Source organism: Stegodyphus dumicola, chromosome 9, assembly GCF_044657685.1.
Source record: "Stegodyphus dumicola isolate Sdum_Otavi_A_Nest chromosome 9, ASM4465768v1".
Classification (NCBI taxonomy): domain Eukaryota; kingdom Metazoa; phylum Arthropoda; class Arachnida; order Araneae; family Eresidae; genus Stegodyphus; species Stegodyphus dumicola.
The window spans coordinates 102,503,054-102,647,232 of record NC_140776.1 but is presented as its reverse complement, the minus strand read 5'-3'; the positions used below and the strand labels follow the sequence as shown (position 1 = coordinate 102,647,232).

The following is a 144,179-nucleotide window of genomic DNA, read 5'->3' as shown; positions in this document are numbered from 1 at the left end:
TATTTACACTATGTACAAGTTATACACTCAAATTAAACACATAACAATTTTAAATTTTACAAATTAAAGTTCTGAATGAATTTCAGTCTCAGTCCTTTCATTAATTTATACCCGGGTGAAATACTTTTCCACTGCAGTTCTCAGATGCATTTTTGTTTTGCATATCACAGTCTGAAGATTCAGTTCTTTCAGACTTTTCATCCACAGTAAGATCTAAAACAGTTTGTTCACCACTCTGAAGTTTGTTCGCATCATGTGTACAGTTCACCTCGGCATTTTCAGCAGCAGGTACATGCACATTTTCCTCCATTTCCTGAGAACCAGCTCCAAAATCTGCATCAGAGTAGTCATGAACGGAACCCGATACTATACAAACGCAAGTATCCTGGTTTAGAATCAAAATCAAGTCCTTGTCTACAAAACCTGCACTATGAGGCATACACCCAGTTTGTAAGGCCGGTGAATTTTTTTGCAATACTGGAGCACACTGCTTAAGCTGCACATCAATTTCTGTCATCTCTGGATCACATACATTTTCAGATGGTTCAATACTCGCGAACTGCGCCTTCATAACTTCACTATCAGTTTCGACGAACTTAACAATAGCATTTTCTTCCGCTTCAGGCATTTGAGAATCAAAATCTGCTTACCCGTCTTTTACTTCTTCATGTTTTCGTTCTTTATCTTTAATCCCGTTAGTTGTTTCATCTTTCATTTCTTGATCTTCCTCAGTTCATTAGCTCCTTTCTTCATTTCTTCATCCTTTGATTCTTCAGAAGCCGCTTCTCTCATATCCACATCATCTTTTATAGCTCCAGTTTCTTTTGTAAGCTCCACTTTCACCTGTTGGAGTTGCGCTCGTGCCTTTTCTTAGCCGAGATTTATTTCTTCTCTTCCAGTCCGGCTTTCATCTCTTTCAGTGCGGCTCTGATTTCAGCTTTCATCTCTTCCTGTCCGGGTTTCAACTCGGCTAAAAGGTGCATCAAAGACTTCGTTGCTTCAGCTATGGCTTTCCTCTGCAGGCGGGTCACTGGTATTCACTCGGAAATCCCACTTCTGACACCAATTGTTGCGTTTTTTTCTTCTGACACCAGTTGTTATGTTATTTTCTTCCTTCACGTTCGTACGGGGTTTGTGTGGATTTGGAGTAAATAACGACGACACTGGATGAAGTATCGAAACACACTTTTGTTGTGTTAAGGCATCATTAATGTAGTGTTGTTGGTGTGACCGCCTAAACGTAACGATACTAAGAGTATCAAATACGAATTAATTCCGCGTAAACAGTTAACCTAAAATTTAGTGGTTAGCACATTGCATAATTTTTAATAATAAGAATAAAATGACTTACCCAATAAGGCATGCATGAGTCAGTATCTCTCTTTTTCTAATCTCACGTTTATTTTATCAAACACATTTTCTGGATTAAATATGGAACATTTATCACACACATATAAAATATCAAAATATCATAACTTAGAGCACAAAACGGGATAAATTAAAAGGGAAAATTAGGCTACTGCCGAAACGTGACTGTTCGGAGATGAATTGCAATCTTGTCTCATCGAACATATATGCAGTCGAAATTTTCTCATATTCATTTTCGTGTTGTCGCGCAGTCTTATTACACACGTGCAAGCTCTTCCTTTTTCACCCTCACTTTTAACACACTTATCATCACGTGGTGACACATCGCTGGTCATGCACATTCTGGAGTCGAATACCTATTGATAATCTGCCTGAGCTTTTTTTTTCATGTTATTCACGGCAGCAGGACGTGGTGATTTTCAAACCAAGCATTTTCCTCTAGATATTACATCTCTTAGCTCTGCTTCTTTCTATGCAAAATACGACGACATTCCACGTGAAAATATGCAGGAACGATGACGAGAGCTGTGTGTGGCCTGAAGTCTCACACACTCGTTAACACGACGTCAGGCTGCAAGAGAGAGAGAGACAAACCAGTCCTTCCAGTTTTTATACACTGCGACGCACGTGGCAGCGCGTGATAACGATTTAAGAATCGATGATGACATATTGTTCACTGTGAGAATTCTGTGTTCTCACAACTTTATTGGCCGGTATTAATCAGGACAACTGCAAAGTCTCGTTTATAGTCGTCGAACTGTTATAAACACGCTGACACGATCAGCGACACAGCCTCCAGGTTATCAGGCTATCAAGGCGGAGACAGCTTCACGGCAAAGCACTAGAGTACAGCTCCTGACTCTGCTCGGTCGTTCTCGGAAACCCACGTACACTCGAGACTCTCCACGCTACAACTCGCGATGCACTTGACGACACACAGAGCACGGCTCCCGACACTTCGGTTCAGTCGTTCACGGAGCTCAACACGCTCTGTCGACGATGCACACAAACCGCGAGATTCTTTCGGTGCACTCGACGATCCACTTGGCACTCGCTGCCCGGCTGTCAACTCGATCGACTCCGAAGGGACGAGATACCAACTCGATACTATCTCGCACTCTATGCGAGGCACACACTCTCGCCCTCTCGACGAGGCACACACACTGACTATGGACCAGCAGGGTTTATATAGCATTCGGCTTGTGTTTAAGAACATTCTGAGCTAAATCGGTAAGAATTCGTTCCAGAAGGTTCTCACTTCGTCCATGGCATATCGCCAATTTTGTCGCCAAATATTTCCAAATGGGCGATTTCTCGCCAAATGTGGCAACTCAGCCTTCCTTGTTATTTTATGGCAACTCTAAACTTGCTTCGCGGGGAAGCTGTTTCACCGCGCCTGTACATTTCGTAACAAAATGTTGACCTTCTAAAATTAAATTTTATTAATTATGTTGTAACGCTGCGTGCCTCCAACTTGCACGCAACCAAGAGGTGACTGTGAAAACTATAAAACACAGAGTCTTGTGAAGGGTTTAAGTCCCTTTTTATTCAACGTAAAAATTACAATGGCGTGCTCTTGACGCTCACAGACTGTGCCAACTCGGCAGTCAAATAAAAATAATAACCTGAAAAGAAACTAAAGACAAGACTCTAACTACGAGGCTCTCTAAAATAACTAACTCACCGCGTTTTACAACACCGCTGCTAATTCAGCAGACTTGAGGCTCACTTGAACGATTAACATTACTTCCCGCCAAGCACATAGGCCGAAACGCGGGGTTCTTCAATTTCTCGCTAACTACCTCCGCGCTCGTGAAGTAAGAATATCACACACCGAACTTGTTTCCTTCTATTTAAATCAGAATACTTCCGCTGATAATTTGAATCCTTGCGCGTTCTACTAAAATTTACATATTCTGGCATTGGCAGTTCCAGGGGAAAGTAAGGCTTGACAGGAAAGATAGTTTAAACTTAAAATAAATATAAACCCTACATTTGCCGCTGCCAGAATTTGGAAAACTTGGAAGCAGGTCCTACAAACGACCTGTTGTAAGTTTCTCTAATTCTGAACTAATTGCCGAGAACCTCGTTTACACAAAAAAATATCTTATGTAACAATTTGTATACTAAAATTCTGTTGCTCGTTATAAAGCTCTCTTCTTACAGCAACTTTTCCTGGACTTCATCAATCAATCTTGGTCTTTCCTTCCAGCATCTGGAAGGAATAAGTATCAGTATCTTTCTACATACATTATAATTTACACTTTCTTGACGCAATAAATTTTTGTTTTTAAACGATTCGTTTTTCTTAGTTATTGCTTAATTCACATTCATTCAATTTTTCAAGCATTAATTTAACTTTACCCTGGCTCTTCACCGTGTGTGGTGTCAAACGGGAATATTCGTGTTTTAGTCTTACAACACTTCCCCTAACCACCATGATTTGTTAGAATTCAACGGCCAAATAGACACACCTTACTCGACATTCTACAACTCAATGACCTACTTTAATACTCTTAAAAATTCAAATGTAGGTGGAGAACCCTACAAAACACATTCATTCTAACTTCCTCTCATTCATCTTTAAACATGCAGGCTTTCGCTCTAGAGCATGAATTTATCTGCAATTTAATACTTAAATTTTGACTTCATTGCTTTTAAGCATTCACTTTTAGCATCTACAATTTTATGCTTCTAGACTAAATTCTACTTTTACATAACATTCAAGTATTTACGTACATTTACAAAATTTTAATACATATGATTTTTACAATTTACCATAAAATGAATAAGAGAAAATAAATTTTTACTTTACTCAATCTTCGCCAAGCTGGCGGCACTGAAACTAAAATTCTTATTAATACAAGAATACGAAGTTATTTTTATCTTCGGCCAAATTTTGGCTTTAACATAACAGAATTAGTCTTTCGACCAACAGAAAACATGCTTGTTTTTAGCTTTTACACTTAAAGAAAATAATACTTTTGCTTTAGCTAAATAAAGTAAAACAAAACTAAGTCTCAACCGAGACATATTGACTTTCGTCAAAACATAGAACTTCGTACTTATGCATAACATTTCGGAACAAAAGAGAAAAAAATTATAGAAGGTTTTAACTTATCTTTGAGTTTTCGATGCTTGAAACTCCGTCATTCGTTTTTGGCAGAATTGGTCCCAAGTTAGAGGTTTCATGGATGTTAATCTTCTCCTTACTGCCCTCCGAGTGTCGTCCACCTGACTTTTTCTTTTGCGTCCTCTACATGCTGGCCTCTTGGCGGAGTAATCGTCTGGTTGTTGGCATTTATGTTTCTCCCTGGGACGGCTGGTCTTGACGTCCTCCGGTCTGGAGTCCTTCTTGAATTTCTTCTGTTCCTCGTATTTTTGTGCCTCCTGTTGCCGTTTCAGTTTCCGGAACGGCGGCCTTGCTGGCACCTGACTCTGTGGCCGTGTGCGCGTTCACCTTGATGTGAAATTTCTCCTGCCATCCTTTGTAGGTGGTGTTTTTCTCTTTACCACGGTTTCTTTACCCGGTGCATCTGTATTTTTGTTTTTCTTAAACGCTGGAGTTTGAAAATTATTTTTTCTTTTTGATACCGACGTCCGGGTTGTAGAAGTGCTAGGTCTCTCTTCAGTTCTCTGTTTCTTGGGTGGTGGAATAGTTGTTGTCTCTGGACCTTCTATTTCGTTTAGACTTGAGTCCTGCAAGAAACTTTTAAGGATTTCAGAATCATTTGGATTATAGTATTTTTTCACCTGGTCGGGACTTGCTTTACAGATTTCCCCTCTCTCGTTCTTAAGATATAAGACTACTCCTTTGATTTCCTGAATTACATAGGGGCCTTCAAACTTTGGAGCTAGCTTTGCCGTAAAATTGTCTGGGGCACTTGATAAAGAAAATTTCCGCTTCAATACTTTATCCCCAACTTTAAAATCTGCTTCACGGCGTTTTCTATCATAATATACTTTCTGCCTATTTCCTGCCGTATCCGAGCTTTTAAGCGCCTGATCAAACAGTTTTTGCACCTCTTTCTGTTTAAACTCGTGCTCTCTTTGTTGCACAAAGAATAATTTATCTAAAGGCGTAATTAACTTTCTGCCTAAGAATAATTCTGCTGGAGTTTTTCCCGTAGTATCATGATGTGCCGTTCTTAAAGCATAAGCTAATTCATTTATGTAGCCATCCCAGCGCTTGTGATGTGTGCTCACGTAACTGCGAATTATTTTTACTATGTTTTTATTAACTCTTTCTGCTATGTTAGCCTGTGGTCTATACGGAACCATTTTGATATGGTGTATGCCAAGTCCATTACATATGTTTTCAAATATTTGACTAATGAATTGTTTTCCGTTATCGCTAATGACTTTTATCGGTGCACCGTATTTTAAAATGTATCTGTGTAAGAATGCATCTGCGACTGTTTGGGCTGACGCGCGTTTAAGTGGAACAATTTCTGTCCATTTTGAAAAATGATCTACTATTACTAAAAGAAAACGATTTTTATTTAACTCGCTCTGGGAGAAGGGACCAAGAAGATCTACGCCTAAAATTTCATTCGGATATGTAGCGCGAATGCTATTTAAGTACCCGGCCGGGCTGTAATTAATATCATTTATTAACTGACATTGATTGCAGGACCTGACATACGCCGTTACTATTTTGTATAATTGCGGGAAATATACCGCCTCGCGTACCCTTTTTAAAGTCTTTCTGACCCCTAGGTGGCCCGCTGTTTTTGCTTCGTGCAACTCCTTCAAAATGCTTAATCGAAGCGAGGCTGGGATGACTGGCTTATACTCAAGATTTTCGTTTGTTGTTTTCGTATAAAATAATAAATTATCTATTATTTTATAGTTTTTTTGCTCTATTTCTTATCGCATCGATATCTGTGTGCTCAAAGCTTTCGGGGTCTTTCAAATAAGCATAGATATTTCCAAATTCAGGATCAGCTTTCAGTTCAGTGATAACCGTATCTCTAGAATCTAAAATTTTTGAAGTCAACACAGCGCATTTAAGTTCATTTCCTTCATCGTCCAGTTTTATACGAGAAAGTGCGTCAGCTACATTGTTTTCCTTACAAGGTTTATATTTTATTGTGATATTATATTCTTGGAGTTTTAAAGCCCATCTTATTAACCTGGGCGTTAGGTTTTTCCCCGAGTAAAGTCTACCAACAGCCGCATGATCCGAAAAGACTGTTACTGGCGATTTGCCGAAATAAACTCGAAATTTGTGTACAGCCATTAATACGGCTAATGTTTCTCTTTCTGTAGCTAATTCCTTTGTGTCTGATTCAACGTTTTACTAAAAAATGCCAGCGGATGGTTATTTTGCATAAGAATCGCACCCACCGCATAGTCTGACGCATCTGCTGCAATTTCCAGGTTTTCGTCCCCCTCCGGGAATTTTAAAACAGGGGCATTAATAAGCGCTTCTTTTAATCTTTCAAAAGCTGTGTTAGCTTCCGCTGTTCACGTAAATTTAGCCCTTTTTCTTTTGATTACTAAGAGTGGTTCAACAATATTAGCAAAATGTTTTATGAAAGATCGATAGTAAGAACATAACCCAAGGAAGGAAGAAAGTTTCTTGGCGGTGTTGGGCGGTGGGAAATTCTTAATAGCTTTTATTTTTGAATCTTGCGTTTCTATACCCTTTTGCGAAATTTTATAACCGAGATATTTAAGTTCTTTAGTTGCGAACTTGCATTTTGAGGCGTTAATTGTAAGACCGGCCTCTTTTAATAATTTAAAAACTTGTTCTAGATCATTAATGTGTTGTTCCAACGTACTACTCGTTATAATTATATCATCTAGATAAATTAAAGTTGATTTTCCTAGGACAGGCTTTAGAACAATGTCTATAGCTCTCTGGAATGTTGATGGGGCCCCACACAACCCAAAAGGCATGCGTAAAAATGCATAAGTGCCCGATTTTGTTATAAACGCGGTTTTATGTATATCTTCGGGTCTCGTAGCTATTTGGTAGTAGCCAGACGTTAAGTCCAAAGTAGACATATATCTTGTCGATTTGATCTGTCTAATGATCTCGTCTATAACCGGCAAAGGGTAAACTGGAAATTTGGTAATACTATTTAGTTTTCTGTAATCGATAGCAAACCTCCAAGCCCTTTTATCCGAAGGAGGAAACTCGTTCTTTTTCCTACATAGTACGACTGGACTCGCGTACTCACTATTTATGGGCGTTATTATTTTATTCTTTAACATCTCCTGAATATGTTCTTCGATGATTACGTCTTTTTGTTTGTCATACCGATAAGGTTTAGTCCTACAAGATTTTTCGGCATTTAATTGAATCTTGTGCGTGACTATTTGGCAGTTTCCTGGTTTTTCTGAAAACAAATGAGAAAAATTACTCACCACTTGCTGTATTGCTTTCCTTTCATGGTCATTCAGATGGCTAAGATCCAATTGCGGTGTCACCACAGGTTCCACCACCCTCTGGTCCATCTCCAACACCACGGAACTATCTTGAAAATTTAATTTGGCCCTCGCGGCCCTTAAAAACTCCATACCTAAAATAAGAGAGTGTTGCAGATCTTTCGCCACAAAAATTAATACTTTGAGACTTTCCTCTTTTACCTGTAAGTTTAATGATAATTTCCCGATGCAGTGACATGTTTTTCCTTGCGCCGCTATAATTTCCGTATTTTTGGTTTTAAACAGTCGTACCCTATAAAAATTCTTTTTGAAGAAATTTTCACTCATAAAATTTCCTTCTGCTCCTGTATCTATGAGGGCTTCTACTGGTACATCGCCAACCAGGACTTGTATAATTGGTAGCTGTGAGTTTTTTACGATGACCGTATTTAAATGTCTATTTGAGGGTTTTTTTAAAACTTCCGGGGTCTGGACCCTCCCTTTCACAGGCCCCTCTACTCGTTTAAAGCTTTCCTTTCAATCTGTGTCTTCTGGGTACGCGGATGCTTATTTTCAAATTTTCTTTTTGGGCCTTGACCTTCGAGTTTCGATGCGTTAGCTTGATAGCTTCTTCCCCCATAAGAGCGATTTCCATTTCTGGTTTCCTCCTTTGAAGATTTCCTTCGGGTACTTTGAGAATATGTTTCCCCTCTCGCTTTTTCCGCTATTCTGCGATTTTGAAACTTCACCGCCAATTCGAAAAGTTCCTGCAATGTGCTTGGGTTTCTAATTTCAAAGTAGTCTTGAACAGCGGGTAACAATCTTGGTAATATTATTTCAATAATCTCCGCATCGGGTTTCTTTCCATACAGCATATCCGTTAGCTTGATTTTTCGTAGAATAAAGTCCGTCAATTCTGCTGTATCCCGTTGATAGAAACTATATAGTTCGGCTTCCAGCCGTGCGCGATCTTTCACTATGGGGAAGGCCTTTACTGACGATTTTTTGAAATTTTCAAATATATATGTCTGGCTTCCAGCTTCCCCTAATAAAATTTTGCCTATGTTTTTCCACCACAGCGCGGCCTGTCCTCTTAGTGCTGATGAGGCGATGGCAACTTTTTGTCTTTCGGGAACAGGGTAGAGGTGAAAGTGGTTTTCTAGACCTTCTAGAAATACCGCCACCGAATTTTTTCCGTCGAAATGGACGTTTGGCTTGATTGACGCTCTCAAAGTCTGGACCAGGTATCCAAATCCTTCTAACTGGCTTGTCATTTCTTGGTGTTGTCCAGCGGCTTCCATCCAGTTTTCGGCCATTTCAGTTCGATAAGTGTTCGGGCGCCAATGTAACGTTGCGTGCCTCCAACTTGCACGCAACCAAGAGGTGACTGTGAAAACTGTATAAAACACAGAGTCTTGTGAAAGGTTTAAGTCCCTTTTTATTCAACGTAAAAATTACAATGGCGTGCTCTTGACGCTCACAGACTGTGCCAACTCGGCAGTCAAATAAAAATAATAACCTGAAAAGAAACTAAAGACAAGACTCTAACTACGAGGCTCTCTAAAATAACTAACTCACCGCGTTTTACAACACCGCTGCTAATTCAGCAGACTTGAAGCTCACTTGAACGATTAACACTACTTCCCGCCAAGCACATAGGCCGAAACGCGGGGTTCTTCAATTTCTCGCTAACTACCTCCGCGCTCGTGAAGTAAGAATATCACACACCGAACTTGTTTCCTTCTATTTAAATCAGAATACTTCCGCTGATAATTTGAATCCTTGCGCGTTCTACTAAAATTTACATATTCTGGCATTGGCAGTTCCAGGGGAAAGTAAGGCTTGACAGGGAATATAGTTTAAACTTAAAATAAATGTTAGTTAAAATAAATATAAACCCTACAATGTAATACAGTTCAAGATCATTAGGATCGAGGAAGTATGTTTAAGTGAAGTGCAGCGAAGAGTGTATAACTTAATTGGCCGCACAAAGAAATCATGCGTGTTCAAATCAGGGTTTTATTCTCATTTTATAAGGAATAAAAGCAATTCTTAATTTCTGATGATTTTCGTTTTGAGAAAACTCTTATATATTTCTACAAAATGATAAAAAACAGCTCGAATTATGGATCGGTTTTTCTTAACCGCTATTATCTTAGCAATTCGTTGTTTGGAAAATAAGTTCTAGGTGATCTACACAATTGAAACGAGAATCGGAAATAGACTTGGTACTTACTTTAATATTTTTTCTCCAATGGGAAAATTTAAGAGTATTTACTCTGAAATCTTGTGTAAGAGCCTTTTTTGAAAAATCATCTGATCTGTCGGTGTTAGAACTACCTAAATGGTCAACTGGCGTGAAAGAAGAAAAAAACAATGCGTGGCAGTTTTGGGCATATATTGTGCTCTATAGTTTCTTCTTATAGAATTTCTGTAATTTTTAAAAGTTTTTTCCTTTAATCTGAAGGATGTTTTAAACTGTTAAATATTTCGTTTCATGAAATAATTATATGTATTTCATTTTAAAAAATCTGATGTGTACACCACATGACTTCCTTGTACGGAATATTAAATTATACGCATTTTTTCTTGCATTTCAATTAAATTTATTGGATTGAATTAAATCTACTTCGCTGACAGCGCATAAACCACAATAGAATAAAGGCATTCTTTAAAATTCACTATATTTGTTTAGCATAGCGACACTCTGGTGCTAGGTTCACTTAATATTTCGTTCATATTATAACTAAGAATACACAAAATTTTATATCATTTGAAAAATTATCTAATCGTTGCCACATGTTCTATTCAAATACTATAATAAAGCTAGAACGATGCATAAAAGAAATTAAACAAACAAAACAAAAAAGAAACAGTTTTTCACAGACGATTGAGTATTTCTCATTCAATTAAATCAGTTCTCACTTCGCGACAAGGCAAAAATACATAAAAACTCAAAATTTGTGTATTAAAAATTACTAAGTAAATCTTAAACACTTATTTCATTGAACAAATTCCAGAAATGATTATGCATGATTTAATTCGCAATAATAAATGAATGCGTTATCTTTGTTGTCGCGAAGCTTAGTCTCCCTAGATTGGCAACAAATCTACTATTCTGCTGTTTCAAATGTAAACAAATATGTACGCCATGTTATTTAAAACTTAACTGCACTTAAACAGCTTTTAAATTGGTGATAATTGTACAAATATTGCTTCCAGATTTAAGAAAGGCATAAAAACCTTAACCGGAAGATAAGAACAACATAATTCAATCATTTTTAAAGCAAAAAATGTACAATTTACAAACATATAAGAGTAAAGAAACTGAAATCACTGAGCCGAGTAACAGAGTGGATATATATATAAATATATTTACAGTGTCTCACAAAAGTGATGGGACACTTGTGCTTTACAAAAGGAAACTGTAATAAAATAAATTTAAAAAACATGTATAAATTTTTTGTGGGTGTGTTTCATACTTAAATTTAGTAACAATTATTACATAACATACATTTTCTCAAAATATTAAAATATTAATTTAATAAAAATACAATTGTTTAGAACGGAGCAGAAAATGTCTCACTTAAGTGATGGGACACTACGTACTATGCAACAAAAATCGTCTGAAGTAAGCAATAAAAATATCTTTTGGGGTATTTATTTTTACTCAAAAGCAATTGCCAATAATTTATAAAATCGTCTGCAGTATTTCTCTCCAGTTTGTTTTGGAATTTTTGTGTTTTTTAGCTCTGTGCAGCCATGAATGCTAAACGAAAAGAAACTTTGCCTGAAATTCGAAAATTAGTTATTAATATGCATATTGAACGTGAAAAATCTATTAGAGAAACTGCTGAAACAGTTAAAATGAGTCATTCAATAGTTTCAATATCATTAAACGATATAAAAAGAATCATATGATTCAGGATAAAAGAAGACCTGGCCGACCATCAAAGCTATCCAATGGAATAAAGCGAATTATTGTTCAAAATATTTAAAAAAAATCGAAGAATGAGTGCTCCTACAGTTGCTGCTGATTTACAAGCATTATATGGAATAATTGTTAATCCTGAGACTATTAGAAGAGCAATTCGACATGCTGGATATCACGGTAGAGCAGCTAGGAAAAAATTCTTCGTAAGTGAAAAGAATAGAAACCTCAGACTGGCTTTTGCAAAATCCAACATAAATAAGAACTCTGATTACTGGAATGAAGTTATATTTGCTGATGAGAGTAAATTTAATATATTTGGTTCTGACGGTAGAATCTTGGTGTAGAGAAAACCCAGGAAAGAATTTCGCAAACAGAACCCGAAAACATGGTGGAGGAGGAGTTATGGTATGGGGGTGTATGTCGTCCGCTGGAGTTGGTAATCTTGTTTTTATTGACAGTATAATGGATCAGTACAAGTATATTGACATTATAAACCAAAATTTGAAATCTTCAGCACGAAAATTGACTCTTCAGTACGATCTTAAATTCTACCAGGACAATGACCCCAAGCACACTGCTTTGAACGTTTGACTCTGGCTGCTGTATAACTGTCCTGAAATAATAAAAACACCACCACAATCTCCAGACTTAAATCCCATAGAGAATATTTGGCAAGAATTGGAATCAAGAATTCGCAAACACACCATTTCTTCAAATCAACAATTAAAATCATTGCTTCAAGAAGAATGGGTAAAATCACTCCAGAAATCACAAAAAAAAAAAAAAAAAAAAAAAAAAAGAAAAAAAATTAGTCGAATCCATCCCAAGAAGATTAAATCACGTTTTAAAAGTAAAAGGAAATCCAACAAAATATTAAAACATTTTAAGAAGTAAAATTTTTGGATAAATATTTGATGGGAAAGTAAGTGCCCCATCACTTATGTGAGCCATTTTTTGCTCCGTTCTAAACAATTGTATTTTTATTAACTTACTATTTTAATATTTTGAGAAAATGTATGTTATGTAATAATTGTTACTAAAATTAAGTATGAAACACACCCACAAAAAATTTATACATGTTTTTTAAATTTATTTTATTACAGTTTCCTTTTGTAAAGCACAAGTGTCCCATCACTTTTGTGAGACACTGTATATAGGTTTGGCGCGGCCGATTGCAACCAAGGTACGAGGTGCACATCTACATGTTTTAGCAGTCCTATATACAAAATTTCAACGTTATGAGGCTACTGGTTTTTGAGTTATGCGAGATACGTACGTAGGTACAAACGTTCGTACAGACGCCACGAAAAATTCTCTTCAGAATTCATTTTAAAGCAGTTTTATATTTTTTTTGGAGGAAAAGAGTCTTTTATTCTGTGCTTACGTACGAATGTCACCCAAAAACATCGTTAAATTGCATTCGATAGCGGTCAAAATAGATATTTTCGTTGAAATATCTTCTGTTTGAAACTTTTCGCGATTACAATACTTCCTTTTTACTTCGTAGAAGGAAGTAAAAAAGGAAAACATTTAATTACGATGTTATAGTTTGTTTTCGTAACAGAGAGTGCAAGGTCTTTGATAAATTTTCATAGCTCGACACTAATTATATACATATATTTACATTTATTATTAGCAAAAATAAGCAGTGTATATTTATTAATTAATTTAATTTGAATTAATTACAAACATGTATCTACATACACACATACGTATATATATATATATATATATATATATGTTTGCATAGATTTATAAATAAATTATTTGTTATTGAATGTGTCTCTTTATTATATTATTTTCTTATACGTTTACTCTCTCTCTCTCTTTCGTTTTCTCAGGGGGACTATTAATTGCAAAAGTGCCACAGTTAATTTCCATGCTGTCCAAGTTTACTGCAAAGTATAATTGCGGATTGCGATAATTATATACAGTGGACCACAATTAATTATTTTTTAATTTACCATAATGTTGAAAATTAATTAACCCCAATTATTAGTTAATGAACCACATTAATTGACCCCAATTCAATGCAAGACATTCTTATGTGTCAATATAAATATATATTAGGATCACAATTAACAACAAACTGATAATTAATAGCAAATGAAATTTAAGTTGAAATATACTACAGTTAGTTGCAAAGTATTCCAGCAGGATGCAAATACTTGCCTGTAGGTTGCAACTAGTTGCACGTATATGGCTGTGGGTAGTAGCAGTAAAAAATGTTTAGAAAGGTATGCTCACTTTTTTAAAATAAATGTTATTAATTATCGATTAAGGTTATTTATGTAATCCAGTTCAAGATCGTTAAGCTCGAGGAAGTAAGTTTAAATGAAATTCCATTGTGTGAACACTGCTAAAAGGTTTCGCAAGTGCAAGTTCGGAAAGCTTAATGAGAGGTAGCCATTTGTAAGGCGGCGTATCCGGCGTTTCAGCCAATTATGCACTTCATGAAAGTGACAGACTGTAAAAGAAAGTTTTCTAGAAGAAAGATTTGTTTTAAAAAAATGTGCCAAATTTATGAAGTTTATTCTAATTAATACGCTATTTCTTCGAATCTATCTTGCACTTATAATGTTTTGCCTACTCCACGAGAAAGCGCAAAATTAAATAAGTTGAAATAAAGAGCGAGAATTTAAGTTTAGAGAGAAAGATTTGGCAACTTCGGCATGGAGCACAGTGACTAAGATATTTTTGTCTGGACTGCTTAGCTAATTGTTGCTGAATTATTTTCATTTGTGGCTATGTGAGTAAACGCATAGGATCCCGGCTCTTAATTGTTAATATTTGATTTGCAATTAAATTTAGAAACCATTGTATGGCTCACCACACGTAACTGAACTAAGTTTCCTTAATCTTCTTCAAGCAAAGCGTCAAGCTGAAGAATCGAAAAATATTTAATTTGCTTCTACAGTTTTGTTGTTATCAGCTTGTGCTCTAGGACAGGGGCTCTCAACCAGTGATACGCAAACGAAAAATAGGTGGTACTCAAAGAAGCAAAGTATTTTTAACTATTAAATTCAAAAATTAAACCCCCAACATCCTGATTGAGTTTTTTTCTAACACTCGCAAATTTTTGCGATCTGATCTTTGTTCAAAGTCAATAGCCGCTTAGCAGCAGACGAACGATCTGTCTGCATGGCACATTTCGTGGTTTTTCCCATGTTGTACTTTTTAAAAATATACTTTTAGCCGTAGACATAACCAAATTTGCCATAAATGATGTTTTAAAAAGGACTGATTGAAATAGGTGCTGTATTTAATAGGAAATAAAAATAAGATCCCATGACAAAGATAATAGTACCTCATTAATTCTCTTAGAGTTTATATTTATTAACATGTCATCACTTTATGTCGCCATTTCCAAGCTCATATTGCTCCACTTTCAATGAGAAATATTTTTTTCCTTCGGTTTGTTGTCTTTAACAACAGGTATTTTGTCGTCTTGTGGCCATGTATTCCTTACTTTTCTACAGAATTTGAGAATATCGTCGTCTGTTTTTGAAGAACTCGTAATATATTGTGCATTTAAATATTTGCGAAAAAATAATTACAAACCTAGATTTTCAAAATGGAAAAATGGCTAGGATTAGCTAAGCGAAAAGTAAAGATTCACAGGTGATGGAACCAGGACAATCTACTAGCAATATGAATATTGGAAGGAAAAGAAAAATTGTTTATAGAAAATATAATGAAAATTATTTATCATTTGGATTTACTTGGAATGGAGATGAAATGGACCCTCAACATCAATGTGTTATTTGCGGTAAACTATCATCCAATCAAAGTATGAAACCATCGTTTCTTAAAAGACATCTTGAACCTAAGCATGGAAATTTAAAGGATAAATCTGAAAATTCTTTAAGATGAATTTATCGGAGTTTAAAAACAGTAGAAAAGTAATGAAATGTTTTGTTACTTGAAATGAAAAAGATATGGAAGCTATTACCTGTAAGCGTAAGAATTGCTAAAACTGGACAGGGTCACAGTATTGAAGAAAACCTGATATTACCAGCAGCTAAAGGTATAGTTTTAACATTATTCAATAAAAAAGCGGCTAACGAACTTAACGATATTCCGTTATCAAATGATACAGTAAGTCCCCGAATTTAATAAATGGCAAATTGCATAAAAGGGACATTTATTCAAAAAATGAAACACAGTGAGTATTTCGCATTGCAATTGGATGAAAGTGCTGGTATAACGAAATTTGTTCAATTATTAGTTTACATACGTTTTGAAGAAGATAAACGAATTGCTGAAGAGTATTTATTTTCTGAATTTCTTCATGATAGAGCTTTGCAAGAAGTAATTAATAATTTTCTGTCTGAAAATGATATTTCTCGGAATAAGTGCATTGCCGTATGCCGTGAAGAAGCTCAGGCTTTAACAGTAAAACATTGTGGAGTTATTTCTCAGGTAAAGAAAGTGGCATCTGAGACTAAATTTACTCACTACTCCATGCATCGTGAAGCTTTAGTAGCCAAAACAATCCCTGCAAGCCTGAAAATCATTTTAAATTAAGCTGTAAAAATTGTTAATTTCATTAAAAATCTAACTTTAAACTCAACAATATTTTTTATTTTATGCCAATAGTGAATATGAAACGCTTTTGTTACACTAGGTAAGGTGGTTATCCGGAGGCAAAGTTTTAAATTGTCTGTTTGAACTTCAATCAGAAATTCAAATTTTCCTCTGTGATTCAAAATTTGAATTGCAAAAATTTTTATTTAGTGAATTACGGTTCATGTGTTTAGCATAGTTAGCTGATATTTTTGGAAAGTTAAATGAATTAAATTTAGGATTACAAGGACAAAATGTTAGTTTGTTTACTGTTAGCGATAAAAGATAGACAGTAAAAAAACTCGTGTTAATAATCGGAGAATTGGATAATAATATTTTATGCTTTTTCCCACTTTTAGAAAGTTTTATAACCGGATATAATTTGAAAAGAGAAGTATAATTAGCATCCGACATTAAAAATCATTGTTTTTCATTGATAAATAAATAATATTGAGAACCGCTGCTCTAGGATTTTAGCTTCAGATGGTACGAAAACTCGATAGTTTACAGTGAATATTAAGCATAATTAAAATAAGACCTAATAATTTCTTCTCCAATTCAGCATAGGCCAAAAAAATACATAATTAATAATATAAGGTGGTATTTACCTCTGGGAGAAAATTTTTTTATTTATTTAGTTTATGAAAATGTAAATTTTGTAATTTAGAAATGCACATATTCAGGCTTGTTATTATTATATACGTATGTATATTGTTACGAATTTGGTACTTAAAAAGCTAATGTTAGTTCAATTATAAATTAAATGGTTTTATTTCTCGCGCAGTGCAGCGCGTGACGAATATTAAAAGAAAGCTAAGTCGGAAAATTGAAAATACAAGAGCGCGTGCATTAAATAAATAAATATCTCTTTTTGATTTCGAGAAAGTACTGGAAAATTCTAGCGCGTGATTTTAAAATCTTATAAAAGGAGGAAAACACCTCAGTTTGTAGTAGTTGCTTAGTTTGTTGTTGTTTAGAAAACTACTGTTGTTGATTGTAGCGAATTCGCGGATTAGCGTTCTTTAGCTGTTTTGAATTACGTTCTATTGGACATTTGAGTAGTTAAAAGAAAACTACTGTGAGATATTGTAATACTGCATGATAATTTGAGAAAATTTAAGCATTTTTGTTGTGATAATAATAAATTTTTGTTCATTTTTCATCGGACTTGTGCATTCATTTCATAACGAACCCGTACGCACGCAACAATATTTTGTAAATCTTGTAAAATAAAAAAAAAAAAAAAAAAAAAATGATTTTATACCCACAGTTGCCAAACTTCATTGCAAAAATCCCTGCCATCAAATTTATTTCTGGTAAACGTTTTTTAATGGGAAAAGTTTTATTGCATAATAATGCAAGCAGAATTACAAAACCACGTGTATATTGCAGAAAAGAATATGAATTACAAAGTTTCAAATTATTTATGTATAATTCTTAAACATATTTTATTTCGTAAAAGAACTATTTGAACAGCGAAGTTTGTAGCAATACGAATAGTGCAATTGTTGAAATATTGAACATGATATTCCAAAACAGAAATCTTCTGGGTGAGGAACTCGCCATTTTTTCAACTAAATTTTTTTTCGAAAATTCGTTTTTCGTTAATATTTCAGATTCTTCTCGAAAAGGTATCTTCTGGCCTGGCTCTGCAAAAGAGAAAATTTTATTGATTAATTAATTATGAAAGTCACAGCATTTATATTGAAATTTATGTAATATTAATATTCAAAAATCTTTTTAAACATTCTTTCTGAAAATGATCTTGTGAAGCAAAAGATAATGTTTATTGAACCTTTACGGGAAAAGTAGCTGGGCACAATAATTTCTTAGCCCTTAGTTGTGCTCATCCGCGGACAACGGGTAAGACATTGAAGACTGGTAATTCCCACTTAAACAAATCCTGGTGAATGACCTGCCTGCCTGGTTTGTAGTTTTGCTCGCATGGAATGAAACAGGATGGTTGCATGAGCGTCTTCGTGGTTTCCGTCATATGTTAGGTGAATGCGAGCCCAATTCTATATAAAAATTGTCCTTGAAAACATCCCTCCTGTTAGGCAGATAGTGCTGGCGTACTTTGATGCAATCTAAATAATCCTATTCAATGCAACGCATTTGTAACTAAAATAAAATCCTGTTTTCCATTAAGCTCACTACGAAAGTGTCCCTCTGTTTAGGTAGGTAATTCTTGTTTGCTTTGTCGCGATCTTAATTCCGAGCACCTATTTTTTAAACTTCCCATTTAATGAATTCATATTTTGTCAATTTTTAAGATAACAGAGAGTTAAGTTAATTGATTATAAAAGCACACGAGGAAAAGAAAGGAATCCTCCCTAAGAAAAGCAATGCTTTCGAAACGAACATTTCGAGAAAAATCTGAAATATCATTTACATCGCATGGTTAGAATACCAAGAAAGCATCCATAAAACCGGTCTGCTGGGATTTGAATCCTAGTTGAATTAATATTGTTCAGAAGTCTTATCCACGTGGGGCCCACCAGCGGCCAAGCGGTAACTGTAAAGTCACTGAACACTGGTAGTTCGGTCCGAGGTTTGAATCCCGCGAACGGGTTGGCTGCATGGGCGTTTTTGTGGTTTTCCCCATGTGTAACATGTATACGAGCCAATTTCAATTAGAAAGTCCTCCACGAAGGCATCCCTCCCCTTAGGCAGATAGCCCTCGAGGCTTTGCCATAATCACACACACACACTTATCCACGTGGCCACTGGTAGACCCAATAATGGTAGCCTAGTAATAATCCGCTAAGTCGGGCCCGCTATTAGCCAAAATCCATTAGTATACCTCCATCATTCTATTGACGGGTTTGGGCAAAGAAATATATTTTCGAGGCTAGTTAAATAATAACACAGATCTTTGATTTTCGGAGGGCATTTACTATCTAAGATTATTATTCTTCGCAGCTTGATTCTATCTTCATATTACCGTGCTAAATAAAAAGCCAAGTAAATTCTTTCGAAGTTATACCGAGTTCTCATTTTAACACTTTCTTGGTGCATATTGCATTTTTTTTTTTTTTTGTCTGCATCTTATATACACTTTCGTTGCGTGATAAATGAAACACTCGTTATCTTTTGACCAAATGCACGGATGGAGATCGCAGATTGCTTCTTGTTTTATATCTTGGCAAAACTAGTAAACGCATGACGCAAAATGCAGTAAGAATTAACATGAGACGAATAAGTGTTGTCCGATAATGTTCCGCGCGGGGGTAACCGAAAAAAAGGTCATAATACAGATATGCGTTCTCTTTAACTGGTATTAGTTAACGTTGAAATTAAAAGAGGCCATCATCACCTTCTTTTAGAGGGAAAAGGGAGAACGGTTTAAAAATGAAATCTCTCCTAAAGAATCTGGATTAGCTTCTAGGACTGCCGAGATGCTCACGGGAAAAGAGTCTGGCTTGGTATCATCAGTGAAACCTGCCATAACTACATTATTTCGTCTCAGTTTTCCAGTTTCTAAATCTGTAATAGCAGATACCGACCTGCATAAATATCGAAAAAAACTTCCCATATAAAATGCTCCTTTTTTCTTCTGTAAGTTCTTCACAATTCGGAAAAAGCAGATTCAGATGTATTAGTTACCATTTAAAAACCTGACTAAAATCAGTGGAAAAAGTTGAGTTTATTGCTTTGCAGATGCGTTGCTCAAATTTAATTTAGATTTCTTGATTTAGATTTCTTGCTTCGAAAACACTATTTTCACAGACGCATTAGCATTACGGTTTGGGAAGCACAGAAAATGATTTTTGTCGCCCTCCAGACTCGAACCAGTGTCTTTCAGTTGCGAGCAGGATGTACTCTCTATTATTTACACTATAAAGAACACAAGGAAAATACGATAATTTACGCCACAAATATTCCGCATAGCCTGACCGGCTTATTACTATAATGCCACTGGTGCACTTAAGTGATTCTGCGTATACATTTCCCAGCGGAAAATCTGAATTGAGGTATACGATAATTTCTTACGCTCTGCCTCACTTAAAGGGCGAGTGAAGAAAGGCATGTGACTATTACATTTTTTCGAAATGCGAGAAATCGCAGTTGTGCTCTCCCGAAGATTCTCAAGCTCAGATTTCCCAACTGTAGCTGGATGTGTTTACTATTTACACCACAAAAGTATGCATGGGAAATGCTCCATCTCTTTACACAGATAATTAATTAACTATATTGTCATATGAAAGTCCTGTGAGTAGGTAGTAAATATCCTTGGTCGTTAAACTTTATGTTTAATTTTTACCAGGTATAATGTAAGTACGAACCAGTTCTCCAAGAAAAATATCCACAAAGATACTTTCTTGTTTCATGCAGATAATCCTCGCATATTTTATAATATTTAGTTAAATAAATAAGCGAACATTAATCATTCATTTTTTAAAGATTAAGAGTGAATATAAAGGGAACGTCTATAATTTAGACAACTCACACACAATAAAGAATCCTTAATATATTCATTTAGGTTTACTAAATACACGTTGCTAATTGTCTGCAGCCTAGGACACAGTGAACGTTTTTGAGCTCTCAAGGAGTTCTTATTATACTATACAAGGACGCAGCACCAATGATCAGTACACCGACATCGCTTTATCTTGTTAAAAAAAAACTGATTTGTGCACCACATGACTTTCTTGTACGGAATATTCAATTATACGCATTTTTTCTAGCATTTCATTTAAACTTTTTGGATTGAATTAAATCTACTTCGCCAATTGCGCATAACCCACAATAGAATAAAGACACTCTTTAAAATTCAATATATTTGTTTACCATAGCGACACTCTGGCCCTAGGTTCCCTTAACAGCGCTACGTTTCAATCATTTTTTAACTATGTCTATGTCTTATCACTTAGTAAGAGGCAATCGACCATTAACGGCCTTTACCAATATATTATACTTGACTTTTAAATGCGTGAAAAATCGAGTAAGTTGTGTCCAATAATATGGAAGTACTTGTGCTCATGCTGTGATAGAACTCAGAGATTACTCTCGACGGAGTCTCCTGTGCCGCCGTCCCAAGAATGAGTAAACTTTGAACAAATGAAGTGCTCGTGTGGCGCCATCTATTAGAAGGGATGGAAAGCACTTTATTGACTAGAGCTCTGGTGGAGCCATCTCTTGCAGGATGTATTGTAAGGCATTTTTAAAATTTCATAAAAATTATTCTTCTTATTTTTTAATTCTGAATGCACAAAATATATATCATGTTAAGAATTATCTAATCGTTGCCACATGTTCTATTCAAATACTATAATAAATCTAAAACGATGTGTAAAAGAAATTAAGGAAAGAACGACACAAAAAAAAAAAAAAAAAAGAAAAGGGGGGGGGAAGAAAAGAAACAGTTTTTCACAGACGATTCAGTATTTCTCATTCAATTAATTCAGTTCTCACTACGCAACAAGGCAAAAATACATAAAAACTCAAAATGTCTGTATTGAAAATCATGAAGTAAATCTTAAACACTTATTTCCTCTAATAAATTCCAGATGGATTAAGCGTGATTTAATTCGCAATAATAAAAGAAGATGTTATCTTTGTTATTGCGAAGCTTTCAACTTTCTCTAGAGTCAACTTTCTCTAGAATGGCAACAAATCTACTATTCTGTTGTTTCAAATGTAAACAAGCAACGGCCGACATGGCAAAAATTATTAGGCTTAGCGGCACTTAAACAAGTTTTAAACTGTTAATAATTCTAAAAATATTGCATACGGATTTACTAAAAGCATAAAAACATTAACTGGAAGATAAGAACAGCATAATTCGATCATTTTTAAAGCAAAAAATGCACAATTTACAATTTTATAAGAATAAAGAAACAGATCACTGAGCCGAGTAACAGAGTGGATGTATATATACATATATTTATTTACTTTTGGTGCGGCCGATTGCAACGAAAATACTGGGTGTACATCTACATGTTATAGCAGTCCTGTATACAAAATTGCAACGTTCTGAGGCTACTCGTTTTCGAATTATGCGAGATAAACACGTACGTACGCACAGATGCCACTAAAAATTCTCTTCAGAATTCATTTTTAATTAGTTTTACAATTTTTTTGGGAAAAGAGTCCTTTATTCTGTCCTTACGTACATATGTCAAGTAAAAACATCGTTAAATTGCATTCGATAGCGGTGAAAACGGATATTTGCGTTGAAATATGATGCCTGAAACTTTTTGCGATTACAATACTTCCTTTTTACTTCGTACAAGGAAGTAAAAATGATCCGATAGGCACGTTGTCTTCCATGCCGGAACTGGTATAAGAACGAGACGGTACCGGGAGGAGAGTGGCATACCATGCAGAAACCGAGGACATTGAAAGTACGAAAACAATTCAAAGGCTCAAAAAATTAACAAGGGACTGGAGCACTTTGGTCATGGCCTCTCCTGCTTAGCAATCATTTTCATGAAAAGCTTCATGGCGTCATTTTTCAAAGCCGCGACAAGCAAAAAATGTAATCATCTAGCATTTTTATTAAAATAATTTTAAAAGCGTGGATGGTAAAAATAAAAAATACTCTTTAACGACAACTTACTCAGGATGTATAGCTTGACAAAAGGAGAGAAATAACTACAATTCTGAGGATTCACCAACGAATAGAATTCGCAGGTATAAATGCCTTCATCCTTAGCTGTTAAGTGATGTAATTTCAGACGTGCATAATAATTACTGAAAGCAAAGTCTATTCTCTCGCGATATTTCTCTCCGATTAAGCTAGGTAATTTAGGATGAAAGGAATATGAAAAAACCAATCTGTGGATTGGATTTTGACTTTGGTCTTCCTTCGTCCAAACAAGTGCTGTAAGTTGATCACAGAAAGGCCCGGCTGTGCAGTTCAGTTCTACAGATTTCCCGATAAAACCGTAGATGACTTTTGTTGAACCTGTAGAGAATAATAAAAACCTGATTAATGAGTGGAATATTCGTCATGAAAAACGATATAAAGGACTAAGAAAACACTAATATGCATCCATCCTCCGATCTGATGGCAATACTACAGACAACATTCCCTTTTAACCCAAAATCATCGCTAATCCGAGGACAGCTAAGAAAGTGCAGCAAAGAGCAATAACCCACGTTGTAATTAAGACAAAATATACTATGAACGATTTACCTGTATCAAGTAAATTAATTTGCAGAGTTAGTTTAAGTAATTATGTAAATTAAATGAGAATTCAAAACAAAATGAACATGCTATAAATAACAGAAGAAACTTTATTAGAAACGAAAAATACTCCGTTTATAACTGGCATCAACGTATAAGTTTCTTTTTCTTTTCCTTTTTGTATTTCTCGTACAGAGACCACCATAAACCACGTACGGCCTAAGAATTAATTTTCAAACTGAATAAATACTACAGCTGCACCTGTAAAAGAAAGAAACAATATACATATAATATATACTTCCAGGCATCGGCTAAGGCCTGGCCGGACTGAAGACAGTCATTAAAAAAAGGCATATTCATAAATATGGCTATTAAAATTCTCTATCATAGGTTACATTTTATGTTATGTAACTGTCTGTACTATTTAGTGTTCATTTAGCATTTTTTATAGTATAAATTAGCAGTATCATAAATACAGCAGAACATTCCAAATATTATTAACATTATATACTCTCAAGGTTAGTTTTACGCGTTTTCATGTACTATTTGGCATCACAATATATTATTCCGATTACTTTATGCTTGTTTACATTATGCTGCAATCTGCAATTTTTAATACATCTTTTGGAATATTAAAAACTTATTAAAATGAATAACAATTAGCCATTTTCGCGCGCACTCAACATACATAACAATATTTTTGAATAACATTCATAATCTATTCGAACATCTCTGTTACATAGTATGATGCTCAATACGAATATTACAGTTCATACAATTAATTCAGCATAACCCAATGGCAGAGATAAGTTATAATATCCATCGCATTAAATACTATTTAAGATAATTCACCAAAGCACAAGCAGGATAGTGCATTACAGTATTGCACCATGCTGTGTATGAAACACAGTTTTAAGTAGTGTTTCATATGTAAAACACGTATCACATGCCTTAAAATGCAGCATATACTCAATATAGCTTTATTGAAGCAACAAGTTTTGTCGGAAACAGTTTGGCTTACTTTTATAGTTTATAAAATTAAATTTTCTATCGTTTCAAATTGATAAAATAAACTTATCTTGAACAAAGTCCGGTTAATCCGCAACATGGCTAACGAGAGGTGATTGTAAATTAATCGAAAGGTACTTTCATTTCCGTGGGTTTTGCCCAGCTAGGGTACAGCCCAGCTCAGAAGAGTCGCACGTTAATGGTACCTGCACCTCAGTTTTTGACCTTTTTGTGTTAATTTAATATACAGCCCTTTTGCATTTTTCCGTTATTCTATCATTTTTAAACTTCTTTCACATCATGCTTTCTTCAGACACATAGCTTGGTTCATAATTATATCTAACGATTGTTCTTTCGAAACTGTACTATAACTATGGTCCCTAAGAAGAAAATGGTTGAAAAGGAAAGCAGTAAGAAAAAAAAAATAATTACGAAAGAAATTAATTGTTTCTTATAATTAATAGATAAAGGAAGCAGAATTCATTATCACGTTCAATAATTTTTAGTTTCAACTCTGAGGACTCCGTCATTGCCTCTCACTACCAACAGTCCGTGGACGGAATCTCCTTTCTCTTGAAAGTGTTTCCTTTGCTCTAAATTCCACAAAAATGTTTCGGCGATAGTTTTTTCTTCTACTGTTAGGGTATCCGAAGCATACGAGGGTTTCTTTAGGTTTTATTAGCAAAGCGTAGAACCCAGCAGAATACTCGAACTATTTTATAAATACTCGAAAAAGGCTTGTACCACTCGGTATCTTTTAATTTTATACTCAAATTGACAATCACTCCCCTTTTAATTTCTGCTGCAACAGAATTTTCGTCTGGAGTAAACTAATTATTGAGATCTCTTTCATAATCTTTAGCGATCTAACCCTCCTTTTGCGACTTAGATCTGTCAATTTGTCGGTGGTCAGCACCTCACCATATTCTTCCATTAAATCTTGAATATTGGCCTGATTCCCCTCCCATACACTTACTAAGAACACAATTACTCTCAAAACTTTGGATAATCGTTCTTTTCGATTCCCCGCACAGCGTCCATCCCAGTTTAGTATTTATGGCTGTCAAACCACCCTCAAGCTGAATTACTTCACCAGTAAGTATTTGCCCATAAATATCACTCCCTATGAGGATTTCTATTTCCGGTGACCCTCACCCAGATCTGAAATCCAAATTCGGTGTCTTTTTAATTCCTTCACTAACGGTCCTTTAGGTATGCGTGGTATACCTCCACAAATGGTATTTTGATCCAGAAAACTAAATTGGTACACTGCTTTTTCCAACCGGGCTTATAGAATATCTCTTGTGAAATTTTGACTCAGTCCTTGTTCCCCCAAATAACGCACGAGTTAAATTCTCAGAAGCTTTTTAGATTTAAAGCTTCAACTGTGAATTTTAAAACGTAAGATCGTTGAGATCCACAATCCAAGAGGCACCTGACCACCTACTTTACAGTGCCTACAACTATTTCAACCATTAACGTCATAAGAGTGACTTCATTCATACCTAAGGGAGAGGACATTGTAATTTGTACCGTTACTGACTCTTTTCGCTTTCTCTTATTGTCAGCATTATTTTCTGATACCTCCGGGCACAAAATTATAGGGCGACATCGCCTACACAAATAGCATTGATTAATCTGTGGACACTGCGTAAGGATCTTTATTTTGTTTTAAAACTGTACTATCTTTTCTTATTTTTTCCACTTCCGACCAGAATTTAATGTGTTAACTTGTTTATGCAAATTGTACTTGCTAACGGCCAAGTATTTAAGTTGTGGCTTTTTGCCAAGAGTTAGAGAGAGGGGAAGTGAGCCGTCTTGCCACTGCATTCTTACGAGTTTTTAATCAGTTGCTGCTTGCTTTTAAGGCCAGAGGCTTCGTCCTCTTGATATTTAAAACGTATTGTAGTTTCCGCAGTTTGCGTACTACCTACGTAACCTTTTAAAAAGGTCAGTCTCAGTGTTAGGCATTTGTAAACTAACTCAAAGTTAGCTTTTAGTTAGAATTTTAGTTAGTAGTTTTATATTTTTTTACGTTCAGACCACAAGTGGTTGGTCTCTGTATCCCGAAGTACGGGAGCACCTGTATCTTATAGAGAATAAAGGGTTCAGTACACGCTTTCTGCTGGTGTTGTCTATTCCACACATACTTAAACATGGCTTTAGTAAACTTCCTGCTACTATTCAGGACGTAGCATGTTTCCAAAGCAAGTCAAAAGACATACAATTGCTGACAGTGGCGCCCAAAGAAGAAGAATCTTGGCTGAGTTTTAAGAAGAATCTGAGGTGCCTGCAGCAGCGGCTTAGAATCCAGAAATGTCAGCTGCCACTCTAGAACGATTCGGATACATCGCCCAGACCATGTGGGCATCGATGAAACCATAAGCAAGCTTTGATGGATATACACCTGTGAATCACTTTTTGGAAACGTTAGATGACCACTTCATGCTGTATCCAGTCCATGAGTTCCAGAAAGTCACCTTAGCTACCAGTGCTTTGAGGGGTCAAGCGCTTAATTGGTTCAAGGGCATTGGAAAAATTTCTTGGGCTAACTGGGAACTCCCACCTACACTTACGAAAATTTCAAGACTGCCTTAGTAAAGGCCTATCCTGTCCTAAAGAATCGTACGAAATTAGAAGCGGAACTCTTCAGCACATATCAGCAAAGAGTTGAAGATCTGTTAAGTTTTATTTTACGGAAAATAAAATTATTTAAGCTTTTGTACGGAAGCCGGCCGGATCCTGAAATAATACAAGGTATTTTGCCTAGGTTACTTTCTCAAGTGCAAGACTTTATTGAATTAAGGAATCCCACGCCTTGGATAAGTTGTTCGAGCTTGCAGTCCAGTTTGAATGCAGAAGAACGGCGGACATTGAAAGAAGACGCCAGTACGAGCAACGAAGCCAATTTGGTACGCCAAGACCACAGCAGAGGCAAGATCACGGCTACGGAAGCAAGTCGAATGAGTCGTCAAAGAAACCTGAGTATTCAAAAGCAATCGGCGAACGTCAACAATTCAATAATAAGTCAGAAAAAAGTTTGAAGGCCAGCGGAAAAGAAGAAAGGTCTGAGAAACAAGAAAGGAGATTTAAACTGAAACAGATTTCTGCTGACGGGAGTGTGTGGAAGTCCGAAGGCCAAGAAAATCCCTCTTCTTTCAAGTTCAATACAGTGAGTGTAAAAAATTTGGTTCTTTCGAAGATTGAAGGATGGGTGAACAATATTCCAGCCATCGCACTCCTGGACACAGGCGCGCAGTGTTCCTGCGTGGCAGATTTTTTTAGGAAATACTTTCGTAAATATAAAATATATAATTCGGATAATACGATGGTGCTAGCTGCCCAGGGGGGACGATGTAAATGCATAGGTAAAGTACCACTCTACGTACGTATTAAGGAGGAGCAGGTAAAAGTTATGTTCTTTATCTTAAGAAATCTGCAAGCACACATTATTTTAGGGATAGGCTTTCTTTCAGAGGCCGAAGCAACGCTTGATTTCATCCAAGCGTCCCTTAAGCTGACCATGAAACCAGTGCTGAAAGTAAAAACGGAACTCCCTACATTAAATCGCCACCACCTGCCTATGGGAGCGCAAGAAAAAATTCGCCAAGTGGCAAGTGAATTTTCTACTTTATTCAGTGATAGTCCCAAATTTACGCAAGTTACAAATCATGAAATCGACACAGGAGATTCACTGCCAGTTCACCAGAAGCCATATCGTTATGATAAGACTAAAGAAAAAATTATAGAGTGGCACATTCGAGACATGCTAAGTAAAAAAGGTCATAACGCCCATCTCAAGTAGTTATGCCAACCCGATTGTTCTATGTAAGAAAATAACGATTATCCGGTTACACACCCAAAACGGTGGCATTTCGCAATTGACTATCGCAAATTGAACAGCGTTACTAAATATCCGGTATATGTTTTAACTATTATTGGAGAAATTTTAAGGAACATAACTTCTACAAAGTATATGGCTACGTTAGATTTAACATCGGAATACTTCCAAATAGGCGTAAAGCCTGAAGATGTGCCTAAGACCGCTTTTATAACTAAGTCTGGCACCTATGCATTCTTGCATATGCCGTTTGGCTTTTCAGGGGCACCGACAACACTTCAGCGATGTCTGGACATTGTGTTAAGACCCGTCCTAGGAAAAAACACTTTTATATATTTAGACGATATCATTACTACTAGTGATAATTTGGATCAACATATAAAAGATTTGAGAGAGGTGTTTTCATTATTAAATGAGGCCTGTCTAAAGGTTAATGCTGAAAAGTATATATTCGCAGCCACTGAATTACGATATTTGGGGTATAAAAGTTCTCAGAAAGGAATCGGAACGGATAAATCAAAAATAATTGCAATTCGAATCTATCCGCCGCCAAAATACGCGAAGAAGCTGTCTTCTTTTCTAGGACTTTGTTCATATTCTAGGTCCTTTATAAAAGACTTTGCAACTATTGCTGAGCCACTGTTAAAACTAAAAAGGAAAAATGCCAGATTCTCGTGGACAGCCGAAGCCAATAGTGCTTTTGAAAAGTTAAAACAAGCGTTAACACAAGCCTCTCTTTTGAAATTTCCTGAGAACGACGAGGATTTAAAAATTTCGGCGGAGGCCTTGGATTATGCTGCAGGAGCAGTACTTTCCCCAAAAAAAGCAGCCCATTGCATTTTTTAGTCGTTTTTAGCCGTGGCACAAGTTAGTGGTTTCACTGTAGGCGGTAGTGTTGAACACTTGTATATAGACCCGCACGTATTTCGTGTTTCTCTTTACAACACATGTCAGAGAGCACGAGGACATATTTAAATAATGGTATGAATGAAATAAGAATAGAGTTTTAAAAGAAAAATATACGTGTTTATGTTATTTGCTATTTGATGTTTAACGTTTCATTAAACATTAGTTTTCCTTCCAGATCTCTGGAAGGAACCAAATTCAACTAAGAAAAACTCCTGTTTATAGATGCAGTACAGATGAAAAGTAATTGTCCAAGAAGCTGAGCATATAAAAACGACTTTTTAATTTCTAGGATAGATAGTCTTTAGTGAGGAGTTTTTGTAAAAGATTGGCCTCACGTTAGACTTAGGATCTAGAACTAAAAGTTTTCAACAAACTCGTTTAGACCTCACTTTCAAAATAATTAACTCTGGCAGGAAGTATGTAAGGATTCTAAGTTTTACTAATACTTATTTTATTTTAAAACTGTACTATCTTTTCTTATTTTTTCCACTTCCAACCAGAATTAAATGTGTTAACTTGTTTATGCAAATTGCACTTGCTAACAGCCAAGTATTTAAGTTGTGCCCTTTTGCCAAGAGTTAGAGAGAGAGAGGAGAAGTGAGCCACCTTGCCTCTGCATTCTTACGAGGTTTGAATCAGTTGCTGCTTGCCTTTAAGGCCAGAGGTTTAGTCCTCTTGATATTTAAAACGTATTGTAGTTTCAGCAGTTTGCGTACTACGTACGTAACCTTTTAAAAGGCCAGGCTTAGTGTTAGGCATTTGTAAACTAATTCAAAGTTAGCTTTTAGTTAAAATTTTAGTTTGTAGTTTTATATTTTTTTTACGGTTAGACCACAAGTGGATGGTCTCTGTATCTCGAAGTACGGGAGCACCTGTATCTTATAGAGAATAAAGGGTTTAGTACACCCTTCCTGCTGGTGTTGTCTATTTCACACATACTTGAACATAGCTTTAGTAAGCTCCTTGTTACTGTTCAGGACATAGGATGTTTCCAATGCAAGTCAAAAGACATAAAAGTCTTGACAAGTGCTTCGCAAAATGCCCTGGCTTAAGGCAGCGGAGGCAGCATTTTAATTCTCTTAATTTGTCTAATCTTTCCTTTAAGTGCATCGATCGAGGTGTGAAACATTCTTTGCTTTCGTGAGATTTTAAGGAAAACACACATTTTTGTTCTTTGACAGCAACTTTTGACTTGCTGCACTCGCGATAGGTTTTTTTGGTCTTAGCTTTTACATCTTTAGAAAGTTCATTGCACGAAGTAGAATAAATTTCAAATCCAGACCTGTTTAGTTTAACTCTCTGCTCTCCTTCGACTTCTTTATGCAAAAATTCCAGAGATTTGAGAGACGTGATCATTCTTACTGAACAAAACGCTTCTCTGCTATACTCGAAGCATCTCAGCCGACAGACAAGACTCGACCATGGGATATAACCAGGAAACATTAGTATCTAGGGCTAAACCTAAAGGCTCTAGAGATATGAGGTGGGATTCGATTTTGTAAAACAATGACACTAGTGGTAACCGATCCTTCCCTTGTAATCGCACATTATGGATAATTAATTTTAACAATTCCCTCACATATATCTCAGTTAAAATTTCCTTGTTGCCAAAATGTTCCTTAAACGCAGAAACAGCTTTTGGGTAATTTTCAGCTGTTAAAGGATAGCAATCAACTTACTAGGCCGAGTTCCTGGTAACATTGATTGAGCTAGATAATGGAATTTGTCAACGTCATTAAGTTCCTTATCCTCATGGATCTTCTTAAATTGACCCCAAAATGTGAGGTAACTTAATAATTGTCCATCGAATTTTTTAATTTGAATCTTCGGCAACTTGTACCGTTTTCCATTAGAAACACTTATGCTACTATCCGCGTTAGAACTTATATTGACACTACGGTCATCCGCATTATCTATATTCTCGTTCACCCGACGATTAAGCGTGATAAACTCATCTGAATATTCCTTGCAGCTTATGACCTCTGTTTCCAGATCATCCTCTTTCCCCTTAATTAATGAATCTAGTATTTCTGAATCGCAAGATCTCAACTCAGACATTATCGTGTGCAACTTCAAAATTTTGTCTTTCAATAAATTTCTATTCGCTTGAACATCTTTACAAAGTTTGGTCTTTAGGATCTTAGCCGTCCTAGTGAAGGCACTGCGTTCCGTTTCACGCTTTTTCTTCAGCATATCGACATCCATTTTACTTTTAAATGCAGACCCACTTAAAACCCAAAATCTGTGATGTTCTCATCAATGCTACAAATCTTCAAAAAATCTTTACTCAGCAATTCCAATAAATATAACTCAATATAATAAAAATGAATAACAATATGTCAAAACATTCATACACAATAAATCGAAACTAATTAAAATACAAATACGAAATTCAACATTGCAGATGACAAAACGCATTACGTTTCCAAAGAAGACTTAAATTAATATTTACTTCTACAATAATACACTATAACAAACACAATACTTTCTCAACTATATTAGGGGGCTGTATACCTTCAAACACTTTTTTTTTAATTTTTAAGTTTTTTCGTTTAATTTTGGCTTTAAAGTAATTAATGATGAAAAAATGAAGAATCTGAATTATTTAATGACCAATTATTTTGCATTTTTGGAGTAAAGTAAAAAAACAAGCAAAAAAAAAAAAAAAAAAAAACAGCAATATTCACAACCAGCATTATTTTGTAAAATGCAAACCCATTATAAAGATATTATCAAGGAGGTAGACTATAATTTTAAAGCTAGGAAGTTATTTAAAATGTTTTTGAACTAGAATGTGTAACACAACAAAGAAAAAGCATATTTTCTTATTAAAATTCATCTTTAACACATAAATACTTTATAAAAATGCATTTATCAATTAGTAAATAGTCTGTCTTCTTGCATGAAGTGTTCTAAATATGTATACCAAATGGCATAAGATTTCAAACATAATTTTTAAAGATATCGTGTTTCTTGTTAGCATTAAAACACGAAAAATGAAAAACGAGATAAACGCGTTTAAAGAATTCAAACACTCGAATACCTACTTTTAATCAGTTTGTAAACTTGAAATTCCCCTGATTTATAACTAATGCCCTCTTGGCTTTTAGAATTTACATTTTTTTGCTTTCTCGCAGCTTTTAAAATTTTTCTAAGATTTCTAAAGCCAAATCAGGGAATGTCGTTTTGCATTGTCGATACGGTTAACATCAAAACTTTCAAACTCGTTTGCATAGTAGTAACCGATATTTATACCTAGATTACCATACTTATACCTAATGTATACCAATATTTATCTATACCTATAAAAATTAATGAATATTACTAAGTAATAAATAAAAAAACGCTTATCAGCAATGTAAACATAGAATCAAAACACGAGCGAAAATGCGTTAATGAAATCATAACACACAACTTGAAATTATGCTAGAACTTTGCTTCGTTGCTATCATAAAAGTACTTTTTAGTCTTTAAAATGCAAATAAATAAAGTTTTAAGCCCCGAAAATAAAAGTTAACAACTCTGACATACCCACTTCGGCCTTTTAAATGTTTCCATCTTCTGCACTTCGGTATGCTTTTCGAGGAGAAGGTGTCAAATAAAGTATCATAACTCCGGTTTAAATGAACGTAGGAACAAATTCAAACAGTTTTGAAAACATAAGAAATAGGACTTTCATCGAGGGTAAGGAAAAAAAAACTAGTTTTTTGACCAAAATTTCGGTTTCTAATTCCCCCTTAATATAATAATCTTAGCCCATTCGAATCAGGATCGCAATCCTGGCTGGCTCGCCATTTTGTTATGTCGTGATCAAAACGGTTTTTCTCCACCTGACTGCCACTGGCTCCGACATAGCAATGTGAATTTTCTACATCTAAAATTTTAAAACACCATTTCAGAATTTGAAAATGTATTTAATAGTATTCTAGTTGTATATTTGCAAGTTATATACTATAAACACAATAGCAAAATTTGAACTTATTTGCACAACGAGAATAAGCACGGCATCAATTTTTGAACTCGAGACAAATTTAGGAGGTAAAATACCGAAATTTTATCCTTCTCAACGCAGCTAATTTTGGCTAAATCGCAGAATAGGCTGCATCAGTCGATGCTGTGTTTACTTCTCTTATGCTTGGACACGCCTTTTTATGATGTTATATTGGTTACGCCTCTCCTCAAAAACAAGTTATAAGTATGCTATAGCTTCGTATTTAAAGAAAACTTAAATGAAGTTTTAACTGAGTTGAAATGGTAGGTTTATAATGTTCTGCGCGAGATTTTTTTAATTATACATCTACTTTTGTTGGGTGTGTGGTGTTAGCATTTAACGCAACGAATTATCTCTGCAAATGTATTATTAAGATACCAAACGATTGAAAACGATCATTACCAAACGATTGAAAATATTGAATGCATGAGTTAAAAATTATAACCGCAACTTCTGAAAATACAGAAAAGAATTCTTTTGCTTAAAGAATGTTTTGATTATTGATGAGTGTGTCAAAATCGGTGCTTACTGCAGAATGGATGAGTATCTGAATCTGGATTTTTTTAATCAGTTGGAGCGAAGAGGCAAAAAGAGCGTTATTGAGTGGTGTATAGAGAAAAGTTTTATGGCAATATCGTATAAGTACCCAATTTGTGGAACAAATATGAAACTAGTAGAGAGACGGTTTTGAGACGTATAGACGATTTTGAGTGGTGCGCAATGCCGAGTTTGTGCAACTCTGAGATGTTTTTTAAGTGAAAATAGATCGATGTGTGCATGGGCAAAGCCAATGTGGTGCGCAATGTCGAGGTTGTGTGTGATGCCGAGTTTGTGCTATTCTGGGATTTTTTTCAAGTGAAAATAGATCAATGTGCACATGGGCAAAGCCAATGTGGTGCGCAATGCCGAGGTTGTGCGCGATGCCGAGTTTGTGCTATTCTGTGGATTTTTTAAGTGAAAATAGATCAATGTGCACATGGGCAAAGCCAATGTGGTGCGCAATGCCGAGGTTGTGCGCGATGCCGAGTTTGTGCAATTCTAGGATGTTTTTGGAAGTGAAAATAGATAGATGTGCACATGGGCAAGCCAATGTGGTGCGCAATGCCGAGGTAGTGCGCGATGCCGAGTTTGTGCAACTCTGGGATGTTTTTTAAGTGAAAATAGATCGATGTGCACATGGTCAAAGTCAATGTGGTGCGCAATGCCGAGTTTGAGCAATTCTCTGTTTTTTCTTTAAGTGAAAATAGATGGATGAGCACATGGACACCGAGTTTGTGGAATTCTTTGATGTTTTTCGAGCGAATACTGATTGTTGTGTAGAAGAGAAAACGAGGTTGTGTGTGATGCCGAACAGTAGTGTAACTTTATTTATGTGCAATGTTTAACATATCGTTAGTGTATTTTAAATTTGTATTGTTGTTTTAATTGTGAATTATATTTAAGACGTCATTTTTCATTTAAATTGTATTTTTAATTTTTTTGATTTTGATATGTTTATAACGCTCTCCGACTTACGATATATATCGATAGTCCGACGATCTACTCAACAGTAGCCAAACTGTAAACTTTAACCCTTGAAGTAACGTTTACCTCATATTTTAATACGTAGTGTTTGGTATCGTAATTGCACTTGATAATATGAGTTCATTGATAATATGTGTGTGTGTGTGCGTATGTGAAGCATTGCTTAGTGTTATTATATTATTTTCTTTCATTCTGAGAAATTAGATTTTTTTATTTATTAATGCTTAGAATTCTAGCATGCCTACACAGAATATGGCGTGATTTAGGAATTTTAGAAACTGATATGAAAGCTGTGTAATGATGTTCATATGCAATAAAAAATATTCTTCTTTTTTTATTAATGTAAAGTTTAAAATTTTTAGAAATAATGAAAATTGTCTAATTATTAGTGTTGCGATGTAATGCGAATGAACTTGATACACGTCTTCGTTTTAAACACAAAGTTATATTAAATAACTGCACAATACAAGTATAAACAAGAAAATAACATATAACACTTATAAGTACGAGAACAGAACAAAAATACTGAAAAATAGACAGCATTGCAGCTGCCTTGCGAATGCGTTCGTCTGAGTCTGACTGTTCAACTGAATTAAATGTTCTTTGGCATAGTTCCAAAAGCGAAAGAGTCAGGTTGAGTTGTTCTGTTCCGGCGCACCGGAACATACTCCCACCCTATCAGGCATTAGTCCGATATATGGGCAAAGGTGCTAATTTATGAATGTTTCTTTTAAAAATAGAGCTTCTAGTTTTAACCGTGGCTACACGAATCAGTCCGTCAGCACCATGATGAAGTTCGACCACTTGTCCTAGTGGCCAAGAACCTGGAAGATGACCATCATCTAGAAACAGGACGATGTCTCCAATTTTTATATTCGGCTGAGTGTCCTTCCATTTCTTTCTGGTTTGAAGAGAAGATAGATATGCTTTGGTCCATGATTTGCAGAAGTCCTTCTGCATCTTTTGAAGAAGATCCCACGTATTCCGTATATTAGCAGGACTAGTAAGAGGTAGTTCAGAAGGGGATAGGATCACGTGTCCTGTAAGAAAATGTGAAGGAGTCAGCATTGTTTACACTACATAACGGACGAGAATTTAAAATGGCTTCTATCTGAGTCAATAGAGTTGTCAATTCTTCGAAAGTAAGTAGAGTTTCACCGATTACTCTTTTACAGTGATATTTGGTTTATTTAATTGCGGCCTCCTAAATTCCTCCGAAATGAGGAGATGCTGGAGGTATAAAGTGCCATTCTATCGATGCTCGAGTTAAATGATGAGCAACGGCTTCGTTCTTAGGAAGTGAAGCCCACAATCGTTGTATTTCGCTGAGCTATCGATTAGCCCCAACGAAGTTTGTTGCATTGTCGCTGTAAATGTGACTTGGAGCTTCTCGTCTAGCACTGAAGCGACGCAAAGCAGCTAAAAATGCATCAGTGGTTAAATCGCTGACTGCCTCGGTGTGTAGTGCCTTAGTAGCGAGACAAATAAATAGAGCAATATAACCCTTGGTTGATTTTGCTCCACGACCCTTGTTGAACTTGATTGAAATAGGACCGGCATAGTCCACTCCGCAGTTGAAGAAAGGCCTCTCAAGTGTTACACGATGCTTAGGTAGATTACCCATAAGCTGGAATGCGGTGGATGCTTTAAATTTGAAGCATTTGATGCATTTGTAAACACATTTATTAATGAGCTTTTTTCCACCTATTATCCAATATGATTGTTTGATAATGTGGGACAGTAATGACGCACCAGCATGTAAATAAGTCACATGCTTTTCTTTTACGATGAGCTCACTCATCTTGTGTTTAGCAGGTAGGATCACTGGGTGCTTTTGATTAAAAGACAATTCTGAATTTTGTAAACGGCCTCCCACCCGTAAAAGACTGTTTTCATCTATACACGGATGGAGGGAGTGTAGCTGACTTTTCTTAGGCAACGATCTTTGATTTTTAATGCATTTTAGGTCTTCATTAAAATAATCTTCCTGAACCCACTTAATTATGATTATTTCTGCATTTTTAGTTTCCGTGTAAGTGAGTGGAGAAAATGAATCAGTTATAAGTGTTTGACATTTGTTATTGGTTTTGCCGTTATTGATGAATCTTAAACAATATGCTAAAATGCGTATAATCTTAGAAAATGATGAATATTTTTCAAATAAATCACTATATAATTCATTTGATGTAGCACTATGAAATGAAAATATAGGATCAGATCTTTGTTCAGCTTTAATTAGATCATTGATTTCTTTGGAAGCGGATTCCTCTTTCGGCCAGTGAGACGAATCCAAAAAAAGCCAACTTGGGCCATTCCACCACAAGTTGCAATTAGGAAGACATTTGGGATCAATACCACGCGAAGCGATATCTGCTGGGTTCTTTTTGGAAGGGACATGCCTCCAGTATTTTGTTGAACGTACTTCGATTATTTGAGACGTCCGGTTTGCAACAAAATTATTCCATTTACGGGAATGTGCCGAAAGCTAGGAAAGTACGACTTTGGAGTCAGTCCAAGCGTAAACATCAAACTTATATTTTTTGAGAGTGTTCATAACTGCATGATATAACTTTGAAAGCAAATGAGCACTGCATAGTTCCAATTTAGGAACAGATACTTGTTTGATAGGTGCGACTTTTGTTTTAGAAACTAAGAGACAAACCTTTATTTCATTTCCGTGTATTTGTTTGCAATATATTGCAGCAGCGTAAGCAAGTGTTGAAGCGTCGCAAAAGCCGTGCAATTCAAATGTGTCAGAGGAAATAAGCGTGACACCTCTAGGAACGGTAAAATATTCAACTGCATTGAAAGATTTCTGAAATTTAAACAAATCTTCAGCAAGACTTTGTGGAATAGGAGAATCCCAGTCCCCTTTTGTAAGCCAGAGCTTCTGATAAAAATTTTCAATACAACAGTACATGGTGAAATTAATCCCAATGGATCGAAAATGCGTGCCGATTGGGACAAAGTGTGTCTTTTTGTCAGCGGTGAGGTGAATGCAAGTGCGGGTTTGAAAATGAATGTGTCTGTTGATGAGTTCCAAAATAATCCTAAGACTTTCGTGCTTTCCTTATCATTAGGAATTATTTCTAAATTAGTGTACGTTGAACAATGTTCTTGAAATTCTGCAAGAAATGCATTTGAATTAGAATTCCACTTTCGTAGGTGGAAACCGTGCGTTTGTAAAATATTGGTAATTTCTTTACAAAGTGATATTGCATCACTATCGGTACTTGAACCCGATAGCAAATCATCCATGTATACATCGTGTAGTAAAGTATGAGAAACAGCACTATTTTGTGAATAATCTAGGGCAATTTGCTTAATGCACCTAGTGGCTAGGAAAGAAGCTGGAGCTAAACCATATGTTACGGTGTTTAACTTGTATGTGCGTATTTCTTCGTTAGGATTAAACCTCCAAAGAATTTGTTGGTAGTTCCGATCCTCATCGGACACTAAAACTTGACGGTACATTTTCTGTATGTCTGCTGAAAAGACTATTTCCGGAAATCGAAAATTAAGTAAAATTTTGAAAATGTCTCGTTGCAATTTAGGACCAACACCCAAGATTGAATTCAATGATTTACCGTTGGAAGTTTTACATGAAGCGTCGAAAACAACTCTTAATTTGGTAATTGTACTAGACGGCTTGATAACTGCATGATGGGGAAGAAAATATTGCTCATTCTGTAATCTATTTAAACAGTTTTGTGTGACCAATTCCATATGACCTAAATTTTCATATTCATGCATAAAATCCTTGCATTGGGTTTCAAATTCCGAGTTTTCCTTAAATTTACTTTCCATAGCATATAATCGAGAAAGTGCAGCTGGTTTTGAATTACCTAATTCAGATTTAGATTCTAAAAATCGCAACTTCATCACAAAACGACCATCTGAATTAATTGAGTAATTTTCCTGAAAATGCGTTTCAACAAATTGCTCTTCAGGTGAGAATATAGTGTCAGTTGAATTCGGTACCTCTTCTAACTCCCAAAACCGTTTCAATTCACTATCAATATTTGTTTCATAAATATGCAAGTTTGAAAGTGAATTTAATTTCGTTTGAGATTCCGGCAGTTTTCCAGATATGAGGAAACCAAAAATTGAGTTTTGAGCAATTAAATCACTTTAAGAACAAGTTATTTGTCCAGGAAGTAAAATAGAAAACAAGTAGTCAGATCCTAGAATAATATCTATCTTATCCGGAATGTGAAAATATGGATCAGCTAACTTTACATTTCTCAAATGCGAAAAGTCTTTCTCCTTTAATTTTTGGCTTGGAAGAGCAGCAGTTAGTTTATCTAATACAAATGCCTTAATTGGCATTCTCACTGATGTATCATGGATTGACATCAACTCGATTTCAAAGCAACCTTTTGTAACTGCGACTTTTGACTCAGCTAAACCCTTGACAGGAATATGCGCATTTTTCCTTTTAAATCCCAATAAATTAATACAAGATTCAGATAATAATGTTGATATGGAACCACTATCACAAAGCATTCTAATATTACGTTTTTGACCCATCGAATCAATTACATTTACATATGCAGTTGGCAATAAGCCAAAAGTTGTTTGAACGCTATTATTTTGAATTACAGTTCAGTTTTTGTTTTCATTCGTAGACGCAATGTTTGGTATTTCATTCACGGTTGGATTCTTTCTTTGCTGTTCTGACTGAAAACTGGTCTCAGAAAGAGACGCAGATGTGGAATAACTTTTTAACTGATTTTCACACAGAGTACTATGATGCAATAATGGCAATAATGACAACGATGTTGAGACATACATTCAGATTTTTTGTGCTGAATAGACAAACAATTTAAACAAAGATTATTTTTCCTAACAAATTGATTTCTTTCTTTGACAGTTAGTGCTTTAAATTTGGGGCATTTGAAAAGAAAATGATCTGATTTACACATAATACATTTGATACTTTTGTTCACAGAAAATCTTTTAACACTAGGTTGAGTTTTTTTCCTTTCCTTTTCGTGGAAAATTTCTAAAGAGGAACATCTATCATTTATAAATTGAATAAACATTTCAAAAGTAGGAAATTCCACTTTTGCTGAAAACTCAGACCATTGCTTGCATGTTTCGTTGTCAACCTTCTCTAATAAAATATAAATTAGCCAGACATCCCTTTCATTAGCTTTGGAATCAATAGATTTTAAACCTCTGATAATCTCATCAGAAGTATCGGCAATTTTTCGCAAATTAATTGAGTTTGCATTAATTACACAAGATTGTTCCATGAAAGTTTTTATTAGTGATGTGACAATTTGTTTTTTCTTATCATACCTAGATAATAATTTTCCCTAGGCTTCCATATAACTATTTTCTGAAATGGGAATATGTTTAATAATAGAAGCTGGTTCATCAGTTAATAAACCCTTTAAATATTGAAATTTTTGAATATTGCTTAAATTTTCATTGTTATAGACTAATGATACATATAAGTCCTTGAAAGACATCCAGTTTCTGTAATTACCATTAAAAGATTGCATATTTATTCTCGGTAATTAAAAATTATTAGCAGTATTTGTAGTACTATAACCTGGCATTTGACGTTCATTAACATTAGTAACTTGCATATTAACAGTAACATTTAATTCCTCAAGTTCTTGTTGTAGTTTGGCTTTAGTTTCATAATATTTTTTCTCAAATTCTTCCATTTCAGAAATTTCCGGGGGAAGTTCTGCGTCTGCCTTGTCAAAATCAGAATAAATGCTTTCAATTTAAGTTTATTCATTAAATCATGTTTTTCGAATAACTGCTTATCATCATTAATGAAATTTGAAATTCTGGTAACAGCAGCTTTCGCTCTACCTCTACTATTTTTTGCAGTCTTAACCCTGTCTTCCATTACGACGTAATGGTGCAATGAGGAAAACCAAAGTCAAACTTTTAAAAACGAAAAAAAAAAAAAAAAAAAAAAAAAAAAAAAAAAAAAAAAATCTGAAATGTTTCAGATTTTAAATTACGTCGAAAGGGGCGTTTTTTAACATTTTGTGTGTTACCTTTCTTTATTAAATATCATGTTCCTCGCACTTAAACCATAAGATCCAGTGCAACAGCAATATCGCAAAATAGTTTTAAAACGAGCATATCTTTAGAATTTCCGATACAGAGACTCACGCGCTGGAGATAAAAATGTTTTTTCTGCACAACGTTGCCATTGCTCGCTTTGAAATCCTTGAGTTTGTTAATCAAAAATTCGTCAAAGTTTTAAAAAATAGGAAATCGATCATAAAACAAATTTCAAATTTCAAATTTGGTCTTCCACATGCTCATATTCGTTGGAGGATTACGTTATTCAAAATTCGATGACTCTATGTACCGTTGTTTTATCACAATACGAGAAATATACATACATTTATGCAGATTTTTCATTATTTAATTTCTTCAAATATAATGCAGGACTCTATGATTTTGTGGCAACAGTTTGAAAAGTGAACCGACATTTATGAGTCCGACGCAAAATGCCAAAACGAAACTAATAGTCCTTCGGGATTCAAATCCCTTTGGACTAAAAAAAAAAAAAAAAAAAAAAAAAAAAAAAAAAAAACTTATCTTGCTTGGTCTTTAAATGATGTTCGAAGCTAAAAGTATCCAGTAGTATCTATTACTGTATCGAATACTGAAAAAGCATTCCAGCTGCCTTGCGTATGCGTTCGTCTGAATCTGACTGTTCAATTGAATTAAATGTTCTTTGGCATAGTTCCAAAAGCGAAAGAGTCAGGTTGAGTTGTTCTGTTCGGCGCACCGGAACAATTGGTATGTAAGTAATTATGTCGTTACGTAGCAAGAAGGTAATTTGTAAAAATGATAAAATTAAAATTTTCCACAATATGAATTTAAATTAAAAAAAAATATTTTATTTGTATAAATAAAAAAAAATTAATAAAAATAATAATAACAATTTAATAAAAATCTTTGAAAATATTGAAGCTCTACAAGTATTAGAGACTGCGACGTTGTTTATCGTTTTAATAATTGGTAGAATTCGCTCACTGTATAATGGTAATTTTAAATATAAACAATTTATTATACTTATTATCAGTAACGCCTAAGTTTAAATGTTATAAATGTAAATTAAAAGTAAAGAATTTGATATTAATTTTAAATAATAAATAATTTATTATTGTTATTTTTAAGAGAAAATAGAAAGTACACGTAGTGTAAATGCGAGACTACATTGTGACGTCATAAGCTTAGTCCCACCCATTTATGGACGTCACACAGCTCCTCCTACGTAACTTTGTTGATGCAGCCTCTTCTGCGCTTTTACCCTAATTTTCTAAACATATTTTGCTAATATTCGCAGGGGGTTCGATTTCATTCACCCAGACTCAAAATTGTAACGCATAGTCTCTCAAGAAAAGGCAAAACTTTCACTCTATTAAAATGTATAGAATATCATCCGCTGTTGCCATTGAAGCACTGCGGAAATTTTCTTCCTGCAGCTGTTGCCAGACTTATCCTCGCTGTATGTAAGAGGTACAACAATAATGTTGTAAGTTAATCAAGCATTTGAAAAATAGTATGTTTCGCAACTCGAATTCTTCTACTAGTTCGTAGCAATGCAAGGCGTGTGCTAACCATGGCCGAAAACAATATCCTATTATCCTTTTGTTCTATTCTTTACTTTTTAAAAATTATTACTCTTCTTTGTGTGCTTGTATATATGTTGGTGCGACTTTGGTAGACGGTTGCACGGAATTTTCGGCGATTTACATTGGCGCAATTGTTGGCGCGGTTTTTACAATCGTCAGCCATTTTGAAAAACGCTGTTTTTACGTATTTTACGCATAGTAAAGTATTCGAAACTTTAAAAAAATAAATATCGTTAAAAATAATGCATAAGTTTTTGTTGAAAAAGTTGTCTTTTAAGATCGCTGGCAAATGTAAATAAATACATTTACTAAGAGTATAAAATACTAAAGTAAGGTTAAATTATTACTTTCATATAGCAAAGAAATAGAATAAAAACACCGCTATAAATACATTGCGCCAACGTTTAATTGGATTTAAATATTAGTTAAATTCAATATCGAATTAAAAACATCATACCAACGTTTAAAAGAATTAAAATATTACTTAAATTCAAATACTTTAAAATAAGTTTTATATGATATAATTATTTAACATTAAAATATATGTGGCAATAAATATCTCAGCAATTTTCTAAAACAGTGAATTAATTTTTTAATAAAATTGAAGTATACAATTATAAAGTAAAAGAAAAATATGCACTTACATTTTTTTAGTATTTTACCTGTCGTATATCGATAAGGACCACAAAAAAAATCGAAATCATAATTTAGATATTAATGAAAAAAATTTGTCAGTAAAAAAGGAGGAATGTCTAATACTTTATTTTTACCGTTACAGCTGTTATTTCTTCCAACGTGACCACAATACCATATACGGTCGTCCTCAGAATGGGCTCTTTTATTTTAACGATCTTCATCTGTGATCCACATCTCTCGCATTTCACTGAAGAAGCAATTAGCGAAGTTTCCTCCAAAAATTTAAAATAAGTTTCCTCTAACCTTGTAACAATTTATAAATAAATCTTTAATTAGGAAACCCAAGTTTGCCAAAATAAGGTCTCAAAGGACAATTTTTTTATTTCGATACTAATAATTCGTGGTGATTACCAATAACGACATTCATCTTCGAAACGGACATATCCATTCGCTTTGAAATTTAAGGAATTCGAAGAGATGAATAATAAAACTTTAAAATGTCGCGGTACTGCACAAATATTCAGTAACCAATCAGGAAGCTGATTAAATCACACATAGAATTAAAATTATTTAAATAATCATTCATAATGAAATCATTTAAAAAAATGCAAAATTAAATTGTATTTTAATATTTAACAGCCATAAGTAATGTTTAAAACATTAGATTAAATTTATAGATATTAAAACCAATTACTCTTAAAGTAAGGTGGCGTCATTGATTATATCATCCACAACATAAAATTATATAAAATATTAAAAACAAGAAAATTTTTGTTTCAAATAAAAATGCAAAATTAAATTGATTTTTAATATTTAGAAGCCATAAATAATATTTAAAACACGGAATTTATGCATAATAAAACGCATTATTTTTTAAATAAAATGACAACAAAGTATCGGTTACAATAAATAGCTTATCCAGCAATGGGTTTACCATAAGTCGTATCGCTCGCCAAAACAAAATCGCCAACATCCGTGCAACCGTCTACCAAAAGTAGCACCTATATCTTTTATGCATCTGTCGCTTCTTATTATTTTAGTTAAAACTGAATAAACATGATTTGTATATGAATATGCATTTATATTAATAATGGATACACGCTGAAACATCCCTCAGAACAAGTTTTTTTTCGGAGATTTAACCAGCGCTGCTGCACACGTGAATAAAAGATAAGCAAAATTTGCTATCTTTGTCATCAAATAATACAAAGCATAAAATGGTGAATTTAATTTGTCCCATAAAGGTAGTAGTAAAAGAAAGTAAATACAGAGAGATAACATTTATTATCAAGAAACTAGATTGAACTAAATAATAAATTAAAGTTGTTTTTATTTCGATTGTTTAGACAGTTATAAGGTATTTTCTCTCTCATTTCCGTGTGCCTTCATATTGTAACTAGAAGCACGCTCGACGCGCATTCGGGAGGTCCGACTTCAAATCCCACGGACAATATTGCACATTTTTGACTTCCTGTATCAATATAATCTAATGATTCTTCATATTTTGTGTTTTATTTTCATAATTTCGTTACTGCATTTTAAAATTATAGGTAGAATCCCTTGGCTGTGAAACCTTGCCTTTCCTATATGGCGAGCATTAAGTTATTGGAGCCATTGTTTTTCATTGTTTCCAGCATAACTTGTTGAAGTGACAGAAACGTATTACTAGGATTTTGGGAGAAATATAATGAAAGGCTGTGTTAACTGCTTCTGTGGGGTCTCTTCTGCTAAGAGGAATATGTACAAGTTTTTCATGTTTTCCTCCATAACCTTTGCATTTACTTCTACGGTTTTGCTTTTCTCAAAGAATCAACACGAGCATAAGGTTTACCTTCACGATTATTTTCGTAGCGCATTTCAAAATTCTCCATATGGTCATTCTATTGCATTTAAATTGTTTTGAAGCTAACGCAATTGCACCTTTTTGTAAATTTTCGTTTTCTTTTTGATGCATCGAGAATTGGACTATAGCAATCGATCTTCGGTTGAAAACTTTATTTTCTTCATTTGCTTTTTAAATGGGTTGATATGAAACAAAAATAAAACAGCTGATTTCGATCAGCGGACGTAATTTTAAAAATAGTTAGAATTCGTAATAATTATGTTAACCTAGAAATTGAAAAAATGTGTCAAAACAAATGGCAGATGTCATGAAACATAGATTCTGATTGAAAGTTTCGCAATTTGTGCTATAACATAATTTACAGCTGCATTGGCTAATGATTCCCATTTAAATATTCACTTGGTACTATTAATTTGAGACATAAGGAGTATGAGAAAATTCGCTTAGATGGTGAGAAAGCCCAGGATTACGAGTCAGAACCCAAGGTTGCGAGTTGTTCAGGATTGGTGTCAAAACGAATTATACTCGCCAAACGAAACATCGTGTTTTAGTTAGAGATACCACTTAGTTACCAACGGTACTTTTCTGGTTGGCAAACAATTGTTCAGGATCATACCACCATTTCCAGCATGTTTTTATATCTTGGAATAAAAATCTGTCTTTGCCTCTAATTTAATTTTAATGGACACTTGAGGAAACTGAATATTTCAAAGCTCCGTGAATAAACTTTGCGGGGAAATACAGAATATCGATATGAAAAATATTCACAAAGGAAAGCAGGACTAGAAATGTATCGATGGGATTGTACGCCAACATTCCAGGTTTGAACGTGGGGAGGGGGGCTTTCTTTAAAGCTTGCAAAGTTTTAGGGGGAAAATAAATGAGCTGAGTTGACGGACATAAACTTCGTGTATCGGAATGATTTCTCAGCTTTGCAGTGCCTTTTCTATTAAGACGGAATATGAAATGATAATTATTATGACCTTCAAAGGGAAATTTTATTTGAATTTATTGCAGATAGAAGTACAACACCTTGCAGAACATGGAGGAGCACAAGGTTCTAGTTTGTCTTTTGAAATGGTCCGCACCTATAAATTGCTTACAAAGTAACAATACAGCTGATTCATTATTAGTTATTGACAAATGTTTGAACAGAAGATGCTATTACAGATGAACACGAATTTGTTCCATGCATGAAGTGCAGTTATTTAAATTTGACAAATTATCATTCAAGTTGGTAAACGAAATTCGGATAAAATATGCACGATATTTTGAAAAAGAGGAATAAACTTTAAAACACAAGTCATTTTTCTCGTTTAAGGAATGGTCAAACTGAAATCTAAAGATACTTAAGGGGATTGAAGACGGATCCAAGGAAACCAAATACATTGGAAACTCTCGAAGACCGAATGAAACTCTACCGACGAGTTTATCATCATATTTAAAGAAAATGTCACAGATGAAGCTATTGAAAATGAAATAGAGACATGGCAGATAGGATAATCCTAGAATACTTGGCTTTTAACTAATTCGTCCAAATAAACAGCACAAAAAGTAACATCCATGTAATTCCTTACGTCTTGTTAAAAATGGGCTAGCATTGTATCGTGCTGTAGCATATCGTCCATGAACGTGTGTTGGAACGTCCTGCAACAATTTTGAAGAAGCTTTCTGAGTGAAAATACAGTATTTTTCACCACTGAAGAGGAAGAACTGGGTTTGTATGCTTGAACTTACACTATTAGGATACACATTGCGTAGCATCGAGGGGACACAGGATCGACAATGTATAGCGGCGATGTGGTATAGAATCAACATCGGAATACGATCATTAAAAGTCATAAAAACATTCTGATATCATTGTGATAAAGTGATATTGTGATAGATATTGTGATAAAGGCATTGTGAGAAAAGACACTGTGATATCATGATAATAATGAATAAGAGGATTAATGCACTTTTATACCCAGCATAAATTCGTCTCAAGCATACAATTGACAATCACTAGATCGACTTGACATAGCTCTGGATCTACCCGAGTACGACAGGCAGAGTACCAACTGGCCTCACTCTGCTTGTTATCGATACCATCATTGGCATAGCGTAGACAAAATATTATAATTAGCAAAATAGTAAGAATTTAGTAAGAATTCGATTAAACTCTTGTGTTCATATAATACGGCAAAGCAAAAGCCTTCTGTTTAGTGTATATTTTAACCAATACTCTACCGATTTCGAGGGCAAACGGGTGCAGGTCCTTCATCATAAGGGGAATAGGTGAAATTTATTCTTGGTTAAAATGTACGCCGAACAGAAGGTTGTTCCTTTGCCTAATTTTATGTTTGACTTTGGCGTGTTTTTTTTCTCTCTTGATTATTGTTATTATACTTTAAGCTCTAATTGCACTAAATATAAACAACAGGTAAGCTTTCTGGACTGTCAGCCGGATTGTCGTGTCGTCTTATAATCTAAAAATATAAATTAATCACAAAAAAGCTAAACAATAACTCAAACATTTAGTTACTACAAAAAAAAAAAAAAAAAAAAGTTTGACAAGAACTTGGTGTCTACGTCTTATAGCATGAAATTTGAACAACAGTCCAATTACTTAGAAAGTAAATTAAAATTAAAGAGTAAGAACTGAGTTCTTACGCTAAAATGTCTTCTATTGCGACTAATGCAGGGGAGCGCTAAAATCAATAACAGTCATCATGACATTACAGCAAGGTAGAATGTGAGAAATACCGCGCCCTTGCTGCTCAAAACTACCGATTTTTCTTACTTAACTTAGTTCCTCGCTCGTCATTCAAACTGACTTAATTTTCCTTTATAATGAAATGACAGAAAGTAGGAATTCAGAAAGAATTTAATATAACACAATAATGTATAAATTGATATAAACTTCACTGAGAAATACAGTTAGTCTTTTAATTTCGCTACAAATGTACATTTAAAAAGGATTTCTCTGGTAACAAAAATTTGACGTATTATCAAATTATTAGCAAAAGCATATCGATAAAAACATGAACAAATCAAAATGCTAAAACAATGTTTTCCAGCTTTTTTGGTTTACGGTCCCCCTCAAATACTGTTTACTGCGCAAAGCCGTGACGCATTTGATATATATTTAATGTAATCTGCAAAAACTGACTAAAAATACATAAAATATTTTTAGTTATTTACTCAAGTTTTACTGTATCAAATTATAAAATAAAACTCATCACACACTGTGGAAAATAGGATAGATAACGATTAAAGATTTCTCAAACTTTATGTAGTAATAAACCTGCAAAACACGCATCATAAAATACCATGCGCAATGGTCTTTAGGATGATCAGAGAGTCCCTTTATACGTACAATTATTTCATTCTAACATTCTAATAACACTTACAGTTATGTGTACAAAATGTTTTTATCTATACCACCATTACGCTTTCATAATTTGATATCCCTGAATGTTCTCTAACTCATCCGCTTTAGCAGCTGCGGTGTCATTTGCTTAAAGGCTTCAAATATACTTTCTCGGAAAGCATCATTCTTCACGTACCGCTTTTCCTTTGATGATCCCCCACAGGGAATTCTCTGGTGTGTCAGGTCCGGTCTTTAACCCCTTCGCGCCGACTGTCATGTATACGTGCCAGCAACGAACACACTTATCTACCGGCCGACACGCAGGCGTGCCAGAGCATTGTTGCATTCTCTACCGACTGTCACGTATTTGTGCCAGTACCTTGGAACGTTTTTCAAACTATAATTTCTGCCACAAGATGGCACTGTATGTCCATATGGTTTCAGATACATGTGCATTAGACCTTCTACTCGAAATGAGAGAAGCATGACTCACATACACGTGTTTTTGATTATATAAACAAACGGGGAACTAAATGTTTCCGAATGGCGTGATTTATGACGTCTCTTTAAATCGCGCTTTATTCGCACGTGGTAGCTATTTATTGTAAGTAGAAGTTTTATATGCGCTAAAGCGTTGAGTATTTCCGTTTACAGTTCAGTTTTTAGAAAATAATTAGATCCTCTTAGACGTGAATTCTTTCTGTTTTTACCGTTTCAATGTCGAAGCGTCGAAAATGTTTAACAGAGCATGAAATAGCAGAAATGATGCAAAATACTTCAGATATTGATTCTGAAATTCTGATATTCTGATATTGGTTCTGAAAGATTAACTGAAAGACATTTTCCAAAACTTTGTTCAGAAGAGACTGATAAGAAAATGAGACGACGATGCTTCGTTTGTTCACATTCCCGGAAAAATCCTCCAAAACGGCAATGAGTTATTAAGAGTTCAAGGAATATAACGTAGGACTGTGTGTGGATCCCTGTTTTAAAAATTTTCATACGAAAAGAGAATTTTAAGTAATATATTTAGTTTTCAGATTATAAGGTTAAAAGTCATAAAATGGTGAGTAATTAAAATAAAATGTGTAAAATATGCATTTAAACAAGAAATAAGGTAATTAAAGTATATATATAAAATATCTATAAAGCATAAGCCGTTTAAATACTCTATAGAGCATTATTAAACAATGCGTTGATACTTCGGAAATTTCATGGATTTAGGCTTAGTAGCAAAAAAGCCCCCGGCCCTGGAGAGCGCTCGCGGAAGACACTGCCGGCCTCCGCGATAAGCGCGCGTTTTCGCTACCCGGCTCGAAGGGGTTAAGGCGGCCAAGCATAAGGGATTGGTGAATCCAAAACACTTCCCAGGCAAAAAACGTTCTTCTCCCACCAGATGAAAATCTGACGACTTTTGGATTCTTACCTAACTAATCACGAAACGTATCCATCTCCTGTGCAACATTTTCGTTGTTGTGCTACCGTTCATAAACTCACAACACTTGCCACTTAACGCTTCTCCAAAGTGAAGGTTCCTGGTATCTGCCATTGTTCTTCACTAGCATAGAAAGACGCGACAATGAATTGGTTATGGCGCAGACTTTATTCTCCTCTGCGGATAGTCACATAGCAATCACGTTGAAATTCACATGAGGAACACTGCTGCCATATCAATGATCAAGATGGGAGATTTAAATCTTAAATATCTTACGATCGTATACTGTTACAGGCATTTAGTTTAGGTGTAAAGAGATTTTCTGGCCACAGTATACACTGAAAGGATATGGGTGCAGTGGATATCACTTCAAAGGCGGATTTATGGTCATGTTTTTGAACACTTACCTGATAGTTTGTAAATTCCAATGTGGTAGAGACCAACTAGTGTGATGTATTAACTCGCAAGATTTATGGTATTTTTCCACTCTGTTTCGCATAGCTTCGTGGTGTAACTGGAAACACGTTCAACGCATATTCCGGGTTCCGAAGTTCAAATTCCAGCGAGGACACTGCACATTTTCCACGTTCCTGTATCAGTATAATCTAATAACTCTAGAGATATATGGTTTACGCAGCCTGATTTAAGCATTTTATAATTTCTCATTTGCTTTTAAATGTCTGTTTGCTAGTAACGCCCCCCGTATTTTCTCAATTGCACTTTGGAGAACTAGTGCGAGCTAGAGCTAGAAGAATTAATTTGAACATTCAAGAATATATAATCAGTTATGATTATATTAAAAAAATATAACCAATGCAGCACCTTTTGTAACTAATACGAAAAGCCCTAAATACAAAAAATTAATATGTTACATCCTAATTTTTTGATGGCGTCGAAATGGCAGTACTATCCATGCAACATAGAACAATTACAATTTCATTATCATTTTATTTCTTTCAGACATTTTGAAAATATTTTACCTGTTTCTTTCATGGTCTTCGGAGATTTTTTCATGCGTTTTGTGTCTTGTTCCTCAAAGGACAATGTGATATTGCTAAGTATCAAGGAATCATGTTCATATCTATTTGCAATATTTTGTGTAGAAGGTTCTTGGTTTAGGTATTTTGAAGTACGCTGCAAATTCAGTTCTCGGTATGTGTCAAGGCCGTTAGAGAGATTGTGGCCGACTGCAAAGAAGCAACCTACGGCTAAAATTATATGTGCTGGCATTCGGTTCATTCTGAAATAGAAAACAAAAACTAAAACAACAGTTTGCGTGGTATTTCCAGTTTTAAGTGCATGCAAAAGGCTTAAATTCATTCTAGATTATACCTCTATTTTCTTATATATCTTTGTAAACGAGAAAGGTTTGGTATATTTGAATATGGCAAAGCACTCAATGGCTATCTACCTAAGATCAGCATTGCCTTCGTGGAGTGCTTCCAAAGGTAATTTGGCTCATATACGCATTACACACGAGAAAAACCTCGAAAATGTCCGTCCAGCCAACCCGTTCACCGGCATTCGAAACCCGGACTGAACTATCAGTGTTCAGCTACTTTATCCTTCGGCCGCTGGTGAGCCCGCGAACGAGAAAGAAGTTTTACGTTTTGAATTATTATATTATCAGTGCATAAGTTCCGCTTTTTTATGAATGGGCATTTCTCTTTTCGCAAGAGTCCTAAGTCCATTAATTCATTGCTTTGCTTAGTTTATAAGTTGATATTCGTAAAATGCAGCGTATTCTATTCACTCAACAGCAAGCACTATGTAGTAACCACATTTTATGTCTTTTGCTAACAAAATAAGTTGGAGTGTCAGGTGAACTGCATGAACTGCAAGTACGGAGGTACATTCTTCTTCGAACTTCACTTGAACATGAACACATGAAACATGGGAAATGTTCAAGATTAATGCTATTGTAACCACGGAGAGAAAATGGTGGTACAGATTATGCAAGATAACTACTCAATCATTGTGTGGCATATGCATTCAATGCGCAAGATTAAGAAGCGGCATTTTTACTTTTAAATACTTTTGAATTATTGATCTGTCTCTCTATCTCTCTGTTCATTGTTGTTATAATCATCATGATTATTGTTATTACTGTTATTATTAGTAGTAGCAGTAGTATTGTGATTCAAAAAATTTATTCGGATCATACTTTAGTTGGAACTACATTTAGTGAAATTTTTCGTGATGGTCGCCACTGAAAACGATGATTGTTTTTAAAACATAAATAAATATCACATTTCTAACCCTACCATATTTATGGAATTCCAAAACATTATACTGGAGTCGTGTTTGATCATTCTGTGGAAGTTTTATTATTTATTAGCATATATATGTATATGTATATGTAAGAAAAATAAAAAAAAAATATGTAAAAGATTAAATTAGCAACGTAAATTTCCCTTCTCAATTCTAAAAATAGTAACCCCTTTCTGCACTGCGTCATTTCGAGACTATTCTATGTCATATGATTATTACGTAAATATGAGGATGTAAATGGAACTAAAAGTCAACCAGCCAATAGTAATTTTACAGCAATATCAACTGTCCAATCAAAATGCTTTGAAAACCAAAACTAACTCAGTCTGCCTTGAGTTTTCATCCTGAACATTATTCACTTTCTACGTTTTGCCTTAGCTAGACTGCTGTCTGTCTGCTGCTGCTTTCTTGCTACAATGTTATCAAAAATGTAAGCCTTTTGAAACAGACATATTTAATGCGCTGACTTGTGTGCAGCCGCAACATCTTGCTGAAAATAAAACTGAAGATTTAATCTGCATTCGCCTCCAATTTCTTAGTCATTATGGATCATCTACGCCATCCAAATTCCTGCTTCTGAATATATTACATATATACCCATTTTCATGTATATTTTAAGAAATTTCATTCATGCTATCGCTATAAAGAATCATAATGTATTGCCATATATTGACATACAAAATATTTCTGCAGTTTACTGCTCTTTGCTTGGTTTCGTTTCAATCCAGTATGACAGCGAAAGAATATAAAACAAAGTTTTATTTTAGATATTTTGGCAACCCGAGGAGTTTCCTAAAAGAAATCTGAAGATAAGAGCTTCATCATTAAGTTAAAAAAAATTAAAACAGTTCATAATTAATTCTCTATCAATTTGTGTTTTCATACATGCGCAAAAGAACGAAGTAATACTGAATAACGTTATTTAAATTAAGATACAATAAATTAATTAATTGGCTGTACATGGGCATTTTTTTATATAGCATAAGTTTCAGAATTAAACAACGTTTTTAGCTGTGCCACAGCTACATTTATAGGTAAAAAAAAATTGAAACTTTGAAAAACATATTCGAGCAGTAGAACAATTATAATACACTTTTGTCCAGAGTTATATGTATATGCTTGAGACCATTGATTTCTCTTTAACTGTATACATAATTTTATGAACCTGAGTAGAATGATGCATAATATCATGACACATAAAAAATTAAGATCACTGCATAAGATGTAAAACTGTAGCATGAAACATGGAAAATGATCTAAATATGTTACAAGGATAGTTTAGGGAAGAAAACGAATAGCTCAGAAAAAATAAAACCGTATGAATTTAATATTTATTCTGAATATCCTCTGACTTGTACGCACATATCCTAACATGTCTTCATGTTGGCAATAACGCTGTTAACCCATGCTGTTTTCAGAGGATTTATATCTGTAGGAGAGAGAGAGAGAGAACGGAGAACGTGGACACTATCCCCTTATCAAACGGTTAATTAGTATAGCACCACGTCCACCACTATCTATAGCAGCCATTCAAAATACATAATGCCACCTGAAAGGTATTCAACGTACACGACAAGACATACAAAATAATATGTTACAGAGTTAAAGATTAATATTCAAGATACATTACTGATACAAACATGATAGATGCAGAACTGATAAAAAGCTGGTATAATACTGATATTAACACTGATTTATACTGCTACAGTACTGATACATTGACATAACACTGAATATTATTACTGATTAAATGGGAATGATTTTGCACAAGTCGTTAAATAAATCCACAAAATAATACGTTACAGAGACTCAAAATATTGCGAATTAAAATATCACAGATGAATGTTCTACTGTTACATTACTTGTAGTATTGTACTATCTATAGCACCTTTACTTGTACTATATATAGCACCCCTTCAAAATACATAATGCCACCTGAGAGGTAATCAACGTGCACGACAAGACATACAAAATAACATGTTACAGAGTTACAGATTAATATTCAAGATACATTACTGGTACATTACTGATGCAAATATGACAGATGCAGAACTGATAAAAGGGGAGCGGGATGTCTCCATGCAACTGCTTTTCCAAAGTAAATTTTTCTGCTGGGTTAAAATCAGAAAGCATTGTTAGCCACAGTAGTCGATCAATTCTTTACTTTCCAGGAATTCGTCAACGAGGTTGTAAGGATCCTAAGTTTTAGTAATGTTTACTTTATTTTAAGACTGTACTATCACTTCTTATTTTCTACTTCCGGCCAGAATTAAATGCTTTAACTTGTTTATGCACATTGTCTTGCTAACGCCCAAGTACTTAAGTTGTGGCTTTTTGCCAAGCGGGAGAGAGAAGGAGTTTTAGGAAGCAAGCCGCTTGACACTGCAGTTTTACGAGTTTTCATTCGGTTGCTGGTTGCCTTTAAGGCCAGAGGTATAGTCCTCTTGATATTTGCAAACGTATTGTAGTTTCAGCAGCTCGGCGTACTACATACGTACCCCTTTTAAATAAAGGCCAGTCTTAGTGCTAGGCATTTGTATACTAATTCAAAGTTAGCTTTTAGTTAGAGTTTTAGTTAGTAGTTTCATATTCTTATGTTCAGACCACAAGTGGTTGGTCTCTGTATTCCGAAGTTCGGAAGTGCCTGTAAAGTATTGAAAATAAAGAGTTTCGTATACCCTTCCTGCTTATGTCGTCTGTTATACACAAATCTTGAACATAGCTTGAGTAAGCTCCCTGTTCTTATTCAGGACATACCATGTTTCCAAAGCAAATCAAGAGAAACACAAGTCCTGACAAGGTTTTTGCAGTGGAGGAGAGCATTGCCGTCCGTAATAACACGTTAGATCAATATGGACATCGAAAATGTTTTACGTAGGGTTGGTTCTAAGACCTCATCTCTGGCCGGTCACAGATTTGCTGTTGAAAATGTTGAGATAGGCACGTCCAACTATTATTATTCCTTGCCATGCTTTTAACCTGCGTTACCGAAATGGTCAAGTTGCATAATATTCGCACATAATGGACGATTCATGTGTTTCTGATTCTCTCCAGATGTAAATGCATTCAGAAATAGATCTGAAACTTAACTGTGACTCATCAGTAAAGAGGACACAAGACCATTGACATTTATTTCAGTTATGGTGTTCTTTGGATCATTTAAAGTGATGCTTCTTTTGTTCTGAAGATTGTGAAACATATACCTTTGGCTTTCGAGTATAAAGGCTTTTTTCATTAAATCTTCCTGTATTGACTCCAGTGTAACAGTTCCAGTGGTTGCAGTAAGCTCTGAACCTAACTCCCAAACAGCTGACCCGGGATTACCATATACCATATAGACAGTTATCCCCAGTTATTAGTTTATATGAAGCAAACAGTTGTTATTCTTTTACCACCTTGTCCAAGCGTCCTTATTATCTTTTACCATCTCACTACTTCCCTGATTATGTACTCTATTTGTAGAGTTTCCGATCAAGTTTCTAACCAGTTATTTTATGTTAAATTTTTTCTTTTCTATGCCTCTCATTTCCATTTGCCCGCCAGAATGTAAATTTTTAACTCGCGTGATATTCAAATGAAGTAGAAAGAATGGTCTGTTCAAAGGAAAGTTTTAGAGAGTAGAAACAGAGGATGTTCAGCTTGCTTGAAAGTCACGTTACTAGTTTGATACTCTTGTGAATAGTATCCTGCGGCGTGAGTTAGTCTAGCGATTAGGCCTGTTAGGCCGACCTTAGAGCCAGTTTACTCGTTATTTCAGTTGTGAAGCCGTTAGGCTAACTTGCTTTCATTAGATTAGAAGAGAAACACGCTAATGTGACAATCAAAATCGTAAAAACAACCTTGTATTTAGCGTAGGTATAATGAAACAATCGATTTCGAGGGCAGCTAAAGGTCCCTCCTCATCAGGAGAAAGAAATACCTAGAAAGAAGAAAATAGAGGAAAAGGAGTCACAGAAACACGTGGTCCTTATCGGCACTGCACGTGGTTATAACTAGATTTTTAATCAGAGTTGCACTGGCCGCCTACTTTTACTGAGCCAGGTTATCTGATCAAGAATAAAGGACAAGAAAAATTAGCGAAGTTAAAATAGGGAGCGAGGGGCAAATGCACCTTACTCTCAAAATCTGAACTTCAAATAATGGAAAGCAACCACTGAACGGATTTTAGTACCCTCTGGTAGTACCAAACGCGAGGAGGTAACGCCATCTATCGGCAATTGTTTTCCATTATTTGAAGTTCAGATTTTGAGCGTTTAAGGTGCATTTGCCCCTCGCTCCCTATTTTAACTTCGCTAATTTTTCTTGTCCTTTATTCTTGATCAGATAGCCTGGCTCAGTAAAAGTAGGCGGCCAGTGCAACTCTGATTAAAAATCTAGTTATAACCACGTGCAGTGCTGATAAGGACCACGTGTTTCTGTGACTCCTTCTCCTTTATTTTCTTCTTTCTAGGTATTTCTTTCTCCTGATGAGGAGGGACCTTTAGCTGCCCTCGAAATTGATTGAGTGTTTCATTATACCTACGCTAAATACAAGGTTGTTTTTACGATTTTGATTACTTTCATTAGTTTTAGTTAATTTGAGTTAAGCCAATATCTTTTAGTTAAGCCATACCTGTTGGCTTCACTAAGAGCAATTTGGAGCCGTTGTTAAGTTTTAGTTGAGTTAATGATAGGACTCGTTTCCTAACTTTATGTTACTTAGTGATATAAATGCCACTAGATTTTACAAGAGTTTTGTCTAGCCTAAGTTACCAAAGAAGACCAAACTGTATATACTTTTAAATGGCTGATGGTTCGCTACTTCAGTGATTCATATGAATTGATTATCAAATGCTGTATTGCAGAAATTCTGTGAGGTACTGATCTTGCGCAAAACGCTCGATTCACCGTAAGATGACCTAACGCCTTGACTTGCATATCAGAAACCTTTAGATCATTTTCGATAGGATAATGCTCAAAAGTTGATTACAATGATTGGATATTTTATAGAATATATAATTTTGGGTATGTAAAAATAAATTTGACTTGAGTGTATTATACGAATGATTACCGTAATCGCCACCACATTTAGTAGTAGCATCTGCATTCAAGACAATACAGTAATACAAGACACAGTTTCCGTGCTTAAAAAACGCCTTGGTTAATAACTTATTCTTGATTAAATTTGATACACTTACTGTGACATTAATTTAAAATTTTCGAAATTAAAGTTTTAATTACTTTCATCTTAAATGGCCATTATGGAAGCTTAATTAATAACATTCAGCAATATAATAAATACATATGTATTCATATATATTGATAAATAATATAAATTACCTTTCGAGTTATGCTTTCTGCGATGTTCTTCCAATACACCAACTCTTTCCAAATAGTATACTATTCTTTTACACTAGATAATTTTTTCTCCAAGTCCGATATTACTTGCTTTCTTTTTTTTTTTATACAGTTCCGCCTCCAAGATCATTTATTTCTCACTTCCGTCTAATCTTTTGATACAGAGAGCGCAACAAATGGAGCGGAAATGTGATTTGACCTCAAATAAGGAATCGCTTATCTAATGTTTAAAACCATAGGATACTTATCAGACTTGACCTTTATGTTTTTGGCTCCTAGACTACTGCTTCTTATAACTTTCTTTTTGCCATTGTTGAAGGCTGAAATTTATAAAACATAATCATATTTAACAAATTTTACTTATGAAGTAATTAATATTATGGCTCGCTTTGAATTCTTGGAGATCTTTTGTAAAGAGGATGCTGGATTAACAAGAAGAAATTAATACGTTGTTGAAATAAACAATGGCTCTGAGTTAGATAAACAGGTAGAAATAGCTCTATGAGAAAAGCAGAGTTGTGACAAATTCTTAACACGTGAAGAATTTCGCATATCTGCAAAATTAGTCAAAGATTAATGCTCAGTGTAGTAGCCTACCTCTGAAACCAATTACTAAACTAATTAACGGTTTCAAAACAGTTGCTTTTAGGATTGCCTAACTAGTTTTGGAAGCTTTGAGATATATCGCTTTTAAACTTCATGAATGGGTTTTCCAGAAACATTCAAATTTTCACGAAACTGGTTAAAAAAAAAAGAAAGAAACCTGTCACCATGACCCGTCAGGAAAGTTCTGCAATATCTCTTCATTCGATTCAGAGTTACAAAATCTTCATAAAATTAGACGAAATAACTACTTGGAAACACAAATTCTAATTTAACAACTTTACAATAACATTATGACATAAAATCCGTTAAATAAATAAATAAATTTAAAAAAAGAAGTGAACACTGTATAGAAAATCAAATCTGCAATCAGATATATACAAATATTTGCATTAATTGTCCTAATCTTGCTGACTCTTAGAGAGATATATGGTCCTTCCCTGTTCAATCTTTCCACCATATTAACCGTCTGCGAATATAAAAAGATCTGAATCTTTTCAATATACCGGAAATCTTGCATATTCTTTTAAATATGACTCATGAAAAATTTAATACTATAGAGGTTCGATAGTCAATATTTCTTGGCCAGGAATAGCATACGTTTAAGCAGCCTGCATTTAAGTAGTACACGACGACTAGCATTTATTTGTTATCGTAATTTGCCCGGGAAGAAAAGGGAAATCAGGGGAATGTCAAAAGCGATCTTCTGATATGGTGCTGTGCATTATAGCACTACAGTCACCTTCGAGTACGCGTTTGAGACTTTCCGTTCTGTAGACGAGACGAATCGAAGGATTTGCTGCATGTCTGTATCTGCTTTGGGCTTCTACCAGAAGAGACGTCCACGATATTTAGAGGTCTTCATTACATGCACAGGACCACCAGCATGGCTTGAAGTTCTAATAGAATAATTGGTACTCGAGATCTTGGTTAGGTAAGTTGACATCTAAAACTGTTCCCGTCGCCTGTTTCCATTTAAGGTAGAGAATTTCCTTTCTAAACTAAAGCGAATCCCCCTACAGCCCAGTGTATTTCGTTGATGCACTAAGAGTACTGTTTCTTCCTATCTTAGCTTCTCGTTTGTTATTTCCATCTTCGATTATTGGTCTGAATTCAGGACCTTTTATTGGGGCTTTTTCACAGTTCTTCATGGTTAATTACATGCATAAATTTCTTATGTTATGGAGACTATGTTGACACGTCTGACTGTGAGAATTTCAAAGCAATATTTTTCCTTCGATTATAGAGACATTAAGTAATTTCGAAGCAAAAGAGATGACGAATGACCAACACATTCGCCGGGACTTGAAACACGGGCCTCTCGAATACGCGCCGAGTGTGATGATCACTACAATACGAAGACATGCTAAGAAGGCGGAAGAAATAACTTATTACGCTTTAAAACAGTATTTGACTTTTCTGCACGAGGTTTTTCTTGGACTGGTAAATTAGCATTTCCCTGCGAAATCGAATTTACTCCTTGCATTCCCAAAATTCCTCTATGCAAGGCTACATGTTCTTCAACTACCATTATATAATAATGCGATCGTCGTTTCTTTATGCATCATTATAGGTTTAGGTTGTAGTGCAGCGGACAGCCATTGCTTAACCATTGTCCAACTGCATTATCCATCTTTATTTGAACATTATTATTTTTTTGAAGAATTCTGACATATTTACAATTTTTACATACATTTACAATAAAATTGTAACATATGCTACCTTCCATACTCGAATTAAATATAGAACATAAATACAGAATATAAAGATTATAAGGCATTTCTCCGGCTTTCCTAGCGTGCTTTCGTGGTTCTGCACGCTGGGCCGGTATTCCAGAGGTCCGTGGTTCGATTCCCGGCGAAGGCGTTTGCTAATTTGTTATCTCTCTTGCTTTGAATTGATCTAATGTCTCTACAGTGGCTCCCGAACTAAAAGGGTGCTGGATGAGGATTCTCCACACCCAGGATTTGACGATTGGATCCCCTAAAACCCCCAGTCGCCATTTAAAAGGGGGAGTATATAAGGTACTTCTCCCGCCTTCTTAGCGAGCCTTCGTGGTGTAGTGATCTACACGCTGGACCGGTACTCCAGAGGTTCGTGGTTCGATTCCCGGGGTAGGCGGTTGCTAATTTTTCATCTCTCCGACTTTTCCAATCAACCTAATGTCTCTACAAGGTAACTACAAAACATAACGGTAAATATATGTGGTAGGGGAGTTCAGGATGCTAGTCTAGGGTCCATTAACAAGTCCAAAGTTTTTCACACCACGGAACATTTAATAAAAATAACAGAAGAAGGTACATTAAATCGAGTCACAGTGCTGTTTGATGCAAACAGGATTCTGGATAGCTTTTGCCAATTTTATAACATAGCAGCTTAGTGCCTACGCGCACTTGCTGTCGTATTATGCAGTTCCATTTACCACCTTTTCGTGGAAACATACAGTTCATTATTTAACCACCTTCTAGTAGAGACATTTTACCACCTTCGCGTGGGATAGACGAGTGCCTGTCTATGTCATACTCCTCTTTCACCTCGCTCTCGCTGCTGGCGCATAGGTGAGGCCATCTGGTGGTTGTGTTGCACTCACGGATACCACAACTCGTCGATCCTGACCCGGTTTTTCGCCCTCGAAAACACGGATCAGCGACACTGGAACATCAAGACAGCACCTGTAAATAAATTTAAAAAAAAAAAAAAGAAGTGCGGAAGAACCACACATAGTCCTAGACAGTAGCAGTCCAAGCCTTCATGTGATCAGCTGCTGTAGTGGTACATCCAGGATCTTCATGGTGTCCCACTTTTTCCACCCGGTAGCGATCTTTGCCTTTCCTCGCTGTTACACGATATGGACCGAAGAATTTTGGCCTTAATTTTAGACCACCTCCATACTGCGTTCTTTGTATGGGAAACAGATCGTTCATATTGTATACCTGAGCCTCTTTTCTCTTCTTGTTGTATGTTTTTCTATTCTCTTCCTGAATTTTTAGAATATTTTTCCTTATCTTCTCGATCTTTTATCAGAATATTTCTTTCTTCTTCTTCAAGAATTTCCGTTATCTTTAAATCCTCTCGATTTCTCATTTTAACACCAGTGAGGAGCTCAAATGGAGAACTCTTTGTGCTTCTGCTCTTAGTACTGTTTAAGATCTGTTGCACATCTCCAACATATTTGTACTACTTGGTTGGATCATCTATGAATAATTTGGATAGGAGTGGAATCAGAGTGAGATGAATTCTTTCCACTTGCCCATTTCCTCTAGTAACGCCTGTAGTTGTAAACATGTGCTGGATTTTCTCTTGACTACAGTAATCTTCAAAGTCTTTAGAGGTAAACGCAGTACCTTTATCGCTTATATTTCTCAAAGGATTACCGAAAGTTGATTGTTGCAGTTTCAGCTTCTGCAATGCCTCTTGAGCTGATGTAGACTTTACTGGATAGAGCCATACGAACTTTGTGAATGCATCAACCACGGTTAAGATATGATTGTAGTTCTTATTTGTCGAAGGTAATGGTCCTATAAAATCGATATGAAAAGTGCTCAAAGGGATACTATCTTTTGGTATAGGATTCAGCAACCCTTCGCCCTTACCTAGTTTTCTGTCGCATAAAATACATTCTACACAATTTGAAATGACTTGTTCAATTCGTTTTCTAAGGTTAGGAACATAAAAGTCGATTTTCGACAGATCTTCCGTTTTAGACACTGCGAAATGTCCCTTGTTTTGGATACTACGTATGATTTCTAGCTCTAACGCTTCGGGTACCACAAGTAACTCGCGACCACTGTCGAAGTTGTATAACACTCCATTTTTCACTAGGAAATCTTTCTTTAGTCCTTGCTCGACAAAGGATTTTAGCAATTGGAGACGCTCAACATTTCTTTGCGCAGCTGCAATTTTGGCTGTAATTTCTCCCTGAGAATAAGTAACCATCATGACATCGTTTCTACTTAACGAATCCACATGCTTCATTTGTTGCCCAGCTCTGTGAACAATTTCATAGTCAACTTCTTCTAGAAGTAACGCCTATCTCGCCACTTTAGGAGTTAGATTCTTCTTGAACATAGTCTTCTGGAAAGCATCGCAATCCGTAATTATTCTGACCTTAGATCCTGAAAGTTAATTTCTGAATTTCTTTAGAGCTTCTACTATAGCTAAAACTTCAAGCTCGCAACTAGATAGCTTCTCTTTTTGGAGACTAGTTTTTTTTTACTCATGAAGTAAATGGGGTGTAACATCTGACTTTTGTAGCAATACAGCGCCGAAACCATGACTGCTTGCGTCTGTATGCAATTCTAATGGAGTTCCTTGTTTAAAAGTATGAAGCAGACATTCAACAGAACTTAATCCAAAACAGCTAGAGATAGCTAATATGATTTCACCACGAATTCGCTTCAGTAAACAACATCAGTTTTCTAAACAAACTCGAACTGAGAGATTTTGATCCCGCTTTTATAAGCTTTTTTAAAAGGAAGAGAAACTTCCCGATTTTTCTGGATATTAAAAGAGTGCAGTTAACGGAAATTTATTTGTTAAATGCGTGTGCTCCTGTATTTTTAATTTTTCCGGCGTAGCTTTCTCTTCAAATAAGTCGTGTGCAGCATTGCACAGGGAAATGAAACAATTTAATAACAATTCTATTAAAAACAACAAACTAAATAAATCGATACAAAAACAGTAACACTATACTAGTATAGACTTTTAAAGTAAATGCATCTCCTTCTATACAGATTTTGAAATTTTAGGTGAAAAAGATTTTTAGATACATTGTATTTCAAACCTTACAAAATAATACATGAATGACTAACACCATCTTTTTATGAAAAACTCCAATATGTATATAAATAAGTATGTTTATTGATGAATTTTAAAATTGTGGCTGACATGTTAATGGAAAAGAACGTTATTCATTTGCATAGTTATGAGTTTTTTAAATCTTATGATGATTATAAAAATTAATTAAAATAAATATGGTGAATAAATTTTTAATCGCGTTCTGCTTAGATATTGTTGCGTGCGTACGGGTTCGTTATGAAATGAATGCACAAGTCCGATGAAAAATGAACAAAAATTTATTATTATCACAACAAAAATGCTTAAATTTCCTCAAATTATCATGCAGTATTACAATATCTCACAGTAGTTATCTTCTAACTACTCAAATGTCCAATAGAACGTAATTCAAAACAGCTAAAGAAGGCTAATCCGCGAATTCGCTACAATCAACAAGAGCAGTTTTCTAAACAACAAACTAAGTAACTACTAGAAAATAATCGAAATCGAAATCGAGTCAATGGCTAGACGGCAATTAGTAGCCAACCGCTACTTTAACCGTCTCTGTTGCGTTGCCTATGCCCTAAGTCGTTGGTACTTAAGTTTTTAATTAAGGCGATTTACGCCACGCCAACTAGGCGAAACTTGTCAAATTTTGTGAAATGTAGGTGGAGTGGAGGGAGATGATTGGCAGGAGCCTGTCACGGGGATGGTCTCCCACCCAATTTCAGACTCCGAGCAAAGCAGCTTACGCCTGCAATGAGAAATTTTGGATATATTAATAATTATCAAGTTTTGAAACAGGTTATCCAGATTGGAATAATTAAACTAATATCCCGATCTAACTTCTGTCGTGTTCCTGCTTGGACCTCGTTGTTGGCCGTTCAAATTTTCCTTGTAACTTTTCCTCCGCCGCTGATGGCCCTTCCGCAGTTCGGCTACATTTACTGCGGAGAGTCCTGTCGGATGAGTCGATCTTCCGTTTTAGAGCCGGGTTATAGTTGCCGTCATTTCTCCTGGTTCTCTTCACATACGTCGTCCTTCTCCCTTCTTCATTCTGGGGTGTTCGTGAACTCTCTTTTCTGGACGGTGGAACGGCTTCTTTTTCTTGCTACCTTCAATTTTTCCGCGGGGCAATTTTCTTTTCACTTGCTCCTGCCTCTTATTGGCTTGCCCTTGTACTTGTCGTTTTTCCACCTCTGGAGCTTGTGCCTGCGGTGTCTGCCGTGCCGGATCCTGCAAAAGATCTGAAAATATTTGCATTTTATTACGATCGAAGTAGGGCTTGATTTGATCAATGTTTGCGGAACAGGTTTCACCATTTCTGGCTTTTAACACTACTACAGCGTGAGTTATTTTTTCTATAACATATGGTCCCTCAAATCGTGGAAAAAATTTGGCAGTTTTATCTTCTGGTGCTGAAGAAAGTGAATGCTTAATTTTTAAAACTTCATCCCCTACTTTATTAGTTACTCCCCGTCGTTTCAAATCATAATAGAGCTTCTGTTTTCTTTGTACTACTTCCGTATTCTTTTTTGCTTCTTTTATTAGTTTTTCTATATCACCCATTTTACATTCTGGGGCTCTTTGTTGCACATAAAATAATTTATCTAACGGTGTTATAATTTTTCTGCCTAGAAATAACTCAGCAGGAGTTTTGCCTGTTGTATCATGTTTTGCGGTCCTAAGGGCGAAAGCAAATTCATTGACATAGTTATCCCAGCTTTTATGAAAATTTTTAACATAACTACGGATAATTTTCACTATATTTCTATTGACCCGTTCCGCTATATTCGATTGCGGCCGATACGGGACCATTTTTAAATGACGTATGCCCAGTTTTTGGCACATGTCTTCAAATATATTACTTATAAATTGAGGACCATTATCCGATATAACTTTTAGGGGCGCCCCGTATTTTAAAATATATTTATTTAAAATGGAATCGGTAACCAATTTCGCGGAGGCTCGTTTTAAGGGAACAATTTCGGTCCATTTACTAAAATGATCAACCATAACAAGGAGATAGCGACTTTTATTTAACTGACTTTTTGGGAAAGGGCCCAATAAATCGATGCCAATTATTTCATTTGGAAATTCGGATTTAATACTATTTAGAAACCCGGCCGGGCGGAAATTAATATAATTAACTGCTTGACATGTTGGGCAGGACTGGACATACGCCCTTGTTAACTTTTGCAGTTCAGGAAAGTAGACTGCCTCGCGTACGCGTTGGATAGTTTTTCGAATACCAGCATGAGAAGCTAAAGGGCTGTCATGGAGCTCCTGCAGGATATTTAATCTAAGACTAGCTGGGATAACAGGTCGAAATTCGTTGTTTGAATTCGTAGTTTTTGTATAGAATAATAGACCATCTATTAGTTCGTAATGGGCCGCCCTATTTCTTATCGCCACAATATCGTGGTGGCTAAAATTTTCAGGATCCTTCAAATACTCATAAATGCTTCCAAACTCACGATCCTTACCCAGTTCGGTTATTACAGTTTCTCGGGAATTTATTGTACATGCTGTAAGCATTGCCATCTTTACGGTATTGCCTTGTTCGTCTATTTTAATCCTTGATAGGGCATCTGCTACGATATTTTCCTTTCCAGGGGTATGCTTGATTACCAGATTATATTCTTGCAGCTTGAGTGCCCATCTTATTAACCTGGGGGATAAATTTTTCCCTGAGTACAATCTAGTTACCGCCGCATGATCAGAGTACACTGTTATCGGCGCCTTTCCAAAATAGACTCGGAACTTTTGCACTGCTAACAGAACTGCAAGTGCCTCTCTCTCGGTCGCGGAATAGTTTCTTTGTGTTTGATTTAAAGGTCGGCTAAAAAATGCCACGGGCTGCTGATTTTGCGAAAGTACCTCTCCTACCGCATAATCCGAAGCATCCGCTGAAATTTCTAAATTCTCATCCTTTTCAGGAAATTTCAACACAGGGACTTGCGTTAATGCTTGTTTTAATTTTTCGAAAGCACTATTGGCTTCGGCCGTCCACGAGAATCTTGCCTTTCTCCTTTTTAATTTTAACAATGGTTCAGCGATAGCTGGAAAATTTTTTATAAAGGACCTATAATATGAACAAAGTCCTAGAAAAGAAGAGAGCTTCTTTGCCGTGTTTGGAGTCGGATACTTTTGTACTGCGATTATTTTTGATTCATCTGTCTCGATCCCTTTTTGAGATATTTTGTAACCTAAATATTTTAATTCAGGGGCTGCAAATTTGCACTTTTCGACATTAACTTTTAGACCGGCCTCATTTAATAAAGAAAACACCTGTTTTAAATCCTGTACATGTTGGTCGAGATTATCACTAGTAATAATGATATCGTCTAAATAGATAAATGTGGACTTTCCAAGAACAGGTCTTAACACAATGTCCATGCATCGCTGAAATGTTGCCGGGGCCCCTGAAAGGCCAAACGGCATACGCAAAAATGCATAAGTGCCAGACTTGGTTATAAAAGCAGTCTTAGGCACGTCCTCAGGCCTCATCCCTATTTGAAAATAACCAGTCGTTAAGTCTAAAGTCGTCATAAATTTGGTTGATTTTATGTTCCTTAGAATTTCTTCTATAATCGGTAACGGATATACCGGATATTTAGTTATGGAGTTTAATTTACGGTAATCAATAGCGAATCTCCATCTTTTTGGATGCGTCAAAGGATAGTCATTATTTTTCTTACATAAAACCACCAGGCTAGCATAACTACTTGAGATGGGCGTTATGATCTTTTTACGTAGCATATCGGTAATATGCCATTCTATAATTTTTCCTTATTCTTATCATACCGGTATGGTTTTTGACGAACTGGCATTGCACCTCCGGTGTCAATACTATGGTTAGTAACCTGAGTAAATCCTGGAATATCACTAAATAACGAAGCAAATTCACTTACCACTTGTCGGATTCTTCCTTGCTCGTCATTAGGGAGGTGGTCAAGTTTTAACATCGGCGGTTCAGCGTTTTCTGTACGAACTGATTTCATTGTCAGCTTAAGGGACGCTTCATTAAAATCCAGCGTAGCTTGTGCTTCTGAAAGAAAATCTATTCCTAAAATTAAATGTGCTTGCAGATTCTTTACTATAAAAACATCACCTTTACTTGTTCGTCCTTGATACGGATATACAAAGGTACTTTACCTACGCACTTACATTTTTCTCCTTGCGCCGCTAACACTGTCGTATTATCCGCATTATATATGCGGTATTTGCGAAAATACTTCCTAAAAAACTCTTCTGCCACACAGGAACACTGCGCGCCGGTATCCAGGAGTGCGGTGGCTGGGATATTATTCACCAAGACTTCAATCTTCGGAAGAGTCAAATTTTTCACCATTACTGTATTTAACTTGTAGGAAGAGGGGTTTTCGTGGCCTTCGGATTTCCGCACCCTCTCGTCAGCAGAAATCCGTTTTAGTTTAAATTATTTTTCCTTTCCGTGCTTTCCTTCTTTTTCCACTGGCCTTGAGACTTTTTTCCTGGGTTGCTATTGAACTGTCGACGTTCGCCGGCTGTTTTTGAATGCTCGGGTTTCCTTGCCCACTGATTCGCTTTTTCTCCGTAGCCATGTGCTTGAGTTTGCTGTAGTCTTGGCGTACCAAATTGGTTTCGCTGTTGATACTGGCGTCTTCTTTCGACGTCCGCCGTTCGTCTACTTTCAAACTGGATTGCTAGCTCAAATAACTTTTCCAGTGTAGTCGGATTTCTTAATTCAATAAAGTCTTGCACTTGGGGTAGTAACCTCGGCAAAATCACTTGAATTATTTCAGGATCCGGACGGTTTCCATACAAGAGTTTGAAAACGTGAATTTTTCTTAAAATAAAGCTCGAGAGGTTTTCGATTCTTTGTTGATATATACTGAAAAGTTCCGTTTCTAATTTCGCACGATCCCTTACAACAGGGAAGGCTCTTAGTAGGGCAGTCTTGAAATTTTCGTAAGTATAGGTGGGACTTCCTGCTTGACCCAAGAGACTTCTGCCTATACATTTGAACCAGTTAAGCGCTTGGCCCCTCAAAGCGCTGGTAGCTAAGGTAACTTTTTGAAACTCGTGCACGGGGTGTAGAGCATGAAGTGGTCATCCAATTTTTCCAAAAATCTGGTTACCGGTGAGTTTCCATTAAACGTTGTTTCTGGTTTCATCGAAGCGCGCATCGTCTGGACGATGTAACCAAATCCTTCCAGGGCGGCAGCTGGCATTTCTGGATTCTGAGCCGTTTCTGCAGGCAGCACAGGTTCTTCTTGAAACTCGGCCATGGTTATTCTTCTTCGTTGGGCGCTACTATCAGGTTCAATGTTCCTTCTAGACCTTCTTCGGGAACATACAAGGACCTGACTCGGAACAGAGAGCTTACTAAAGCTATGTTCACTAATTGTGGTAAGTAGACAGGATACAGACGAAGGGTATACAAAACCCTTTATTTTTCTCTATATACAATAACTTCCGTACTTCGGAATACACCGACCCGCTACTCGGGGTCTAACGAAAAAGTATAAAAATAAAACTAAACTCTAATTTAACTTTAGAATAATAAACGTGGAAGATTGGCCTTATATTAACAGGAAGGCGTATGTAGTACAGATAACTGAGAACACTACAATACGTTTAAAAGTTATCAAGAGGATTAAAACCTCTGGCCTGGAAGGCAACAAGCAACTGCGTAACTTCTAAGGTAAGCGGCCTGCTTCGAACTCACTGCTTCCTCTCTCTCGCTTGGCAAAAAGCCACAACTTAAATACTTGGCGTCCGCCAGACAAACTTTGCATAAAAACCTTAACGCTTATAATTCTGGCCGGAAGTAGAAAATAAGAAGTGATAGTAAAGATTTAAAATAAAATAAACGTTAGTAAAACTTAAGATCCTTACATAACAAATTGTCAGTTTTACAACATAGACATATTTATCCATATGGATATAAACATATCTATATCTATATAATATAAATCTACAGTTTAATTCCGATTATTCTGCAACTTGTCATACTCGATCTTCAAAATAAGAGGAAGGTCAAAACAAGAAAATTAGTCCAAGTGGTAAGCACTCATTATACGTACATATTTTTATGCTAATTAATGATTTTGAATGAAAACTCAGCGATTTAAAAGCTTTGCCTTGACATTCTGCAAAGCGTAATATGTATCAAATTTAATCAGAAAACTCGGCAATATAAAAAAAAATGTGTTGCCACTTTGGGAAATGCAATAATATTAATTAGTTTCGAATTTAATAAACAAAGTCAGCTATTTAAGATAAATGTTTAGAAACTGCCTAAGTTAAAATATTTTATAGTCTATTTTCGTTCAGCAAAGTGTAAAACATTAAATTTTTCACCCATTTCCTTTGCTTTTTGAAAGTGAATTTGTGATAGTAGTCACAAAGCATTACTTTCGTTTGAAATAAATTATTCCACCAAAATGAAATTCGTCTGTTCGATATACTTCTTAAGGACGAAACGAAAACTTCAGAAACAAACGAGCAACGACGGGCAAGACTGGAAAACGTTCGAGTAAGCACTGATCTAACGTTTGAAACAAATGAGCAGCAGGAAGCAGGACAGGAAAATGTGAATTCGAGGACGCATTGTTCAAGCCCGTTCGTCTGGAAGAGACGAGCAAAAGAAGCAAGACTGGAAAACAGTCAAGTACTCACTTCTCAAGACCATTCGTCTGAAACAGACTAGCAACGGGAAGCAAAGACTGGAAAATATTCGAATACGCTTTACTCGATCCAGACTATCACTACACGCCGATTTAAATCTTGGAGCATTCCATTACGATGCTAATTATGATTATCGTATTCATACAAGTGTAGTCGTTGGAAGGATGCATAGATTATGCATGTATTTCAGAACCCTCAAATTTAAAAATGGAGCATCAGGAATGTTCTGCGCAGGTGGAAAAGTGAAATTGTAAGAATTAAAGTGATCACCCAAACCATTTCAATCTTGGTATCAGGTGGCACAAGCCAATCGAAGCGTGCAAAATACGCATAAAGAAAAAACTTCATAACAGAATTAAAACGCAAACACGTTTTTTGCTTCAAGTAGCATTGCAACGCATTCCGGGTAAGAACTAGTCTGATTATTTAAGAAAACTGCTTGGCAAGTATATATTTACTTAAATGTAGTAACTGAATGAAATAATGAAAATATTTTAGATGTTTTGAAATAATCTCGAAATTGGAAAGTAATTATTAAGAGTTTTAACGAAATTTAAAACGATTATTGAATTTATTCTCAAAGAAGTTATTATTTAACAATAACTTTTAGCTACCTTTAGCGACTTAACACGATTTCTAGACTAGAAATTAGAAAAAAAAAAAAAAAACAGATGTGCAAGAATTATTTTAACTAACACGCAATTTTTATATTCATTCCTGCCTTTCAGTTATTTGTCTACTACCAGAAAGCACAAATTAAATGACTTAAGTTCAACAAGCGAAAACTCGAAGTTTCGAGATAGAGAAAGCTTAGTAACTTAGACCCGGAAGATGATGGTTCAAGTTCTTTCATTCTGAGCGCTAGTCTAACAGTCTTGAATTAGTTTTCCGCTTCTATCTACGTAATAAAGGTGTTGGCATGTAAGCCAGGTTCTTAATTTTTAATATTTGATTTGCACATAAAGTTAGTAATTTTTATATCATCTGACCACATGTAGCAGAACTAAATTTTGTTCGTCTTCCTCACTGTAGCTTCAAGCTGAATTAGCGATAAACATTTTAGTTGCTTTTACATATTTGTTGTTTTCAGTTCGTATTTTGCGACTTTAAGTTAGCCACTTCACCTCGAAACAGGTATCGAGACAGGTCGAATTGAAAAGCATCTTCAGGCATCAGCAACAAGACACATTCATCTTGCTTAACTAAGGCCTGGATAGTTATCTCCGACAAAGACTATTCGCTTCGTGTGTTTTCCAACATCCAGAATGGCGCGAAAGTTAGAAAAAGATATTTATGCAGTCTAATTGATCATGCTCTTTTCGGAGCGGGATAGTATCCGGATTATGCAAAGAAAATTCGCGTAAAAAGATGGTGAATAGGAATCATTTCCACTCTCTTTTAACTAGTATTGCGATAGGAATTACTGCTCATTTAAAAGCTAGCATTTAAAATATCATCTTTATTCATTTCCAGATGACAGAATAACGAATGCAAAAGAATTTTTTCTCCTGGGAGATGATACTATTCAGCATCCTTCAATGTGACAAATAGGCGGTTTTCTATATAGGTCTTGACAACCTGCGAAATTGGGAAAAAGACATTTCTAAGGCCAGTTTTCCAGAAGCAAAAAGCTGGTAGTTCGGTCCGAGGTTCGAATCCCGCGAACGGGCTGGCTGCATGGGTGTTTTCGTGGTTTTCCACATGTGTAACGTGTATACGAGCCAGTTTCCCTTAGAAAGTCCTCCACGAAGGCATCCCTCCCCTTAGGCAGATAGCCCTAGTGTGCTTTGCCATAATTAAATACACCACCACACCAGAAGCAAAAAGGTTACCTATGGAGGTAAAAAAAAAGCAAATATTTCAGTTTTGTAGATGGTGAAGAGGTTAAGACAAAAACTATATCATATCTACCGAGTTTATTCAGCAAAATTTGGATTAAATGCAATTAAAGTCTAACTATATAAATCTATTCGATGTAGACCAAAATTACCGGAAATAAAATTCCGTATGGCCGCTGGGGTTTAATGTGTAGACTTCGTATTCCTTTCATTAACTCTATATTTTTTTAAATATACGTAACATGCGATTGTATCCTCGTTAACTAATGTACTTCTCATGCTTCTGTTGAATTTTTCGGAAATCATTTCTTCGTCCAGACTGGTAATACTTTTATAATAATTATTCATTATTAATTTATTTAGAGTAATATTATGCATGTTTCTCATACATCGGAACGAAATTCGAATTCCATCCACCACTCGCAATCGGAATATTTTCATTATTACATAGAGAATGTGCTGTGGTGACATCCCCATCTATCACTTATATGGATTTCACTCGTAGCAATCATAAACGGTGTGTGTGTATTTAATTATGGCAAAGCACATTAGGGCTATCTGCCTAAGGGGAGGGATGCCTTCGTGGAGGACTTTCTAAGGGAAACTGGCTCGTATACACGTTACACATGGGGAAAACCACGAAAACACCCAAGCAGCCAGCCCGTTCGCGGGATTCGAACCTCGGACCGAACTACCAGTGTTCAGCGACTTTACCGCTCGGCCGCTGGTGGGCCGCAATCATATACGGAGTCATATTAACATCAGTTTTGAATTTTCTCGGACCACCATAATATATAGATGAAAAAAGTAACTCCTCTGCACACGTATCATATACAAGATTCATTGGTTTGCAATTTTGATTTGGCACAGTATTAAGGCAATTTACTTCATTCCACAGCAATGTTTGTTGTCTTGGCGCTAATATTTTTGATTCCGCCACTTCCTTATCGATGTCTTCCAGCTTATAATTTTCTGCAACTATATCCGAAAGAGCATTCAACCCACTCTAATCGATCTTAACTTGGAAATGTTTAAAAAATGGCTGATTTTGTAAACGTTCTAACCAAACCTTAACAATACTTCACTACTCAGATAAACTGATTTATGCATGAAGCATTTATTTATGTTAGCGTTACATGCTTGATCATCATCGAAGTTTCTTAGCGAAGAGTTTACCATTGTATTAACATACCTGACACGTCGATTACTTGCCCAACTATTGTATACCCTTCCAATCGCAATCAACGAATTTGTGTGAATGGTATACAAGGTGATATCAAGCGTTCACTTACTGGATCAAACTGCGGCAAATAAAGACAATACGGATATGGGAATCCATGACTCTTTTATAACGCTAGTATTTGTTGTACAACGATCTATGGCGCACATAATTAGAACCTTCGTATATCTTCGTCTGGAAACTCCTTTCGCAACACAGCGATGAATTTATCATTCTTACTCATTGCAGTCAAATATTTCATAAACCACAAACCCTGCAAACATATCCGAACACATTGTCCGCAAAATGTTTTGTGAAATACCAGTAATTTGTACAGTGTTAATCTAAATCCTTCGATCATTGTTTGCGAAAATATTTTCCTGCGTTATCAATCTGAGGTATGCTTAAATATGACGATATACAGGATGAATTTGAAGTTGATGATCACTCATTTATTTGAAAGTAGTCTGTGATACTTAAATTCTTCTTATTTGTTTTTTCTTCGTTGTCTTTTGCTCGTTCTTTATTTCCTTCTTCACTTATCGGAATCGCTGCTCACTCTCTTCTCAGTTTCAACAAGTTTTTCGTTGAGTCATTTTAAAATTGCATTAATTTCAGAGAAGGAAAATTCACAAACGGTACAACCATTCACGACAACATTCAACAAGTAACTTAGCCAGAGCTGCCCACCCCCCAGATGAGAATGTGGAGGAATAAGATGCATTACTAATCACAGTGCATGCGAAACAGCGTGTGACATCATTATAACAGTAATTCCTAATTCCAAAATGTATTTTGCATTTTATAATGTATATACCTTCATCTATCAAAAGAAACATAAACCAACTCTGTACGTTTTGCAGTTGCGAAGATGTAAGCACTTCCGTGATCCGCAAAAGCGTATTAATTTTCCCTTTCCCATGGAAGAATGTAAATCTGCGTTAAAATTAATAATATATGTTGGAAATATGTTTCTGTCTGATAGAAAATCCTTTTATTATTTTAATTTATATAAATGCGACTTTTGTTATTTAGAAATTTATATCTCAAGACACTACGTGGCTGTATGTTGCAAATCATGTAGAAATAAAAAAAGAGCTCATATTTCATCCACAACCGCCAACTTTCATTGCGAATATCGCTATCAACTAAAATGTTCATATAATCAATTTTTGAAGAGATTCCAGCAATTTTATTGCGTAACGGTGCATGAAAAATTACAAAATCCTGCATATATTGTAGAAATATTATCTGAACAATTCTAGATTCAAATTATTTATTTATAAGGCGCAAATATCCTGTATTTTATAACAAAACTATTTGAATAAGGAATTTTCAAAAGACCCCAGTAGAGCGATTGTTGAAATAATGAATAAGATATTCCAAGACAAATTTCTTTGCGAAGTGTTAGGCATTTGTTCAACTTGATTTTCTTTCAAAATTCCGTATTTCGTTATGTTAAATTCGTAGTTATATCTTGGCTCTTCTGGCTCTGTAAAAGAGAAAAGAAATTAATCACTTATTTTTTATAAAAATAGCAAAATATATATTTCATAATAGTATGTTTTTATGATTTATGCAGTGCTAAATGTATAAACATAATTTTAAAACGTTCTTTCTGTACATGATATTCTAAAGCAAAAGAGGACACTTACTGAGCCTTTAAGGAAACATTAGTATTACTCTTTTAATATATTGTTAATTTCTTAATAAGAAAAATGAGTCTTAGCAGGTATTATTGGCGATATATCAGCGAGTACTGGTTACCCGGTTAATACACAAATACCGATATAAATTTCCTTTGTTTCTTATAAATAATGAAATTTAAATAATTTCATGTTAATTTTAAACTCCCTTAATTTCACCCAGAATGTAAATAACTCCGTAGATTCGATAATACGAATTAAAGATCTGCAACTAGTGAAATGTATTAAAATTAATGCTAATATTTACCGAAGTTGAATATTTTGCCAAGGATGCTGAAATTATTGTTCTTGCTTTCCTTTTTGGAGAAACAGTAATAGTCTTAAAGATCTTTTACAGAGTTTTTAAATATAAGGTAAATTTCCACTGTTTTTTTTTTTTTTTTTTTTTTTTTTTTTTTTTTTTTTTTTTTTTTTTTTCTATCGAAAGCCCGATTTATGAGACTGGTAATCTGGAGCAAAGACTGTTATAAAGTTTTCCTGATCGAATTCTTTTAACTATCCTAGCTTCTTCTTATTCCCATTAGCGACCGAGGGTATAAGATGGCTGAACACTGGTGGCTCGACCAATGCTCAAATGCAGGTTATAGAGATGGCTGCATGGACATTTTCTTTGTTTTCGTCATGTTTAAGACCAATATGGAGCAAATTCCATTTAAATTAGCCTAATCTTTCTCCTGAGAAAGATAGCCCTCGCGTGCTTTAATATAATTAAAATAATCCAATCCAATTAAAAAATTAACATAAATGTGATCCAGTTTTCTTTGAAAATCCACTGCAAAGGCGTTCCTTCCATTAATTCAAGTTCCTGTTTGTTAAACGTACCTTTCCATTAAATCGCATATTTTTCAGTTTTTGTTACAATAAATCATTAAATGATTAGACTAATAATTAAAAAAGATAAAGGATTTTTGGGTCAATTTTCAATTCTTATTTTAGCATATTTTCAATTGGTTTTTGACATCATATTTTTCTTGTGCATTTTCTGTCATATACACTTTCGTTGCATAATGATTATACTCGCTATATTTTGGCAATATACACTTGCCTGGAGATATTGGAATGCTTCTACTTTATTTCTTAACAAATCTAGTAAAAGCATGATGCAAAATAAAATACGAATTAAGATGAGATTAATAAGATTTTGTCAGATAATGTTTCTCGTGATAAGGGGTTACCAGAAAATTTCATAGTGTAGATATATATTCGTTGTAACTGCCATGAGTTGACGTTGAAATAATTAAATCGAATCCTTCTAAAAGAATCTGAAGTAGCTTATAGGGTTCCCGTACAGCTTACGATAATCAAAATGCACTCGTATTACGTAACATCATGAGTGTCGAATGTGAAAAGTCCCGCAACAGCAGAAACTGGATGTGAACGATAGCATTACTTTACAAGCTGAGGTTTCGCTAAATGCTATCAGCGACCAATGAAAGCGTAATGAGAAGTGTCACATTCTTGGAAACACATAAAAAAACTAAAACATCAAATTAAAAATTTTGTACCTCTTTCTAATTTTTATTTTTAAAATCTAGATTTGAAAGAGAATATTTAAAATGTTATTTGTTTTTAATATTGAAGAAAGATTTGGAGGCCACCCTGAAAATAGACTGTGGAGCTATAAACTCCTTTGTTCCCATAATAAATCTTCTTTCTAACAAGTAAACACTGTTAGTGCGACATGGGTTTAAATACCGGTAAGCGAAGCGACTGCGTCAAGTTTTTGTTATTTTTCCTATGCATAATGTAAATACGAGTCAGTTTCCTCTCGAAGATACTCTATTTTTTCTCTTATGCAGGCTTCATCAGCGGCCGAGCACTGAAATTGCTGAGTAGTTTCACTGGGTTCATATCACGGTATAGGGCTGGCTACAAACTCGAACATGTGTGATCTCCCCACATATAATGTTATTAATGCATGTGTGATATTCCCATATAGATTATGTTTCGGTTATCTCCCCATGTAGAATGTTAACACTAATTCCTTCCCTTAAAACGTCCTCCATGAAAGCATCTCTTTCCATAAACATCCCTTTCCTTTGCCCTTCGACTTTGCCGTAATCCCCATAACCCTTAGACAGACGACCACTGCATGTTTTGCCAATACTTGTTAGTGAATTCGTCCATCAATTTTATCAGTCATATCTCCAGTAACCGTATTCATGTATTTCTGTCTATTTAAAACTGCATTTGAAGAAAATTTATTTTACTTAATTGTATACAGTGCAATTTCGTATGGTATATATAGTTTTATTTGTGAAAGTTTTTATGTGGATTTAGATCGTAGACGTACACTTTCAAGTACAAAATTGTTTTAAATAAGAAAAATATTTGCGACGTCAACTTTCGTATAGCGAGTATAAATTGACTGTCACAGTTACACCTGTTATGAAGTAACAATGGCTAAGTTTATAATGGCTAAAGACCGGTAAATACTAGTAGCTCCAATTAATTTCCTATTTGAAGAAAGGGCGGCTGCATGGTACTTTTAAGGTTTCCCTCTTAAGCAGCGTAAATACGAGACGTTCCTCTTTAAAGTCTTCCACAGAAGCATCCTTTTCTTTAAGCGAATATAATCCTAGTATACTTTACTATAATTGATAAAACAGCAAACATTACTGCGTCTCTGTTCTCCAATTTCTAAATCCATAGCAGCAGTTATAGACCTGCTTAAATATCTAAGAAAGTTTTTGTAAATTTCGAACAATTTTAAAAAGCCAGGCTCGGATGTATCAGATTTCATTTGCCAGCCTGAAAAGTACTGATGAAAATATTTTCAATTTCTTGCATTGAAGACGCACAGTTCATGTTTTTAAAATGTTTACTTCATCTTTCGAAAACTCGTTTTACACAAACTCATTGGTCTTATCGGCTCTGGAAGCAAGAAAATCAATTTTTTTCCTACCCGGAATTGGAACCATTGTCTTGGCATCGCCAAATGTATTAACCACATATACCACGAGATTGCGCATTGACAGTTTCTTACACGTTCCATCACTTAAAAGGCGATTAGACAAAAATGAAAAGCTGTTATATGTTTTCAAAAAATATGAGAAATTAGTGCTGTTATCAAGATTTAAACCTCAGATCGTCCAACTGTAACTGTATGCTTATACCAGGAAAGCACACTTGAGAAAGTGCACAATTTCTTTGTATATCGAATTTATCATATATACTAGTGTTACATTTTTATCTTATTGAAATTTCTACTATTAGGTAGTAGATGACTTTAGTCATTAAGTATTCCTTTTATTTACTCCATGCGTAATGTAATTATGAGCCAGTTTTTCCTTAAGTATCTCTATGAAGACATTTTTTTATTCAGTTTTAGAACAGAGAGAATAAAAATGGATAACTATAGCCTTAAACAATCAATACACAAAAAAGAACATTTGGTATCTTCCCCAAATCTTACTAAATAGATGCTGCTTGCTGGCTTATACATATGGAAAAATTCGAGAACTTTTAAACCCTCACAGACAAAGCCCTTCCATGCAAAAACACAGCCATGAATGATGACAACATAGAATTCTCTTCTTCATGTTAAAGACCTGACATGCTCTCTCCTTTCAATACTAGGACGAGGATGTCCGCCGAAAACATCGTGCACGAAAACGTCACGGAGAAAACTACGCAAGGCGAAAACGTCGTGGTACAAAACATCGTGGGAGAAAAGAAAGCAAAGAGAAAACATCGCAGTTCTAAAACATCGCGGTACAAAATATCGTAGCCGAAAATAAAGCGGTTTAATAACTTCGCAAAACATGGTCGTGGAAAATACCGTGGTAAAAAATAAAGCTCCTGCAAATCATCGCATGAAGCATAGCAGACATGCATTTAACAGGCATTACAAGTTCTAAATACATATGCGTATAATGATTTATGAGGGCAAGAAGGTAAGTGAAATATATTTATTTTTATAATTCCTAATTTTGAATTATTTAACACATTTTTACTGAAAAAGTGAGAACGAAACATGAGATTTACAAACTGAAAATGAGTGGAACATTAATGCAATTTATAACTTAACTTACAGAACTCTTAAACTTACATAGAAAACTAATAAAAGTCATAAATAAATTAATCATTTTATAAAATTTTACTGATAATTTATCATGGAAAATTATATTCTAATAAAGTTTAAAAAAAGGAAAATCTGTAGCTGTATGAGATTATCACTGTAAAAATTGTTTAGTTAATTCTCAAATTATTTTCTTTCACGTTTGTTATTCTGATATTCTTTTAGCAAAACTTATATGGTTTAGTTCCGTTTATTCTTTAAGTTCCGTTAACATTTTCATGTACAACGTGCAGAAAATTTTTGGCTGTCAGTTTGTTACCTATGATGAACGACAGCTACATAATAGCTACATAATATTTCAGCAGGCTATTTGGATTTATTTAATTAAACAAAAGCAGACTAGGACTGTGACATCCAAATAATTAACCGCACGCTGTATAACGGAATTTAAAAAATAAACGGAACCAGAACATATAATTTTCATTAAAATAATATCAGATTAACAAACGTGAAAGAAAATAATTTGACAATTACCGTATTTATGCGAATCTAATGCGCATCGTTTTTGGCCAAATGTAGTATTCAAAATTAGGGTGCGCATTAGATTCGATGGCGCATTAGATTCGAGTGCAAAGTTTGCCGATGACGTCAACCAAATTTAAATCGTAACAAAGGATTACTGTATTTCTCGACTACATTTACCATTACATTTATCGTTGACACATTATTGCATAGAGGATACAAACTGCAGAGTACGTAGTCAAGAAATGGAGGGCAAACAGAGAAGAATGTCATATGACGCTACTTTCAAACGTAAAGTAGTTCTTTATGCTGAAAAAAATGGCAATAGAAAGGCAGGGAGAGAGTTCAACGTAGCTGAGAGCAATGTTCGCTTGTGGCGGCAACAGAAATTGGCACTGTTTGCAACTAAAGCTAGTAGAAAGAAATTCACTGGCCTTCGCAAAGGAAGAAACCCTAAAATTGAAGAAAACGCTTTGGAATTTGTACGTGAAAGGAGGGAGAATGGACAACCTGTGACTAGTGACACCATAAGAAATAAAGCAAAAGAAGAGGCTGAGGTTCTTGGAATACCGAAACAAGAGTTTAAGGCTAGCCGTGGATGTGTGGATCGGTTTATGAAGCGGATGGGCTTACTTCTAAGACGCCGTACAACAATATGCCAAAAGCTTCCTGCAGATTTTGAGGGAAAACTACTAACACTTCAGCGGTATGTCATCACACTTCGGAAGGAAAAGAATTTTTCAATGGGGCAAATTGGCAACGCTAGCGAGACGCCAATTTGGTTTGATATGCTCGTAACTACACCATTACGAAGAGGGGGACTAAGGAAGTTATCATCAAAACTTCGGGATGTGAAAAACAACGCGTAACAGTGATGCTGGCAATAACAGCAGACGTGTGCAAACTTCCCCTTCCTTAATCTTCAAACGGAAAACATCCCTAAAACCCCTAAGAATGAAAAGCTGTTCCCAGATGATGTCCTGATTCGAAACCAAGAGAAGGGGTGTATGACGGAATCATTAATGCTTGATTGGCTCCGAAATGTATGGGAACGCCGTTCCGGTGGGCTCTCCAATCCACCATCAATGTTTTGTCTGGACGCAGTTCGTGGTCATCTCACCGACGACGTAAAAAAGAAGATGCACAGCCTAGGCAGTGATCTTGTTTTAATTCCTGGAGGGATGACGTCTGTGTTACAACCCCTGGACGTTATTATAAATAAACCTTTTAATGGGTACGTTCAGGCGGAGTACAAAAAATGGTTTTGTGAGCCAAACCGTGAATTGACCCTGACAGGAAAGATAAGCGTGCTTCACCGCACATTGTTGCACACTGGGTTTCTGCAGCCTGGAAAAACATCGAAGCACCAATGATTATGAAATCTTTCAAGAAATGCTGCATTTCAAATTCATTGAATGGCAGTGAAGATGACGTGCTCTGGAACGCCGAGGATGACGATGATGAGGATGAGGAAAGAAGAAATGAATCTGCTTCTGACGAAGAGAGCTGCGAGGATTCCAGTGATGAAAACATTAATGAATAAAGACGTTTACTATTAATCACTGATTCTAGAAACTGTTAGCTAGATAGAAATATTACGATTTATTTCATGTTCATATTTTACGATAGGTACCGTATATAAGGTAGTGGTAATTAACAATGATTGTTTCACATAACAATAGCCCACTAATAGGTTAATTATATGTTCTGCTACTTTACGTATAAATCCATTGTTATATAAAATATGGTATCTAAATTTAAATAAAATTATCATACCATGGATTGATAGTTTATATGCAAATCCATTGTTGTATAAAATAAGATTCAATAAATTCCTCATACCATTGATGCGCATTACATTCGCCGACAAACAGTTTTTTTATTATTTAAAGTTTTAAAATGGGGATGCGCATTAGATTCGATGGCGCATTAGATTCGCATAAATACGGTAATTAAACAATGTTTGTAGAGATAATATCATACAGTTACAGTTATTCCTTTTTCTAAAGTTTATTAGAATATATTTTTCATGAAAAATTATCAGTAAAACTTAATAAAAAAGATTAATTTATTTATGAATTTTATTAGTTTACTATGTAAGCTTAAAATTTCTGTTAAGTGCCATAAATTACCTTAATGTTTTACTCATTTTGAGTTTTTAAATCTCAAGTTTCCTTCCCACTTTTTCAGCAAAAATGTATTAAATAATTCAAAATTATGAATTATAAAAATTAATATATTCCACTTTCCTTCTTGCGCTCACAAATCATTCATTATACGCATATGTATTTACAACTTGTAAAGTCTGTAAAACGCCTGTCTGCGTTGTTATCGTCATGCGATGATTTGTAAGAGCTTTATTTTTACCGCGATATTTTCAACGACGATGTTTTTAAACTGAGAAATTATTGAACCGCTTTATTTTCGATGATGATGTTTTGTACCGCGATGTTTTAAGAACTGCGATGCTTCCTCTTTGCTTTCTTTTTTTCCACGATGTTTTGTACCACGACGTTTCCGCCGCGCGTTGTTTACCCCTCGACGTTTTCGTCAGTAACCGGAACGAGAATAGTATCCCATTAAACAACGAAATGCAGCTCAGAGATAACTTCAACGCACCAGAAATCCTGTAGATAAAACTAGATTTAACCAACTGTGTAACGCAATGAAATCTCAGACTAATGTACAAGCACAACTCGACTGGTCCAAATACCTTACATAACTGTCCACGGATTCGCTGTGGAAAGCTCTCAAAAGATATAAGAAACGCTACAACAACATTCAGCCCCTTAAAGGCCCCGATAGGATCCATTACACTGAAACTGAAAAAAGCAGAACTTATTGTTCAGCATCTGGAATCTCAGTTTCGATTTCGCAACATACATGACACAACAACAGAAAATATGATTACTAGCTTTCAGAAAAATTACTCTCCCAATCCACGCACTGACAACATACCCCCAGTCATGCCGGAAGTCCTTGAATACATTCAACGACTCAAGAAGAAGAAACCCCCAGGGCACGACAAGATCTCAAACCATATGACTGAAAAATTCCCAAAACAGACTGTGTTCATCTACGTCAAAATCATTAACCTGATCCTGAAATGGCAATATTTTCCTCAAGACTGGAAGCTTGCTACAATAACCCCGATATTAAAGCCTGGAAAAGCATCAAACAAACAGATTCTTACAGGTCCATCAGCCTACTGCCATGCCTAAGCAAAATTACCGAAGCAGTCATTCTTCAAAGAGTGAACAAGCATATAGAAGATAATAATATCCTCATCCCTTTCCAGTTTGGATTCCGAAAGAATATAGGCACAACAAACAAACTGTACAGAGTTGTTGAAACGATTACTGAAGGAATAAAAAACAAGAAGAGCACATTTGGAATTTTCCTAGATATTTCCAAAGCTTTCGATCGCATATGGCTGGAAGCACTCCTTAACAAAATATACAATCTAGGTTCCCCAGATTACATCATAAACATAACTAAATCCTACGGGATCGGTAGACATTTCGTCGTTTATATTTTCGGCACTTATTCTACACAACGTCTCATATTAGCATGCGTAGCCCAGACGTCCCTCCTGGCACCCATACTTTGTCATATTTATATGAACGACATTCCTACAACACCCAACACGACACTCGCAATGTACGCAGATGACACAGCGATCCTGACGCAATGTGCAGTTGTTGGATCAGTTATACAACTGTTACAAGATCACATAAACATACTTGAGATTTGGCTGCAAATATGGAAAATCCTTGTGAATATGGACAAGACGCTTGCCATATTGTTTACCAAGGAAAGGAAAATTGATAAAAACTTGCATTTCTATGGAGCATCTATCCCTTGGGCTTAGGAGGTCCTTTATCGCTAGGGGTGATCCTCAGTAATTCTCTCACATCGACCAAACGCATAACATCTCTCTTATAGAAGTTTGGAGCTCGTAAAGAACACTATTCCCCTTAATTGCTAGAAACAGCGTTCTATCTATAGACAACAAGTTACTCATTTACAAATCAGTATTGCGTCCCATGCTTTGTTATACCTGTGCAGTATAGGCATATTCTTGCAAATCGGATAGAAAGAGGCTCCAAACAGCCCAAAATTGTATATTACGTCAAATTTCAAACTCACCCTGGTACATTCGTAATAACCTTATCTATTTGAACTCAAAATGGACCAGCTTAAAACTATATATTGTAAATTAGCAAGGAAGTTTTTCGAAAGCCAAAAAAATATTCAAAACCCTGCCATTAAAATATGTAATTACGACATTAATGATCCTGCTAACTGCAAACGCCCTATTGCCATACTTAATGTAAATATTGATTGATGTTTTCTTACTGTTATCTGCATTACTATTCAGCACTTGTTAGTCCAAAGGGATTTGAATCCCGAAGGACTATTAGTTTCGTTTTGGCATTTTGCGTCGGACTCATAAATGTCGGTTCACTTTTCAAACTGTTGCCACAAAATGTTAGAGTCCTGCATTATATTTGAAGAAATTAAATAATGAAAAATCTGCATAAATGTATGTATATTTCTCGTATTGTGATAAAACAACGGTACATAGAGTCATCGAATTTTGAATAACGTAATCCTCCAACGAATATGAGCATGTGGAAGACCAAATTTGAAATTTGAAATTTGTTTTATGATCGATTTCCTATTTTTTAAAACTTTGACGAATTTTTGATTAACAAACTCAAGGATTTCAAAGCGAGCAATGGCAACGTTGTGCAGAAAAAACATTTTTATCTCCAGCGCGTGAGTCTCTGTATCGGAAATTCTAAAGATATGCTCGTTTTAAAACTATTTTGCGATATTGCTGTTGCACTGGATCTTATGGTTTAAGTGCGAGGAACATGATATTTAATAAAGAAAGGTAACACACAAAATGTTAAAAAACGCCCCTTTGGAAGTAATTTAAAATCTGAAACATTTCAGATTTTGTTTTTTATTATATATTGTAATTATGCACATATTTTGTATTTTGTTTGACAGGACCAGTGTCAATTTGATATTTCAAATTTCTCAAACTTATCCATTATATACCTGCCTTTTTATTTTTTTCTCCTTTTAAATTTTTCACCGAAGGAGTTACACCTACTTCTTGCTTTTTCTTCCAATGGTTGTATGTCTCCCTTTCAGAATATTTGTCCCCGGCTCGAAAAGCTTTCACCAGATGCTTCCCCCATTAGTCGACTCTGTTTCACTACACCTTTTAAATTCTTATCTCATATTATTTTGTTATTAATAATTTAATGTTAATATCTTCCTTAACTTTATTACCTTTTTATTATAATATAACGACTTACCTTAAGGTTATTTGTGACAAAATTTATTATGTAACTTGTGATTAAAATCTCTTCATATCGCTCAATTTTTTTAATTTAGAAATTTCTTTGTGTTAATGCACACATAATTAGTAATTTATATTTTTGTTCGATAGAGGTAGAGCCTTCGGCCCAGGTAACCAGGTGTATACATCATTCCCCCGTGAAAGAGAGAATGTTATCAAAACCACACGTAAGTGCAGAAACTGAGGACACTGAAGCAACGAAAAACGAATCGAGGGTCTCATACTATGAAAATTGCGAGCATCGAAACATAGAAGGGAACGGAGCAGATGGATAACTTAGAACGTCGTAGTGCAGTTGGCTTTCAGAAGTTTCACCAACAATCATGAGATTTCGCCTGAAGTTGGGGGGTTTAAGATTTTAAATAAAGTGCACTATTTTAGCATTCTTCGCCGATGTGGCGAAAATGAGACAACCGTCTAGTGACAGAAGCAGTTGGCAAAAACTCTTCGTTTCCATTTGATTGAGTAAAGGACTTTTTTTCCGCGTTGTTGAGCTGGTAAAAGACTTTTTTTTAGAAAAACTTTTAGCTGCTTTAAAAGTGGTATTCAAACTGTCTGCAGGAGTCTTTGCTTTTCTCAGTTCTGGAAAATACTAATAATCTCTTTAACTATGCTTAGCCAGTTTGAGCTATTACAATTTTCTTCGTCATTGTTTTCTGAACTACTTCAAACAAATTAGCTGTATTTTGTTGGTTTCTTGGCATGAAATTTTCAGGATTATCTATGAGTTTGGCAAAATTGTTTTCAGTGTTTGAACGTAATTTGAGAAGTTTCCTGAATATTTTAGGGAGCTTCGAAATTTGATTCTTATAATCTGGACACACACAATAGTTACTTATATGTAGATCTCCACAGAAAATACAAATGGAAGCTCTTTGCTTGTGGCCGCAAAGTTTAATGACGCCATTTTTTAGTACCACAGTAAACAGAAAACGTAAATTTCGAAATCTTTTAATTAAACAGTATTAGAACAATGCACAGTTTTTAACCATGTAAACGTGGATACGAATCATTGCTCCGTAGAAAGACAGCCTTTCAGCGTGAGTTGCGATAATCAAATAAACAAAACAAAAACAATTCATGGTAAAGTTCAAAACACTCGATAATGATAACTTACTCAGGTTAAGCTTGAAAAATTGTATGGAATAATAGCACTTCGGTTGATCTTGCAATGAATAGATTTCGCAGCTATAAATGCCTTCATCTTCAGCTTTCAATTGAAATATTTTCAGCCTTGCGTAGTGACCTTTAATAAAATACTTTGTTCTCCCACGGTATTCTTCTCCCACAGAGTTAAATTCTTTCCTAAAGTAAGGATCTGCACTCACATATATATAGGTTGGAGGCTGGCTTTGGACGTGCTTCTTCCAAATGGCAACAATGTTTTGATTACAAAAAGGAAATGCTTCGCACATCAGATCTTCTGTGTCTCCAATGTTAAAGTTGGAGTTTTCCAGTGGACCTAAACAGAATAATAAAAACCTTATTAATGAATGGGACATTAGTAACGAGAAAAGAAGAAAGGACTAAGGAACATTAATGTACAGTAAAAAAAACTCCCAAATTAACTGGGTTATGCTTTGACCACGCCGACCGCGACCATGACCACAAACACACATATACCATTCGAGCCGATTTATATGCGAAACAGGATGTATGGGCGTGAATCATGAAGTACGGATTTTTCCATTCTTATGTTTTCGCTGTTTTTTTTCACTACGCACAGATTTAAGGAAGCAGAAAATTACTTTTAAGTAATCTAAGATTATTTGTATTATTTGTATATCATCATATGTAACTGTTTGATTATATTGTAACTTTTAAACTATTTAAACTGAAATTGATATATTTTCCACGTTTAATTTTGTGCATTTATATAATGCTAAAAATATGAACTATCATATAAACGAATCTTCACGTTTATATGAGAGCTTTCATAGCTTAATTTTTACTCTATATACATAATTTTTGAATAAATTGTAATAGTTATCTATTATTGCATAGTAATTGTTATAATAATTACTTAATTATTAAATTTTATTCTATAATTTTTATCACAATTATTTCTAATAAAATAATTATTATAATTGATTACAATAATTCCTCCATAGTAAATTATTATTATAACGACATTGCACCTATTAGTATTGATATTTCTTTATTGTTAAATTCATAACAGTCCGCTAGTTGTACATTTTTAAACGTCTAAATTGTTTCTCAATATTTTTATCCGGAGTCGGTAAATGTGTACCCGAAATATGTTCTGTCTCCAGTGCATCAATTTCTATTCATAAATTTGGATCATCTCTATTCTTTAATTTAAGTTTAATTACATTAAATTATTTTGTTTCCGTTTCCCTAGCACCAAATGTACAAATGGAAAGGCTTTCCTTTCTAACAACTGGAAAGTTAAATCTTTTGGAAATAGCTGATAAAACAAAGGCTTCAGTGGTAGAACGCTCGCTTGCCACGCGGGCGGCCCGGGTTCGATTCCCGGGCGATGCACCAGATGCGCATCGGTGGTTTTAAGATTCAGTGGTAATCCAAGTTTGTCGAAAGTGCGGTGGTTCAGCAAAACATAATATCACATCTCATGTCAATAAATTAAAATCAAAAATCAATAAAATATAAATTGATTTAATTAAATATAATAATATCTCAACCCCGGAATCGCACATCATCCATCGAGTCTCAGCACACACTCAATGGCGCTGTCAGCGCCCTCTAGCGTTAGGCGGGTCTTACCAGACATTATATTTAGTAATTATTACATACCTTTCTTATTTTTGAACTAAAATATTATATATTAATATACACTGAGAAAAATTTGTTAATAATTAGTCACAAAAGTTATATTACAATAAATAATTATTATATTTCTTTTTGATTTTTGGCTAAAATCTCTACGCATCATTATACATAGTTGAAGTGGGAGAGAGGGAACCAGATTAATTTTAGATAAAAAGAACGAAAATAATTCTTGCACAAAAGCATACAATATTGCCAAATGCAACGATAAATCAACTGCGATCAGAGAAGACTACGCTCAAATAGGGTAAATACAGGTTCTTTTTTTTTTTTTTTTTTTTTTTTTTTAATTACTGAAAAAATATTAGACAGAAAAGTATTAGATAAAATTAAAATTCCATTATTTTTTTGGAATCTTTTTTTTTTTTTTTTTTTTTTTTAAATAAGCAATGAAATGTGCACTTTTTATGTAAAATTCTCATGCTACGAAAAAAAATTTTGAAAATTTTTGATTTCCAGCATTGTACGTCGATGCGAATCTTAAAGTTTATTTCGGCGAATATGAAATAAAGACGCAAAAGGCAACTGACAATAGGATCGCCGATGACACAGGAACTTTAAATAAATGACATGGGATTCCCTCATTCAATAGTCAATTTCTTCTTTCCGAAGATGAGTGAACTTTTATGTGATCTGTGGCACTTTATTAACCTCCTTTCTAGAAGATCCTAAGTGTTTTGGCAGAATGCCAGTCAAGGTTGACGCGGTCGAAATATAACACCACAGATTACAGTCTACAGTTAATTCACATTAACGATTAATCCAAGAGAAATTACTAAAGCTCAGGAAGAGAAATAAAAATTATGATTAAGAAAAATTGATAAATTATAATTACCATAAAAATTTTATAAACATTTTCTTTTCCATCTTCAAAGAATTTAATTTGCAGAATAATTTCAATTTGTTACATAAACTAAATCGTAACTTAAAATTAAAAAAACACACAGTAAATGACAAAAAAAAAAAAAAAAAAAAAAAATGTCATTAGGGAACTAAAAACACTGTTAATAAAGGGCATCAAAGAGCAAGTTTTCTTTATTGTAATTTTCCGTACATCACTATCAGGAACAGATCACGATTTAGTAGGCTAGAAACACGATAAATACAGCTATGGCGGTAAACGAGAGAAACAACAACAACAAATCTGAAAGGTTTCAGATTTTAAATTACGTCCAAAGGGGCTTTTTTTTTTTTTTTTTTTTTTTTTTTTTTTTTTTTTTTTAAACATTTTGTGTGTTACCTTTATTTATTAAATATCATGTTCCTCGCACTTAAGCCATGAAATTCGGTTCAACAACAACATCGCAAAATAATTTTAAATTGAGCATATCTTTAGAATTTCCGATACACAGTCTCGCACACTGGAGATAAAAATGTTTTTTCTGCACAACGTTGCCATGGCTCGCTTTGAAATCCTTGAGTTTGTTAATCAGAAGTCCGTTAAAGTTTTACAAAATATGAAATCGATAATAAACAAATTCTAAATTTAAAATTTGGGCTTCGAGATGCCCATATTCGCCGTAGGATTACGTCATTCAAAATTTGATGGCTCTCGGTACCGTTGTTTTATCACAATGTGAGAAACACACATTTACGCAATAAATGTATGTGTGCTTGTTTTGTGACAATGCGAGAGACATGCATACATTTATACAGATTCTTCATTATTTAATTTCTTTTGTTATAACACAGGGCGATAATATTTGGTGGCAACAATTTGAAAGGTGATACGGACATTTACGGTAAATCGACGCAAAATGACAAAGCGAAATTAATAGCCTTTCTGAGCTAACTCTCCTTTGGGCTAAAACTTCGACGAAACCAAAAGTGGTCAGGCCTCTTAGGTATTAAACAAAGGCATATTTAAAAACATGTCTAGTGAAAGTAATTACTTTAGAGTACATTTTACATTAGGTAACTGTCCGCACTAATTTCTTTAACGTATCTTATACTATAATTTATCAGAATCATAAATACAACAGATGATTCCAAACATTATTAACATTAACTACTCCGTAGCTTATCTTTTGCCCCTTTTCATACACCGTTTAACATTTCAATATATAATTCCATTTTTGATTTATAATTGTTTATTTCGTGTTGCAATCGGCAATATCTAATGCCTCTTTTAGAATATTAATAACCTAGCATGTTGTTGCGGTCACTAATCTTGCTTGTCTGAAATCAGACCGGCGCACTAGCGGCCGAGCGGTTGAACATGTCGCTAGTTTGGTCCAGGTTTCGAATTCCGGAAAACGGGCTGGCTGCTTGGATCCCTTCGTGATTTGAAATTACAATAATTTTGACTCTGTTGAATTGCCCTACATTTCGTCGTTATTTGAACTCGATGACGAGTGTTATTACGACACTTTCACTCTGATTTCAATAAGTGTTGAATACTATCTATATGTATTATTGTAACAGTAATTAATGTTTAAACTGTTTTAAATCATTTTAATTGATGTTTTAATATACTTTATGTTTAAATATTGTTGTTATTATGCAGTATTGGTAAATTTACTTGTATTATATTATTTTGCTCTTTATAGTTCTTGTTGAATTGCATAATTCTGTGGTACAATTTTATCTTTACTCATTATACAGCTGATTAATATATATGTTTAATGGTGTTTATGCTACATTACTTTTTGTAAAATGTCTCGCCCTTCTGTAATACCTGTTGATAGTAATCAAACTCCTTCAATAAGTGATTTGGATCCATTTACATTGATACATTCAGACATTTCTTAGAAAAAATAAAGGTATTATATGAAACTATCCATACTATAGCAGTAACATATAAAGGAAGCAAATTTGTCCTTCCCTCAAATTTAAGAGAACCTCTTTGTAAATCCTTAGACGCCTTCAAACAATTAGCTGAAGAAGGCCCAGATTTTGTACCTAAGCCTCCCACAACTGATATTGGTAGCAATAGCTCGACTGTTATTTGTTGTGAACTTGCCCATCTTAAACAGGCTTCAGATATCTCATTTCCTGTGCAAGATACAGTAAATTTGCCAACTCCACTCGCAGGCTATTCTTACGCTGCTGCAGTGCAGCATTCCATCCTTCCAGCAGCTCCTGAACCGACGTTACTAATATATCCAAAAGATACGACAACTAGTCGTAAATTGTAGGATAAACTTTCTAAGGAGTTCCCACTTCCAAAAATTGGAGCTCAGGTAACTGCTATACGTTCAATTAAAAAGAGTGGTCTTGCTGTTGTCTGTTCAACAGAGATAAGAAGAAACTAAAAGATACCTTAACATCTGAGAGAGCTTCCTCACTAGTTACTATCAAGCAACCAACATTAAAAAATCCTTTACTAGCCATTCATAACATTCCTACAGATCTTCCTCAAGAGGATTTAGGGGAAGCATTTCTTACTGAATTTGGTTTAGACACAGAGTACATAAAACCTCTTTTTCGATTAAAAGAAAAGAAAAATGTTAAGTGGATCTTCCAATGTAAGCCCGCAGCTTTCAATACAATTATGCGAGACCCCAAACTCCATATTGGATGGCAGTCTCACAACATCACAGAACATTTAACATCAAGAGATGTTATAAGACTGAGACTCCCGAGAGTGTTCCTCGGATTTTGCAGCCTGCATCAATTGTCTCGACGCAAACAAGAATTCCAGAAACCCAGTCCCAGTTGATCATACCGCCAACTCCAACGCATGCTTTTGCGATCAGAAACAAGTCGAACGAATGCGCCAGAATACCACATATGTCTAAAGGTGCGATTCATGTATCACAGAGTGCTTTGCAATCATTTAGATGCTTACAAATAAACATGCAGAGATCTCGGACAGCTACAGCACAGACAATAGAATTTGCATTAAGAAATCACATTGATCTCATATCATCTCGGCTCAGGAGCCGTATACTAGAGACGGTCAAGTTGCTGGTTTTCCTCTTCTTTGGACAACCTTCTCAAAGGCAGACACTTTAGCACCTCCACGTGCAGCCATTATTAACTGTAATACACAAATTTCTCTCTCAATTTTATCAATTAATAGAGATCAAGTTGCTGTAGTTTTAGAAATTCGAAATTTAATAGTTGTTATTTATTCAATTTATTCTCCTCCTACGGATGACATTACCCCAGTTATTGCCTTTTTAGAAGAGAATCTTCGCATTATTGGTAATAAACACCAAATCATCAGGGGGGACATTAATGCTCATTCAATAGCATGGGGTTATACAACAACTGATCCTAAAGGTCGCCTATTGGAGGATTTTATATCTTCAAAAAATTATGTGCTTTTTAACTCACCAGACTCTGCGCCTACCTTTGATGGAACATATGCTACTGGATGGCCTGACTTAACTTTTACTAAAGCAAATACTGCACATTTGGTTCATAATTGGACTATTCATGATGAAATAAGTTTATCGGACCATAAATTCATTACGTTTGAAATAACCAACAATGGCTCAGTTCCTATTCTCATTAGGTATAATCTCCCAGGTCGTAAATATCGTCAATTTACGAGAAAAATTAGAGGAAAATTGAACCAACTGAGAAGACAACTATCTTTGCAAACAACTCCAGCTGCCTTGGAACAATTTACGGACTTGGTTTTAACTACAATCCAAGATATTTGTCAAGATCTTCTTCCAAGGAAAACAAATAAAAAACTTTCAGCTCTCCATTGGTGGAACGGTGAATTAAGAACTCAACAACAGAAATGTCGAGCGCTTAGAAGAAAATTAAAATTTGACCGTCGAAATGGTATCACCTCAAATACTTTGCAACATTATCAAACAGAAAAAGCAATTTATAAACGTATGATTATTCAATCTAAATTAACAGCATGGAAGCAATATTGCACTCAAAATCATGATCCATATGGACTTCCTTACAAAATTGCAAGGACAAAAATTTTTCAACCTTCGCAAACTCATCTAATAGCATCTTCTACTTCGACTGAGCACCCAATACAAGACACAATAGAATCAATTTTAACCCCCTTGTTTCCATCTGATGATCCTTCCACGGATTCTCAGTTCCAGACAGAAATTAGAAATAACTTAACAATTCCTGATACTGCAGACGATCAAGATATAACTTTAGACGAAATTAAAACTACAATACGAAATCTTCCTAAAAAACGGGCGCCAGGGCCAGATGGAATTGATTATGTTATCATCCGAGCAACTATTAATTCTCATCCTTATTTCTTCAAGGACTTCTTCAACAAACTTTTCCATTTAGGACTTTTTCCTAGGGCTTTTAAAATTGGCAGAGTGGTCTTATTCCTAAAACAGTGTCGAGACCCACATAATCCTGCATCATACAGACCCATATGCTTACTCTCTGCATTGGGTAAGAGAATAATTGTTTTACGCTTAAAACATCATTTGCATGTGCAAAACTTTTTGTCTGATAATCAGTTTGGTTTTCCACCTGGTAGATCCACTGTTCAGGGTTCAGGTATTGTCAAAGATTGTTAATGATTTGCAATCTAATAGAATCAGTAGTCACCACAGCGCTTTCATTAGTATTGATCTTCAAAATGCTTTTGATACGCTGTGGTGGCCAGCAATTCTGGAATCATTAAGAAAAGCTCATTGCCCTAAGAATATATTCTTGGTATTTAGAAGTTATCTATCTGAACGAAAATTAATGTATTTAACTAACCGGGAAGTAATAAACCAAGATACAAAATCGTGGCTGTGCCCAGGGTTCCTGTGCTGGCCCTGATTTGTGGAATGTAACATTTAATTATGTTCTATCCTCCACTTGGCCAGCACATAGCCGTTTACATGCTTATGCTGATGACACAGCTTTTGTTGTCACAGGGCGAACAAGAGATGAACTGCAAATTAACTCCACAGAAACTTGTAATCTTTTTTATGAATTATGTAATAATATCAAACTTACAATTTCCTCTTCAAAGTCAACCATTCTCCTTGTCCCAAAGAAAGGAAAATCTTTAAATCGACGACCGAGAATTACAATAAATGGTACCAGAATTGGTATTAAAAGGCAGCTCAAATTTCTCGGTATAGTATTTGATGAGAAATTAAATTGGATTTTGCATCTGCAGGAATTGAAAAGAAGAACAACTATCATTGCAAATAATCTTCGCCGTATGTATGGACGCAAATGGGGTATTAGTCCGTACATACAAAAAATATTATATCAAACTGTAATCGAGAAGATGGTTATATATGCAGCTGCAGTCTGGGCCGACCCTATACAGGGTCGTAAGGCCAGACTATTGCAAAGCTTACAACGACCCTTTGTATTACAGATTACCCGTGCTTTTTGTACAACTTCTTCTAATGCCTTGACTGTGCTTGCAGGCATTATTCCATTGCTTCTACGCACTCTACAGGAGGCAGCTTATCAAACAGTTCGCCAATTGCAGCAATCTGTAAATTTTCATGATGACATATTTCTTCCAACCAACTATGAAAAGCAAACACAGCATTTGGATAATCATCCTGCTCAACAAGGATATGGACTCAATGCCTTTTTGAAATGAGACAATTTGCCATCACTTACAGATATTCACTGATGGTTCGAAAATTGAGCAACAAACTGGTTGTGCCCTTGTGGCTTATCACAATGAAGACCAAATATTTAAATGGTTAGGACATCTTACTGCTGAAAACAGCGTTTTTCAAGCAGAAGCGATGGCTATTCTTAAAGCTGTTCAATATTTTAAACAAACCGGCGAGATGGAAGGTATAATAATAATGGATAACCTTTCATCTCTTTTTGCAATTAAAAATCCAAGGCATTCTTCGCCTATTATCTCTGCCATTCAGCAGGAATTGCACATGTCCGGAAATTCTAAAATACTGATGGCCTGGACAAAAGGTCATGCAGATAACATTGGCAATATCCAAGCAGATTTGTTTGCAAAAATAGCTGCCCAAAAAAGTATTGATCATATTGGTGAAATTGAAAACCTAATGGTAAAATGGCCAATTTCGTATTTTAAAAAGGAAATTTTACTCAAGACTATTTCTGCGTGGCAAACAAACTGGGTGACTCCGACACAGGTCGTCGTACTTATTTTCATATTTCATATGTTGATATACATAGACAGGTTACCAATCATCATTTGGTACGTTATATTACAGGGCATGGACCCTATCCAGTTTACTATTATCGACATGGGATTTCAAATACTGATATGTGCGTATGTGATGAACTTGGAAATCCTGAACATTATGTGACTCAGTGTCCTATTACACAAGATTATCACATTCCCATACCAAATACTAACACTCGTGCATTTTGTAAGTTTTTAATTAAACAAAAATACTTAGTTAAAAATCTGATCAAAATTATGGAAATACTTCATTCCTATGGTACTGACTTGTGCTTGGTAACATAATTTACAATTTTAGTATATTGTACGCATACATGTTAGTGTTAATCTACTATTCCCATATGTCAACTTATCACATGCTTGGATTGGTATTTGTCTAATTGAATCTTCGTTGAATTTTGTTCAATAAGAATGTTTATATATATATATATATATATATATATTATTATTATTATTTATCTTTGTTAGAAGTACCATTTGATATATGCATTTACTTTTCTATTAGTATCTGGATTATTTTAATATTTGAATTTGTATTGTATAGATCTTATCGATTGTATTGGGTTGTTTTCTCGATATGTCTTTAACTTGTTATGCATTTATAATTATATCAGTATATATCTACTGACTGTATTTGAATATGCATTGCATAGATATTTTAAGAATAACATTTTGCTTTTGTATTGGTCATATGTTCGGATTTTTATTTGAGTTTATTATTATAATTATATTTTAATACTGTTGGTATTTAATTTGCATACCATTCTGTTGTAAGAATATGACTTTCTTTTGTATAGTATATCTATATCTAACATTGTATACTACTACTCTTTAACTTTATGTTTTGCATTGATATGCATAGTCCTTTAACTTAGTATTGTTTTGCACTGATGGTTCATGAAATATTAACATTTGTACTCGTAATTACATACTCGTGTTTGCATTATATTGTACTGTTGGAATTGTATTGTATTATACAGTCTATTTATATTTACAATCTCATTATGTACCAATTGATCATTGTATTATAATTGTCAGAGAATTTCAGTATTGTTATCATATGTACTAATATTTGAAGCAGTAGTCCTTTAACTTACTATTATTTTGCACTTATGGTTCACGAAATATTTGCATTTTTAATTATATCTTACTTTTTACATTGATATTGTACTATTGGACTTGTATTATGCAGTATATTTATAATTGCAATTTCATTATGTACCAATTGCACATTGTATTATAATCGTCAGAGAATCTCAGTATTTGCTATCATATGTACTAATGCCTGGACGGTTGGGTGAGCGTTGTGTGGAGGGCGCTTTTGGTCAGTTTGACTGCCCTCTGGATGGTCCGAGAGTTGGGCCTCGGCTTTTGGTGCTGGGCGCAAATGTGGCTCCTACACATTGGCTCTAGACAGTGGTGGGCGCGGTGCAATACAGATTAACCATTATGGTAAAGGGACAGTGCCCGTGCTCCCCGTTACCTATACCTGTACCTATATGTAAGGATATTCGAGCTAATTTTCCCTAGAAAGTCTTCAACACAGAGGCAGATAGTCTTTGTGAGCTTTGTCGTAATTAAATAAAATAAACCAATCTGAAATCAGAGCAAGCAGAAGAAATTCATCTTGGCAAGGAGACAAGATTGTGCTTGTTGTTGGCAAGAGCCTTGGGGACTCTACAGACGAGGCTTTCCAAGCTCGTCAAACAACACTTTTATTAATTCCAAACTCTTTGGCGGCAGACGTTAATCTATGCTCTTTCGCAGGTTGCCCAATCCTCCTACCACGTGTAAAGAAATCCTGATGTTTTTTTGTAGCCGTACTTGCACGCATAGCCGCCCAGCCGGTATAGTGATTAGTGAACCTGACTGCGGTATCGATGGGCCCAGGTTCAAATCTCGGAGAAGGCATGGTTGTAATTGTCCGTCCCTTCATTAAGAGGCAACGTTGGCTGCTTGTTACGTGCTTCCATAATGAAATGGCTACCAATTCCGGCCTTTGTAGTGGTATTAAATAAAGTGCCCGGCCATATTGTACGTGCAAAAATACTTGCACGTACAATATGACTTTCACTTGGTGGAAATGCACTTTTCTTTCTTTTTTTAAGTTAGCTTGCACAGTGCGCTCTGATTCCTTGAGTTTTGCGTGCTCTGACGTATACCCTCATGGCGCTGATACATGCATATGCATCACCTTTATACTGTTGTCCTCTTATAGACCAATCTGACTGTTACCAGCATTTGGAAAACTTTTGGAAAGGGTCATCCTAGGCCGACTTTGATATCACCTAAATCAGCATCCGAGTATCCACTTCTCACAATATGGCTTTAAAGCTAGATTTTTCACAGATCACGCAGTGCAGAAGTTACTAGACACTGATACTCTCAACAGAACTGATGTCTACCATACAGCAGATGTTGCTCTGAATATCAAATGAGCTTACTATTCGCAGCAGTAGCCAGATATTATTGCCGAATTCGATTACCATCATTGTCCTGTCTCGATTCGGCACCTGCTGAGGAGATACATAGAAAATCGGAACACAAAAAAATTATTCTGATCGTTTCACCATCAACCTTTTTTTTTGGTTGTTTATCTTTTTAACCTTATTATTGATAAACAGATTTAACATTAGTATATTACTTTTGTTAGGTGCTCCAACTTACAACGTTTGGGTATGTTGTAAAGACATTCGGTTAACTGAAAAAGTCGGAAAGATGGAAAATGAGCAAACGCCTTTGCGGGGAATCGAACTGCGGACCTCTGGAATGAGCGCCTAGTGTGCAGACCACCACACCACGAAGGAATGCCAAGAAGGCGGGAGAAATACCTTATATACTACCCTTTTAAAGGGCGACTGGGGGATTTTAGAGGAACCAATCGTCAAATCCTGGGTGGGGAGAATCATCATCCACCCCCTTTAGTTTGGGCGCCACTGTAGAGACATTAGGTCTTTTTGGAAGCAGGAGAGGTTGAAAAATTAGCAACGCCTACCCCGGAAATAGAACCGCGAGCCTCTCAATTACGTTCTGAGCGTGCAGACCACTACACCACGAAGGCTCGCTAAGAAGGCAGGAGAAATACATTATAACATCAGTACCAATTATCAAACGTTATAAACTGCCAGGACAGAAGATCAGTTCCTTCACCAGTAAAATTCGCAACCTTCTCAGAGAATTAGAACCGCAGTTAATGCAGGCTCAATCTCAGGAAGATATGGAATCATTTACAAATTCACTACAAAACACTATCAAAGAGGCATGTGAAGAATCTCTTCCACTACGTAGTACCAAACAACTCCGTAGACTTAATTGGTGGACGGGAGCTCTCCGCACGCAACAACGCAAATGACGAGCCTTTCGGCGTAAATTAAAACAAGACAGACGACTCAATTTACAAACAGAAACAGTACAACACTTTCAACGAGAGCGCGCAATTCATAAGAAAATGATTATAGAGGCCAAAATCATTTCGTGGAAGCAATTCTGTACTAACAATAAGGAAATTTACAGTATCCATCATAAAATTATAATGGGGAAGCTATTCAAGCCGGCACATCTTCATATCCCTACTACTCTGCCCACCACTACTCATTGTACAGAAAAAAACATCCAACAAATCTTGTAGGGTTTATATTTATTTTAACTAACATTTATTTTAAGTTTAAACTATCTTTCCCGTCAAGCCTTACTTTCCCCTGGAACTGCCAATGCCAGAATATGTAAATTTTAGTAGAACGCGCAAGGATTCAAATTATCAGCGGAAGTATTCTGATTTAAATAGAAGGAAACAAGTTCGGTGAGAGAGAGTTATTCTTACTTAGCGAGCGCGGAGGTGGAAATCGAGAATTGAAGAACCCCGCGTTGCGGCCTATGTGCTTGGCGGGAAGTAGTTGCAATTGTTCCAGTGAGCTTCAAGTCTGCCGAATTAGCTGCGGTATTTGTAAAACGCGGTGAGTTAGTTATTTTAGAGAGCCTCGTAGTTAGAATATTGTCTTTACTTTCTTTTCAGGTTCTTATTTTTATTTGACTGCCTAGTGGGCACAGTCTGTAAGCGTCAAGAGGACGCCATTGTAATTTATTACGTTGAATAAAAAGGGACTTAAACCCTTTATAAGACTCTGTGGTTTATACAAGCTTTCACAGTCACCTCTTGGTTGCGTGCTAGTTAGAGGCGCGCAACGTTATATTGGCGACCGAACACTTATCGAACTGAAATGGCCGAAAACTGGATGGAAGCCGCTGGACAACACCAAGAAATGACAACGCAGTTAGAAGGATTTGGATACCTGGTCCAGACTTTGAGAGCATCAATCAAGCCAAACGTCTATTTCGACGGAAAAAATTCGGTGTCCGTATTTTTAGAAGGTATAGAAAACCACTTTCAGCTCTATCCTGTGCCTGAAAGACAAAAAGTTGCTATTGCCACATCAGCACTAAGAGGACAGGCCGCGCTATGGTGGAAAAATATAGGCAAATTTCTTCTAGGTGAATTTGGAAGCCCGACGTATACATTTGAAAATTTCAAAAAATCGTTAGTAAAGGCCTTCCCCATAGTGAAAGATCGCGCACGGCTGGAAGCCGAGCTATATAGTTTCTATCAACGGGATACAGCACAGTTGACGGACTTTATTTTACGAAAAATCAAGCTAACGGATATGCTGTATGGCAAGAAACCCGATGCGGAGATTATTGAAATAATATTACCAAGATTGTTACCCGCTGTTCAAGACTACTTTGAAATTAGAAACCCAACCACATTGCAGGAACTTTTCGAATTGGCTGTCAAATTTCAAAATCGCAGAATAGCGGAAAGAGCGAGAGGGAAAACATATTCTCAAAGTACCAGAAGGAAGGAGGAAACCAGAAATGGAAATCGCTCCTATGGGGGAAAGAACTATCAAGCTAACGCATCGAAACTCGAAGGTCAAGGCCCAAAAAGAAAATTTGAAAATAAGCATCCGCGTACCCAGAAGACACAGATTGAAAGGAAAGCTTTAAACGACTAGAGGGGCCTGTGAAAAGGAGGGTCCAGTCCCCGGAAGTTTTAGAAAAACCCTCAAATAGACATCTAAATACAGTCATCGTAAAAAACTCACAGCTACCAATTATACAAGTCCTGGTTGGCGATGTACCAGTAGAAGCCCTCATCGATACAGGGGCAGAAGGAAATTTCATGAGTGAAAAGTTCTTCAAAAAGAATTTTTATAGGATACGACTATTTAAAACTAGAAATACGGAAATTATAGCGGCGCAAGGAAAACATGTCACTGCATCGGGAAAGTATCATTAAACTTACAGATAAAAGAGGAAAATCTCAAAGTATTAATTTTTGTGGTGAAAGACCTCCAACACTCTCTTGTTTTAGGTATGGACTTTTTAAGGGCCGCGAGGGCCAAATTAAATTTTCAAGATAGTTCCGTGGTGCTGGACATGGACCAGAGGGTGGGGGAACCGGTGCAGACACCTGAATTGGACCTTAGCCATTTGAATGACCAGGAAAGTAAAGCAATACAGCAAGTGGTGAGTAATTTTTCTCATTTATTTTCAGAAAAACCGGGAAACTGTCAGATCGTGACTCACAAGATTCAATTAAATGCCGAAAACCCTTGTAGGACTAAACCGTATCGCTATGATAAACAAAAAGACTTAATCATCGAAGAACATATTCAGGAGATGTTAAAGAATAAAATAATAACGCCCATAAATAGTGAGTACGCGAGTCCAGTCGTACTATGTAGGAAAAAGAACGAGTTTCCTCCTTCGGATAAAAGGGCTTGGAGGTTTGCTATCGATTATAGAAAACTAAATAGCATAACTAAATTTCCAGTTTACCCTTTGCCGGTTATAGACGAGATCATTAGACAGATCAAATCGACAAGATATATGTCTACTTTGGACTTAACGTCTGGCTACTATCAAATAGCTATGAGACCCGAAGATATACATAAAACCGCGTTTATAACAAAATCGGGCACTTATGCATTTTTACGCATGCTTTTTGGGTTGTGTGGGGCCCCATCAACATTCCAGAGAGCTATGGACATTGTTCTAAAGCCTGTCCTAGGAAAATCAACTTTAATTTATCTAGATGATATAATTATAACGAGTAGTACGTTGGAACAACACATTAATGACCTCGAACAAGTTTTTAAATTATTAAAAGAGGCCGGTCTTACAATTAACGCCTCAAAATGCAAGTTCGCAACTAAAGAACTTAAATATCTCGGTTATAAAATTTCGCAAAAGGGTATAGAAACGCAAGATTCAAAAATAAAAGCTATTAAGAATTTCCCACCGCCCAACACCGCCAAGAAACTTTCGTCTTTCCTTGGACTATGTTCTTACTATCGATCTTTCATAAAAGATTTCGCTAATATTGTTGAACCACTCTTAGTAATCAAAAGAAAAAAGAGTAAATTTACGTGGACAGCTGAAGCTAACACAGCTTTTGAAAGATTAAAAGAAGCGCTTATTAATGCCCCTGTTTTACAATTCCCTGAGGGGGACGAAAACCTGGAAATTGCGGCAGATGCATCAGACTATGCGGTGGGTGCGGTTCTTATGCAAAATAACCATCCGCTGGCATTTTTTAGTAAAACATTGAATGAAACACAAAGGAATTATACAGCTACAGAAAGAGAAACATTAGCCGTATTAATGGCTGTACACAAATTTCGAGTTTATTTCGGCAAATCGCCAGTAACAGTCTTTTCGGATCATGCGGCTGTTGGTAGACTTTACTCGGGAAAAAACCTAACGCCCAGGTTAATAAGATGGGCTTTAAAACTCTAAGAATATAATATCACAATAAAATATAAACCGGGTAAGGAAAACAATGTAGCTGACGCACTTTCTCGTATAAAACTGGACGATGAAGGTAATGAACTTAAATGCGCTGTGTTGACTTCAAAAATTTTAGATTCTAGAGATACGGTTATTACTGAACTGAAAGCTGATCCTGAAACTGTGAAATAATAGATAATTTATTATTCTATACGAAAACAACAAACGAAAATCTTGAGCATAAGCCAGTGATCCCAGCCTCGCTTCGATTAAGCATTTTGAAGGAGTTGCACGAAAAAAAAACAGCGGGCCACCTCGGGGTCAGAAAGACTATAAAAAGGGTACGCGAGGCGGTATATTTCCCGCAATTATACAAAATAGTAACGGCGTATGTCAGGTCCTGCAATCAATGTTAGTTAATAAATGATATTAATTACAGCCCGGCCGGGTACTTAAATAGCATTCGCGCTATATTTCCGAATGAAATTTTAGGCATAGATCTCCTTGGTCCCTTCCCCCAGAGCGAGTTAAATAAAAATCGTTTTCTTTTAGTAATAGTAGATCATTTTTCAAAATGGATAGAAATTGTTCCACTTAAACGCGCGTCAGCCAAAACAGTCGCAGATGCATTCTTACACAGATACATTTTAAAATACGGTGCACCGATAAAAGTCATTAGCGATAACGGAAAACAATTCATTAGTCAAATATTTGAAAACATATGCAATGGACTTGATATACGCCATATCAAAATGGTTCCGTATAGACCACAGGCTAACATAGCAGAAAGAGTTAATAAAAACATTGTAAAAATAATTTCGCAGTTACGTTAGCACACATCACAAGCGCTGGGATGGCTACATAAATGAATTAGCTTATGCTTTAAGAACGGCACATCATGATACCAAAGAAACTCTAGGGGAAAAGAAGGCAAGCTCTCGTAGACACAATGTAAACCACTTGGCTCGCCCTCAGGCAAATTTCGAATCCAAGTCAGTATGCGGTGAAGCAAACACGCAGGGTGTAGTCGAGGCGGAAAATCGATCTTACTTTAAACGCTCGTGAAGCAGAAAGCGTAAATCTTTTATTTGATAATTAGCTTTTACTATTTTTTTTTTTTGAAAATTTTGCTTTGCAGTATATGATTTTTTTATTTTACATCCACTTTTTTCGTTTCATAATTATTCATATTAATACTTAAATATTTCATAAATGGTTACTATTAGTTTAATACTTCGTTTAATTACGGCTTTAAAATATGATTTAATTTTAAATGCCATGTAGTACGTATGTACGCAATTTAATAAATGTAACGTTTGTTATTGCACATGACAGAATTACTGAGATATGGCAAAGCACACAAAGGCTATATATTTAATAGTCTGAAATACATATCAACCGTTAGCAATTTTAAAATAAATAAATGATGCACTCTTCAATACAATTTTATTAAAGATTTTTGCTTATTCAGCTTGAAAGAAATAAAGACAACACATATAAATTAAGATATTAAAAAATTTATTTACACAAAATTTCATACTAAGATACACAATTATCAAATCACTATGACATAATATATAACAAGCAAATGTATGATTTTTCATACAATCGCTGATAAAATCTTTTTCCCTCTTTTGTTTCAAATAAGTTTTCTCTGAGCTAACTGTTAAAGATATATCAATTAACACAGTATAACAATAATTAGATGACATTATTTTCGTGCTTTTTAAGAATAATACATTTTAAAATTTTATTGTAATTTATGTGTTTTATTAGAAATTCTTTTTTCTACTATTTAAACAAAAAATTTGGTAAAATATTCATAAATTTTTGTTTTAGAGATATATAAAATTTTAGATTTATCATACAGAAAAAATAGCAAAGACAAAAAAAGGAGAGAAACCATTAAAGCTATGCTAAGAATGTATACTAACATACATTCTTAGCATAGCTTTAATGGCAGAAACTACAACAATAATATATCTTTTAGAAATCAAATTATTCTGAAATTTAAATACTTAGATCTCACACAGGTCATATTTCTGTAAATTAGTAATTTTCATAAAATAATAAACTCTGTAATATTCAATGTTTAGGAGCACATATTAGAGATTAAGAGATAATAGTTAAAAAATAACTTCTATATAATAACAAACAATCTATGTTAGTTCTTTAAGAAACATTCAATATCTGACTGAAAATTTTAGATTCAGTCAATATTGTTTTGGAAACAATCTGAATTTGTCACTTATGGCTACTAAAAACAGTTTTGAGAGAATGTGAAAATTTTGGGATTATTTTCCATATTAAATTCATTGTTTGCTTTCCCCCCAAAAAAGGAGGGGGAGGCAAATTTGAAAAGAAAATATATTTTACAAAAAGAAAAGCAAACTAAATCATTCTATACCAATGATAATAATGCATGATGTTAGAGCACCATTATTCAATGCTTACAGCAATGCTGCAAATTTTCATAAAAATGTCAATAAATATATCTTTTAACGTGCTGAATGCAGGAATCTTAAAACTGCACATTTGTAAGAGTATGAGAAAAATCATCAACTGAGGGGTCTGAGCAGTATAATGCATTTCCATTCATCAAATCACAAATAAAAGCATCTACATGGAAAACAATATCTTAATATATTATCCATAAAAAATGGCTTGGTATGCATTTTGTATTAAGATAATTTTCAAATGATTTGCATAACTAGTAAAAGAAGGAAATTTTTATTATAAAATCTCAAATAATGGAATCTTTTTGTATAGAATGAGATACTGTAGCAATAAATTTCCTATTATGCACTTCACAAAGTATTTCATATTGAAAGGAAAAGAAGTAAGATATGTGATAAGATTATTCTTTGTTTACCAATCCTAAAATGTAACTTAAAAACTATCTGAAAACCTCTGCACATTTTTATATTAGTTCAAAGACTTTCCTGTTCATCATGCTTTAGAATTTGTGAGAAATACTGCTTAAGATAATTCTAACTTTATAAGGTAATAAGCAAATGGTTATTTATAATTTATTCAGTGATTAATTTAGCAGTTTTAAAAGAACACATGAAGCGGTGTAACAATAATTAAAATACTACATTTCCAAAGAAGACATACAAATATTACTTTCAAATCACTGCATAGTAGGTGCCACTTAATGTGATCATGTTTTTTCATATCTATTTTCATAATATTAGCAGAATAATAACATTAATTTTAAAAAAGCACTTCAGAATGAAAATGGAATTTAAGTAATTTAATTAAAAAATATCAAGAACACAAGTATTTTCACAGCATTTTAATTAGAAAATGCAAAAATGTGTTTGTGAACTGCTCATAATGTTCCTGGATATTATTTTACTGCTTCTGTACACGTAATCTTAAAATTAAAAATTCATCTTTTGTTTGAAGACTGCCAGTGTAAAATTAAGCAAAAATGCAACCATTATTTGCCATCAGTGTTTTCAGGATTTTTTTTGGGGGGGGGGAGTGGCTTCTGAAAAAGAAAGGACTTATGTGTGATTGTTCTTAAAATCAATAGAGTTCCTCATAGGATACGTCAAACTAAAGTTGTTGTTTTTTTAAACCTGATTTTAAATAAATGACTAAAGTTGAAATCAAGGTGTTTGGAAACCTAATCTCACACTTCGCAACATTTCCGTGTCACCTGACAATTTTTTTAATTTAATCTAATTTGGCAATGATAAATTTTAAAAATCCATTCTGTATGAATCTGGACATATTAACTAAATTGTTGATCACAATAAACAATATTAACTGAATTGTTGATCACGATAAACAAAGTATTTTCCAAGTTTTCATATACAAATGAGTGAGACTTCACCACATCGATGACAATATCCAATTAATAACATTAACCATGACCACAATAAGCAGCGTCTACTGTATTCTTTTAAGTTACATAATGCACTCTTTTATCTCTCTATACTTTGTATATAGCTATAAATTACATGTCTAAATACGTTGAAAAAAAAACTTGAGAAGAAAATACAGAGCAGGATGCAATGTTAGCAAATACAGCATTCAGAATTTTTTTCACATGTAAATTTTAAAAAAAAAATAAACATTGTTATTGTCAAAATTTATTAGCATAACACAGCTCAATGCATAGTGGAACCTCAGGTTACAAATATGTTTCACGATGAACAAATTTCCTAACCAAAAAAAAGAACTGTCTCGAAAGACAAACATACAAGCTATCAATAAATGAATTTCCTACATGTTTTGAGGTCACTTCTAACAAAAATGAGCAGTTTTAATATTCTCTATTATTCAATTTTCATGGACAAAGCCTTGTAATACATAACTAATGAAACAATGAATTCAATCTAGAAGAAATTATTACCAGAGATTTTGAAGAAGTTGACAGTTAAGGATTTTTCTGTTTCTATATAATGCCTAAATCCTTTGACGCGCGGTGGTCGTGCCCTGAAACCACCAATTTTGGAATTTTTTTTTTTCTTCTTTCCGAAATTTTTGAATGAAAATTGATTTATTACTGATCTTTTACCAGAGAGTTTTCTCTGACCTCAACACACTTGCTCCCCAAGCTAGTATTGTGATTTTATAAATTATTTCCTGTGGTTTAAATTTAATGTAAATATACTTTGCTATAATAAAAATTGAAATCGCTTAAAGTTTTATTTAAATTAAAAATATTTTCTGAATATTTTGGGATGAAATATGAATAAAATAAGTATGAATGGGAAACGAATGATCCGCATCAAAGCCAAAAAGACAAAGCCCTCCCCATTAACATAAAAAACCACAAACGTCATCTGATGAAAAGAAACTAAATAACACTGGACATATACCAGTGAAATTTAGATCCAGGCAGTGTATACTTTGTAGCACAAGGAAGAAACCTCATAGAAGATACATGTGTGAAACATGGAATGTGAGTCTATGCATGTACCAAAAAGACAAAACATGCTTTGAACAGTGTCACAATTTTTTTTTTCTTTGAAATTTAACAACAAAAACACTGATTATTTTTTTAATCCTTATTTTACTGAGTTTTTTTACTCATTTAGCCAAACGTCCTTATTATGTAAGTACTTATATTTTCACTGCTACAGAAAAATTACATAAATGTTTATATTTTAAATTTTTCTGACGATTTACCTTGTAAAATAATGTTAAAAAATTATATATAATGCAATTCTTACATTTTTTTTTTTTTAAATTCGTAATTTTCTATTAATTCAGGATATTTGTTAAGTTTGCGGGAGTATAATGGAAAAGTAACCCTTTTTTCTATCAGCAAGATTTATTTCTATTTCATTTTAAAGATTAATAACAATATTTCTTCCCTTTTCATTTCTCATTATCTTGTAATTATATCACCAACTCTTTTTAATACATGTATATTTCTCTACTACTGAACTAGTTTCTTTCTAGTTTAGATTTAATGATTTGCACTGGTTTTTCAATTGTAAACTGGTGCAAATGTTACCAATGCAAAAGTTTAAAATCTGCAATCATCTGAGGCGAAGGAATGAATCAATAATATATTTTACAGAAGTTCCTAAAGGAGAATTAGGTTTGGTTTACAGAGATTTCAGATGACCTCTAGGAACAAACTATATTCGTTAACTGAGGTTTCACTGTACTTACAGACAATTTAGATACTGAAGTTACATTTGAAGATACACACATAAATCCAAATTTCATATATATACATAAATAGAAATTTCATATATATACAGAGAGAGAGAGAGAATTAAATTACATGAACTTTTGTAAAATTCAACAAATTACATTACATTACAAAAACATTAAAATCCAACAAATAGTAATATAGCAAAAATACAAAATCAAAAACTTCTCACACAAACTCTTTACATTAATATATTTTTCTTACAAATAATACATATAATATATACAAATAAGACTTTTTAGTGTAATTTAATAATTTTTTTCTTTCCTCTACGTCTGTTTTTCAAGCTGTTATTTATACTTTTCAGCTTATAATATATCATAAGCTGAGCATATGAACTGACAATATATTCTCACATTTTTACTGCATGATAATGGCATGTAAGCCATTCACGATCAATTAGTTTCAGTTGGGATATAATTTTGGATTTCACATCTTTTTGGCTACATATTTTATCAAACAAAGTTACAAATTTTTCACCCATCTCACAAACAGTAAATGTAAACTGTTGTGAGGGGTAACACAATCCATTTTTCACTACATCAAATTCTTTAAAATACAAAAAGTAAGTGTGTTCACCCAAAGATTTATCAACAAGAAGAATATTCTTACATAAAGTGCAAGGAAATTGCTTCAATGCCCTTCCAGCAATATATCCAGCAACATAAGCTGCTGAATTTTGTGAAAATACATCATATGATGTACTTGCAATACAAGCACTAGTATCAGAATTTTCATTTGCTACCAATAAGGGATCATCAAAGTCAATTTCCATATCATTTACATCACTGCCATTTCCAGGCTCAGTGTTATCGATAACTGTCAGCAACTCTGTAGGTATCAAAACTGTATCGTTATCAGGTTCACAGTTTGATAGCTTACTTGTGCTTATGATATTCTGTGCCATTAGTATTCTCATCCTCTGTTGAAAATCATATGCAGTTGGATGGTCATTATTTCCACCTCTGCGTCTAACAACAGAGAAAAAATTTTCCAAGGCATCTTGGGTGAAACGACACATTAATACAAATGGTACATCTTCCAACAGAACTGGAATTAACTGCTGAACTGCTGATAGTGTTAATTTCCAGCCAAATATACTTGGGAAAGATTTTTTTTTTTTTTTTTTCTGTTTGAAATTCAATGCCTTTGATGAAATCCATCTTTTCCTTCCAGGTTTTTAAGTGAATCGATGACTTGGTAACTCCTGCAAGAAAAGGATTAGAGTGCTTAAGTGTTCTACTGTTCAAACTGTCAAATAAAATATTTATGTTTGAACAGAAATCTGCTGTAAGACTAGCCGATGCGGGTAAGCCATTTAGTGCACTAAGGTAACACAGGCCTGAAGCCACACAATGACTGAAGACCTGAGCTGCTAATTTTACACTCATAGCACTAAGGCAATCCACATTTACATGGCGGTCTGTTAATTTCGGAACACATCTGTGAGGCATTTTACGATCAAATTCCCACAAAGATACAATGTGGTTCCAACTAGCAATTTTGCCACCCTGAAATTTAACATCATACTTTCTAAAATTATTTCGCAAGCACTTCAAAAGGTGAGGCACATCAAAAAGTGTGAATACCTTTTTGTCTTGACATATAATATATGGTCTTTCTTCTGTGACTTTCATAAATTTTTTGTAACAAACTACATTGTTTGCACCACCATCACAAACAACAGCCACAGGTATCAAACCACAATCAAATAATTTTGATAGGGCTTCCATGACCAAAGTACACAACATAAAACCTGGAGTAGTGTGAGAAGAAAAAAAATAGCCAATGACATTTTACACAGCCCACGGACCATAAAAACAAGACCATGAGTTGCATATTCGGGAAACATTTTTAGTTCAGTGTAGGAACCATAATTTTCAAATCCAACAATGTAATCACTTTTCTTATCATAAGATAAGCTTTGCTTTAAAGTGATTTCAGGATAAGATGCAATACCTGTCATGGATTTTCAGTTTGCTAGCAACTAATTTTATGGCATTGAGCACAGCAACTGAAAATCCAGGTTCCATTTTTATACCAGATACAGCTTTCAATAATGTAGACTTGCTGGGCAAATGCAAAAAAGCCTTCAGTGTATTATATGATTTTGGACTACTAAGATAGATCTGAAGGCACAAATTTTTATCCATCAGTGACCATCTTCGTCCGTATTTTGACACATTTGATGCTTTTATTTGTGATTTTATAAAAGTGAAAACTACAGAACTAACTAATGAGCTAATCAGCTGGAGTGCCTTTTCGACTCCAGCTTTGTTTGCTTTCCTTTTTGCTGAATGTTTTCGTTTTAAATATGCCAGCTTATGACTTAACTGCCTTATTTTTAAAGATTTTGGTGTTAAATTTTTGTTGCATTTTAATCTTTTTGGTGTCTCGGTGATATTATTTAGTTCTATGGAGTGCTGGTGTGAACCAAGTTCTAGAGAGCCAGAATCTGTTTGTGAAGTGCCAGAATCTGTTTCTGCCAAAGGACTTGAATTATCATCGATACTGATTGCATGCTGCTGCAATTTCGAGCACAACTTCATAGACAGCTGATGAACATTTACAACTCTGTCGTTTCTGGACAGCTCATCAGCTAGGAAGGAAAAAGAAAATTTATATATATATAACAAGACTAATGCATAATAATTCATAATATAATCATTATCAATTAATTATTTTATGAATATTTCATCTCTAAACAAATAAATATTTAACTAATCTTTAACACGGTTTGACATTTAGTTTTAAGAAAAGAAGTTTTGGTTAATCTTCAGATTATGGTAACTTGGCGATTTTTTGGCGACCAACCCTGCTAGTTGTTTTTTTTTTTTTTTTTTTGGACGCCATTTTGTTTTGACAAAGTAAAGGCATGTTTTTTTTTTTTTTTTTTTTTTTTTTTAACTACTCAACATTTTTTTCCAACAATTTGCTAGCCGAATTATGCTTATGCTAGAACTTTTATGGAACAAAAGTGCTTAATCATCACGAAGATTAGGTGCGAAATTGGGAGAAAGTGCAGAATCGCCCACTGCTTGCAGCGTTAAGAATTGCACATACACAGTATCATCCATGTATACGTCGATCTATTTTGACTTAAAAAAACATCACAGAATTGCACAAAAATGGCATTGCGTACACTCTTGACTTTATCCATTTACACTGCTAAAGTCCTAGCTAGTAAACTTTATCGCCTTACCAAAATGTCGCCAAACTACCAGTTACCATATTCCAAAGATTAGCCGAAGTTTTAATTTTATTTTTAATTATCGTTAATTTCATTTATCCTGAGTTTGTAAATCTGATTCAAAGCCTAAAATTATACTTTGCGTAAATATATTCTGCTACATCATATTCTAAGAACATTCTGCTATATCCATAAAGGATTTACTAAGGAAAATTTAATGGATTTTAAAAAAGGGTTACTTTACATTCTCTTATACCAAAATTGACTATGTAAGAAACAGCAGAAGTCCTTTCATAATAAATAAGTTATATTATTTATGTAAACAAATGAAATTTCTGTGGGAGATTAAACTAAATTATCCTTCAGAAAAAGATTTATCACTCTTTTTAAAGACAGCAGACTACTTTCTTTCTAAGATAACATAGTAAGTTGTTGATCAGTACAATATATAAGAGGTTAAATTTTTAAAAATTTTTGAAATATATAAACTTGAAATTAATGCATACCTGTTTCACCAAATTTTGTTGGTTTAGCACTCGAATGCAAAAAATGCTTCTTAGTTGTGGAATATGCATTGTCTTCAAAATATGCGGAACAAAGACGACTTCAATATAAAAGAGAAGGTGGCTTCTTTAATATTTCCTTGTCACGTCCAATCAAGTAAATTCTACATGCTTCAAGCCATTGTGCTGATCTATAAAAGTTAAAACAACATGAAATTTACACCTACTTTACACAGGGAACACTAGTTTTAAGCATTCATTTAAAATGTAACTTATTACTGTACAAAACAAATACATATTTTAATTTTTCCAGAAATTTGACATGTAGATAACATTTAAGTACTAATTTATGTACAAAAAAATTAATATTTATGCATTTTACTCAAACTAATGTTAAATTTTTAAGCATTCTGTTTATGAAAAAATTCATTTTAGCTGATGCATATATTCAACTAATGCTTCTACGATTTTGTAATATTTACATAAATATTTTATTACTATTGTATATATAATTAGGCTAAACAGATAAGGCAACATTGAATATCACACAAAGTATGTTAATGAATATAACGTTTTCATTTGAAAAGGAATAATTTTTTTAAATGACAGAAAGTTAAAAAAATTTCTTCATCTGTCATACTGTACTTATTTTCATGCATTTTAAATACTTAAAATAAAAATTAAATTTTTACCTCTCTGGATTTTTAGGAAACCGAAAGAATTTTCTTTCAGGAAAATACCAAGAATTGGCATTACACACCACACAACGCACATAAGCCTTTGGTGAAGGATCATTTAACCTAAATGAATTATTATTATAAAGATTTAAATCACATCAGTACAGAATATATAAAAATTGAATATAAAAATAAAATATGGATATTTAATAATTAATTTACAGAATACATTTAAGTTGCAAGGTTGAAATAAAATAAAAAAGAGCCAATGAATATCATGACACCAGAATTATGCAGCTAATTTACTTTAATAATTTTATTTTTAAAACTGGAAAAATTATTAAAAAATTAATTTAAAAAATAATTAAAAATTGGGATAATATTGCAGTTCTTAGTAGCAAAAAAATGATATCTGTGAATAGTTTATTATAAAGATTCTTTGATTATAAATAATGCTCAATGTATAGAATTAGAAAATATCATGAACTAAAAAATTGATACCTGGTTAAACGAAAATAGAAGAAGTTGCAATATACATTACATATAACTGCAGGAAAGATCGGATATGAAGAACTGAAATAATTTTCATTAGCAATCATAGTAAATCATCCATGATTGCTTGATTTTATCCTCGCAATTATATACAAATATACTAATTTTGCGTAAGAAGCTTTGATAGAGATATTTCGAAATACTTCTGATTTCTTTAACAGTAGGAATTATAATTTTTCAATAAAATGTTCCAATGAAACTTTTAACTTTTTTAATGCCAACTTAATTAATAATCGTTCATTACATGATATTTGATTACCATCCCATGTTATGGAATGGATTTGAACATAACTCTGGTAATTAAAAAATAATTCTACTATGAAAAGGTATAAGAATTAAATATTTTTACGTACCTTTCACACGCAGGATCACTAGAGCGTGATTTATTATTTTTTTCCATTTCCAAATGTTCAAAATTGCTGAAATCCTCGTGCTTAGCGTTCAATATGGCGCGCTATGACGACTTCTACGATGTTGTTGACAAACTCTCTGGCTCTAGCGCGCATGCGTGAATGAATTTCAGAGAACCTGAATTTACGCCTGTAAAGTTGTCAAAAAAGACACATTTTAGACTCAGTTTTTCTCCGTGGCGTTGCTGTGCAGTCGAAGCTTGACTTCTTCTCACTATAGTTTCTTTGATGATACAACGGGAAAAACTCCAGCAGAATTATTTTTAGGCAGAAAGTTAATTACGCCTTTAGATAAATTATTCTTTGTGCAACAAAGAGAGCAGGAGTTTAAACAAAAGGACGTGCAAAAGCTAATTGATCAGGCGCTTAAAACCTCGGATACGGCAAGAAATAGGCAGAAAATTTATTATGATAGAAAACGCCGTGAAGCAGATTTTAAAGTTGGGGATAAAGTATTGAAGCGGAAATTTTCTTTATCAAGTGCCCCAGACAATTTTATGGCAAAGCTAGCTCCAAAGTTTGAAGGCCCCTATGTAATTCAGGAAATCAAAGGGGTAGTATTATATCTTAAAAACGAGAGAGGGGAAATCTGTAAAGCAAGTCCCGACCAGGTGAAAAAATACTATAATCCAAATGATTTTGAAATCCTTAAAAGTTTCTTGCAGGACTCAAGTCTAAACGAAATAGAAGGGCCAGAGACTGCAACAACTATTCCACAACCCAAGAAACGGAGAACTGAAGAGAGACCTAGCACTTCTACAACCCGGACGTCGGTATCAAAAAGAAAAAATGATTTTCAAACTCCGGCGTTTGAGAAAAACAAAAATACAGATGAACCGGGTAAAGAAACCGTGGTAAAGACGAAAACACCACCTACAAAGGATGGCAGGAGAAATTACACATCAAGGAGAACGCGCACACGGCCACAGAGTCAGGTGCCAGCAAGGCCGCCGTTCCGGAAACTGAAACGCCAACAGGAGGCACAGAAGTACGAGGAACAGAAGAAATTCAAGGACTCCAGACCGGAGGACGTCAAGACCAGCCGTCCCAGGCAGAAACGCAAAGGCCAACAACCAGACGATTACTCCGTCAAGAGGCCAGCATGTAGAGGACGTAAAAGAAAGAGCAACGTGGACGACACTCGGAGATCAATAAGGAGAAGATTGACATCCATGACACCTCTAACTTGGGATCCATTTTGCCAAAAACAGATGACGGAATTTCAAGCATCGAAAACTCAAAGATAAGTTAAAACCTTCTATAAATTTTTCTTTCTGTTTTGTTCCGAAATGTTATGCATAAGTACGAAGTTCTATGTTTTGACGAAAGTCAATATGTCTCGGTTGAGACTTAGTTTTGTTTTACTTTATTTAGCTAAAGCAAAAGTATTATTTTCTTTAAGTGTAAAAGCTAAAAACAAGCATTTTCTGTTGGTCGAAAGACTAATTCTGTTATGTTAAAGCCAAAATTTGGCCGAAGATAAAAATAACTTCGTATTCTTGTATTAATAAGAATTTTACTTTCAGTGCCGCCAGCTTGGCGAAGAATGAGTAAAGTAAAAATTTATTTTCTCTTATTCATTTGATGGTAAATTGCAAAAAGCATATGTATTAAAAATTTGTAAATGTATGTAAATACTTGAAGGTTATGTAAAAGTAGAATTTAGTCTAGAAGCATAAAATTGTAGATGCTAAAAGTGAATGCTTAAAAGCAATGAAGTAAAAATTTAAGTAGTAAATTGTAGATAAAGTCATGCTTTAGAGCGAAAGCCTGCATGTTTAAAGATGAATGAGGGGGAAGTTAGAATGAATGTGTTTTGTAGGGTTCTCCACCTACATTTGAATTTTTAAGACTATTAAAGTAGCTCATTGAGTTGTAGAATGTCGAGTAAGGTGTGTCTATTTGGTCGTTGAATTCTAACAAATCATGGTGGTTAGGGGAAGTGTTGTAAGACTAAAACGCGAATATTCCCGTTTGACACCACACACGGTGGAGAGCCAGGGTAAAGTTAAATTAATGCTTGAAAAATTGAATGAATGTGAAGTGAGCAATAACTAAGAAAAACGAATCGTTTAAAAACAAAAATTTATTGTGTCAAGAAAGTGTAAATTATAATGTATGTAGAAAGATACTGATACTTATTCCTTCCAGATGCTGGAAGGAAAGACCAAGATTGATTGATGAGGTCCAGGAAAAGTTGCTGTAAGAAGAAAGCTTTGTAACGAGCAAAAGAATTTTAGTATATAATTGTTACATAAGATTTTTTTTGTGTGTAAACGAGGCTTTCGCCAGTTAGTTCAGAATTAGATAAACTTACAACAGGTCGTTTGTAGGACCTGCTTCCAAGTTTTCCAAATTCTGGCAGCGGCAAATGTAGGGTTTATATTTATTTTAACTAACATTTATTTTAAGTTTAAACTATCTTTCCTGTCAAGCCTTACTTTCCCCTGGAACTGCCAATGCCAGAATATGTAAATTTTAGTAGAACGCGCAAGGATTCAAATTATCAGCGGAAGTATTCTGATTTAAATAGAAGGAAACAAGTTCGGTGAGAGAGTGTTATTCTTACTTAGCGAGCGCGGAGGTAGAAATCGAGAATTGAAGAACCCCGCGTTGCGGCCTATGTGCTTGGCGGGAAGTAGTTGCAATTGTTCCAGTGAGCTTCAAGTCTGCCGAATTAGCTGCGGTATTTGTAAAACGCGGTGAGTTAGTTATTTTAGAGAGCCTCGTAGTTAGAATATTGTCTTTACTTTCTTTTCAGGTTCTTATTTTTATTTGACTGCCTAGTGGGCACAGTCTGTAAGCGTCAAGAGGACGCCATTGTAATTTATTACGTTGAATAAAAAGGGACTTAAACCCTTTATAAGACTCTGGTTTATACAAGCTTTCACAGTCACCTCTTTGTTGCGTGCTAGTTAGAGGCGCGCAACGTTATAATCTTAAATTCGGTCTTTAGTCAGGACTCTGCTAATGATGACATAACATATGATGCCATTCCAGATTTGGATTTTAAGCAACAAGAACTCCTACAAGTGCTCAGACGGTTACCACATAGAAAAGCGCCAGGGCCAGATGGCGTAGATTAAGCAATACTAAAAGTTATTATAATCGCAACTCCAGCATTCTTTGTCCTGTATTTCAATAAACTTTTTAGCATAGGCACCTTTCCTAAGCACTCCAAGACAGCACAGGTTGTTTTATTTTTGAAAAAGAATCGGGACCCAGCAGATTCAAGTTCTTTCCGTCCTGTCTGTTTATTATCAGCAATGGGCAAAGTTTTTGAGAAACTCTTTATGAACAGACTCCGTTTCCATCTGCAGAATCATAACGTGCTTAGCCCGAGACAATATGGCTTTAGGACTGGTTTTTCAGCTACGCATGTACTTTATGATATACGAGAGTTTATTCTAGAGAACAGAAAAAATGGCTACCGCAGTGCGCTTGCGAGTATTGATCTCAAGAGTGCTTTCGATAACCTTTGGTGGCCAGCTATCAGGAAAGCGCAGGGATGCTAACTGTCTAATTAACATCTAACGGACTTTATGTCACTACCTCTCTGATCGCAAGCTTTTAGTTGTTCATAATAATGGCTATATAGAACGTCAGCAAACTATGGGCTGTCCCCAGGGTTCTTGTGCTGGCCCTAATTTGTGGAATCTAACATTCAACAGCGTTTTAACAGCTGAGTGGTCAGCACATACAAATATCTACGCATATGCTGATGATGCTGACTTGATAGTGCGAGGAAGATCTCGCGAAGAATTGCAATCCAATTGCAATGAAGCATGCAGGTTCTTCCACTCTTCTTGTACATCACTAAAGCTAACTATAGCCGATCAAAAATCTAAAGTTCTATGTATTCCTAAAAAAGGATGGTCACTGGTGCGGGTTATGCTCAATGAATAAAGTATTCACATTGTTAAAGAACTGAGCTATTTCGATCTTATTTTTTATGAAAAAATGACCTGGATACCTCACGTAATTGATCTCAAGACCAGAACATTGATCATTGCCAGACTGTTTAAGCAGCTTCAGGGCATAAATGGGGCCTTAACCCACATATTTAGAAAATTGATTAAACAATGATCGAAAAGATTATTACGTATGCAACAGCTGTATGGGCATTTCCTATGCAGGGTTGTAAAATTAGACATCTGTTAGCAATCCAGAGACCCTTTGCCCTAAACATAACTCGTGCTTATCGCACAACAGGTTCTAATGCCATCAATGTTTTAGCAGGTTATTACTCCTTTACTTATGAGTTGAAGAAGAGGCTATCAGACAGCTCATCAAACAAATACGGCGACCAGCTTTCTTCTATGATGAATATTTCCTTTCAGAAGAGTATGAAATGCTGGCTCCTGATTTTCGTACCCATCCATCATTTAAAGGCGTTCGTATTCGCATCCAAGTCCAGTCAGATACTGCAGCTGTACCTTATCGAATGGAAATATGTACAGACGGCTCGAAAATTAACGAAAATACAGCAATTGCTTTTGCTGTTTTGCGAGATCATATAGTTACATATCATTGGAAATGTCAACCTATCAGGACTTTGGCGAACATAACGTGTCCTGACTAGACAGTGAGTTTGACTGCAAACTATGTCCTATGGAGTGTAGGAGAGACGACAAGATGAGAAGGGTTTCATTACCCCTTATTTTCCACGATATTACAGGCGTTCCCACACTTCGGGATATAAAGACCAACGACTTGTGGTCTGAACGCAAAATATGCGAACTACTAACTAAAAATAAGAGTTAACATTGAAAACTTTACACAAATGACTAACACTAAGAATGGCCTTTTAAATTATTACGTATATAGTACGCAAACTGCGGAAAACTACAATAGACCTTTAGCTTTCAAGATGACTAAAACCTCTGACCTTAAAGGCGGACAGCAACTGATTTCAACCTCGCATGAAGTATAGTAGCAAGAAGGCTCACTCTCTCCCCATCTAACTCTGCTCTTGGCAAAAAGCCACGACTTAAATACTTAAGCATTAGCTAGTACAATTTTCATAAACAATTTAACGTCTTTATTCTGGCCGGAAGCGGAAAATAAGAGATGATAGTAAAGTTTTAAAATAAAATAATGTTAGTAAAACTTAAGATCCTTACAAACTGCGCTCTCAAATTCAGTCTTCCAAGGTCCAAAGAACATTTTATTAATTGATATGTTATAGTTTAATCGTGAAGCAATTGCTATTGCACAAGCCTTACGCTACCTAATCACTTACAGCAAAAAGCAGTTATAAGAACAGACAGCCAGACAGCGTAAATTCTCCTGCTGCCATAAACGTTGAAGGGTTGCTATAGATAGTGGGGAACGTAATGCTATACTGATTAACCGTTTGATAAAGGGATAGTCCCCACGTCACCCATTCTCTCTCTCTCTCCCTCTGTCTGGAATACGCGCCCAGCGTGCAGACCACCCCACCAGGAAGGCATGCCGAGGAGGCGGGAGAAATACCTTATATACTGCCCTTTTCAAAAGGGCGACTAGAGTTTTTAGGGGACCCAATCGCCAAATCCTGTGTGGGGAGAATCATCATCCATCACCCTTTTAGTTCGGACGCCACTTGTAGAGACATTAGGTAATTTTGAGGCCGGAGAGAGGAAAAATGAGCAAATGCCTTCGCCGGGAATCGAACCGCGGAACTCTGGAATATGCGCCCAGCGTGCAGACCACCACACCATGAAGGCATGCCAAGAGGGCGGGAGAAATACCTTATAATGTTGTTATAAAATGAGAAAAAAATGTTAGTTAGAGATAGTTACATATATTAATGAAGGCCTGTTGCCTTTACATTTCGTCAGGTACCTAGACCTGATTATTTGCTATAATTATGTTTCTCTTAGAATAGACATATTTTATGATAGTTTTGAAGCCCCGCTGCCCGTAGTAATCCTGAAGAAGGTCTTTGAGGCTATGTGATCCCTGCTGAGGAAGGGAGGCTTTGATGGAAGAAGTGAGGGGAGAGTCGTGGATGTACTGTGAGACGTCTGATCTAATTTCAGTATACAAATCATACAGTAATGGAGTCCACTGCTGCTCTGTGAACTAGCGGAGACGCAAACCCTCGATTTAATATTAGAGCTGGAAGCAGCCCTCGTAAAATTCACAAGGTTGCTTTGTACGCATACGCTATGGAGCAGAATTATGATCCGGGAGAATATGAGAAACACTGTTCACAAATCCCTTGCCGCCCCGCTGATAGGTGACAGGTGAGAGCAGGGTCCGGACAACCGGGCGGCTTTCACTGACTATTCGGGTATCATCCGGGTCCTGCAACTGCCCAGATAAACAACATTTCCAAACAGGGGCTGATGTTGGAAGACAGACATATTGCGGATTCTTACAATACCAATGCTCATTATACAATATGTAACAATTAGAGATACTTTCCATCATGAAGTGGTGTTAATATTTTGAATTACCACAGTAGTAATGTTCTACATTATACATTAAAAGTGAACTCGATATATTAATATATACAGTAATAAAATTTCTTAAACTCTACAAACATGTTACACAGCAGTATCAGTGCACATTATGTAACTTACAATCTAGAAAACTACATACATCTCTCTCGTGAAACCGCACCAAACTGCCATTCGGCCCCTTTACAGACGGATCGAAAACATCAGCGCAGGCACTGGCTGTGCATACTGTTACATTCTGAACGGAGAAGTAATACGCGTATAAAGAAAGCTGGCACAGCATAACTCTTTGTTCCAAGCTAGACGTCTAGCCATCAGCACTGCAAACACATACTGTGGCAGAAATGTTGGAGTCACTAGATGGATCTACGCGGATTCAGCGTCCAGCTTGGTAGCAATAGCGGGAGACAACTCCCGCAATCCATTTGTGAAAAAAATTAGAAAGCAGCTCTTTCAGATTCCAGAAGGAAATAAGCCAAGGCTCAGCTGGGTGCCAGCACACACCGGAATAAATGGAAATGAGAAGGATAATGCAGCGGCAAAAGAAGCGGCAAACTCCACAGAAATCAGGAAAGACGCCACTTTTCTGCCAATGTCATTATTAAAAAAAGGACATGGAAGCAATTGATCTCACAGTGGCAACAGCGATGGAATCAGGGCGCCACGAGTCGTCGGGTGTAAAAATTTGTCACAAAAGTGACAACAGACATGCAGACACAAAATTATTACTTGACAGAATTTCTAACCGAACATGGCCATTCCTTACATACACATTTCGCTTCGGCTTTCATGACAGTGACAACCGTGAATGTTGTGAGGAAGGCGACCCTGATCTCCTGTCGACCTCTTCTCCTGTCTTCTCAGGGCAGACTACCAGCTCAAAACGCCAAGTGACAGACAGCTTTTCCTCGCAAGGGTTTCAGATTACTAATAGGAACAGGACAGCACAGCGAAAAATCAAAGCAGTGATAGATAGCTGTGCAATAATGTACATGAAGTAGAATAGAAATATTTGAGATAATGCCAGTAGTAGTAACTAATTCCAAACGCCAATTCTGCGACCTTTTCAATGACAATTCTACGGCACATTATCTGCAATATCACGCTCTAAAGTAGCCACGTAGAGGCAGTCTTGGTTTTAAAACGTACTGTTGCAAGGCAAATACACTCATGTCCATAAATAAAGGAGAATGCCAACTCCAGCACATAAAGTTTCAGAAACAAAACACAAGTGACTTATTCATAAAGCCCATTTATTAAACAAAAGATAAAGAATAACAAAGATGGTGTATGTATGATGCCATTAAAAAAAACCACGATTTTCGCTCCCGGGAGTAATTACAAAAAATATCTCCCATACAAAAACTTAACATTACGTGGTTGGTATGATATTTAATACATAGTATGTCTCCCAGACGATGAAATGCAGTCTGTACAACACCTAGGCATGCTGAGTATCAAATTATGGAGCTGATCTTGGGGAAGATTACTTCACTTAGCAAGCAATGCTCTTCGAAGTTCCGGTACACATGTAAGTAGGTGCTTGACGGACTGCAATTCGTCGGCCAAGCAAGTCCCACACACGCTCTATCGAATTCCAGGCAGGTGAGAATACTGATCATTCCCTACGAGTGATATCTCCAAATTGAAGACATTTCTTTACAACGTTTGCACAGTGAGGACGGTCGTTGTCATCCATAAACACTAATTATGCGTCCAAGGCGCCACTAACCAAATGTACATATTGTTCTAGACTGATGTGCCGAATAAATTTGCCCGTAAGGTTCCTGTCTGAACATACAGATCTGTTCTGGAGCCCAGTATAATTCCAACCCAATCGAGCAATCCAGCACCACCATAACGGGTGTCATTCAATGATGTTGTTTTGATGATAACGGGTAGTTGGAGTTCTCCATATGAAAGCCCGACTTGAATCGGACCTGCAAGCTAAACCTAGACTCGTCGGAAAACATCACACAAGCCCACTGTGACGATGTCCACATTGAATGTTCTCTGCTCCTCGCTAACTGCTGAAGACAGTGAGTTGCCATGAGCGGAACATATCTGAGAGGTCTGCGAGGATATAGACTAGTCTGTCCCAAACGTCTGTACACGGTTTGCCTTGAAACTGTCGTACCCGTGGCTAAAGATAGCTGAGGAGACAGGTCTGATGCTGTGCTCCATCTGCTTCTTTTGGCAATTACTGCCAAATACCGGTCGTCATTTGGCGTTGTAACTCGGGGAGCAACCTGTACTGTAACGTCTGCTGACTTTTCCCTCATTTTGAAATCGTTGTCAAAGTCTAGAGATGACACTTTGGGTTATTCCATGTTCCGTGTATTCTTCTATATGAGTACGTCCACATTCCAAGCGGCTGATAATTTTACCGCGTAAGAAATCTTCCACATGCGTCCTCTGTGTCACATGTGTTCCACATGTGTCATAACTATTCGGCTGTGGCACTGAGCGACTTACAGAACACTTGTGAACAATTTTGCTTTTTTGCTACCATTCCTTATATACACTTCTCTTATACTCTCGTCATTGTGACGAACTATCGGCGTCATCTGAAGGCTTCCTGCAATTTGCATATCATTCATGAAGCCGTGTGCAATCATTCTAAATGGGAAATTTTTACTTTAGAATTCGATTTCCGTGTGATTCTGAATTATCCTTAATTTATGGACATGAGTATAGTAAAAATAATCTCTGTAAAGAATGTATGTTTTGAATATATAGTTCTTCAAGGGCCTTGTAACCGTGCCCATGTAATATATTTTATCTAGTTGAAATTGCAAAGCAGGTAATCTGTGTACGTATACTTTAAGGGTCCTGTGCTTGTGCCCAAGTAATGTAGTGTATATAGATCAAATAAATGCATTTTCTTAGTTGGTATGAAATTCCGTACTGATAAATACCTATTTATCTGGGTCGGAAGCTAACTCAACGGTTTAAACCTTTCCACTGAGTTGGTATTTCATTGTAATGATCGCAAAAAGCCCCTTTATAGTTGTGTGTTGAAAAATAAATTTGTTGCTCATGTTTTGCATACTAATGTGCATATTAAACAAAATAAATGACAATTAGCAATTTTTAAGCGACGCTCGACGTACATAACAGCGTTTTTAACAGTTTTCATAATATACGTGAATATTTCTGGTATGTGAAATGGTACTTAAAACGTATATTACACTATATACCAGTGGTCGCCAAACTTGCATAACTTCTGAGCTACCGTACCGTTTTTAAATCTTACTGCGAGCTACTAACTTAAAAAAATAAAAATAAATAAATAAATAAATATGTTACATTGTGACATTTGTTTATTGCCTATAAACTTAAATTTCTGGTAAATATGAAATCAATTTCAATTAAATAAAAAAAAGAAACTGAAATTGAGTTGTACATAAGAAAGAAACTGTAGTGTAGTTAGTAACAAGTAACAAATGTAATAAGATATTTTTATCAGACTTATCAACTTTAATGAGAAGTGTAAGGTTTATCTAAGTTGTTAACAGTTATCTTTTGAGCTACTTTCTTATCCCTTCTAATTTCAGCATACAAATTTTCGGTCAAAGTGTATTTTTAGAATCGCAGTCAAGTGCAAATGAAGGAAGAACATTATTTAAAGTCGAAGTTCAACTGAATTCGTTAGAGAGCCAGAGATTCCTACCAGTGCGCGTTCGCCTTTTAGCCATACTCTTTCTAAGCTATTTCTACGCTCGGCCGTATTTCAGGCCCTTGATAGCTCCGTCGTTTAGTTAGCGTTTAAGGGGCTAACTCCTGAAGAATCTGGATAGCTTAGGGTATATCTTTTTAGTTTAGTTAAGTTTTATTTCTTAGTATTCTTGAGTTCAAGCCTAAGTGGCGGCTTTTATGTACTTCCTGAGAAAGGGCAAACTGTAAACTTTATTATAATAATTATTAATAATTATTAATAAGGGATAATTAACCCTTCTCAAGTTTACGTTTCTGTCTCCTGAACTAAAGCGATTATTTGCTTGCCAGTTCTCAAGACTCCACACATTTAGCTGTAAATTCTAGGTTGGAACATTACATTGGCTCCCGAATAATTGTGACGAACTATGCCGTTAGAAAATGAAAAGTTTTCATTAACCCCTTTAACCTTTTAGATCCCTCAGATTTCAACAAACCCAATGAAGGGATTCAGATTTATCGTCGAAACAATGCGAGCCGCAATGAAACCAGCCGCAAGATTCGACGGGAAAGGCTCAGTGATGACTTTTCTTGAGCAGCTAGACATACTTTGTATCCAGTAACACAGCTGCAGAAAGTTACAATAGCAACAACGAACCTAAAAGGCCACGCTCTCAGCTGGTACGAAGGAAGTGGCAAGTTTTTGTTGGAGAATCCAGGTTCGGAAAGTTTCACATTTCCAGTGGTGAAAGACCGTGCGAAGCTAGAAGCTGAACTGTTTAGCAAGTATCAAACCAATGTTGATGACTTAACGGAGTTTATCTTAAGTAAATTCAAATTTTCAATTTATTATGTGGAAAAAGGCCGGATATTGAGATTTTTGAAGTGATAATACCGCGCCTACTTCCGTCAATCCAGGACCTTTCTTGAAGTCAGAAATCCGCAAACATTAGAAAACTTATTCCAATTAGCGGTAAAGTTCCAGAGCAGAAAAACCGCAGAGAACGCGCGTGCAAATCGGTTTCGCCAGTATTCAGCATTTTCTGCGCAGAAGAAACCTCAAGGACAGCAGAATTCGTATCGGCAAACGGGGAAAGATGAAAAACCCGATAACAGAAAGACTGGTAAATCTAAATCTTTCGGGATACAAAAAGCAACAGAAAGAAGGGGCGGAAAAGCAAGTTAAACTAACCGCGGTGATCAAACAGGGTCCCCGGTCACCAAGTGGGAAGAAAAGTCCCTCAGTAATCCACTTGAACACAGTAGTGTACAAAATTTGGTCTTGCCAGAGATAGATATTTTACTAAATGATGTCCCGACTACTGCCCTTCTGGATACAGGAGCTCATGAGCTCAGTGTAGCTTCCTCAGAAATAGTCTTTTAAAAAGCATTTTCGTCGTTATAGTCTATTCAAAACAACGGAACAAAAGGAAATTGCCGCCCCCCCCAAAAAAAATGCGTCTGTTTGGGAAAAATCGGGTTGCATGTGAAAATTAAAAACGAAGTACAAAAAGTCAACTTTCTGGTAGTAAAGGATTTGTTAACTTCAGTAACCTTGGGGGTTGATTTCATACGCGCAGCTAGCGCGAATCTTAATTTCCAGAATTCTACTTTGCAGGTAGATATGGACGCTGCGGAAGAAAAGGAGGGAGCAATGCCGGAAGTAGCTCTAGATCACCTCGGACTAGAAGAAAAAGAAAAAGGTCGAAAAATTGGTATGAATTTTTTTAAATTTATTCAACAACAAATCTGGCTTCTGTCAAGTGGCTACGCATGCCATTGACACAGGAAGTGCTTCTCCAGTCCGCTCTAAGCCGTATAGGTATGACTGCGTAAAAGAAGATATCCTGTAGCACCCACATTAAAAAAAAAATGTTAGATAACAAAATAATCGCGTCAAGCACTAGTCCTTACGCAAATCCTGTGGTACTCAGTAGAAAGAAAAATGAGCTACCGCCCGCGGACCCGGATTCATGGTGGTTTGCGATTGATTACCGCAAGCTAAACAGTATAACAAAATTCCCTACGTATCCCCTCCCGATAATTGATAAAATCATTAGGAAAATTCGTTCTACTAAATTCATGACGACATTAGACCTGGCGGTAGGCTATTTTCAGATCTCTGTGAAACCCAAGGATGTCGAAAAGACAGCTTTCATTACAAAATCGGGCGTGTATGCCATTTTAAAAATGCCGTTTGGCTTAAACCAACACCTCCTAGAACTAACTGACTGCGTTCACACTGGTCCGTTGGGGCGAAAAGCGTCAACGCGGGAAAAAACGCTTTCCGCGTACGTCAGTTCACACCAGCGCGGCACCTTTCGCTTTAAAAGTTGTCATATGCTGGCACTAGATGGAGCTGCTTATCGGAAACTTGGGGAAGGGGGAACGTGAAATTTTTGTGTGGTATACTGACTTTTTACGATTACATTTTTTAATTAAAATGTATTTAATTTCTGCTCTATTAAAACTTATTTTACTTTTTGTTTTATGTAACAGAAGCAGAATGCAGTGGTTTATATTAATATGTGAGAGTTGACTGCAGCAAGGAGATTCAAATAATTTAATTGAAGAAATGCGCTTTAACGAAACGAATTTTTTTAAAAAAATTACTTTCGCATGACACCTCATCAATTAGATGAATTTCTAGCGCTCATTGAACTATTTATTCAAAAGCAGAACACTAGTTTTTGTTAGAATATCGCAGAAAAAAATCGTTTGGATAGGAATATGATATTCCAGGAAAGGATCGTTGTATGTATCAAACGCTGTATATATCTAATTTAATTTATTTATGAATTTTGTTGAATGATAATTAAAATATCCTAACTGTATGATTCTATTCTGGAGAGTAAATCTTTCATCGGGTAGAATACCATAAATGTTTTTGCATGATGTATGAACTTCTCTTAAATGCTTTCTTAAATATACTTCTCTTAACTGGTTTAAATAATGCAATAAAAAAGTATATTTTGTTTAAATATATGCAGGATTTAGAGCATTACTAAATTAAATATCCCACTTAAAAAAAAACAGTTATTTTTAAGTTAATAAATAACAGCAATTTAAAAAAAATATTTTAGTTTCTGCCTTGTGTACATATTTTTTACCTTAAATGTATTAGTAATTACTTCAATTAGTCATTCATATATTAATAAATATCCACTATTTAAAGGTGTTTTTATAAGGTCACTTTTATCTAAAACTTACTGAAATAACTGCATTTTATATAATTCTTCTTTTTCTGCGTTAAAAATTGACTTCCACAATTAGCAAATTTGCTAATGCTCATGCAAAAGCGCCTTAAATTAATGAAAAATTGTCATTAAGATTAAACCTGTCGAGAAGTGGTTATGCGTGTTAAGAAAAACAAATATGAAGCTATTAAAATGCATAGAAGTATTCCATAAAATCAGCTACATACTAGGCCCTCTGAGCGATATGGCCGGCTTTATCCAGTCATGAGATTTTTTTGTCATTCGTTATATATTAGCTTATAATTTATGATAATTTGCTTTCTTACTTTCTTTAATAATATAAATATAACCTTATTAAATATAAGTTTATGAAAATAGAGCCTAAAGTAAGTAAATATACAAATTTAGCTAATAAAGTGTCTTTGAATAAGGTCTTCATGACAGATCCAAAAACCCGTGCCGCTCAGAGGGCTAGCGAGCTTCTTTTCTGGCCCCAGTAAAAGTAAGTTTGGACAACAGTTTGTTAGTAATTTATTTTAAAATCTTTGCACAGTACTTTGCATACGCCATTTAAAAATAGTAGCCCATAGACCGAAATCGAATATTGCTGAACGCGTAAATAAAAATATTGTAAAAATTATTAGGGGATACGTTAAGAATTACTACGACCGCTGGGACAGCCAATGAGTTAGGTTTTGCCTTGAGAACAGCAGAGCATGATATTACTCTCTCTCTCTCACACACACACACACACATACACACACACACACACACACACACACAAAAAAAAAAAAAAAAAAAAAAAAAAAAAACGCAGAACTATTTTTTAGGAAGAATAATGATTTTAACGCCTTTGGACAAACTGTTCTTTGTACAGCAAAGGCAAGAAGAATTTAAATTGAAGGATATACAGGCAATTATTAATGAAGCGATTAAAAATTAAAATTCCAACGTAGCAAGGCAGAAACAAAAAATGTACTATGATAGAAATGAAAGGGATATAAAATATACGGTTGGTCAAAAAGATAAAACATTCGTTATCATCCGCACCTGAAAACAGAGAATTGAGTTGTAAAAATATTTTAGTCGGAAAGACTTCATTTAATAGTGAAATTTGTTAACTTAAAGTTAAGATTTTAGGAAAAGATTGTAAATTTTATATAGTATTATAGTAGCATATAGTAACGATGATGTAAAATGAATTTAAAATGTTATGTGTAAATATGTTAAATTTTGTGTTGAAGTATTTTAAATTTAAATTTGTACACAAATTAAATTTAGGACAAAGTGAAAGTGAAAAGATGAAAGAAATGAATGAATAGAATATGTGTGTTTAAAGTTAGGCTCTCAAGCTAACACTTAAAAGTTTATATCAAGCTCTCGTTTACCACATTAGGATAGTTTTTGTGTGTAGGGGGTCTTCTAAGATCTAGAAAGTCAAGTTTAACAATGTTAGATGATGTTTAGGAGTAGCGTATGTTCGCGGTAACACAACAATATTACGTCCAGTACAGGCAGAACAAATTTCTGAACAGCATTGGGGGAAGAGGAGTTTAGGTATGAATGAATGAAAATTGTGTGAGGGCCAAAAGACGTCAATAAAGGATAATGGTAAAGGAATTGGAAATATTTGTGAAAGATGAACTAATACGGTTTTCTTCCGGATAATTTGGAAGGACCGAGATCTAAAAATTCTTGACCAAGAAGAAGCTGATGTATGCCTAACACAGATGAAAAAGAAATTTGTAAAATTTGTAAATCTTTTACCATAGTTTTAGTCTAGTTTTAGATTTTGTGTAAAGTTGGCCCTAAAAAGAAAAGTTTAATGTGAAAACTATTTAATGTAAAGTATTAGGAAGTGTCACATTCAACTTTAAGAAGTTTTGAGACCTTATTTTTAGAATACTTAAATTCTGGTCGGGAAAGCTGTAAGGTTTATAAGTTGTTAACGGTTATCTTTAGTTAAAGTTACTTTCCTATCCCTTCTAATTTCAGCTTACAAATTTCCGTCCACAGTGTGTTTTTAGAATTATGGTTAAATACAAACGAAAGAAGAACAATATTTAAAGTCGAAATTCCACTATGAGTAATTTAGTATTAACTATTAAGTATTAACATTTAGGTGGTGCCTGCGAGAAGAGCAAAATTCTGTAGCCAAGCCGTGTCTTTTAGCTTACGAAATGATTCGCCCCGTTCTTTAAAAAATTCTACTAAGGCAGGAAGCAACTCTTGAAAACGATGTGAAACTCTGCCCCCACTCAACCAACGAACTTCCATATGAAGCAGTAGATAACTATATTGGCAGTCTAGTTCATTAGACAATGCTCTGAACAAACGTCTCTGAATTGCATGTACTCTAACTTTGTTTAACATTTTTATGACTGCTTTCATTACATCATATTTAAAAAACTTTCCACACAGTGACTCCTGGTGTATATGTATTCAGACGGAAATTTCGGAAAGCTGTTGCCTTTACGATACAAGGTTATGAATCCCTTCTCTCTGCCTACCATCACAGGAGCTCCATCAGTTGCTAAGCCCACCAACTTATTTATAGGAATATTTTCAGAGTTGATAAGATCTTTAATAGCTAAAAATACTGTTGTATTGCGTCCTAATAAGGTATAATCTTTACAGCTCATCTCTTATTTCGAAACTATCAAAAACCATTCTTGCAAAAACGGCCAACTGAGCTGTATCAACTACACCAGTCGATTCGTCAAGTCGCAGGAGAAATAGCTGCAGCAATCAAAGTCTGTTTTAAGTTGTGAATAACATAAGAACTCATAATCTTTTACTACTGTATTTGCAGAAAGCTGTACAGATTTAATACCAGATATTATATCAGTTTTATTTTTTAAACTATCAAGTAATTCTTCTGCAGCTTCTAAAATGCATTACTAAAAATTCAGTTTTGATTATTTCACCATCTTCCTATGGTTTCTTATTCTGTACAATAATATTTGAAACTCGGAATGACTCCTTAGGTGCTCCTTTATTCTTGTTTAATGATTTAAGAAAGTTTACTGTAGAACGTTAAGTTTAGATTTTAGCTGCCTTACCTTTTCTTTTTTTAGAGCAAAATTAAGTGGGAAATCTTTTTCAATCCCTGCGTGAACGACTTTCGACGTTCCCATTCTTCCCAACTGATGCACTTGCTTAGCACATTAAACACACACATTTATCCTTTACCTGGGTAAAGAAGTAATCAGTTTTCCATTCCGAATGAAAGTGATGTTTTTTGCTTGAACATGCTATTATTAGACACAGACCTAAGCAGTTGGACTGGTCGCACGACCACATAGTACGGGACTGACACTATGTGAAATCGATACCTATATATAGTCCATGTTGACCTGTTGTAAACAAAGTTTATAAATAGCAAAACGTGTGATAAACATAATAAGGATTTGATTAAACTACTATTAAGCTATATGGTTACACCTTAATTACATTTCATCTAAATTCTGAGTCTCCAACTAGCGACCGAGTGATTAAGACTAATGAATACTGGTAGTTCGACCTGGTTTACTTGCTATCACAAACTAGACAAACAGGCTGACTGCATGCACCTTTTTCCACATGTGTAAAGTAACTACTAGCAAGCTTCACCCAGAAAGCCCTTCACGAAGGCATCCCTCCTCTTAGGTAGACAGCTCTTGTGCTTTGCCGTTTGCAAATAGCGTAGCGAAAATAAATACTGGGTAACCCTCCTACACTACCAGAGGAATTCTTGCTCCGTCTTTTAGTCTTTAACTTAGAATCCAATAGTAGAGAATGATTACAACAAATCGTAAATATAACTCAATCGTTTATTTGTTACAAGAAACTAAAATATTTAACATAAACTTTCCATCTGCTTTTTGAGGCCAGGGAGTACAACAGTAATTAAATTATTCAGAAAGTAAATATTAAATTACAGGTTAAGGACCTCATTATTCTGTTGTAACGACAAGAGAAAACTTAACATTATCAGCATATTATAAAGCAAATAGAATTTGACACTCACAGTGCTCATTGCTGAAATTGCAGTTCTCTCTCACTTAATTTAGATTTTCGTCTTTTATTTGAACTTACTTTCGTTGTATTTCTAGCGATCTGACAGAACTTGTAATCGCAGGTAGTTTCAATTTAAAGTAACGCGTTAGTTAAAGCAAGGAAATAAGTCGAACTTCACAGTTATCCTTCGATTCTGCTATGGTTAGATTGTAGAGTCATTAGGTTAATTGGAAGCAGAAAAGATTAAAAATATGCAGCCGTCTTCGCCGGGAATCGAACCGCGGGCCTCTGCAATACCGGCCCAGCGTGCTACCGTTACACCACGAAGGCATTCTAGGGAAGTGGGAGAAATACCTTATAAGATATCCGAAAAGTATTCCTCTGTTAATAAGATGTTAATGTATCAGCAAACTATTAACAAGCATATCAGACCTAAATGCTCAAGCATTCGTTTCAAAATTTGTGGTTTACTGCCCTCGAACCGAGTTTTGAATATCATCAGTACCTGAGTGTTTAAGACCTATGAACACTGGCATACCTGGGTTCATATTTAGGCGACTGCGCCGGCTGCCTGTTTCACGATTGTGCCATTTGTAACGTAAAATATGTGTTAGTTTCCCTTACAACGTCCTCCATTAAGGCTTCTCTCCTGTTAGACAGATATCTCTCATATGCTTCCATATATTCGAATGACCTATCATAAACAATCACGTTTTGCTTGATTTTACTCAGCGGCTCCGAGATCTTTTCTGCACGATGTACTTTTGAAGTTAGAATATAATCGATATATTTTTAGTGTAACCTACAAGAACTGAATTAAAAAGGCATAAACATTTGAAGTATTTACGGCATCTACATTGCATTAAATTATTAAATAAAACTCGTCATACACTATGCGAAACAGAATGGCAATGATAAAAGACTTGTCAAGCTAATTACAGTGATTGACCTTCAAAACGCTCATGTTATAGCAGCATATGCAGGGGTCTATGTTGAAAGAACATGTTCCATTGGTCGTACTGGTTACATTGGTCGAATCAAGGGCTGATTCGTGGCCATGTTTTTCGAATTCTTTAGAATAGAGATTTATGAGTAGAATAATAGAAACTACTACGTGCAGTACGGACCAACTAGTATAATGCATTGCCTGACAAGGTTTGGAACGATTCTTGTAAAGAAGTATGAGTCTAATCTGCGTATAAACAAATGAATATTCAAATATTTGTTTTGTGTTGTGTTGTTGTTTATGTTCACTTGTCTGACGCAGTCAGCCCAAGCCCACGGAATACCTCGTGGCAAGGAGCACTAGAATACGCCTGCCGTTGGCAACAGCCTTGAGCCTTAAAATACTCGTTTTAAAAGTGTTTAAGCAAACAAATTTTCTAAGCATTTTTAATTGCCTAATTTCTTTCCAATGTACTGAACAATGTACTGCTTACTGAACCTTGAGCCAGTGAAGACTCCATATATTCAACGGCCACGTTGGGAATCTAGTACGTGCTGCCAAGATTTAGGACAGATACTCCAGCTAAAAGAAGTATAATCAGTACAATGGCTTTTATAACTAGCGCAGAAAGTTGTAGCTAAGAAAAATTAGAATTCAAAGAATGGGTTAAAATTATCCATGACATTGAGACTTAAAGCAATTCAAATTTTATGATCTGCTCCTTCAAATATTATAAAAACATTTTACCTGTGCTGCGATTTTTCGAGAAATCATTCAGAAGTTTATTTTCAATAGCTCGTATAAGTGATTCATCACTTTGTTCAGGTGATTCTCGTTTTCGGTACTTTGTAATAGTTTGTAGATTCAATTCTGGATCTGTGTTAGGATCATTAAGGAGATCGTTATCAGCCGCAAAGGAGCAACCCACAGCCAAAATAAAATATACAGGCGTGTAATACATTCTGAAAAAGAAATCGGAAATTAAAAGGACGTTAGGAATTTAAAATTAGGTAAAGAAGAAACCTAATTTTAATAAAACATTTGTACTGAATTTGAAAACAATTAGGCAGAGATCGCATATTTTCCCTCCCCCCCAAAAAAAAAAATATATTGCAAAGGGGCAAGGAGGCAGAACGATTTTATATGAAAATATCCTAGACTGCAGTAAACTGAAAATTAAAAATGAATGTAGCGCCATCACTCTAGAAAAATGGTAATGAAAAATGAAAAAGCTTAAAATATTAAAAATCAATGTCAATCTGAAATTGCTTTTTCTTTAACCAAATTTTAAATTTTATTGTATATGAAGAGTTTTTGTTTCAATTCGAATATTCCGAACTCTTGAATAATATTGTAAACTATAACTTATTGCAGTTTGACAGTAAATAAGTGAAGAAATTCAGCTTAATAATTGGCACAAAGATGCAAAAATTAATCATTCATTGCAGTTTCCTTTGAGCTGAATCCAACTTTATTAAAAGGTTTTTGTTATTCTAGCGAATACGTTAAAGAAGATGTAGTATTTGTTCAAAGGGACGGAAGAGAGACTCGAAATAATGTTTACACGTCTCCTTATCCCTTTCCGGCACGCTACTCTTTAAGTTGGAATTTTACAAAAAAAAAAAAAAAAAAAAAAAAAAAAAAAATGTAGGCAGTCTATTTAGGCCTAGGAGAGTATGCAGATATAATTTTACAAAGATTGCACAAATCGTTTCCGTTTTGCGGGTGTGTCCGAAGCGAACACACTGAGCTGCACGAGCTGCGACAGGTGAGCATTACTGTGAAGCACGTATTACAGTAAAATACTTTGTATGTGATTTAAAAACAGTAGAATTTGATCTCTGTAGAAGATTTAGCATAACCCAGGGTGCACCACGGGGAGGCCTGCTTCTCTACACCCCCTCAAAAAAAACCGAGAAAGAAAGGAAACTCTCATTGTTTCGGCAATGCTGAGGCCTCTCCACGCCATTTATACACAATTTTAAAATTTATAAGAAAAATAATTAAAATACTATAATACTTACAATTAATTATTGACTAGAAAATTAATTATTAAATATATATACAAATAAAAATCTACAGAAATCAAAACTAAGCAAACTACGCACGAGGAAAGCAAGAGAAAAAAAAAGGGTCTGCTCTCGCTGAAAATCAAATAGCTAAGTGAAAACAAAGCACCGGGGTCTTCAAAACCAAAATCAGGAAAGAATAAAAACAAATATAAATAAATCTGCGCTCTCAGCCTCCCCCGTGTCTGAAAGCACGAGACCAGATTCTGTGACTCAAACCCCACGTGACAGGCGCTACCAGTACAGTGCGTTCAGTCCAAACACGAGTCTTCCCCGCCGTGATGGTATATAATTCCGTTTGGTTCATGTCCATGGTCAGAAGCCATCATAGCGGTGCACTCACTCACTCACCATGCATTGAAGGCTTCACTATACGCAATATTTCAAAGATAAAAATTAAAAGTAATACAGAATAGGCATATTAGCATACGAACAACAAAATTATATAAAAATTTTTGTTTTGTTGATATTCTTTATATTTAAAAAAAATCTGAAACATTTCTTTTGAAAAATAAGTGAATCAGTGATCATTGCCGACGGCAGTTCGGATGCGATCCTTCCACTCAGGAATGGTGGCACAACGTGTTCGGAAAACTTCTTGCTTGAGGTGTCCCCAAAGTCGGCACATGAAAGATCAGGTGAGCGAGGCGGCCAGGCAATGTCACCAAAACGGGAAATTACTCTACCTGGAAATGTCTGTCGAAATGGTTCGTCTATCTGGAACTTTCCCATAACTTCCCAAGTTGAAATGTTGCCGAAATAGACGCTAGGTAGCAATAACAGAGTAGTTATTTTTGAAATAACTTTCAATAGCAAAGGCCCGATGCTGTGCACTCCAACGATCCATATCACTGTCACACTCGAAATGGCAGCTCATTAGTACACGAATGCGGCACGAGCTGGGGCGCATTCATGCAGTACGTCATTGTGCTACGCAAGTCAAATTATCCTATGAACGCTGCCGCACCCTGTATTATCTTTTTATAGAAACTTATTTTTTATTTCCTATAAAATACAACATCTATTTCTATTACTCCTTTTAAAAACATCATTCATGACTAATTTTGTTATGTCTATGGCTAAAAGAATATTTTTGAAGATAAAAACGGATTATTTTGCTAATATGAGCGGCTATTGACCTTGAAGAGAGCTCAGATCGCATAAATTTACGAGTGTTAGCGAAAAGCCTTAAACAGGATGTTGGGGTATTTCATTTTGGAATTTAATAGTTAAAATACTTTGTTTCTTTGTGTACCAGCTATTTTTCTCTTGCGCACCACCAATGGTACGCGTACTATCGGTTGAGAATCGCTGGAATAGAATGACTTTGAATGTCATTTTGGAATATTGCCGTCCATGTTGCTTTAATTTTATGCTAACTTCATGGGTCGTAGAGGCTGTCATCTCTCCTCGTCCAGTCTCATTGCAACCATTCACTAGAAGCTTTTAAGTTGATGACTTAGCTTAGGCTACAAAGAACACCCATCTCTATAATGTTAAGTAATTGGAGAAGTGTTCTTTTAAAAGTGATTGGTTATTATTAAACTGTGAGTTATATTATTTTTACTAATAGTTAATTAAATTTTTTAGCCTTTTCTGACCTTTTAGGGTGAACGAGAGTGTATTTAAACTAAAATACCGTTAAGTTAAGTCAAAGCGTGTTTTCGCTTTTGAGGATGAACGTCGTTACTGCTACCATCTGTTTAAATTTTGAAGCTCAACTTCGCATTCTTGCCGCCGAAGTTAATATCACGTCTGCCTAGGTTTCTTAGTTAACATGCTAGCTTATTTGTGTAGTCCTGAACTACTAAGTACCTTCTAATTTAGTTGTTACAATTATCTTTATGTTTCCCACCACTAGTGGTTAGTGAAACTTTAAGCACGTAAATCCATGCCGTCTAAATAATTGAGTTCAATAAAACAATAAAACACCCTTTCCCTGCTGAATTCATCTTTTAGTTTAAGCGATATATCGCTACACAAACTTTCACGTAAGTCTAGTAGCAGAGTCTTGGCAAGAATACTAGACGTTACAAAACGATGAAGATGTTACACAAAATCGGATTGCTGCAGCAATACAAGTGATACAGAAGTGCTTTGTGAACTATGTATGAAGGTTTTTAATGTAGAGGAAAAACGATGTTTCAAGCCACACTTTAATATACCAGGTATTTCGAACTTCAAGAAACATGTCGTATTAAAAGAAAATCTATAGGCAATTTAATTTAACACATATTAACAGTTCATCTTCAAGTTCTGGTAGACATGAATAAGCTCTTAGATCTTAATTTTCGAGCATTAAACTATATGGCATAAACGTCTACTTAATGCTACAACTGCAAATTAAAACTAGATTCTGAAACTATTCTGGTTCTTCCTTTGAAGTGCGTTTGAAGTTATATACTCCGTGTGTGTTTTTAATTAATGTAACCTTCGGGAGAAAATCTCAGAAGCTTTATTAAAACTTTCAACATTTGAAGTTAGTCTTTCCTTCCTGAGCCCTAGCTTTAAATGTACTTTTTGTAGCGCAGAAATTTATATATTCGGTATTGCTGCTGTTGCGCATATAATTATTGCGCATATTCCACTAATCATGCGAAAATGAAAACAGAACTGATTTTATATCCTCCTTGCCAGCTTTCACTGCGAAACTTCGCATCTTCTAAACACTTTTGCTAATTCGCTATTTTTACATCGAGGAATTTATTACTGCGTAATATTATTAGAGTATTATCGTATACCATACTAACGGAAGTACCTGTTACCAGTTAATATAGATTGAGAGTAAGTTATCTAACGATAGAGAGAACGTTACTGCTGTGATCCTTCTCGAATAACGATGCAAAAAATATGTTTCATACTCATACATTCAGTCTGATGCGATATGAAACCCACATAAAAAATTCCGATAAAAAAAAGTAAACTAATTCTCTCTCGTTATATCAGCAACAATGGCACGCAGTGTTTAATGATTTTCGTATTCCTAATCAAATGGTCGTAAAAGCTCAAGTTCCATCCGATATTTCACCTATATTCAATTGAGTCGATTAAATGTCCAAAAAATTTATCATAATTTATCAGAAATCAGTAACGCGAACAAACAAATACACAAACAGGCATTCTCCTTCATATATATATATACTAGATTTTGTAAAACTTACAAATCTTTTATTAACAAACTCTACGATTTGAATGTGAGCAATAACAACACTTTTCCGAAAAAAATGTTAGTAAGATATTTGTTTTTCAAATGTATTAATAAATTTTCTCTTTTACTCTCGTTTTCTTTGAAACCCTCTTTTCGAAATAAAGCATTTTAATCTCCACCGCGCGAGACTGTTGCCACTCGGAAAAATGAGTGCAAAAATTAGTGTTTTCAGAGTTTTTAATTAATATCTCGGTTGATAAAGTCGTAGGAAGATGGGAATAGTCGAAATGGCTTCCCACGAATTTTCGGAATCGGGAATAATGTAATTAATGTTTGGCAATGCTATTTTTATTTCATTGTAAAACTTCGGAATTTTTTATTAGAAACTCTACGATTTCAAAGCGAGCAGTGGCAACACTTCTCGAAATAAAGCAGATTTTTATCTTCAGCGTGTGAGACTGTTGTCACTCGGAAAAATAAGGGCGAAAATTAACGTTTTCAGAGTTTTTAATTAATACCTCTGATTTTATTTATTTATTTATTGAAAAAAGTGAACGTCAACCTTTTCCAGGACCCAGAAAAGAATTGTAGAAAGTTTGGTGACGATAGCTATAGTAGTGACTTAGTTAATCGCGAACAAACACACAAACATACAAACATTCTTCTGTATAAATATAAATTAATTACTGAGTTTATATATGTGTAATAGAACTGTATGCATTATTGTGATAAGACTGCGTTATTTTTGAAATAAGATTGTATTATTGTACAAGATGACATGGTAGAGGAAAGTTGCAATGGATTGGCGTCGGAGAGGACTACATCATAGCTTGAAGAATTTGCTGCGTAGTTAGCAAGATGACACTCGAAGAACACACATAAAGGTAAATTTTACTCATAATTTTATTTTTCGATAATGCACATTATCACTGTGTGTACGCTATGCACCTCCCAGTTTTCTACAGCTTACAGTTCTTAAAGAATGGACTAAATTTAGAAAAAATTAACTCTGCGAGGCTAGCAACAATATAAAGCAGCGACACGAAGCAAGAGAAAAGGCGGAAGAGAGAGAGTTAAACAAACAGTCAAGATGAGAAATAGTATATCTCGCTGCGACGTAATTAAACTTTTATACGAATTCCATTTCAGATCACATTACAGTGTAATGTACGAGTGTTGAGTTCAGACTTGATCGATAAGTGATCAGTACTAATTAGATGACGGATTTATTTTCGTTTAGTTGGAGAATTTATTGCTCTGCTATTTTTAGAATGAAGACAGAAGTTAAAGGGCTATTAATTTATTATTTGAAAGATTTTGAAAGACAGATATTTTATATTTTACATATTTAGATATTTTATATATATATAATATAGTGTGAGATAAAATTACGCAAAGAAAACGCATGAATTGAACTGGCAATAGCCGATTTTATCCTTCATACTTTCTTATCAATCGAGTAGTAATGATTTACAATATATCAATCTAAAATTGGGTCATTTCAAATTAATCCGCATCATACGATCTTACACAACGCTGCATTACAAATGTATTATAGCCAATCGGTTGCGAAAATTTCACTTAGAAATAAAACATTTTGACTATCTCCCGCGCTTTTTTCTGAATGCGTAGCACTTTTCTGCTTCCTTGCTTCTAACACGTGTGGCTCACTTCTCTGTATCCTCTACTGTCTGAAGATGCATTAAGTTTCCAAAAATGTGGTGTGAATCAGAATATGAATCTGAAGAATTATTTGTCCAGAAATAAATTTGTTGAATTTACAAATATGTTAGTCAACAAGTTACATTCTTTACGCCAACAATATCTACAACTATCGGCAATGATTAAAATGATTTGTGTCACCTCTGCTCGCATTTTAAATCATATGCTGTGTGGTCAAAAAAACTTCTCCGTTATATGAATCCCAGCGGCCTATCTGTTCAACCAATTAAAATGAAATTTTAGATTGACACACAGTGGAAGATAATAATATTTTATTTTGGGTAGCAGTAATATATTTCTTTTAAATCGCTTAATTTATTGATAACATTTGAAAAACAAATATCTTACACTTTGTCGAATGCCAACGCATTTCTTTTAAATCGCTAAGTTTTTTTTTTTTTTTTTTTTTTTTTTTTTTTTTTTTTTTTAGTAAATTTCAGACATAAATGTCTTTTTTAAAATAAATAAATTCAAAAAATTCAAATTTCTGGCTTCGAGAACCACATGTTCAGTTGGTGGCCTATATAGTATGTTCAAAATGTGGTGACTGTAGGTGACGCATTTTTCTGCAGTACGAGAAACGAACAAACAAATTCATCATTGTTTAAAAACAGAAACTGAGATAAATACGAAGTAGGAAGACAACAGGCAGTTACAATGTTAACAGAATTAACACTTCGAAAAAATTCATTGATTACGTAATATGGATGTTAGTGAAGTTGTAATTTTCCTTTGTTTCTATTGGCTAATTAAAGTTTCAGTTTGCAAAATTTAACATTACTATTGATAAAGGACCTTCTGAGTTAAGTAAATGTGTCATAAGCTCTATATAGTAATCGGAATTATACGACAGAAAATAACTTTCAAATGAGATTAATTAGAAAGAGATTTATTTTTATACGCATGTTAGTAGTTTTATAAGTTTTTTTTATTTAATTTTATTTTTGTCTATTAGAAATGAAAATTAGAATTTTATCTTATTTATTCTGTACTTTATTTGTGAATATATACATATTGTTTAATCTTTCCTGGTTTAAACTTTCCAAAGTTACAAAAAGGATAAGTTACAAAGCACAAACAAGGGTAGATGATTTGGAAAAAAGTAGAAATAATAATATATTTATATAAAAATTAAAACAAATCGAAAGACCGTCTGACTGAAACTGAAAATAACAAAAGCTTTAAAATCGTTAGGTTTTTTTTAGTACAGTTCTTGATACAAGAGACGTGAAAAATGTGCAATGCCCTGGCCGGGACTCGAATTTCAGACCTTCCGATTGCGCGTTGGGCGTGCTTCTATCACCCTGTATCACGAATGGACGCGGAAAGGAAGAAGAAAAAACCTTAGATACTCCCCTTTTAAAAGGCGACTGGGGATGAGGGAACCCAATCGCGAAATCCTAGTGACGAATTACAGTTCGCGACCTTTTTAGTCCGAGCATCACTTGCAGAATCATTTTGTATTTTTCGACGTCATGAAACATAGAAATCAGAAGTGCCCCGTCTGGGATTCGAGCGAGTTCCAAATAGACCACGAAGAGACGCGGAAAGGAGCAAGAAATTACCTTATGAACTAATAAATCAAAATCTTGGAACAATATTTTATCATTACCTTAATTTTTCTCTTTATCAAAAGTATGGAAAAATTATTCCAACTTACACTGCTCTAATGTCATTGAAATATTGAAATAAAAACAACATTTTTGAAAACCATGCAATGTCCAACTTATAAAATGGAATTTTTTTTTTTTTTTTTTTTTTTGTTTTTTTTTTTGAGGGTTAAAAATTACAAACTTTCAGACTTTTATAGCTCCCGACCCCCGACATTACTTTGATTCCAGGAAACAAAAGCTAAATTAAAAATGTCTTGTATAACTGTAGTAAAAAAATTATGTATAATTTCGTCATTAATTTAGTTTTTATAAGTAATGAAATTCACACTGTTTTCATCCTCGACCTCTTTGCCTTCAAGACATCCTCCATCTTTATTTACACCAAAAATAGTAATACTCCCTCTTCGTTCTTTGATTAAGATTGCTTGACTGCGACATTTACTATGATATGCATTTAAAATTGAAACATATATAGAGTTGTGATTGTACTGAAATATTAATGAATAGCATTCAGGAATAGAATAAATACATACGTATAGACTCGTAAATAACTCAAATTACCTTTAAGTTATGACACTCTGAGATGTCTTCTAAAAGCACAGTATTTTTTTCCAAATAGTGTTCTGGTCTTTTGCACTGGAAAGTTTCTCCTATAAATTAAGTTTCTTCCCTAAAGTTCATCCTAAAGTTTTTTTTAATTGTTTATTTCTCATTTCCTTCTAGCGTTTTGTTTTATAGCGAGCAACAAAATAAACGGAAATGTTCAGGAAATGAGATATAACTTCCACTAAGGAATTGGAGTATCATTTCTGATAATTGCAGGATTTTTATCGGCCCTTCGCTTTATTGTAGTGCTTCCTAACCTTCTTTCCTTTACTGAAAAGGGAGGCTAAAATTTACAAGGCTCGTTTGCCACTCTGAAAAAATTATTAATATTATAAAGAAATAATTAATACATTCATCAAAGTAATGACAATTTAAAGAATTTTTAATTATACAGAAATTCATATTTCTGCCCTTCAGGTATTCGTGAAGATATTTTTCTAGATCAGCACATAGAAATTAATACTTATTGAAATAAATAAGAGCTTTACCGTAGCTAATAGCTAAGTAGCTATAAATAGTAGATGGAGAAAAACGATAATAGAGCAAATTCTCACAAACATGACAAAAATAGATCAGAAATATCATTCAAAGAGCTAGATGCAACAGGCTGAAATGAAGTTTATTGGCTGTTCTAAACAGAAAGCTCAATTAACGGTGAAGTGGTTAAAACCGCTAAATACTGATATTTTGAGCCACATACGAACTCTGGCGAACCTACTGCCTGAATGGTGGTTTTAATTGATTTCCTCACTTGTAACGTAAATACAGTCAAGTGTCTTAGAAAATTGTCTACCAGCGGCCGGGAATTATATATTAGTCGCTGAACACTAGATCAACTTGGATTCGATTCCAGGCGAACAGGCTGGCTCAGGGGCGTAGCTAGAGGGGGGCATCTGTCCCCTGGCGCAGAATCCAAGGGGCGCCAAACTGATGTTACGACATTTTAGAATTAAATGTTTTCCATCTTCGGCAAGCAGTAGGGGGCGTAAAACCTTCAGTTGTTCCTGGGCTCTGAAAACCCTAGCTACGACTCTGGGCTGGCTGCATGGGCGTTTTATGGCTTTTGCCATGAATAATGTGGACACGAGCTACTTGAGAAAGTCCTCAAAGGATCCCTAGGAAGTTTTCAAAGAAGGCGTCTCTTCCCTTAGGCAGATAACCCTCGCATGTTTTGCAGTAACAAACATTCCGGGGCTATTCCTGGAGTGATTCATCTCCTTGGTTTTGGTTCTTGTAGAGGTATATTCATCATACAAGAAATCTCTACTTACTACTACACTATTCCCATGTGCATCTTTATTAGATTTACTCATAAAAACTATTTACATCGTACGCAAAACCATTTTCTTTTCTCAAGTTCTCACACACGCACCTCAGCCTTCTCCTCGAAAATCATGCTTCCCCCCTCTGCTTGCCTCGGCTCACCGGTCCTCCCGACCGGCTTTTTGAGGTTCTTCCGTCACTTTCCTTACAATTCCTTTAGTCTCTCCGGAGAAACAAAGTTTTGAAAATTGTTCGCAAAAAAGGGAAATTTTACACTTGGTGAAAGAATACCTTTCAACTTTTTCGACATATCTACTTATTTTAAACTATAATCTGCTCTACTAGTTTTGTCATCCATGATTTCTTTTCAAATTACATTAACTTTCATAGATGTCTGATTCTAAATAATGTGAGGGCATGCACTAATTACCATGGCGAAATAGCGCCATGGTAATTAAATATGAAATTAAATATTAATGAATTAAATATGAAAACGAAAATAAAATTGATGCACACAGGGAATCGTTTAGGATTTCTGAAGAAGGGGTAACTATTAATTATCCTAATGTCAAACTGCCAAAATAAAAATAGAACCTTTCGACTGCAAAAGAAATAGAACCTTTTGACTACCTCTTTTGCATGGTTTTGGGGACAATTTGAATGTGCAAATCAGGAGAATAAACAATTATCAAAAAATTTATAAATTCAACTATTTAAAATCATTCTTAGTATTCCGCATTAAAATGTATACAAGAATTGACATTAACACAAAGTAAATAATGATTTAGTTGTTGAACTGCTAAAAGAAGGATTTGGTAAAACCGAATTTATTGTACGTTCACATGTAAACAAACTGTTAGGTTTAACCCCAGTGAAATTATGTTTGAACTTAAAGGAATTGAGACAATTACACTGTAAAAAACCTTATTTTGTTCTAGTCAATTATTTTTAGTTTAAGAAACTTTCCTTTCCCTTCTGATTTCAATTTCCTGCCAGAATGTAAATTTAATGAAGTATATGCAAATCTAAGTGAGTGGGAAACAATTCTTAAAGCTGCAGTTTTAAGAGTTCGCGGTAGGAGAGTTAGTTCCGAATTTATGCCGCGTGTTTGAAGTAGCTCTGTAAGTGAATAGTTGGTACTATCCAATTTCTTTAGATTATATTGATATTTTAGGCTCGGCTTTGCTGTTTGTAGCCGATTTAGCGGTTTAATGAGTGCGTTTTTCTTTAGTTAAGAAAAAAAAAAAAGGTTATTAAAACCTTCTGCAGTCATCTGTTCGTTTAAGACCTATCGAGAATTCCCTACCTCGTCTTTGAATAGGGTTTACCAGATTGTAATCCCAAAACACACTAGAAGACTCTAGAACATGAAACAATTTCAAGAAAATGCTAAAAAAGTTAAAAAATAATAAAAACTAAACTCACTTGTGTTAAAGATTACATTATTTTATTACTATAATTGATATTTTGTAGCTACCACAAAACGCAGTGTAAAATTAAATATTTACATTGGAGGCAGATCCTACAGAACAGGAAATTTTCTGCTGCCAATTGCGCCATTTTTCTTTTTAACCTAATTTGACAAAATCATACCAAGTATCGCTAAAGATTCTTCTTTGCGGTAGGGTCGAAATTTTGTTTCGCAAACCTTGAAAAATGCATTCGATAGAAAAATTTACGTTTATACATATATCCTAATTCTAAAAAAAGATTAAAAAGAAATTCACAGCTCTTGATTACAAGACGTTAATAAAATAAATAAATAAATAAAAATATAATTTATTACTTTACATAAATGTTACAATAGTATTGTATAAAAAACATAATACCTAATATACATAGAATCGAAACGAAACTCCATGGAAGAGCTCTGAGGAAGCAAAAAGAGCAAATAATCGAGACTTCGCAGGCGTCAGATTTGCGTTTAGAGAAGGAGCCCTGGAGATATGGAAAAGAGCGAATAATGAAGACTCCAAAGCCCCCAGATCCGCGACTAAAAGAAGCAGCGCCGGAGCGTTGGCAGCTGGGAATCCGAGAAGGATATTGAGCACCTGTAGCATATTTACGTAAACAGATTCTCGCACTGCCAAGTAGGAAAAATCACCACCTATTTGCAAACAGGGGTTGTCAGTTTCACTGAGATTCGTCAGTTTACTTAATCTTTTGCTTTTCCAATATAGATGAAACACAAGCAAACCAAAAGTACACATATATACATATATAACACACACACATAAAAAAGATCAGAGACGTTTCCGATAAATAATAAAGGGAAAAAATGTTAGTTTTTACATAAGATGAATCAAATTTTTGGCACGCTTCCAAACAAAAGCTCTCTTTGAACTGTTAAAGAACTACCGCTCCTTTTTCGCTGGATAGCTGATCATTGGCTCGGGGAAGTGAATCGTCTCGGGAAGCTCGGGGAAGTGAATCGTCCAACTCTAGTTTCTAGAAGGTTGCAACATATAATTACAGACAGCCGTAGCTGTGCTGAATAAGGAAAAACAGGTAAGTAAAAAAGTAAAACCTTAAGTAAAAATTAAGTGTTTATTCGGCGCTGCTAGTGAAAAAAACTTTTATTGATAAACAGATATCTCGTAAATTAAAGTTGGAAGTGATAAGTCAGGAACGTTTAAGTACTTTTGTTTTTTGGCTCAAGAGCACAAAAAACAGTAATGAGTAATCGTGCGAAGGTAAACGTGAGAAGTATTTATAATTCGAAGAATGTAATAACTTTAGAAGGTATCGAAACTCCGTGCATTTCCGAAACAATAGTTAAAGGAACTGGTTGAGAAATAAGCAATTATTATAAGCAGATGGAAATACAAATGGCCGATGAATCAGACTCTGGAAACTTGAGAATATCATTGTCAATTGATTCAGATAATTCTGGACTATCGTTACTGGGAAAATAAAACGAATGCCAGGATCTTTAGTGGAAATGGAAACGAAACTTGGATTGTTCAACGAATTGGCCGCCTCAATCAGATCGAATCCTAACAAAGTTAAAGTAATAAAGACTATTGTTCGAAATGAAAACATCGAAGAAACGGAGATTTCAAAGAAAATAGTTTATTTAGAAAGTTTGGGAATCGTGTGATATGATAATTTAAAAGATGATGATGTTTTAAGGGAATTCGAACATGGTGTAACGGTAGCACACTCGGGGCGTATTGGAGAGGTCTAGGTTCGAGTCCCGGTGAGGGCACTGCGCATTTTTTACGTCTTTCAGCATCAAAATAACCTAATGACTGTACAGTAGCGTCCTAACTAAAAGGTGGTGAACAATAATTCATCACCCCCAGAATTTGGCAACTGAATCTCCTAATCTCGGCCGCCGTATAAAAGGGGAAGAATAAAGGTATTTTATCCCTCCTTTCAGCATGCCTTCGTGATGTAACGATAGCAACTCTCAGCGCGTATTCAAGAGGTCCAGGTTCGGCTTACGACGAGGGTAGTTTTATTTTCTCACGTCTCCTAATTCAAAATAACTTAATGACTCTACAAGTTAAAAAATTTAAGAGAAATTTTTCCTTTCTTAAACAGTATAAAGAATTATTTCGAAGTATGTTGCAGAAGGAATAGCCGAGAAAACTGAATTCAGTATGTCTGAAAATAAAAGCGTAATGAGCTCTGTTTCTCTTAGCGACTGCCTGAAACCCAGCCCGAACTGAAAAATCAGATTTGTTAGCTTTACTTCTGCAGTTTAGTTTGAACAGGGTTGATTTGAGAGCTGATATGGAAAGTGCATTCTTGCAGATAGCCTTGGCATGGGAAGACAGTGATTCTTTCAGATTTCTATGTATTAAGGATGATACCAACATGGAACCAGAAATACTACGAATGACACGGGTTAGTTTTGGAGATCAGCCGCTCAGGCGGTATAGTGGTTAGTGACTCTGACTGCCGTGACGATGGCCTTGGTTTCGAATTCCGGAGAAAGCATGGTCGTAA

At 35.1% G+C, this 144,179-nt stretch overlaps 2 protein-coding genes across 3 annotated transcripts; both read right to left on the bottom strand.

The window, feature by feature from the left end:
• Positions 1-17,663: 17,663 nt before the first annotated feature.
• LOC118204232 (uncharacterized) lies at positions 17,664-57,276 on the bottom strand. The gene is made up of 4 exons (XM_035376559.2): positions 57,124-57,276; positions 50,514-50,773; positions 22,806-23,153; positions 17,664-17,892 (listed from the first exon to the last, which is right to left on the bottom strand). Exons 2-4 carry the CDS (start codon positions 50,770-50,772, stop codon positions 17,708-17,710), a joined length of 792 nt encoding a protein of 263 aa, XP_035232450.2. The 5' UTR covers position 50,773; positions 57,124-57,276; the 3' UTR covers positions 17,664-17,707.
• Positions 57,277-73,428: 16,152 nt separating this feature from the next.
• LOC118200998 (uncharacterized) lies at positions 73,429-142,471 on the bottom strand. Of its 2 annotated transcripts, none has more exons than XM_085824530.1 (4): positions 142,055-142,471; positions 130,552-130,766; positions 84,996-85,340; positions 73,429-73,744 (listed from the first exon to the last, which is right to left on the bottom strand). In XM_085824530.1, the coding sequence occupies exons 1-4, from the start codon at positions 142,084-142,086 to the stop codon at positions 73,569-73,571; spliced, it is 768 nt and encodes a 255-aa protein (XP_085680656.1). In that variant the 5' UTR covers positions 142,087-142,471; the 3' UTR covers positions 73,429-73,568. The 2 variants fall into 2 exon arrangements, with proteins under 2 accessions (XP_085680656.1, XP_085680657.1); XM_085824531.1 differs by lacking the exon at positions 142,055-142,471 and adding an exon at positions 138,918-139,067.
• Positions 142,472-144,179: the final 1,708 nt, after the last annotated feature.

What these genes read in the sequence shown, in the direction of transcription:
- LOC118204232 (XM_035376559.2), bottom strand. Translation starts at nt 50,772, where the DNA reads ATGAACCGAATGCCAGCACATATAATTTTAGCCGTAGGTTGCTTCTTT. An exon ending in GAAGACCATGAAAGAAACAG is followed by an intron (nt 23,154 to 50,513) that starts GTAAAATATTTT and finishes TATTCTCTACAG; the next exon opens with GTTCAACAAAAGTCATCTAC. An exon ending in TGTCAAGCTATACATCCTGA is followed by an intron (nt 17,893 to 22,805) that starts GTAAGTTGTCGT and finishes TCTCTTTTGCAG; the next exon opens with AGCCAGGCCAGAAGATACCT.
- LOC118200998 (XM_085824530.1), bottom strand. Translation starts at nt 142,086, where the DNA reads ATGGAGTTTCGTTTCGATTCTATGTATATTAG. An exon ending in CTCGAAAAATCGCAGCACAG is followed by an intron (nt 85,341 to 130,551) that starts GTAAAATGTTTT and finishes TATTCTGTTTAG; the next exon opens with GTCCACTGGAAAACTCCAAC. An exon ending in ATTTTTCAAGCTTAACCTGA is followed by an intron (nt 73,745 to 84,995) that starts GTAAGTTATCAT and finishes TCTCTTTTACAG; the next exon opens with AGCCAGAAGAGCCAAGATAT.